Source organism: Natrix helvetica, assembly GCF_964273705.1.
Source record: "Natrix helvetica genome assembly, chromosome: 7".
Classification (NCBI taxonomy): Eukaryota; Metazoa; Chordata; class Lepidosauria; order Squamata; family Natricidae; genus Natrix; species Natrix helvetica.
Genome location: NC_138558.1, coordinates 75,013,522 through 75,146,021, shown reverse-complemented (window position 1 = coordinate 75,146,021; position 132,500 = coordinate 75,013,522). Strand labels below are relative to the sequence as shown.

General features: G+C 46.0%; 6 protein-coding genes across 12 annotated transcripts in view; 4 read left to right on the top strand and 2 right to left on the bottom strand.

Annotated features, from left to right (window-relative positions):
* The window catches only part of CRMP1 (collapsin response mediator protein 1), a 38,581-nt gene extending 20,352 nt beyond the window's left edge, over nucleotides 1–18,229 (top strand). For both annotated transcript variants that reach the window (XM_081958969.1, XM_081958970.1), the window contains exons 5-14: nucleotides 1,096–1,157; nucleotides 2,030–2,110; nucleotides 2,246–2,314; nucleotides 3,469–3,589; nucleotides 5,851–6,007; nucleotides 7,398–7,539; nucleotides 9,366–9,536; nucleotides 12,428–12,607; nucleotides 15,149–15,317; nucleotides 16,984–18,229. In XM_081958969.1, the coding sequence (XP_081815095.1) occupies nucleotides 1,096–1,157; nucleotides 2,030–2,110; nucleotides 2,246–2,314; nucleotides 3,469–3,589; nucleotides 5,851–6,007; nucleotides 7,398–7,539; nucleotides 9,366–9,536; nucleotides 12,428–12,607; nucleotides 15,149–15,317; nucleotides 16,984–17,075 (1,244 nt within the window). In that variant the 3' untranslated portion in view covers nucleotides 17,076–18,229. The remainder of the gene's footprint in view (nucleotides 1–1,095; nucleotides 1,158–2,029; nucleotides 2,111–2,245; nucleotides 2,315–3,468; nucleotides 3,590–5,850; nucleotides 6,008–7,397; nucleotides 7,540–9,365; nucleotides 9,537–12,427; nucleotides 12,608–15,148; nucleotides 15,318–16,983) is intronic.
* A 2,366-nt stretch (nucleotides 18,230–20,595) lies between these two features.
* Nucleotides 20,596–41,964, top strand: FKBP4 (FKBP prolyl isomerase 4). The gene is made up of 10 exons (XM_081959017.1): nucleotides 20,596–20,871; nucleotides 21,937–22,081; nucleotides 22,663–22,805; nucleotides 24,881–25,001; nucleotides 26,403–26,559; nucleotides 26,706–26,796; nucleotides 29,165–29,248; nucleotides 34,361–34,546; nucleotides 35,304–35,543; nucleotides 39,883–41,964. Exons 1-10 carry the CDS (start codon nucleotides 20,761–20,763, stop codon nucleotides 39,976–39,978), a joined length of 1,374 nt encoding a protein of 457 aa, XP_081815143.1. The 5' UTR covers nucleotides 20,596–20,760; the 3' UTR covers nucleotides 39,979–41,964.
* Nucleotides 41,965–43,679: 1,715 nt separating this feature from the next.
* Nucleotides 43,680–56,358, bottom strand: ITFG2 (integrin alpha FG-GAP repeat containing 2). Of its 2 annotated transcripts, none has more exons than XM_081959012.1 (12): nucleotides 56,222–56,358; nucleotides 55,399–55,494; nucleotides 54,774–54,815; nucleotides 53,856–54,030; nucleotides 52,503–52,645; nucleotides 50,147–50,295; nucleotides 49,313–49,407; nucleotides 48,532–48,585; nucleotides 48,028–48,119; nucleotides 47,075–47,192; nucleotides 45,500–45,673; nucleotides 43,680–44,274 (listed from the first exon to the last, which is right to left on the bottom strand). In XM_081959012.1, the coding sequence occupies exons 1-12, from the start codon at nucleotides 56,315–56,317 to the stop codon at nucleotides 44,201–44,203; spliced, it is 1,308 nt and encodes a 435-aa protein (XP_081815138.1). In that variant the 5' UTR covers nucleotides 56,318–56,358; the 3' UTR covers nucleotides 43,680–44,200. The 2 variants fall into 2 exon arrangements, with proteins under 2 accessions (XP_081815138.1, XP_081815137.1); XM_081959011.1 differs by lacking the exon at nucleotides 43,680–44,274 and adding an exon at nucleotides 44,306–45,046 and having other exon boundaries at nucleotides 45,492–45,673.
* Nucleotides 56,359–58,130: 1,772 nt separating this feature from the next.
* GNPDA2 (glucosamine-6-phosphate deaminase 2) lies at nucleotides 58,131–66,259 on the top strand. Of its 2 annotated transcripts, none has more exons than XM_081959028.1 (7): nucleotides 58,131–58,218; nucleotides 60,196–60,363; nucleotides 61,241–61,342; nucleotides 61,993–62,175; nucleotides 63,730–63,914; nucleotides 65,043–65,217; nucleotides 65,728–66,259. In XM_081959028.1, exons 2-7 carry the CDS (start codon nucleotides 60,240–60,242, stop codon nucleotides 65,787–65,789), a joined length of 831 nt encoding a protein of 276 aa, XP_081815154.1. In that variant the 5' UTR covers nucleotides 58,131–58,218; nucleotides 60,196–60,239; the 3' UTR covers nucleotides 65,790–66,259. The 2 variants fall into 2 exon arrangements, with proteins under 2 accessions (XP_081815154.1, XP_081815155.1); XM_081959029.1 differs by lacking the exon at nucleotides 58,131–58,218 and adding an exon at nucleotides 58,959–58,979.
* On the bottom strand, nucleotides 65,971–114,209 carry GUF1 (GTP binding elongation factor GUF1). 4 transcript variants are annotated; one of them, XM_081958983.1, is made up of 19 exons: nucleotides 114,084–114,209; nucleotides 113,622–113,798; nucleotides 110,997–111,636; nucleotides 108,437–108,548; nucleotides 107,443–107,591; nucleotides 105,740–105,820; nucleotides 104,202–104,279; nucleotides 89,323–89,406; nucleotides 87,229–87,293; nucleotides 85,188–85,391; nucleotides 83,043–83,182; nucleotides 81,325–81,448; nucleotides 79,474–79,606; nucleotides 79,034–79,177; nucleotides 77,605–77,738; nucleotides 76,070–76,171; nucleotides 70,581–70,700; nucleotides 69,308–69,344; nucleotides 65,971–68,515 (listed from the first exon to the last, which is right to left on the bottom strand). In XM_081958983.1, exons 3-19 carry the CDS (start codon nucleotides 111,147–111,149, stop codon nucleotides 68,378–68,380), a joined length of 1,998 nt encoding a protein of 665 aa, XP_081815109.1. In that variant the 5' UTR covers nucleotides 111,150–111,636; nucleotides 113,622–113,798; nucleotides 114,084–114,209; the 3' UTR covers nucleotides 65,971–68,377. The 4 variants fall into 4 exon arrangements, with proteins under 4 accessions (XP_081815109.1, XP_081815110.1, XP_081815111.1 ...); XM_081958984.1 differs by lacking the exon at nucleotides 114,084–114,209 and having other exon boundaries at nucleotides 113,622–114,005; XM_081958985.1 differs by lacking the exons at nucleotides 113,622–113,798; nucleotides 114,084–114,209 and adding an exon at nucleotides 113,344–113,518.
* Nucleotides 114,210–119,529: 5,320 nt separating this feature from the next.
* The window catches only part of YIPF7 (Yip1 domain family member 7), a gene marked incomplete at its 3' end in the record, with an annotated part of 14,092 nt that continues 1,121 nt past the window's right edge, over nucleotides 119,530–132,500 (top strand). The window contains exons 1-5 of the mRNA XM_081960164.1: nucleotides 119,530–119,576; nucleotides 123,017–123,118; nucleotides 124,004–124,149; nucleotides 130,924–131,069; nucleotides 131,649–131,830. Coding sequence (XP_081816290.1) covers nucleotides 123,018–123,118; nucleotides 124,004–124,149; nucleotides 130,924–131,069; nucleotides 131,649–131,830 — 575 coding nt within the window. The 5' untranslated portion in view covers nucleotides 119,530–119,576; nucleotide 123,017. The remainder of the gene's footprint in view (nucleotides 119,577–123,016; nucleotides 123,119–124,003; nucleotides 124,150–130,923; nucleotides 131,070–131,648; nucleotides 131,831–132,500) is intronic.

Below are 132,500 nucleotides of genomic sequence, written 5' to 3'. Positions count from 1 at the left end.
TAGTCTCCGAGTGCATCTCAAGGGAAGCCCCATGTAGAGAGCATTGCAGTAATCCAGGCGAGACGTCACTAGCGCATGGGTGACTGTGCGTAGGGCATCCCGGTCCAATAAGGGGCGCAATTGGCGCATCAGGCGAACCTGATGGAACGCCCCCCTTGCCACGGCTGTTACATGGTTATCCATGGACAGCCGGGCATCCAGGAGGACGCCCAAATTGCGCACCTGTTCCATGGGGGCTAGTTGGACGCCCCCGATGGCCAGAGATGGAAGCACCTGGTTGAACCGGGAGGCCGGAAGCCACAGCCACTCCGTCTTGGAAGGGTTGAGTTTTAGTCGGTTGCCATCCATCCAGACCCGTACGGCCTCCAGACACCGGGACATCATTTCGACGGCCTCATTGGGGTGGTTTGGAGTGGAAATGTATAGCTGAGTATCATCAGCATACAGATGATATCCCACTCCAAAACCACGGATGATCTCGCCCAGCGGTTTCATATATGTGTTGAACAGGAGAGGCGAGAGCACCGATCCCTGTGGCACTCCACATGTGAGTGGCCTCCGGGTCGAACTCTGCTCCCCTGTCAACACACGTTGCGTCCGACCAGAGAGGTAGGAGCCAAACCACCGTAAAACGGTGCCTCTGACTCCCAGCCCCTCTAGCCGGTGCAACAGGATACCATGGTCGATGGTATCGAACGCCGCCGAGAGATCTAATAGGACCAGGATAGAGGAACAACCCCTATCTCTGGCCCTCCAGAGATCATCAACCAATGCGACCAAGGCCGTCTCCGTGCTGTGACCGGGTCGGAAGCCGGACTGGCGCGGGTCTAGATAATCATAATGCCCACCCAGCCGGTCATTAGGGCAGAGAACCGGTTGTTAAATTTTTTGAACCCCACCATCGGTGTTACTGAATTAACAAGTGCAGTGATTCACTTAACAACGGTGGCAAGAAAGGTGGTCAGAGGGGGCAAAAACTCACTTTTACAAATCTTTCACTTAGCAATTGAAATTTGGGGCTCTCTTGCGGTCACAAGTGGAGGAAGTACCTGTGTTGTGTGTGAATGAATTCATCTTTTTTTAAAATCTCCATAGGTATCAATTCTTTCCAAGTTTACATGGGCTACAAGGACCTCTACCAAATGACTGATTCCCAAGTACGTACCCTTTTTTTTTAAAAAAAAAGAGATTTGAAATCTTAGATCCGTCTGATTTCTAACTAGGATAGAGAGAAGGGAAACATACCCATGTTTTATTTTTGGTTTCGCTGTCTCTTCTCTTTTTACTTCGTGAGTTGAGTTGGAGGCTCTAGCATTTTATCCTGAATTAGCTTTCTGCTCTCTTTAGGGTCCTGTTGCAGGATCAGGGCATTCTTAATGGGGGCTGTAGACCTTACTCAAACGCTTGGACTGTTATTTCCAGCCTGAGTGGGGTCTTTCAACTGAGCCAGTCACTTGATCTATTTTGCGAGTGAGGAAATAATGAACATACATGATAAAGTTTGCCTTTTTAAATATCTCATGTTATCTGAAGCAGAGAGAACAATAAGAATGTAAAAACACTCTTCTTCTTCTCCTCCTCCTTGTCCTTCTTGTTTTCTTCTCTTCCTCCTCCTTCCTCCTTCCTCCTCCTCTCTTCTTCTTCTGCTCCTCCTCTCCTTCTCTTTCCCCTTCTCCTCCCTCCCTCCTCTTCTCCTCTTCCTCGTCCTCCTCCTTGTTTTCTCCACTTCCTCCTCCTCCTTCCTCCATCCTCCTCTTTTTCTTCTCCTCCTCCTCCTCCCTCTTATCCTCCTCTCCCTCCTCCTCCTTGTTGTCTCCTCTTCCTCCCCCTCCCCCTCTCTCCTCCTTGTTTTCTTCTCTTCCTCCTCTTCTCCTTTCCTTCCTCCATCTCCTTCCTCCCTCCCTCTTCTTCTCCTCTTCCTCTTCCTCCTCCTCGTTTTCTCCTCTTCCTTCTCCTCTTTCCTCCCCCTCCTCCTCCTCCTCCTCTCCTCCTCCTCCTCTTCCTCCTCCTCTCTGTCAATTGCACACAGCTCTATGAAGCATTTACTTTCCTGAAAAGTCTCGGAGCCGTTATCATGGTCCACGCAGAAAATGGAGATTTGATAGCTCAGGTGAGAGACATGAATTAATAAATGAAAACGGTATGTTCTGATACGCCCAGGAAGCCTCCACGGGCTTCCTATGATTTGGGGGTCTCTACCCTGCACCCCACTACCAAGGAATCACCGTGGCCTCTTTTGTTTCAGGAGCAAAAGAGGGTGTTGGCCTTGGGAATAACGGGACCAGAAGGTCATGCTCTGAGCCGACCTGAGGAGGTGAGGATTCCTGCATTGACTTCCAAAGGATTTCTTCCAGAAATACCTGAAACATAAAAGGAACCCAAAGGTGCTTTTTTTTCCAAGAGGAAACTGGACTTTCTGGTTTTTTTCTTTGAAGACGTTTCGCTTCTGACTGGATGGTGGGGAATGGAAGGATTGATGCTCCTTGCAGACAACTGGTCATTTGCATTCTTTTTAGAGAGCCATTGAGGCCACTTGGAAGTTTACCTGTGTCCTCAGGGCCACCTGAGTGATGCAAATGGGCGTGGAGTCTTTTTGGAACTGCTGAAAGGATCTGTGTTGTAGATTGGAGATAGATGTTGTATTCCTCCCCCTCTGTTGAGGAAGGGCTGTTCAGTTTTGACCCCTCTTCCAAACCAGCGGTCCTCTCTGTCCAAAATGTGGACTTTGCTGTCTTCAAAAGAGCGATCTCTGTCTTTTAAATGCAGATGGACAGCTGAATCTAGTCCGGATGGGTTTGTTCTCCTATGTTGTGCTGTGCGTTTGTGAAATGGCTGTTTTGTTTCCCCAAGGTACAGACCTGCACGTGTCTCACTGCATTGTACTGCATTTACCACGTTCTTCAGTTTGGGCCTGAGTGTTTTATCCTTGGGATGCTGCCTTTGTCTCCAAAGAAAAACCAGAAAGTGCCGTTGCCTCTTGAAAAAAAGCGCAACTTTTGGGACAACCTTGGATGATGGAGAATCTCCAAAGACAACATAAAAGGAAGCTTAGGTTTGAAGTCCAAAAAGTGCAATGTTGTAATTTATCCTTTGCACATGAATTTCCATGAAAAGCCTAATATCAATGAAGAAAAGGCCACGCCCCCTCATGGCCATGCCCCCACCCCCCACCCCAGCAACTGGGCAGAGAACTGATTGCTCAAATTTTTCAATCCCACCCCTGGGTTGGACTAGAAGATCTCCAAGGTCCCTTCCAACTCTGTTATTTCTATGAAAAATTACAGAGAAGGTGAATAGAATCAAACACTGAAAATAAAGGGGGCTTGTTAGTAGATTTGGATAAACCCCCAGTCTCATTATCTTAACATGGGTCACAATGGAAATGAAACAAACAAGCAACGATAATTAATAAATGTGAACGTTCTTAGTGGTAATGACCCTTGGTCTTCCTTTGTCTTTCCCATATAGCTGGAAGCAGAAGCCGTATTCCGGGCGATCACCATAGCTAGTCGGATCAACTGTCCCCTCTATATCACTAAAGTTATGAGTAGGAGCGCAGCTGATGTAATCTCGCTGGCTAGGAAAAAAGGTATGGGATTCAGATTTTCTTGATGAATGAGTGTATTTCTCTTTCACACACCTGTGTGTCTCGGGTTAAAAGGAGTTAGGGAACTTTTATTGAAGCCTGGCACTCCATATTGCGTCAACAGACACAACGACCTACAACCAGCCTACAAGCCCCTCAGAATTCAAATCAACCACATAGCCAACCAGTGATGGCAGGAGTCTTCAACCAACCCATGGAATTGCCCCCCAACTGTTCCGACCCAGCCTTAGCAGAAGCAAGAAACAGGCGCCTTGTCACGAAAAACCCCTCTTTATTTACCCCTTGTGAATTAATGGCATTCACCCACTGAAAAGTCCAGGCGTTAGTCCTGCAAGGAGTTAACTGTAGCAACAGACATTATCAGTTCCTTGTGATAATTGCCAGGCCGAAAGGCTGCAAATTAAGTTCTGGCGAGCAGTCTTTGATGCATGAAACACAATGAGCAAAATCTTCAGAAATACGAACTGTTGTCTCCTACGACCACCACTCCCCTTTCCTTCTATTTATTCCCCATCCAGGGAGGGGCCATTCAGCGTCCACGTGTGCTTTGCTTCCCGAGTTGACTTCTTGTCCTCTGTTGTTCTCCTCTCCTAACTGCTCTGCACATACGCGCATCTGGAAAAGGCCCCAGCTGTTCTTCCTCCTCACTCATGTCATCCTCCAAAAGGCAGCTGCCTCTCTGGTGGCTGGGAAATGTTGGACGGCTCTGGCTCTATCTCTGTGGCCAATGTTGAGCATCCATCAGAGCCTTCCCCAGACTCCAACACTGGCCCAAGTTCCTCCCCAGCCTTCTCATCGTCTGAGTCTGCCACCAGCTCCGCTGGCAGCCGGCGGGCCACAACATCAACCAGCACTTCACCTCCCAATGACCCTCATCTGACGTGACCTCTCCATCACAAGACCCCATCATAAGACCCTGACCAGACATGACCCACAATGACCCATCACAAGACCCATCCCTAGTTCTATCACAAGGCTCTCTAAGTGTAGTGCCGTTGTAACTTCAAACAGTCACTAAATGAACTGTTGTTAAGTCGAGGGCTACCTGTAGTTGAAAATCAGCTTACCGCCTTTGTCATTTTAGCGGTTGACAAATTCACTGTCCTTCTGGCCGATTTCCGACGCGTAACGAAACCTTTGTTGTGGAGTTTTGCTTTAGTATATTTTTGTTTTATTGATGTCGTACGATTCATGTAGAATTGTGCCTTCAACCAGAACTTTAAAGAACTAAACTGTGGTGGGTAAACAAAACAGGTTGTTTCACCTTTGAGAGGTAGTGCCCTTCTTTTTCCGAAAATGGGAATTGATGAAGAGGGATGCGAAATTCAAACTGAACAATTTCAATAGCCCCCTTTGTCTTCTAATATCGTAGCCAGAAATTACAGTATATTTCAGAGTATAAGACGCACCCCCCCCCAAAAGAGGGTGAAAATTTGGGTGCATCTTATATACGGAATGTAGCTCCACCGTCCCCCACCCTTTGGCCTCTGCCTCCCAGCAATTTACCTCCTTGCAGCAAACAGGAAAATGGGGCTTGCAGAGGCTGCAATAGGTTATAGCAATCCATGCAGCCTGAAACAGCTGATGATCGGGAGGCAGAGAATAATGTATACTTCCAGAAAGCTACATCAATTTTAACTGTACAAGTACAGTCTGAAATGTAACACAACAAACAATGTATATCATCTGTACTGTTGGCTGTTTGTTGCAAGGAGGCAAATTGCTGGGAAGCAGAGGCAGATTTCCCCCCCTTGTTTTCCTCCCCAAAACCGAGGTGCTTCTTATACTTTGGAGCGTCTTATACTCCGAAAAATACGATATAGCTCTGTAGGTGCACAGAAGGCTGTTGGGACGCCTCGCATGGGGGCATAACTAGAATGTGTCTCAGGATAGATTTGATTTGAATCAAGTTGATTTAAACCATCATTTTAAAAGAGCAACTGTCATCTCTGTCCCGCAGCGGCTTTTCCTTTGATCCGCTGTTGACTCAACGACAGTCCCAATATTGCGGAATATACAGCCCCACAGGCTCCGTTTCATGCTGAATAAACTAAATTATGAATGTATCTTAAATAGAAAATGATATTTAGATAGATTTTTTACTCCCAAAGCATTTGATTAAAATAAATTTGATAAAAGTAAAAGAAATCCGATTTAAATTTGTTAAAAATCTGATATATATATATTTTTTTAAAAAAAACATTGATTTTTATCCACCCTGGTCTGTCTTTTGTCCACTCAAGGTGCTCTGGTATTTGGGGAACCAATCACAGCCAGTCTGGGGACCAATGGTACTCATTACTGGAACAAGAATTGGGCGAAGGCCGCAGCCTTTGTGACCTCACCGCCTCTGAGTCTGGATCCTACCACGCCTGATCATCTGACCTCACTTCTAGCCTGGTAAGACAAAATAGATGCTGGCAACTATGGGTATCAACCGTCACGGTGGAGATGTTACGGAGATACTAAAAGGGCAGTTGGGAACCAGGTTTACCACTGCAAAGGGATGTCTTCATCAGGGGACCACATGGGTTTGAGAGAGCGATTCTGTTGTGGCTACTGGCCAGCAGAGCTGGCAGCAGATTCAGACAGTGAGGAGGTTGGGGTCCTTCCTACGTGGGCCAGTCCTGGAGTCTGGGGAAGGCTCGGATGAGGACTCTGCGTCAGAGGCAGAGAGGGGGCCAGGGCTGTCCGACAGTTATCAGCTGCCTTCAGAGTGAGACATCAGTGGGGCAGACGAACAGCTGGAGCCTGTTCCCAGTGTGCGCATGCGCAGAGCTTCCAGACGAAGGGAACAGCTAAGGAACAAGGGTCAACTTGGGAGTAAGGCCGCAGATGGATGATGAATGGCCCCTCCCAGAGGAAATAAAAGAGGAGCGAAAGGGGAGTTTGCAAGAGACAATTAGTTCGCTTAATTGGTTTGTGACTCTCCGAGACTCCTTGCCACGTTTTACAGATATCGCCCTGGCAGCTCTCCAAGCCAGATAAGGTCTATGACTGTAAATCCTCCTTTGAAAGACTTTGCCGGACGTCAATGAGCAGAATTCACAGTCAATGAATCAAAGGGTTTTTTGTCGGGACCAGGAGTTTGCTTCATGCTCTTGGGAAGCCTCAGTCAGAAGACCCTTGTGTAATGGGTCCTCAAAGACACCGAGAAAAAAAGAAGAAGGAAAGAATCAGTTGGTTGTGATGTTCTAATGACTCATAAGATAATTGAAGATCTTAATTTGCTCCCCCACGGTAGAAATTCAGCACCCGCCCACCCTCCTAGACAATGAAATATTTTGGGGGATATTACAAGGTAGGATAGAACATTATCCCTAAAGGAGAAATGGGGGAAAATCTTAAGAAACCCGCCCCAGTCTCCCTGCCCCAAGCAGAAACTGAGGAAACTGATTCTGGCAGTCCGGTGGCTGTCGTGACTCCATGGCTACACGGGTAGTTAAGCGAGAAGAGGCAGATGTTCCAGGCTGTGTCTGTGTGTGTGTGTGCGTGCGCGCGCTCGCGTGCGTGCCATAGGTTCACCATGATGGCCCTAACTTAACAACTGCAGTGATTCACTTAACAAACGTGGCAAGGAGAATCATAATAGGGGGCAAAACTCTCTTAACGAATGTCTCCACTTAACAACCTAAGTTTTGGGCTCAATGGTGTTCGTACGTCGAGAACTGCCAGTGTAGATCACAATTAATGAACAACTTCAGCTGTGAGAAACCAAAAGTGAAAGTGATCCCTCCATGGACCTGGAATGTCTATTCACTGATGCTATGTGTATTTTCTCCTCTTTCAGTGGAGACCTGCAAGTGACCGGAAGTGGCCACTGTACTTACAACACAGCCCAAAAGGCTCTCGGCAAGGAAAACTTCACTCTCATCCCAGAAGGGGTTAATGGAATTGAAGAAAGAATGACACTGGTCTGGAATAAATGTGTTGTGAGTGGAATATATAAGGAAAGATAAAATGGGAGGGGAGGGGAACAAAGGGAAGGAGCAAAAGAAAGATGCACAGTGTCATGCCTGTCCCAGCTCGGGCACTTAGGGAAGAAAGACCCTCGATTCCGCTTGCAGTGAAAGGTATACTTTTTTCAGAGTTCATCGCAGCAATCGCATCCAGAAAGCACACACAGGTAACTGATTCAGCAGGATTCATTAACTTCTCTTTATATATAATATAACACATGAAGTAAATATACAACACCCAAAGTAGGTTTTCCTACGTGGTAGCAAATACAAGCAAACACAAGCAGAGGAGAGAACAGGTTCAGTTTTAGTTCAGAGCAGCAGACTCAGCACAGACGCAGAGCTACAGAGCTAAGCCACGCCCAGGATCCTTGCGGTCTTGAATCAGCAAACACTGTTTCAGTTTCCAAACAGCCCTCATTGGCCGACCCAGTTGCCATGTCGATTCATTGGCTGACCTTGTTGCCATGTCTCTGCCAAGTCACGAACTCTCATACACACTGACAACTTTTACTAAAGCCAAGCGGTGACAGCGTTATTCTAATCGTGTCTCCAACAATACCATTCCTTTCCTTCTCTCCAAATACGGTGGGGTCCTTTAGGCCTCCAGATATTACGTTTTGTTGAATCAGATGTCATCTACTGAGGAATCACATACATTTTCAAATATCATGGCCTAGTATTTCCCCCTTATTAATATGCACCATCTAATACAACTTTTTAAACAGGGGGCCAATTCACGGTCCCCTCAGACTGTTGGGTGGGGGTTGGACCAGCTGGGTGGGCGTGGCTAGGTGGTCATGTGACTGGGCTGGCATGGCCAATTTAGCAGTCCATTTTCCCTTTGTCCTTGCTGTACTTGCCCCTCCCCGACTCACCCACCGGCCCGGGATCATGTAGCTGCACTGGCGAGATCACCCCCTCAGTCACCTGGCCCTCCCCCTCCCCCTTCGGCCTTACCTTCGGCAGCAGCGCTGTGCTCAGAAGTGCAGCTCAACCAGTGAAATAACGAAGCAGAAGTGCAGCTGGAGTGGCTGCTCGCTGGAAGATAAGGCCGATGGTGAGGGGTGGGGCAAGGGGCAGGGCTGAATCCTTTCACTCTGTGGGCCAGATACCTTGCATTGGCGGGCCGTATCCAGCCCGTGGGCCGTAGTTTGAGGATCTGTGGTCTAATCTGTAGAAAAATAATACAATACAATAATACAATACAATAATACAATACAATAATACAATACAATAATACAATACAATAATACAATACAATAATACAATACAATAATACAATACAATAATACAATACAATAATACAGTATAATAATACAATACATAATACAATACAATAATACAATACAATAATACAATACAATAATACAATACAATAATACAATACAATAATACAATAGCAGAGTTGGAAGGGACCCTGGAGGTCTTCTAGTCCAACCCCCTGCCTAGGCAGGAAACCCTATACCGTTTCAGACAAATGGCTATCCAACATCTTCTTAAAGACTTCCAGTGTTGGGGCATTCACGACTTCTGGAGGCAACTTCTGTTCCACTGATTAATTGTTCTCACTGTCAGGAAATTTCTCCTCAGTTCTAAGTTGCTTCTCTCCTTGATTAGTTTCCACCCATTGCTTCTTGTTCTACCCTCAGGTGCCTTGGAGAATAGCTTGACTCCCTCTTCTTTTGGGCAACCCCTGGGATATTGGAACACTGCTATCATGTCTCCCCTGGTCCTTCTTTCTATTAAACTAGACAAATAGATCTGTGTCTGTTACTATAGCTTTAATTTCTGATTAGTCTACAGGTAAAATGGATGAAAACCAGTTTGTTGCCATCACTAGCTCTAACGCTGCCAAAATCTTCAATCTGTATCCGCGAAAAGGCAGGATTGAAGTTGGGTCCGATGCTGACCTTGTGATCTGGGATCCCGACAAGGAGAAGACAATCACAGCAAAAAGCCATAAATCGGTAAGACAGAACACCTCGGTTAATAGAACGCTGAGAAGAACAGAGTTGGAAGGGGCCTTGGAGGTCCTCCAGTCCATCCCCTTGCTCAGGCAGGAAGCCCTATACCAGCGATGGCGAACCTTTTCAGCACAAACCGGAATGCACATGCATGCACAAATGCGCCGGAGTGCCAGAAACCCAAAGACCAGCTGGCCCGGCACACACATGCCAGGCTTTTGGCTGTTTGGGGGGCTGTTTTCAGGCTGTTTTTTTAGCCGTTTTCAGGCCATTTTCAGGCCATTTTTAGGCTGTTTTCCGGCATTCTGGCGCCCACGAAGAGCAGCTGGCAATGGCGCATGTGCCCACGGAGAGAGCTCTGTGTGGCACCTCTGGCATGTGTGCTATAGGGTCGCCATCACAGCCCTATACCGTTCATTCCAGTCAAATGGTTGTCTAATCTCTTCTTAAAAACTTCCAGGGTTGGAGCATTCGCGCAATTTCTGGAGGAAAGTTTAAAAGCTTCAGCTTTTAAAATTTTGATTCTTGATGAAATCTTTTTTTTTTCTTTTCTTTCTTCAAACCAGTAAAATGTTCAGCAAGAATTATGGAAGTGGAATATTAGGGAAGGTTTATTGAACTTTCAAAGGATTGTTTTGTTCCTTCCAGTCTGTGATTTTTTTGTTTAGACATACGTGTCACATGATTACAAAGGAGTGAAATACACACTTATCCACAAAATTAGGTATCCAATTTCTTGGTTTCTATGCTGCGAAGAATATGAAACATTAAAGTCTTTATTGGACTTAAACTGAAATGATCCTTTCTTAATGACTCCATAACCCCTTGCTGGGTGGAGTCTGGGCACCTGAATGGAGCTGAGCAGGTGTGGGTTGATGGCAGCATTAATATGTCCACACATGCACAAAATGTTAAAAAATGAAAATAAATTAAATTTGTCCAATTAAAATTGTTCTGCACATTGCGCAGAACTGAAAATCAAGATGGCGCCGCCGTAGGAGAACTGGTTCGGGGGCGTGGCAGGCCTGGGTCACTGTCAGTTCCAGCGACGGAGGCCGCCAAACCACTACCAGTTCGGCCAAACTGGTAGGAACCCACCACTGGAGCTGAGTGCTTACTGGCCGGATTCCTTTCCTGTCACCAGTGCGGAGTTACATTCAGCAGATATATTCTCATTCTGCCCAGAGAGAGAAATATCTGCCTCTACCTAGGATCGAACTCACAGCCTCCTGATTATGAGGCGAGAGCTCTATCGCTAGGCCACCGCACCACTCGGACCTAAACTGAAACGTACCTGAAAAATAATAAGTGTGACTTTAAGCATTTGCAAGAATATAAGAGCGAGATTTCGTGAAGCAAGTTGATTGAAAATCCATTCGAAAAGTGAGTTGGGAAAACGTGACTGCGTTTTATATCCAGATTTGAGTCTATGATGGAAGAAAAGTGCACAAGGGGAATCCCCCAAGACTGGCTGGATAGAATAAAAAGCAAGTAAAGAATTATTGCTTTTTAAACTACACAGCGCCTAGTTGTTAAAACCAAACTGTTGCCAGCAGTGGTAGCATTTTTACTGTATTTTATTTCACATTGTCTGCCGTTCCTGACGAGAAAAACAGAGGGAAAATAGACCCAAGAGGTAGGGTTGTTTTTGTTTTGTAAATTAAAATAACCAGTCAAAATGAAATCAGCTAGAATTAATTAATGAAGGGAAGTAAGCAGAGGTGGTATTCGATTGGTTCGGAGCAGTTCGGGCAAACTGGTAGCGGTAATTTTGAGTAGTTCGGAGAACCGGCAAATACCGCCTCTGGTTAGCCCTGCCCTCTGTTGTTCCCTGGCTTATATTCCCTTGTTTTTACCTCAGCTGATTTGCCCGGCAATTTGTGCGGCAGCTAAAACACAGCTCATCAGCGCTGACACCGAGGGTGGTCTTTGAGTGCTGTGCACACGTTAGCACAAAGCGCGCGAAGTACGAGCGCGTGCGCAAAGCGCTCTCTCATAGAATCGCGTCACGCCCCTGTCAGAATCTGAATCTGAGGGGGAAAATAACAGCTGACAGAGAGCGGGAGAGTAGCTCCGTTGGCTGTGGAGGAAACTGGGGAAGGGAAAAGTCGGGCTGGGCAGAGCAGGGAAGAGGTAGAACAAGGGAGAGGGGGGTTCAGATGAAGATCAAGGCCCATCCCCTCCTCATCCTAGGGCACGCAGGGAAGAACAGAGAAGAGAGCAACTTGGGTTGTGTGGCTTACGAGGGAGGAAAGGGTCCCCGATTCCCCTCACAAGGCACACCCGGGGATGGAGTTTAAAGGAGAGGCAAATGGGAGGGGCGGTTGTTGGTAACAACGGCTGAGTTTTATCTGGTGTTAACTGCTTATCTGAGTTCCCGGCATCCTCCCAACTGGTTTGATTTACTGCTGTGCTACTTCACTTCTGGAACTCCTTATCTTCCCTTGTTGGATTTATAATGGAAGTTTTCTGCTTACAACATTTGGACTGGAGTATTTTCAGCCAAAGGCTGTTACAGGTTTGTGGGGGAGCTTTTCTCCAGGCCGGAGAGTTGAAAGGGACGTTGGGGGCACAGCTGGTGTTAATAAAGGGACTCGTACTGCTTCCCTGTCTGTGTTGCCTTTGTGCCACGCCCTGGGCCATCACAAATCGGTAGGAAAAGATTTGGAATCCCACCACTGGAAGTAAGCCCTGTTAAAAAAAAATGCAGACAATAAAGAGAAGCATGAATCAAGTCAGCATTTAGAAGTGTTCCATGGAAACAGAAGCGAAATCAAAAACATTCAGCAGTTTGACCTAGTGGTTATTAAAACCTCACACAGGCCTATGAATTAATGCAAGGAAAAGCATGCCTAGATGTTCGGGAATAATGATGTATTGTTGTTGTTGTTTAGGTTGTTGAATATAACATTTTTGAAGGCATGGAATGCCGTGGGGCTCCCTACATAGTTATTAGCCGAGGGAAGATTGTGTTTGAGGATGGGAATCTCACGGTGAGGAAAGGAATGGGCTCGTTTATCCCGCGGAATTCCTTTCCGGAGTATCTTTATCAACGGATCAAAACTAGGAATAAGGTATGTTTGCACACTTCCTTGTCATCTTTTAATATTACACAACTTGCTTTCATTAATTATAAGTAGTCCTCAACGTGCGATCACAACTGAGCCCAAAATTTCTATTGTTAAGTGAGAAATTTGTAAAGGAAGTTTTGCCCCACTTTACGACTTTTCTTCCCACATTTGTGAAGTGAATCACTGCAGTTGTTAAGTTAGGGACACGGCTATTCAGTGAATCTGGTTTCCCCCACTGATTTTGCTTGTCAGAAGGTCGCAAAAGGGGATCACGTCACCCGGGACACTGCAACCATCGTAAATATGAGTCAGCGGTCGAGCATCTGAATGTAAATCACTGGTATATCATCATCATCATTATCCTCTTTTGGAGGATAATGAGTCTGGGCAACTAAATGGAGTTAGCGGAGTGTTTACTGGCCAGATGCTTTTCCTGTTGCCAATGCAGAGTTATATTGAGCAGATATATTCTCAGTGTGCCCAGAGAGAGAAATATCTGCCTCTACTTAGGATCGAACTCACAACCTCCTGATTGTGAGGTGAGCGCTCCACCTCTAGGCCACTGCACCACTCAAGTAATCACTGGTATATCCAAAGACATATAAAGAATTAAGCTTACTGGGCACAGGTGAGTGTCTTTGTTAAGATTTACCTTGTGATGAGAAGAGTGGCTAAGAGGGGTTAGTTCTCTGCTGTTATTGTTTTGAGGATAAGGCAGGTGCGCAGGTCCCTTCTGGGCAAGGAGGGCCTTGAAGGGCCACTGTGAGAAATTTTCTCTGCATCTGCTGTAGAAAATGTTGGACACTGGCTGGGCAGGTCTATGGAAATAGCGGAGGGACATCTAGGCCTTAGGTTGGAGTTGGTTACTTGTGAGGAAGCCCACTTGGGGTTTTGAGTTCTGCCACCTGTTCACTGGACCCATGACCCCTGGGGTCGGTTAAGTCTTCTGGGGGCAGCAGCATGCAGCGAGTCCAGCTGTTGATTACAGCAGGGAATATTTTTTAACAGATTAATTAAGATATTAACAGAGTTGTAAGGGACCTTATAGGTCATCTAGTCCAATCACCCGCTCAAGCAGGAGACCCTACACCATTTCTGACAAATGGCAGCCCAATCTCTTCTTGAAAGTCTCAAGTGATAAAGCTCTCACAACTTCCGAAGGCAACTTCTGTTCCTGGTAGAAAATTCCTTCTTATTTCCAAGTTGAATCTCTCCTTAGTCAGTTTCCATCCATTGTTCCTTATCTGGCCTTCAGGTGCTTTGGAAAATAGCTTGACCCTCTTCCTCCTCTCTATGGCAGCCCCTCAAATATTGGAAGATGCTATCCTGTCTCCCCTGGTCCTTCTCTTCCCTAGACTAGCCAGGCCCAGTTCCTGCAACTGTTCTTTATATGTTTTATCTTCCAGTCCCCTCATCATCCTGGTTGCTCTTCTCTGCACTCTTTCTAGAGTCTCAGCATCTTTTTTTATAGTGTGGTGACCAAAACTGGACGCAGTATTCTAGGCGTGGTCTTACTAAGGCTTTACAGAGTGGTATTAGTACCTCACTTGATCTCGATTGTATCCCTCTGTTAATGCAATTTAGGATTGCATTGGCTTTTTTGGCTGCCACTGCACACTGCTGGTTCATATTTAGCTGGTTGTCCACTAAGACTCCAAGTTCCCTCTCACAGTTACTGCTATTAAGTCTTGTTTTACCCAGCTTAAATGTGTAGTTAAGAAGGGAATAGCATACTTCCTTCTTAAGAGATTGTTCCTGGACACAAATGGATAACACTGACAGCTTTGGTCTATTTGAGTGGCCTGAAGTCCAGAACACTGCTTCTCACTTATTTACGATCACCTACAGGAGAGTAAGAAGCCAAAACAGTGTTGTTGTTAAAGAGACACAAGTAAACACCTCTTCACTGAGAATTAATACATGTTTGTTTATGGAGATTCTCAGTCATCCAGTTTCATGGTTGTCCCAAAGGTGCTTTTTCAAGAGGCAACTGGACTTTCTGGTTTTTCTTTGGAGACGTTTCGCTTCTCATTCAAAGAAGCTTCTTCAGCTCTGACTTGGATGGTGGGGAGTGGAAGGATTGATACTCCTTGCAAACAGCTGGTCATTTGCATCCTTTTAGAGAGTCGTTGAGGCCGCTTGGAGGTTTGTCTGTGTCCTCAGGGTCACCTGAGTGGTGCAAATAGGTGTGGAGCCTTCTTGGAGCTGCTAAAAGGATTGTGTTGTAGATTGGAGATGGATTATGTTGTATCCCACCTCCTCTGTTGAGAGAGGGCTGCTCAATTTTGACCTGGATGGCCTCTTTGACCCCTCTTTCAAACCAGCCGTCCCCTCTGTCCAAAATGTGGACTTTGCTGTCTTCAAAAGAGCGGCCATTGTCCTTTAAATGCAGATGGACTGCTGAATCTAGTCCGGATGGGTTTGTTTTCCGGTGTTGTGCCATGCGTTTGTGAAGTGGTTGTTTTGTTTCCCCCAAGTTACAGATCTGCACTTGGCTCTCTGCATTGTACTGCATATATACGTGTTTCTTTCTGTGCCCTGCAGGTAACAGAATTACAGGGTGTTTCCCGAGGAATGTACGACGGGCCGGTCTATGAAGTTGTAGCAATTCCTTCGAAATATGCAACCCCCGCCCCCTCAACTAAAACGTCGCCTGCCAAAAACCAGCCTCCACCCATCAGAAACCTCCACCAGTCTAATTTCAGTTTATCAGGTGATTCTGAAATCTTTTGGAAACAGAATGCTTGTGGAAAATATTGGTCCCGGCATGAGATATTTAGGTTGGAGTTGCTGCCCTGAAAGCATACTTTGGAGATGTCTTTTCACAGATGTTCTAGGACTGAGGATGGCTGGCTGGACCTCTGGTGGGGGGGAGGTTGCCAGTTTTGCAGGAAGGGGTCCTTGGTAGTTTGGACTCTCTTGGGGCACTTTTCCTAAAGTTCATTTTAAGTTACCAAGGAGGATTTACAGTCACAGACCTTATCTGGCTTGGAGAGCTGCCAGGCCGAGATCTGCACAACTTGGCAAGGAGTCTCAGAGAGTCAACAACCAATTAAGCGAACTCATTGTCTCCTGCAAACTCCACTCCCCTTTCGCTCCTCTTTTGTTTCCTCTGGGAGGGACCATTCACCATCCACCTGTGGCCTTACTCCCAAGTCGACCCCTGTTCTTTAGCTGTTCCCTTCGTCTGGCAACTCTGCGCATGCGCACACTGGGAACAGGCTCCAGCTGTTCTTCTGCCTCACTGATGTCTGACTCTGAAGGCAGCTGGTAACTGTCACACGGCTCTGGCCCCCTCTCTGCCTCCGACACAGAGCCCTCATCAGAGCCTTCCCCAGACTCCAGGACTGGCCCAGGTTCCTCCCCAACCTCCTCACTGTCCGAATCTGCTGCCAGCTCCTCTGGCCGCTGGTAGACCACAACACTTTAGAGGAGGGTTGGATCCATGCCATTTCTCATTACCCTCCCATATGACCTTGTATGAATGAATCTTGCCTCAACTAGGAAAGACATATATACATTTTTAAATAATTGATGCTTAATCTGTACACCAGAATGGTTCTTTTCCTTTGTGGGACAGCAACTGCCTGCGGCAGCAAAAATGAAGAAGCAAATCTCACGGAGTTTGGACAGAGCTTTCCATCTGCCTGCCATAGGCCTGATTAGATTAAAAATAAGGGTTGGCACCCCTCTATATCTCCCCACGTTTGAGAAGTGCAGATCTAAGCCATGCAGAAGCTCCTGTTGGCAGGCCCAATGCCATACTAAGAGAGGGTTCGGTTTGGGGTGCTTTGTGCTCAGAAAGAAAGGATTCTCATGTATTGCTGAGGATTAAATCTAATTTTTGTGGCCCGTCGGCCACCGGCTCCTCCAGCAGACAAATCAGAGGAGGAGGTGTGGGAGTCAGGATCAGCATCAGGGCAACCTGGGAGCTCCGAGGGGGAAGAGGGAGTGGAGCTGGCAGAGAGAGAGAGAGAGACAGAGAAGGAGCCTGGGCTGTCAATCAGCCCTCAGATGGAGAATCAACAGCCCCCAGGCCTGGAGGTGGCTGATGAGGAAGAAGAGGAACAGCTGGGGCCAGTGCCTGACACACGGATGCACAGAATGCAGAGGAGAGGAGAGCAGTGGAAATCTATGGGCTGGTCCTTGGGCCGGAAGAGCCACCGCTAGCTCTGGAGATAAAAAGGAGGGGGTGGAGATGAATAGTTGTGGTAGACAACTATTTATCTTCTGGCCAGACAAACTTGTTAGCTTGCCTTGAGTGAGAAACTTTTTGCCGGGGCTGCTGGCGCTCCTAATTAAAGGAATCACTTCAGAGGGTTTGTTGTATTTGGGGAGCTGAGTCAGAACACTAATGCTTCTGAAATGTTCTCTTGCAGGGGCTCAAGTAGATGACCATAATCCTCGCCGCACCGGACACCGTATCGTGGCACCACCGGGAGGCCGTTCCAACATCACTAGTCTCGGATAAGCGTAGACGGAAGTCGGAAACGAAGAACGAACGCTCTTAGTCCTCCTCTACATTCCTGTGCTCCTTAGCTCACGTTTCATTCATTGCTATGCGAGGAAAAAAAATGTTTGTCTTAAGGAAATAAGTGTCATAGTGTGATGTGTTTGCTTGGAATGAATCACCTTGGTTGTGTTTGCCATCTTAAAAGCATGATCCTCCCCCCCCCCGTGCTCGGTGAGCAGCGGTGCTGCTTGTAGCTTTGCTTGCAGTAGCGGTTTTCCTTCGCACCTTCCCATCTCCCTTCCTCCCTTAGTTGTGCTAGATTAGGCAATGCATGTTACTGAAGAAAGTTGCGGTTTATGCGTCTACTTTAGAGTAAGGCCGCCTGCCACTATGGATTAGACCAGGGGTTGGCAACCTTAAAGACTCAAAGAGTCATTTGCACCTGTTTCCCACACACAAAAAAACCACTGGGAGCCACAAACTTCCAGTTCAATTCTGGAGCCGACCGGAAATCTGGTTCCTCCACCAGAGTCTCCTCCTAGTGCGGCGTCCTTTTACCTCTCTCTGTCCTAACCAAAATCCCTGTCAATTATGGAGCCGATTGGAAAACCCGCCCCTTGCCATAGTGTCTCCTGGCATGCTGTGCTTCCCCACGTCCAAACGGAAGCTCCTCTCAAAATTGTGGCCCCGACCGGCAATAAGGAGCCACAGCAGAGGGATGAAAGAGCCACATGTGGCTCCGGAACCGCAGGTTACTGACCTTGGATTAGACACAAGGTCAAAGCGCGATGTTCGGTTAAAGGAAGACACCTATGGACGTCTTACAAATATGCAGTAGAATTTTTGTTGGTGTTTTTATTCATTACCGACCCAATGAGGGGGGCCAATAGGCTGTGATCTTCTCAGCCGAGTCAAACTCTCGTCCGACTTTAGGAAAAGCCATTATTAATAATCCATGTGGTGACTGTAGATGATTTCCATAGACGGTCATCCTTTACAGACCAACTTTGGTACTTGTAAACATTTCAAAGGTTTGTTGGTTTTTTTAAACGTTTTTGTATGATGGAGAGGTTTTTTTTTTTCCTCCTTATAGATTGTGGTTATTTATTAGAATGTGTCAGATTTAGTAGTTGTGGCTCATTTTTTTAAACACTTGTGAAATAAAAGAACATGAAGTAGCTTGACTCTCTTTTATTGTAGTGCAATATCAAAACAATGGCCCTTCGGTATCTCTTGTGCATCCTTGATAAAACTCCAACCCGACAGGAATTAAACGGCAACTAAATAACTGGCTGGGGAACATGGACCAGCCCATTACAGTGCAGCATTCCTTGCTTACAGATTCACAGTTTAACAGAATAATAGAGTAACAGATTTGGATGGGACCTTGGAGGTCTTCTAGTCCAACCTCTGCACAAGCAGGAGACCTTATATCAGTGAAGCCTAATCTTCTGCGTCACCGCATGCTGGAAATGGCACGCAAAGCCACCCCACTTGGATTGCGCCAAAACCCAGAAGAGCAGTATTCCATCGTGCGTGTATGCACTGGCACCAGAATGTCCAGTTTCGATGTGGACGTGCCTGAGGAATAGATGGCCATCGGGCATGAATGCGCTGGAAACCCAGAGGTTTGGGTGCTGGCGCACACATGCTTGACGGAACACTGCTTTTCTGGGTTTTGGTGCTTCCGCATGTGTGAAGGCCAGCTGCCCAGTGTTATGTACGGGCACAGGAACACAGAAGAGGGTCTGGCCCATTCCCTCTCCCTTGCCCGCAGGAAAGTGAGTTTGGAGAGGAAGGGATCGCAAGAGAATACATCTGTGTTTCCCACAGCCCCTGGGTTGCTTCTTTTTAAAAAAATACTCTTGTGACCCCTTCCTCTCCAAACTCACTTTCCTGCGGGCAAGGGAGGGAATGGGTCAGACCCTCTGCTAGACGTTGTTTGGAGAGAAAGGGATCGGCAGAGAGTAGATGGAGCTTATAGGACCATTGTATGATGACCAAGGCATGGATGGGCCATGCCTGCCTCTCACGGTCAGAGGGTCACTTAGTGGTGGTTGTGACCCATTCCTTCCCTTGCCCACAAGATATGTGAGTTTGGAGAGGAAGGGATCGCAAGAGAGTAGATCTGCGTATTCCACAGCCTTGGGTTGCTTTTTTTTTTAAAAAAAACCTTTTGCGATCCCTTCCTCTCCAGAGTCAGTTGCATGGGCAAGGGAGAGGGGAGGGGCCAGACCCTCTGCTAAGTGACCCTATAACCGAGAGAGAGGAACTGCCGGGATGGTCCATCCATGGCTTGGTGGTCATGCAGACCTTGGTCCAATAAGTAAGCTACATCTACTCTCTTGCGATCCCTTCCTCTCCAAGTGACGCTTAGCAGAGAGTCTGGGCCATTCCCTTGCCCACAGGGCAGTGAGTTTGGAGAGGAAGGGATCGCAAGTTTTTTTTTTTTTAAAAAAAGAAGCAACCCAAGGCTGTGGGAAACGCAGATCCACTCTCTTGCCATCCCTTCCTCTCTAGATTCGCTGTCCTGAGGCAAGGGAGGGAATGGGTCAGACCCTCTGCTAAGCATTGGTTGGAGAGAAAGGGATCTCAAGAGAATAGATGGAGCTTATAGGACCATGGTCTGTATGATGACCAAGGCATGGATGGGGCATCCCGGCAATTCCTCTCATGGTCAGAGGGTCGCTCAGCGGTGGCTCTGACCCATTCCCTCCCTTGCCGACTGATTTTGGAGAGGAAGGGATCGCAAGAGTTTTTTTTTTTTAAAAAAGGAGCAACCGAAGGCTGAGGGAAACGCAGATCGACTCTCTTGCGGTCCCTTCCTCTCCAAACCACGTCAGAGGCCAGCGGGAGCCCTCCTCAGCCTTCCCGAGAGCTCGAGCCGAAGTCCTTTGCCTCCATCCGAAGGCAGGGCGGCACTTTCCCCCCACACAAAGGGCCGGCAGGGAGACAACCGTTCCACGCACACGTCCACCGGCCGGCTGCTTCAGGCCTGGCCAGGAACAGCCCCGCGTGAGGCGCCACACGGCCAGTCAGCGCGCGCTCACTCTCCCCTCCCCTCGCGGCTCTCCAGAACCTTCGAGACGTCCGGCGGATCGGCCGCCCGCGAGGGGGCGCTCGGCAGGCGCCTCGCTTCCAGGCCTGCTCTCTCTCTCTCTCTCTCTCGCGCACTCTCTCCTTGCTGCGCGCGCAACCTTTTGCTTGGTGGCTTTCCTGTTTCGGGAAGCGCCTCGCTTCCCGCGGGTCGCGCTCTCTCTCTCTCTCTCTCCCTCCCTCCTTCCCTGCTGCGCGCGCAGCTTTTGTTCTTTTGTTTCTTCCACCTCTCTAGCTCGGGAGGCGTCTCGCTTCCCGGGGGCCGCTCTCTCTCTCTCTCCTCCCTGTCACTCTCCCTGGTGCGTGCGCAGCTTTTGTTCTATTGCTTCCTCCTCTTTCCCAGCTCGGCAGGCGCCTCTCTCCTCTCTCTCTCTCTCTCGCTCTCTCCCTGCTGCGCGCGCAGCTTTTGTTCTGTTGCCGCCTCCTCATCCTGTTCCCCAGCTCGGGAGGCGTCTCTTCCCGGGGGCCGCTCTCTCGCTCTCTCTCGCTCTCTCCCTGCTGCGCGCGCAGCTTTCGCGCTGTCCCCTCCCCCTTGAATGCTGGTCCCGCGCGCGCGGCCGAGCACCGGAGCTTCCCTCAGAGCAGCGGCGGCGGCGGTGTTGGCGCCATGACGGCGGAGGAGCGCGGGGCTGAAGAGATGAGCGCGGCGGAGGCGGCGGCGGCGGCGGCCTCGGAGGGCCTGGACATCACCGCCAAGTGCGACGGCGGCGTCCTCAAGGTGGGCGGAGGCGGCCGCAGGGCCCGCCTGGCCTCAGCCTCCCCTCTCGCCGCTTCCCTCCTCCTCTTCCTCGAGGGCGGCCTCCCCTGCGAGGCCTCGCGGGGGCCGCAGCGCTAGAAGCCCCGCCGGTCTGAGCCTTCAGGCCTCAAGGAAACCCCCACCCCCACCAAAGGCCAAGGCCGCATTGGGGGGGGGGGGCTGCGGCCCGTTGGAGGGCTATGGGGGATAATGGGAGGAGCATGGGGGCGGTGGGGCTATTAGGGGGCGGGTGGTGGGTTGTTAGGGGCGGTGGGAGGAATATTGGGGCTATGGAGGGTAGTGGGGGTTTTGGGGTGTGGGGGGGCTATTGGGCAGTGGAAGGTCTGTTGGCAGTAGGGGGGGCTATTTATTTGATTCAGTTTATCAAATTGAATCAAATTGGGGTAGTGGGGGCTATTGGGGACGGTGGGAGGAGTATTGGGACGGTGGGGGGCTATTAGGGGTAGTGGGGGCTATTAGGTAGTGGGGGCCATTGGGTACTATGTGCTATTAGGGGTAGTGGGGGCTATTAGGGTGTGGGGGTAGTATGACGTACTTGGGGCTATTAGGGACAGTGGGAGGAATGTTGGGGTTACTGGGGGCTATTAGGAGGTAGTAGGGGCAATAACCAATAGTGGGGGCTATTAGGATGTAGTGGGAGGAGTTTTAGGGATAGTGGGAGCTATTGGAATGTGGGGGGGGCTATTAGGGTGTGGGGGGATAGTAGGACGTAGTAGGGGCTATTAGGGACAGTGGGGGGGCTAATGTGAGGCAGTGGGGGGCTATTAGAGGGGAGGGGGAGCAGGAGGTGGCCAGGCCTCCCAGCCTTCACGTCCCCCCCCCCCTTTTCTCTCTTCCTGGACAGAAGGAAAGTGGCCCTTTGGTGCTCCTCCTGCTCAGGACTGGCCAGTTCTCGTTTTGCGCCCCCAAGGTCGCTAAGTGGGAGCTCCAGCCTCTCTCCTGGTTTGGCTTTGGTTTTGCCCGCCGGTAGAGCGTGGCTTTCGGGCACGGCCTCAGATGGCCTCTGCTTCCTTCTCTCCCTGGCAGGTGGTCAAGAAAGAAGGGACGGGCACCGAATGCCCCATGATAGGGGACAAAGTGACCGTCCACTACACTGGATGGCTCTTGGATGGCTCCAAGTTTGACTCCAGCCGGGACCGAAAGGACAAATTCTCCTTCGATTTTGGAAAAGGTGACGTCTCCCTTGACTTCTCTGAAGTGGATAACGGTTCTCTCTCCTCAATTTTCTACTTATCCCACATACATATTTGCATACATACATATACATATTTGTGTAGGTAGCTCAAAAAGGGATGATGTGGCTTAGTGGCTAAGATGCTGAGCTTGTCTATCAAAAAGATTGGCAGTTCGGTGGTTCGAATCCCTAGCGCCGCATAATGGAGTGAGCTCCCGTTACTTGTCCCAGCTTCTGCCAACCTAGCAGTTCGAAAGCACGTAAAAAATGCAAGTAGAAAAATAGGAACCACCTTTGGTGGGAAGGGAACAGCGTTCCATGCGCCTTCGGGGTTGAGTCATGCCGGCCACATGACCACGGAGACGTCTTCGGACAGCGCTGGCTCTTCGGCTTTGAAATGGAGATGAGCACCGCCCCCTAGAGTCGGGAATGACTAGCGTATATGTGCGAGGGGAACCTTTACCTTTAACAATTCCTGAAGGGCGACACTCTTACCTTGGTAGCTGCACTGCTTTTTAACAATCCTCTCGGGAACTAAGCTTCGAGTGACCTTGTCCTCTATTTTTCTTTGTGCTTAGGTGAGGTGATCAAAGCATGGGACATCGCAGTGGGGACCATGAAGATCGGGGAACTTTGCCAGATTATCTGCAAACCGGAATATGCCTACGGCACTGCCGGCAGCCCCCCTAAGATACCTGCTAATGCCACCCTGTTTTTTGAGGTAGGTTTCAGGCCATGTGCTTTGACTCGCAGAAGATGGGCACATGGATGAAGGGAAGCTCTGCCTGCTATGTCTCCCCACAGACACCCCACCACCAATCTGTTTGCTGTTCCACAGCCACTTGGGATATTGTTCAGACAGTGAGGAGGTTGGGGAGGAACCTGGGCCAGTCCTGGAGTCTGGGGAAGGCTCTGATGAGGGCTCTGTGTTGGAGGCAGAGAGGGGGCCACGGCCGTATGCCAGTTATCAGCTGCCTTCAGAGTCAGACATCAGTGAGGCAGATGAACAGCTGGAGCCTGTTCCCAGTGTGCCCGTGCATAGAGTTGCCAGAGGAAGGGAACAGCTAAGGAATGGGCAGACTCGGGAGTAAGGCCACAGGTGGACAGAAGACCATTAGTTCGCTTGATTGGTTCATGACTCTCCGAGACTCCTTGCTAAGTTTTGCAGATATCGGCCTGTCAGCTCTCCAAGCCAGAGAAGGTCTGTGACTGTAAATCCTCCCTCGAAAGACTTTGCTGGAGGTGAAGGAGCAGAATTCACAGTCAATTAATAAAAGGGGTTTTTGTTGGGACAAGGAGTTTGTTTCATGCTCTTGGGAAGCCTCCGTCAGGATAGATATACAGGTAGTCCTCAACTTACAACAGTTTGTTTAGTTGCCGTTCAAAGTTACAACAGCACTCTAAAAAGGGACTTAGGACCGTTTTTCACACTTAACGACCGTTGCAGCATCCCTGTGGTCGAGGGGTTTACAATTTGGATGCTTGGCAACTGACTCACATTTATGACTGTTGCAGTGTCCCGTGGTTCTGTGTGTGTCTCGTGATCCCCTTTTGGGTCCTTCTGACAAGCAGAGTCAACCAAGAAGCCAGATTCACTTAACAACGATGTTACTCATTTAAGAACTGTGGTGATTCGCTTAACAAACATGGCGAGAAAAGCTGTAAAATGGGGCAAAACTCAATGAATTCATCACTTAGCAACAATATTTTTGGACTTCTTTCTGGTCGTAAGTCGAGGACTTCCTTTCTTCCTTTCCCTCAGCTTCCTCCTGGGCCCAGGGTAAACTCGGTTCAGTGTTTCTTTATCTCAGTGCTGTCTCCTTGCAGGGACCCCGCCTCATGTTATACAGGTAGTCCTCAACTTACAACAGCACTGAAAAAGGACTTCCCAATGGACATGTGATCAAAATCCAGACGCTTGGCAACTGACTCCTGTTTACGACGGTTGCCTTGTCTTTGGAGGGTCATGTGATACCTCCTTTTGCGACCTTCCAATCAGTCAAGGGGGAAAATCCCATTCATTTTACCACTGTGTTATTCACGGGAGAAGGGCGGTAATGGGACAAACATTGCTGAACTAAAGTCTTGCTGAACAACAGAAACTTTGGGCTCCGTGGTGGCCGTAAGTCAAGGACCACCTACAGTCCCTGAGTACAAAGGTTTGAAGCCAACGGGAAAAAAGAAACGATTCTGTGCTAAGGAATCTTCTACTTAAATCTTTAGCTACTGTATTTTTCAGAGGATAAGACGCACCCCCCCCCCCCCAAGAGCATGGAAATATTGGTGCGTCTTATACACCGAATACAGCCATTTTTGGCCTCCCCAAACCCTGCCCCCGCATCCCTTTTTTGCAAAAATGGGCCATGTTTTGCAAAAAACAGGCGTTTTTGCCTTCCCCCAGTCCCCAGGAGCACTCTGAAGGCTTCAGCAGGGCTGGGGGGAAGGCAAAAACGCTCCTGTTTTTGTGAAAAACACCTCCATTTTCTGGCCATTTTTCGCAAAAGCAAGGGCATTTTTGTCCCCCCTCCCCGCAGCCCTGCCGAAGCCTGCAGAGTGCTTCTGAGGGCTGGGGAGGACAAAAGCTTTTTTTTTCCTTACATCTTTGAAATCTTGGTGCGTCTTATACACCGGTGTGTCGTATAGTCTGAAAAATATGGTACTTTTTTTCTTTAGTCATTTTAAGTGTGCTCACCTTGCTTTTCGTGCTTGTCTTTATTTCAATCCAAATCTGATCCCCTCCTCAGTATAATGACGCCTCCCCTTGGCGCTAAACAAGCCTCTGGTTTCTTCTTCCAGATAGAACTGTTTGAGTTCAAGGGAAAAGACTTGACCGATGATGAAGACGGGGGAATAATTCGGCGGATCCGAAAGAAAGGAGAAGGCTATTCCAAACCCAACGAGGGAGCCTTTGTAGAGAGTGAGTAGCAGAAGAGCTGGGATTACATAAACCAGGGGGTGGGGAATGATGGCACCTTTATGACCTGTGGACCTCAACTCCCAGAATTCCTGAGCCAGCATTCTTGAGCATGACTGACTCAGGAATTCTGGGAGTTGAAATCCACAAGTCACGAAGGGGCCATAATTCCCCACCTTGGACTTAAACACATGCTGGATTGTTAATATGGATTTCAAGGCCCGTGTGACAGGGTGGCAGACGGCCTGCGGGGCCTCATCTCTGTAGAGTGTTGTGTTGAAACACAGGTAGTCCTCGACTTATGACCACAATTGAGCCCAAAACCTCTGTTGTTAAGTGAGACTTTTATTGAGCAAATTTTGCCCCTCCCTTTTACGACCTTCCTTGCCAACGTTGTTAAGGGAATCCCTGCAGTTGATAAGTTGGTGACGCGGTTGTTAAGCGAATCCGCCTTTCCCTTTGACTCTGCATGTGAGATCACCTGGCAACAAATCACCTGCCGTGTCTCATTCCTAGATGCCACCATCATGCCTGGCTCCACAACTGGTCCTTGACTCTCTCATCTTTCAGAGTGGGCCTGCAATTCCCAGGTATGATGGTGGCATCATGGCCTGCTTTCTTAGCTGCTTAGGGTCTGAGTGTTGTACCCCTCCAGCAGCCACCAGAGCTGGCAGCAGATTCAGACAGTGAGGAGGTTGGGGAGGAACCTGGGACAGTCCTGGGGGCCGAGGAAAGCTCAGACGAGGGCTCTGCATCAGAGGCAGAGAGGGAGCCAGAGCCATATGCCAGTTATGAGTCAGAGTCAGACATCAGTGGGGCAGAAGAACAACTGGAGCCTGTTCCCAGTGTGCGCATGTGCAGAGTTGCCAGAAGAAAAGAACAACTCAGAAATCAGGGTCGATTTGGGAGTAAAGTCACAGGTGGAAGGTGATTGGCCCCTCCCATAGGATATAAAAGAGAAGCGAAAGAGGAGTGGGCATTTGCAGGAAACAATTTGTTCGGTTGTTAGATTTGTTTCAGGAGTGTGAAGATCTGTCCAAGTCTCTGTGCCAATTCTTTCCTTGCACAGTGTTTGGACAATATTTACATGGCAGCTTTCCAAGCTAGATAAGGTCTGTGGTCAGAAATATTCCTTTGAAAGACTGCTTGCCAGGCCTTGGCTGAAGGTGAATGAGAGGAATTCACATTCGTTTAATAAAAGGGTTTTTGTCAGGACCAGGACTCTGCCTCGGGCTTTTTGGGGAAGCCGAGATCAGAATACCTGCAATCTGCCCAGCTCGGTTCCCACAGGTCTGCAACCTGGTGTGTGTGTGTGTGTGTGTGTGTTTGTGTTGGGGACCCCGGCTCTACAAAGAGAACTTCAGCAACCGGTTCTAAATACCTGCTGGTTTTTTTTAATGCCAGTCGAGATTGAAGGTCGGCACGAAGATCGCGTGTTTGACAAACGAGAGTTACGGTTTGAAGTAGGAGAGGCGGAAAACTACGACCTCCCTCCCGGCGTGGACAAAACGCTACAGAAAATGGAGAAGCTGGAAGAGGCTGTGGTTTATCTCAAGCCCAGGTGAGCCTTTTGCCCTCAAATGGTCTCAGCCGAGTGGTGGCGACTCTCGGGATGAAATGATGGGTTGGGGTGAGATGGGGGTCTGTGCGTCAGATGCTCTTCAGGGAGAAATATTTTGCTCCTCAACCCTCCCGTGTCTCTTACAGCTACGGCTTTGGAAGTGTCGGGAAACCAAAGTTTCAAATCCCGCCAGATGCCGACTTGCAATACGAAATCAAGCTCAAAAGCTTTGAAAAGGTAACGTAAGGGAGCACTTATACAAAGGCAGACAGGAGGGGAGGGGGAATGGCCTTACGTAACAGGCGTGCTTAATTTTTTGGGAATTTCAGCACACTTACCGTACTTTTTGGAGTATAAGATGCACCTTCTCCCCCCCCTCCCCAAAGAGTGTGGAAATGTTGGTGTGTCTTATACACCGAATACCTCCATTTTTGGCCTCCCGAAAAAACGCCCCCACATCCCATTTTTGCAAAAAGAGGTGTTTATTTCTGCCCCCAACCCCCAGCAGCACTCTACAGGCTTCAGCAGGGCTGGGGAAGGAAAAATGCTCCTGTGTTTGCTAAAATTGAGCCATTTTCCACAAAAACAGGCATTTTTTCCTTCTCCTTTAGCCCTGCTGAACCCTGCAGAGTGCTCCTGGGGGGGCTGGGGAGGACAATTTTTTTTCTTACTTATCTCTTTGAAATTTTGGTGCGTCATAGTCTGAAAAATACGGTACTTTTTACTGAACTTTATTTGTTTTCGAAACGTACAATTACAAGTTGTGGTCTAACACACTGCATGTTTTTTTTTAATGCAATATGTTTAATATTTAAAGATGTTCGTCTTAATCTCCCTCATCCCATCAAGTTTTTAAGTTTCGGACAAATGAAATGGTTTGCGCAATTGGATTGTCCCCTCTTTCCCCCCGACTTCTGCTTGGTGTTATCACGCTGCCCGTATTCATTTACTATATTTATAATTTATTTATAATTTATTCATTGGTATTATCGCACTGCCCATATTTATTTATTCATTTAATTTGTGTGGCTGAACCATCTCCCCTAAGTGACTTTGCATATGGTGAGCGTCAGAGGTGGTATTGAGCAGGTTCTGACCAGTTCTGGAGAACCGGTAGCGGAAATTTTGAGTACTTCAGAGAATCGGTAAATACCACCTCTGGCTGGCCACGCCCCCATCTATTCTCTGCCTCCCTAGTCTCACCTGGTCTGGAGGAAATGGGGATTTTGCAGTAACCTTCCCATGCCACGCCCACCAAGCCACGCCTACCGAACCGGCAGTAAAAACTTTTGAATCCCACCACTGGTGAGCGTGCTTAAAATGCTACGATAAAAATGCAGAATGTAAAATGAAAAGTAACCCTCAAGAATAAAATGGAAAACGGGCCCCTGAGGATAATCAGCAATATTTTAGCGCCTGACCCCCATACATGGGAGAAAAGCTGGGTGGGAAAGACCACCTGGAAGCTTCCGGTCTGTCTCTGACCTGAGGATTTCTGTCCATGGGAATAACTGCTTAGGACTTGTCTAAACCTGTTGTTACTGGTTCTCCCTGACTCTCGGTGTTCCAGTTTCGCATTGCAATCTGGAGTGATGTGGTTGCTTTCTCCCAAAGTTCCCACGGCTTTTAACCGTCGGATCAGGTCCTCGCTGTTGCTAAATCTAATGTAGGAGCACCGCTTCCCCCTTCTAGAAGGCCAAATTGACATCAAAGAGTCTGCAGTTGTGGGTGGAGTTGATTTCCCCATAGATCCCTGCAGGTTGAAATCTCCTTTGATTCTTAGATCCCATTATTGTGTCCCGTCAGCAGGGCTGGCAGCACAGTTGGACAGTGAGGAGGTTGGGGAAGAAGATGGGCCAGTCCTGGAGTCTGGGGAAGGCTCTGATGGGGGCATCAGAGAGGCAGAGGAACAGCTGGAGCCTGTTCCCAGTGTGCGCATGCGCACAGTTGCCAGAAGAAGGGAAGAGCTAAAGAACAGGGGTAGACTTGAGAGTAAGGCCGCAGGTGGGCGATGAATGGCCCCTCCCATAGGGAACAAAAGGGGAGCGAAGGGGGAGTGGAGTTTGCAGGAGACAAATTAGTTCGTTCGTTAAGATTCGTTTCAGGAGTGTGAAGATCTGTCCTTGAATCCCGGAGACTCTGTGCCTAGAGTCTTTCCTTGCACAGCACCTCATTTGGGAAAATATTTACATGGCAGCTTTCCAAGCTAGATAAGGTCTGTGGTCAGAAATTCACCTTTGAAAGACTGCTTGCCAGGCCTTGGCTGAAGGTGAAGGAGAGGAATTCACACTCGTTTAATAAAAAGGGTTTTGTCGGGACCAGGACTCTGCCTCGTGCTTTTTGGGGAAGCCTCGGTCAGAACACCCATCTCCCGGTCTAGCTAAAGGCCAAAACAAGAACGCCTAAATGAATTTCTCATTCTAGTTGTCTGTGCGTGCGTGTGTGCGTGCTCTTTAACGTTGCTAAGGGCCATTGTGTGCTTGCCTGTGTTGCCTGTGGAAAGTGCATGCCCAGATCCTCTTCCCCTAAACTCTCCACTTATTAATGATGGGCTTCCTTCAACAATGACTGTGGCTGAGCTGGCTCTTTTTTTGTGTTCCCGCAGGCAAAAGAGCCCTGGGAGATGAACACCCAAGAGAAGCTGGAACAAGGCGCCATTGCAAAAGAAAAGGGCACCCAGTATTTCAAAGTAGGTGTCTTGCAGGGCTCTTAGCCCTGGGCTGCCCTGTAGAAACGGGGGAGTTTTCTTCAGTGCCACAGAATGCTAAAAGGTCCAGGCGAGTGCAGAAGAAGCCGAGTGAACCTGCTTTTCTGCTTCCTCATCCAATTATTGGAGAGAAGGCTGGATACATAGAGAGAGAGATAGATAGAGAGATAGATAGATAGATACAGAGATATTGATAGATGATAGGTAGATAGATAGATAGCTTGATAGATACAGAGATATAGGTAGGTAGGTAGGTAGGTAGAGATAGATAGATAGATGATAGATAGATAGATAGATAGATAGATAGATAGATAGATAGATAGATAGATGATAGATAGATAGATGATAGATGATAGATAGATAGATAGATAGATGATAGATAGATAGATAGATAGATAGATGATAGATAGATAGATGATAGATGATAGATAGATAGATAGATAGATAGATAGATAGATAGATAACATAGATAGATAGATAGATAGATAGATAGATGATAGATAGATAGATGATAGATAGATAGATAGATAGATAGATAGATAGATAGATGATAGATAGATAGATAGATAGATGATAGATAGATAGATGATAGATGATAGATAGATAGATAGATAGATAGATAGATAGATAGATAGATAGATAGATAGATAGATAGATAGATAGATAGATACCCTGTTTCCCTGAAAATAAGACACCCCCCTTCCCGGATAATAAACCCAATCAGGCTTTTGAGAGCATGAGCTAAAATAAGCCCTCCCTGAAAACATTGCAACATATCAGCAGCCATGAGGTGACGGCGTTCGCTGCCTCCTGCACCTCAAAAATAATAAGACCTCCCCCAAAATAAGGCCACATGCTTATTTTTGGGGGGGGGGGGTGTCAAAAGAAAATAAATCTTATTAAGACTTTACTAAAAATAAGAATTCTTTATTGGCCAAGTGTGATTGGACACACAAGGAATTTGTCTTTAGTGCAGATGCTCTCAGTGTACATAAAAAGAGAAGATACGTTCATCAAGAATCATAAGGTACGGAACTTAATGATAGTCACAGGGTACAAATAAGCAATCAGGAAACAATATCAATATAAATCGTAAGGATACAAGCGACAAAGTTACAGTCCTGCAGTCATAAGTGGGAGGAGATGGGTGATAGGAACGATAAGAAGATTAATAGTAATAGTAATGCAGCCTCAGTGAATAGTTTAGACAGTGGTGAGGGAATTATTTGTTTAGCAGAGTGATGGCGTTCGGGAAAAAATTGTCCTTGTGTCTAGTTGTCTTGGTGTGCAGTGCTCTATAGCGTCATTTTGAGGGTAGGAGTTGAAACAATTTATGTCCAGGATGTGAGGAGTCTGTAGATATTTTTACACCCTCTTTTTGACTCATGCAGTGTCCAGGTCCTCCATGGAAGGCAGGTAGGCAGCCATTGTTTTTTCTGCAGTTCTGATTCTCCTCTGAAGTCCGTGTCTGTCTTGTTGGGTTGCAGAGCCAAACCAGACAGTTATGGAGGCTGCAAATGAGAGACTCAATCCTTCCTCTGTACAACTGAACAATAAGTTATTTTCTACTTATTTTAGGCATAAGGGATTAGGAAAGCACACCCTGTACCCAGAAATAGAAACAAAAACTGAAATTTGTTATTTAAAGCAGGCAAGAATCATGGAAGCCATTAAATCCAGTCCCCAACCACACCATCCCCCACCCCCACCCTGAATCCAAATTAAAGCATTTGCAACCGCTGTCTCTATCAGTGGGAGATCATTTTTGTGAGCTCATCCCTCTGGGTCAGTCCTTCCCTTGTCAAACTTGCCGCCTGGCCACCAGAATGTTTTTTCTTTTAACTTTCCACGGGAATCTGCTTTCCTGGAATTCAGATCCATCGCTCCGTGTCCTGAACTCTGGACCCAGGGGGAAAAGAAGAACCTTAACTGCCCTCCAAGCAGGCCTATCATCCAGCGGTCACTCACATTCAGCCTCCCTTTGTAGGTCTGGTGGCAAAGTCTCCTCTCCTTTTGCCCGTCTCCAATTCCTCTAAATCCATGATGGCGAACCCTGTGGCACGCAGAGGCCTCTCTGCTGACACATGAGCCGCTCCCCCAGCTGAGCTCCACCATGCATGCGCGCCAGGGTCTCTGCAGCAGCGGGTGTTGTTTAATCAAAATGCAGTTAAAACACTATACAAGCCATCGAGAATATATATACATCCAACAGGAACAGGAAGTACCTCAAGGAGGAGATAGAAGTAAATCCTAGACAGGCAGGAAATGCATCACTGAACAATGGAGATGGACGCTGGAGAGGAATAAAGCTGCACACAAGGTGGACATGACACCTGTAACAGTGTAGGCATTCAGGGGGGAGCGTGGGAGGGCGCCCCCATTTTTGATCCCAGGAGGCTTCAGGGAGGCCTGCTAGCCCCAAAATGGGGCACGGGGGGGGTGCGGTTTGTGCATGCATGCGCGCGGAGGGGGCGGGACGCACGGGATCTGTCATGCACGCACGTGCACTTTTGGCACGTGAGGGGAAAAAGGTTAGCCATAATTGCTCTAAATCCTTCTTCCCAAGGCCAGAGGGCTCAGGACTACATGCAGCCGCTATCGCTGCGGGATCAGATTAAATCCGAATAAAGAAGAGGAATCATTTCCAGCGATTTGGGAAGCATTTCTGGTTGCCCCAGGTTGCGCCACGCCCTGGCCTTTCCCATCATCAATCCCAGCTCCAAGTGATTTTCTGCAGGCAGGAATGCCTTGTCCCGTTAACTCTGCATTCGAGTTCTCTTCCTTAGCGGGACGCCTTCCGGTTTCTCTTTGGGATTTCTACCCAAATCCAACCCAAATAAATGTGGACTCTATGTCTTTCCTCTTCACCTATTCCTCCAATTCTGACGTTTGCAAATCTGATCTGCCTTTTCCTCCGGCCTGTCTTTCAAATCATGAATAAGCATGACCGAGCAGGAGGGGCTGGAAATATTATCTTTGGGAGACCCCACTCCAAATGGACACCAAACATCAAAAGCGTCATCAAAAAAGCACAACAAAGAATGTTCTCTCTGCACCAACTCAGGAAGTGCAGACTGCCCAAGGAGCTGCTGATTCCACAAAAAACGTCGCTTCTGCGATCAGGACAGTGATATTTTGAAGCTGATCTGTGTTCGAGAGCACTCTGGAAGCTAAAGAGACTTCCAGAATATTCTGGAACTTGTGAGAACTGTGCAGGATATACTGGATTTTGAACGTCATTACTAAAGACAATATAGCAAAAACATTATGGCGGCTTGGCAGATCTAGCAAATCTACTCATTTCCCAACCCTTTTGAGTGGCTTTAACGGTCTTGGTGCATTTGCCTGTACAAGGAAAGGTAGTCCTCAACATATGACCACAATTAAGCCCAAAATGTCTGTTGTGAGCAAGGCATTGGTTAAGTGAGTTTTGCTCTGCATTAGAACCTGTTGTTAAGTGAATCCGTGCACCTGATAAGTTAGGGACCCAGTCATTAAGCGAATACGGTGCCCCCAGTGACTTTGCTGATCAAATGGTCGCAAAAGGTGATCGTCATGTGACCTTGGGACCCCGGCAGCTGTCATAAGCATGAATCAGTGATCAAGCACTGAAATTTAATCAGGGGGAATGCTAATAAAAATGGCCATCAATCACTTTTTTTCAGTGTCGTAACTTTGAACAGTCACTAAATGAACTTGTAAATCGAGGACTACCTGTATATATTGTTCTTTCTCCGGCTGCTTAACAAGATACAAATTTGGCCTCTATTTTTTTTTATTTTGCATGCGCGCACTGGCAAGCTGAGTTCAGCCTTTTTTAAAGCCATTTTTCACCCACCCCCAGGCTCCAGAGGCTTTATAGGAGCCTGGGGAGGGCGGAAAGAGCCCCCCCATCCCCTATGGAGGCTTCAGGAGGCTTCCCTGAAGGCTTCGGAGGGCAAAAAACTCCAGGGGAGGTGGGGGGGGGGGACGAGAGGCTGTTTTCACCCTCCCCAGGCTCCTATAAAGCCTCTGGAGCTTGGGGAGGGCGAAAAAAGCATGCAAAAAATGGGGGGGGGTTTGCATCTGTCATGCTTACATGCGCGCTGGGGTGTGTCGCAGATTGCATTATGGGTGCGGCACGCCCACACACTATCTCCCTGCGCTCCCCCCGCTTATGGCACGTGAACCAAGAAAGGTTTGCCATCGCTGATATAGGCTGTTTTTACCTATGATTTCGACGTAAGCAGTTGAAAAGGAAAATAGGTGTGCCTGGCATGTGTTTGGATGTATTTGCTGAGTGCAAGAGCATGAATGTTTAAGAAAAGAAACGTTTCAGGAATTGTTCTGGAACCCATTGTTGTGGCCTGCTAGATTCAGACAGTGAGGAGGTTGGGGAGGAAGATGGGCCAGTCCTGGAGTCTGGGGAAGGCTCTGAGGAGGGCTCTGCGTCAGAGGCAGAGGGGGGGGCCAGGGCCTTCTGACAGTTACCAGCTGCCTTCAGAGTCAGACATCAGTGAGGCAGAGGAACAGCTGGAGCCTGTTCCCAGTGTGCATATGCGCAGAGTTGCCAGACGAAGGGAACAGCTGAAGAGCAGGGGTGGACTTGGGAGTAAGGCCACAGGTGGACGATGAATGGCCCCTCCCAGAGGAAATAAAAGAGGAACCAAAGGGGAGTGGGGTTTGCAGAGACAATTAGTTCGCTTCATTGGTTCCTGACTCTCCCAGACTCCTTGCCAAGTGTTTTCTTGTATAGCATATCGGCCTGGCAGCTCTTCAAGCCTGCTAAGGTCTGTGGTTGTCAATTCACCCTTGAAAGACTGTTTGCCGGGACTTTGCTGGATGTGAATGAGAGGAATTCACAGTAGCCAAATAAAAAGGGGTTTTATTTTTCGCAACAAGGAGTCTGCTTCGTCATTTAGTGAAGCCTATGTCAGAACACCCACTTGCAATGGGTGGAAGGCAGGTGGGCCTTGCTTTAACCACCCTTCATTCCGCCGCTGTTGTGAATTTGTGATGGGTTGTGAATATGGTCCTTTGTGCACCTCCTGGGTGGTGGGGTGGGGGATTGGCCTTTGGGTTCCTTTGAATCTGACCACAAGCTTTGTTTTCCAGGAAGGGAAATACAAGCGAGCCACGTTACAGTATAAGAAAACCGTATCGTGGCTGGAGCATGAAACCGGCCTGTCGGATATGGAGAAAGCCCAATCCAGGAACCTGAGGCTAGCTGCCCATCTCAACCTGTCCATGTGCCATTTAAAGCTGAAAGAGTTTTCTCAGGTCTTGGAAAACTGCAATAAGGTAAATGGAGGAAATTCCTCTTTGGGATGTCCCGGATGAAATTATGTTTAATTCCTTGCAGTTTTGTTTTCTGAATCCATCCTGCCCACATCGGCAATGGGGGCCTTGGCCTTCGAGCGTCTGTCAAAACAGCTCTCCTTATACAATATGGGCATGTAATTATGTATATGTAACGGTGTTATGAGGATAGCTGAAAACTTGAATCCATCTTGCACTTTGGGAGGGGGGGAAGGAAACAAATGAAACTCGTATAAAGGTATACCTTTAAAAGGGAAATATGGAAAATAGTGGGGTTTTTTTTGGAATATAATTCTTAATGCCACTGATATTGAGTGGAGTTTGCTAAAAGGCGGAAATACACCACAGACTGGAAGGGAGATAGAGAGGAGAGAGGGAAGCAGAAGAGAGGAAAAGGGAAGGAGAAAGGGAAGGTGTGGAAAGAGGGGAGAGGAGAGGGAGAGAGCAAGGGGAAGTAGAGAAGAGAGAGATGGTAGAGGGAAGAAAGAAGGTAGGGAGGAGGAGAGAGGGAGAGGAGAAGAGTTGAAGATGAAATAGACTATAATATGGTGTATGGAAAGCAGAAGAGCAAATAAAAATTTACGAGGCTTGATGGCAAGAGGAATTGATATATTATTGAATATTCAAAAAATGTTTGTTAAGGTGTAATGGTATACTTTGGATTATATTATATGTATGTTAAAAAATAAAAAATAAAAAAACTTGAAAAAAAAAAACAGCTCTCCTTCCATCCTTTCAGGCCCTGGAATTGGACAGCAACAACGAGAAGGGCCTCTTCCGGCGAGGTGAGGCAAGGCTGGCCGTCAACGACTTTGAGTTGGCCCGAGCGGATTTCCAGAAGGTGCTGCAGCTCTACCCGAGCAACAAGGCGGCCAAAGCCCAGCTCCAGATCTCCCAGCAAAAGATCCGCCAGCAGCACGAAAGGGAGAAGAAAATGTACGCCAACATGTTCCAGAGACTGGCAGACAAAGAAACAAAGGTAAGTGTACTATTCTGTTCTTAGAACATAGAGAATAGAATAGAATAATGGAATGAAGAATTAGAATAGAAAATAAATATCAGAATTAAGAATAAAACAGAATAGGAATCGGAATATAGAATAGAATAGAATAGAATAATGGAATGAAGAATTAGAATAGAAAATAAATATCAGAATAAAGAATAAAACAGAATAGGAATCGGAATATAGAATAGAATAATGGAATGAAGAATTAGAATAGAAAATAAATATCAGAATAAAGAATAAAACAGAATCGGAATCGGAATATAGAATAGAATAGAATAATGGAATGAAGAATTAGAATAGAAAATAAATATCAGAATTAAGAATAAAACAGAATCGGAATGGGAATATAGAATAGAATAGAATAATGGAATGAAGAATTAGAATAGAAAATAAATATCAGAATAAAGAATAAAACAGAATCGGAATCGGAATATAGAATAGAATAGAATAATGGAATGAAGAATTAGAATAGAAAATAAATATCAGAATAAAGAATAAAACAGAATCGGAATCGGAATATAGAATAGAATAGAATAATGGAATGAAGAATTAGAATAGAAAATAAATATCAGAATAAAGAATAAAACAGAATCGGAATCGGAATATAGAATAGAATAGAATAATGGAATGAAGAATTAGAATAGAAAATAAATATCAGAATAAAGAATAAAACAGAATAGGAATCGGAATATAGAATAGAATAGAATAATGGAATGAAGAATTAGAATAGAAAATAAATATCAGAATAAAGAATAAAACAGAATCGGAATCGGAATATAGAATAGAATAGAATAATGGAATGAAGAATTAGAATAGAAAATAAATATCAGAATAAAGAATAAAACAGAATCGGAATCGGAATATAGAATAGAATAGAATAATGGAATGAAGAATTAGAATAGAAAATAAATATCAGAATAAAGAATAAAACAGAATAGGAATCGGAATATAGAATAGAATAGAATAATGGAATGAAGAATTAGAATAGAAAATAAATATCAGAATAAAGAATAAAACAGAATCGGAATCGGAATATAGAATAGAATAGAATAATGGAATGAAGAATTAGAATAGAAAATAAATATCAGAATAAAGAATAAAACAGAATAGGAATCGGAATATAGAATAGAATAGAATAATGGAATGAAGAATTAGAATAGAAAATAAATATCAGAATAAAGAATAAAACAGAATCGGAATCGGAATATAGAATAGAATAGAATAATGGAATGAAGAATTAGAATAGAAAATAAATATCAGAATAAAGAATAAAACAGAATCGGAATCGGAATATAGAATAGAATAGAATAATGGAATGAAGAATTAGAATAGAAAATAAATATCAGAATAAAGAATAAAACAGAATAGGAATCGGAATATAGAATAGAATAGAATAATGGAATGAAGAATTAGAATAGAAAATAAATATCAGAATAAAGAATAAAACAGAATCGGAATCGGAATATAGAATAGAATAGAATAATGGAATGAAGAATTAGAATAGAAAATAAATATCAGAATAAAGAATAAAACAGAATAGGAATCGGAATATAGAATAGAATAGAATAATGGAATGAAGAATTAGAATAGAAAATAAATATCAGAATAAAGAATAAAACAGAATCGGAATCGGAATATAGAATAGAATAGAGGAATGAAGAATTAGAATAGAAAATAAATATCAGAATAAAGAATAAAACAGAATCGGAATCGGAATATAGAATAGAATAGAATAATGGAATGAAGAATTAGAATAGAAAATAAATATCAGAATAAAGAATAAAACAGAATAGGAATCGGAATATAGAATAGAATAGAATAATGGAATGAAGAATTAGAATAGAAAATAAATATCAGAATAAAGAATAAAACAGAATAGGAATCGGAATATAGAATAGAATAGAATAATGGAATGAAGAATTAGAATAGAAAATAAATATCAGAATAAAGAATAAAACAGAATCGGAATCGGAATATAGAATAGAATAGAATAATGGAATGAAGAATTAGAATAGAAAATAAATATCAGAATAAAGAATAAAACAGAATCGGAATCGGAATATAGAATAGAATAGAATAATGGAATGAAGAATTAGAATAGAAAATAAATATCAGAATAAAGAATAAAACAGAATCGGAATCGGAATATAGAATAGAATAATGGAATGAATTAGAATAGAAAATAAATATCAGAATAAAGAATAAAACAGAATAGGAATCGGAATATAGAATAGAATAGAATAATGGAATGAAGAATTAGAATAGAACGGAGTATTGGAATAAAGTAGAGTAGAATAAAATAGAATAGAGACCAATTTCATTGTATTTATTTTGTACAATGACAAGAAAGGATATATGTATGTATGTATATATGTGTGTGTGGATGTATGTGTATGTACGTATGTATGCATGTATGTAGGATAGGACATACATACATACATACATACATACATACATACATACATAAAAGTCTCCATGATGGGTAGAACTAACTTGTATCTCAAGTAACCGCTAGTTAAGGCCCAGGACACGATTCACACGTTAAGGCCTGACGTGATCTTGGCTCTAATGCTGACCTCTGGTTTTGCCAGCTCAGTGTTCCTCCTGGTTCACCCCTCAGCATTGGCTTTGCTGCCCCCCCCCTTTTGTTTTGTGTTCTGACAAAGTCTTGAGGCACTCAGTGTTCACCCTGGCAACTAGGGTGGATAAAAATGGATGCTTTAAATTTTTTTTTCTTTTAATTGGATTTGTTACAATTTAATTTGTTTTTAGCATATTTATTTTAAAACGAGTCCTTAAAGAGCAGCTGTCATTTCAGATTTATCCTGGCAGTGCCTGTTAGCAGGCATCCACTCACCTGCTGCCGGCCACGTCCCTCACCTTGTGTCACTACCGCATTACCAACTGTCCCATTAAAGCAGGGATGTCCAAACTTGGGAACTTTAAGACTTGTGGACTTCAACTCCCAGAATTCCCCAGCCAGCACAGCTGGCTGGGGAATTCTGGGAGTTGAAGTCCACAAGTCTTAAAGTTCCCAAGTTTGGACACCCCTGCATTAAAGAGGACTGTCGGTGAGTCAACAACGGATCAGAGGAGGAGCTGCTGCGGGACAGAGATGATAGTTGCCCTTTAAAAATGATAATTTAAATCGAGTTCACTTAAATCAAGCCTTGTTACTAGCGATTTAAATCGACTTGATTTAAATCAAATCCACCCTGCTGGCCACTGCTCCTCAGCCCTTCCTTTGTTGCGAAGGACCAGCTTTTTCATCAGAGGCCGTTTAGTTGCAGAGGTCACCTCCAAGCAGGTTAATCAGTAAACTCGTTAATCAATCACCCATGCCCTGAACCAAAGCCAAAAAAAAGCTGCTTTGGAGTGTGTTGTGTGTGCCTGCCAGAGGCTTATATTTCCTGGGATTGCAAAGCTGCAGGAAAATACACAACTTTCATTAAGAAGGTGCCCTTTACCGAACTTGTGTACCATATTTTTTGGAGTATAAGACGCTCTGAAGTATAAGATGCACCTAGCTTTTGGGGAGGAAAACAAGGGGGGGGAAAATCTGCCTCCCAGCAATTTGCCTCCTTGCAACAAACAGCAAACGGTTCAGACGATATACACTGTTTGTGGTGTTAACATTTCAGACTATACTTGTACAGATGCTGTTAAAATTGATGTTGTTTCTGGAAATATACGTTATTTTCTGCTATTTAAAAGAAGAGACAATAGCACTGGGCCTCTTCAGATCAAGCATTTGTTTTAAAAAGCTTCTTCATTTTGTTAAGCTGTCTAGAACAATAATAAAACAGTCTTTAAAAAAATAAGTCTAATACTTTGAACATTATATAGGCATTTATAGTTATTGACTTACCTCCTTGCAGCAAACAGTCTGATTAGCACAAGAAAAAAAATCTGCCTCTGCCTCCCAGCAATTTGCCTCCTTGCAGCAGACAGCAAGTTTCACTTTCAATTTCAGCGCTGGCCTCCCAATAGTCGCCTCCGCAAGCCCCATTTTCTCAGTTTGCTGCAAGGAGATAAATTGCTGGGAGGCAGAGGCCAAAGGGTGGGGGGGCGGTGGATGGGCGGGGCTAAATTCGATGCATTAGAGACACTCAAATTTTTATCTTCTTTTATGGGAGAAAAAGGTGCTTATACTCTGAAAAATACGGTATTTTCCTGGCCTGGTCCCTTTCCCATCCCAGGAAATATGCCTCTCCCGTTTCTGACAGGAGTGAATGAACACACACACACACATATACTCCAAGTGCCAAAGACTTCTCACTTTGAAGTTCTCTTCTCCTCCTTTTTTCTCCAGCCGGAAGCCGATGCCGGATGCAAAGAAGAGGCCGACATGAAAGACAACAAGCAGAACGGCGTGGAGGAGAAAACAGAAGTCGACATAGAAATTTGAGGCTGAGAGTTGATGACCCGTTAGTTTTCTAAAAAAAACTGAAGAATTTCCAGTGAACTTAGACCTTTATTTTTCTATCTTGATTCGGTAAGGGGGGCGAAGGCTGAGGGCTATTTAGTGTCTATCCTAGGGGGGAAAAAATGGTGGCAGAACCAGAGACAAGTAACGTTTGATGTATTATTTATTCGGACATGCATCCTTACTCTTGTTGTTGTTGAGCTTGAAAAGTTCTGTTAGGGTCCCTTCTTTCCTATCAGTTTCCTCACCTCCCTGACATCCTTCTCAGGTTTCTAGCTTGGCCTAATCAAGTGTCACATTTTATTCCCCCTCCCTTCTTTACTCTCCCTCCCTTCCTATTTTTAAAGAAAGTTTTTATCTGCACATGCACACAGCTATTGCATGAGAGGCCTAAAGACAGAGAGAGCTCCCTTTCCTGCCGCAGCCTAACATCCTCTCTTCGGCTCTGCCGTCACGGATGCCCCAAGCAGGGCTGGCCACTTTTCTTGTCAAGGGCTCCTCTTCTCCAGGAGAGGAAAAGAAATAGAAAAACAAAAAACTTGAGCAGTAAACTCTAAAAGTCTGGAGGGTTAGTAGCCCTCGGACTGTTAAATGCAGATATTCCTCCCCCCTCAAGTTCGCTCAACATCAGCACCACCAGGTTGGATAAATGACCGCCTGCCAAGGGCATCCGCTAGCCGGAACTTTGGAATTAAGGGGACATAATCAAAAGTGCAGGCAAACAATATCTGGTCAGCCATAGTTGCAGGTCGCAAAAGCGTTGCTGCGGTGACATTCTTTCTGAAAGGAGGCCACCCACATGCCATAAGCTTTCAAACATCTGCCAGTTGGGAGAACATCCTTCTACACCAATGTGGTAGAACTGACCTGCAGCGTCTCTCCTGGGATGTCCCTATATCCCCCCCCCTCTCCATTTAGCACAGAAAGACCTAACCGAGAGGGATCAGGCATTCCCACTTGGACTGCACGGCCTTCCCTGTTTGTCTTCCGGGTTTCTGGCGCAAATGCACACGCAACAACCAGCTGTCCTTCACGCGCATGGCAGTGCCGAAAACCGATGTGCACATGCGGCCTAGGCAGCTGACCGTCTGGGCGCGCATGCTCGCTAAAACCCGGGAGTTTGACTTTCCCGGAGCACGATCCCTTCGCACGTGTGGCAGTGCCGAAAACTGGACTCCGCAGCTGATCGTTTTGCGCGTGCATGCACGTTAGAACCCGGAAGTTCAGCTTTCCCAGAGCCCGACAAGTGCCGAAAAGGTTCACCCTCACCGCAGTAGGACACTTGCCTACGTCCCCACAATTCCCTCGGGAGCCTGCCCTCAACTCCCGCCAACAGTTGAAGGCTTAACCACTTGTTCAGCCAGGTGGGGAGAAAGGGAGGTCAGAGTCCAGCAGGTCAAGAGGTCACTAAGGCGTGGGGGAAATCACTGGTTGGAATAAAAGCCTAATGCAGGTCAAGGAACGGAGCACAGAGATATAGTTTGGAGAGCTGATCAGAGCAGACGGGTGGGAAAGCGGGACCGGAATTTGCGCTCCCAGCTCAATTGGATTCTTGGAAAATGGGATATTCAGATAATTTGGAAGAAGGGCGTCAAACCTTGAGCGCAGGGCACCGTGCACAGCCTTGAAGGCTCTTTGTGAGGCTGTGCTTGGGTGAGGTTTGAAAGTTATCTTCCAAGTGGCCATTCCCCTGTCTTTAATGTTAGCTTGAGCTCTCTGGCTGTGACCTCCCAAGTATATTGCAACCCATCCATGCATTTTAGGAATGGTAGCGAGGTGTTGGGCCAAGGCAGTCAAGAGGCAGGTGTGGCTAGGCAGACCGAAGGCTGTGTGCATCAGTGGTGATGGCTTCTGAAAGAAAAGCAAACACAAGCGGAGTCATTATTTCATAATTGGCTTTTAAAAAAACAATGAATGCAACCCTGCTCTGTTTTGCCCATTATGCAGATTAAAACTGTATAATCTCTGCTTGCGTGTGTGTGGTTACTGGGGCGGGGAGACGGTTTTTGAAACTTGGCTTTCCGTAAATCCAAAGCACAAAGAAAAACGGGGAACGATTCCCTTCTCTTTTTAAGGCGCTGTTGCACCCCGGTTGCAGCCTTCCCGTGGATTTAGGGGACCTGCGCTAAACATGGAGGGGTGCTCATGGAATTCCACTCGATTGTAGAAGGAGGGGTGGATAAATTCGATGGGGAACGCAGTCCCTGTGGTTTCTTCTGCAGCACTCTGTGGTTAAATCGGGATCCAAAAAGACCTTGACAGACTTGAACAATGAGCAATATCCAACATGAAATTTAATGGGGAGAAAAAAACAAGGTTTTACACCTGGACAGGAAAAACCAAAGGTACAAAGTACAGATTAGGTGGAAGCTGGCTCAAAAAACGGTGAGGACCTCGGATCCCATAAAAACGAGCCAGCCCTGCGTGGCAGCAGCCAAGAAAACCTTAATACAATCCTTGGTTGTATAAACAAGAGGCATGGAATCAAAATCAAGTGAGATATTAGTACTGCTTTATAAAGCCTTAGTAAGGCCACACCTGGAGTACTGCATCCACTTTTGGTCTCCACATTACAAAAAAAGATGTTGAGATTTGGGGGGAAAAAGTGCAGAGAAGAGCAACTGATGATTAAAGGCCTGGAGACTAAAAGATGAATGGTTGCAGGAACTGGGCAGGGCCAGTCCAGAGAAAAGAAGGACTAGGGGTGACATCAGTCTTCCAGTATTTGAGGAGCCTCCCCAAAGAAGGGGGGGACAGTCTATTCTCCAAAGCACCAGAGGGCAGGGAGAAGCAACGGATGGAAACTAATCAAGGAGAGAAGGAACTTGGAATTAAAGGAGAAACTTCCTAATGGTTAGAACAGTTAACCAATGGAACAGCTTGCCACCAGAAGTTGTGGGTGCTTCATCAATGGAGCGGTCATGTTTATTGCTACTATTGTGATTTTGGAAAATAGAACCCAGACATCAACTGGCTTCAGGTGGCCCCCAAACTCCCGAACATACTGTATTTTTCAGTGTAAGATGTACCTTTTTCCCTCAAAAAAGAGAGTGAAAATCTGGGTACATCTTATACACTGAATACAGCATTTTTTTGCCTCCCAAAACCCCACCCCCTTCACCAAAATGGCTATGCATAGCTTGTAGGAAGCTTTTAGAGAGCTCCTGGGGGCTGGGGAGGGAAGAAATGAGCAAAAATTGGTCCAGTTTTTTGCTCAATTTTAACCTCACCCCCAGGAGTACTCTAAGCTTCCTAAAGGCTATCCATGCCTTTTTTAAATGAAAAATGTTTTTTGCTCGTTTTTGGTCCTCCCCCCCCCCCCCGGAGCACTCTGCAAGCTCCCTAAAGGCTATTCATGCCTTTTGGGGGGGGGGGGGGAATGTGAAAAACGCACCATTTTTGGGAGGTCTGCAGAATGCAAACATGTTTTTTAAAAAAATTTCTTCTTCAAAACCTTGCTGCGTCTTATACTCCGATGCGTCTTGTATGCCGAAAAATACGGTAGATCAACCCTTGCCCCGAGTCTCTCCATCAATCCAGTTTAGGGACCTCCAGAATCCCCCACAAAGTAGATGCCAGCCGCTGAAGCACCTCCTGTATTCATTCTTGCCCTGCGTGCTTCTGGGAATAGAAGCAATATCTTGAATAATGGGAACGTTACAAATTGAACGAGGTGGCCTTGGTCACGACTTTTCTTTATTGAAGCTTTCCTTAAAAACCCGTATCTAAAGATCAAGGGGAAGAAAGTAACAACACAAGATTCATCCTAATGACATGTTTACATATATACACATACATATTTACATATTCAACCTTGCGCTTTTCGGCTTTTAACGACAGAGGGAGCATATCTTGGCAATAACACTTGTACTCCGCTTCACAGTGCTTTTACATCCCTCTCTAAGCGGTTTACAGAGTCAGACTGTTGCCCCCAACCATCTTGAGTCCTCATTTTACCGACCTCAGAAGGGCGGAAGGGTGAGTCGACCTTGAGCCGGTCAGTATCGAACTGCTGGCAGTGGGCAGTGTCAGCCTGCAATACCGCATTCTAGCCACTGCGCCACCAGGGCTCATAAAACTTCTGTTGCAAGTTGCTCGTTCCTGATTATGCCCTGGCAGGACTGGAACACAGGACATCGGAGTCTTAAGAAGCCCGGCGAAGCATATCAAGAGTGCTGGCGATGGAGTTTCTTCTGCGCTGAGACTACTTAACGGCTTTCTTGGGAAAGTATAAGGTCTTGTGAATCAGATCCTTGACGGCTGAAACGTCATCTTTAGCTATGAAAACAAAGAGGAAGATACGTTACTTAAGAGGGGCGCTGGGCACAACACCTAGGAAAAGCACTGGTAGTCCCCAACTTACAACAATTCATTTAGGGACCCTTACTAACTTAACTGCAGTGATTTACTTAACAATCGTGGGGAGCAAGGGGGTAAAAAAAACCTCACTTAGCAGCAGACATTTTTAGGTTCAATTATGGTCATAAGTAATAACCATCTCTGCACAAATAGAGAAGGTGGGGTGGGATATGGAGGGGGGGGATTAGCAATTTGCAGGCTCCTTGTGGCTTCAGATAAACCGATTTCCCATCGATTTCTCCAGGGTATGGAAATCCATGCTTGGATCAATTCAGAAATCTAGTAGATCGCTGCCCCACGAGGCCCCAATGTTTCCCATTTAAAAATACAGAATCTTCACAGTACATCCTCTATCAAAAGTGAACGATTGACGAAAAGTGCCTCTTGACGATTAGGAGCAGTCACGTCAAAGTAATAAAGGGGACAGTAAGATGGCTGCCCATATGTACTGAACCAAAGCAAATCAAAGCACAGCTGGCGGCAGACTTGGATGAGGAGGAGGTTGGGGAGGAACTTGGGCCAGTTCTGGAGCCTGGGGAAGGCTCTGATGGATGCTCTGAGTCGGACGCAGAGATAGAGCCAGGGCCGTCCGACATTTCCCAGCCACCGGAGAGGCAGCTGCCTTTGGAGGCTGAGATGAGTGTGGAGGAAGAACAGCTGGGGCCTGTTCCAGATGCGTGTATGTGCAGAGCTGTTAGAAGAACAACGGAGGACAAGGAGTAGCAAAGCACACATGGAAGCTGAATGGCCCCACCCTGGCTGGGGAATAAATAGAAGGAAAGGGGAGTGGTGGTCGTAGGAGACAACAGTTCGTATTTCTGAAGATTTTGCTCACTGTGTTTCATGCCACAAAGTCTGCAATTATCACAAGGAACTGATAAGATCTGTTACTGCCGTTCACTCCTTGGACTATTGCCTGGACTTTTTGGTGGGTGAATGCAATTAATTCACAAGGGGTAAATAAAGAGGGCTTTTTCATGACAAGGAGTCAGTTTCCTGCTTCTGCTAAGGCTGGTTCAGAACAAGCTCTAATAATATGTGGAATAATCATAAATCTTACTTCCCGCTCTCTGGAAGGCAGCTACTGGATAGTTGCTCTGTGAAACCCTGGTAGAAACAACCACAGAGAAACTTACCAACCTACCTATATCCAGCCGAAGCAGGAGTTCTCCGCATTCAGAATTATTCTCGAGCGTCTTCAGCAAATTGGTGGACTCCATCCGTTCTAACTGTACGTCCCAATAGATGTAGATCTTCTGGTTGAAACTGATGTAGACCAGGCAAGGGCTGTTATAGTCTCCTTTACAGGAATAGAAGCCTGGAGGGAGATGACGCCATTGTTAAGTCAAGAAGAGGACCGCCAGAATTCGAGGCAAAACAAAAAACAAAAAAAAAAACCACCATCAAACCACTTTAAATCCTGCTTTAAATCCCTAAATGACATTTCAAATCCTGAGAGTCCACCGGCAAATCTGTACCGTATTTTTGGAGTATAAGATGCACTTTTTTCTCTCTAAAAGAGGGTGAAAATTTGAGTGAGGCTTATACACTGAATGTAGCCCTGCCCATCCATCGGCCGCTACCCTTTGGCCTCTTATCTCCCAGCAATTTGCCTCCTTACAGCAAACAGCCTGTTTCAGTTTCAGCACAGCCTGATTAGCACAAGCAGCTGATTGTCAGTTGGATCGGCCTCCCAACGATCAGCTGCTTCAGGCTGCAGGGATTGCCATAGCCTATTGCTGCCTGTGGGTGCCTCGTTTTCGGCCTCAGCATCCCGTTTTCAACCTCCGCAAGCCCTGCTTTTCGCCTCCAAACGCCCCATATTCCACCCATTCCGATCCCCGCCGCCTGGAAGTGGTAGGAAAAGGGGCACGCAGAGGCCGAAAATGAGGCGTGCGGAGGTGGCAATAGGCTATGGCAATCTCTGCAGCTTGAAACAGCTGATTGTTGGTAGGCCGATCCAACCGACAATCAGCTGCTTGTGCTAATCGGGCTGTGCTGAAACTGAAACAGGCTGTTTGCTGCAAGGAAGCAAATTGCTGGGAGGCAGAGGCAGATCCCCCCCCCCCCCCCGTTTTCCTCCCCAAAAGCTAGGTACCTCTTATACTCCGGAGCATCCTATACTCCGAAAATTACGGTAATTTAACCTAGAAATAGATAGGTCTGTGATGGTGAACCTATGGCATGCGTGCCAGCGGTGGCAGGCTGAGCCCTCTCTGGGCATGCACATTGTGCCCCCAGCTCAGCCCAGCTGGTTGTCGGGTTTCCGGTGGTCTGGCATGTGTGCGTGCCTTTGGGTTTGGGCACTCTGTGCCTAAAAGATTCGCCATCACTGATACAGGTGATCTACAAGAGTCACCAAAACAAGGGGCAGCGTTTCTATTCTTCAGCAGAAACAGAGAGGAATTTAGGGAAGAATCTGAGTGGAAAGAATTAATCTCCCATAATTCAAGTGTACAGAGTGGTTGGCAGTGTGCAAAGGCATTTTCTTTCTCCTGGAAAGTAATTTCTACAGAGGATGTAAAGTTTTTTTTTTGGGGGGGGGGAATGGCCCATTCCTTTATAATCAAGGATGGACCTGTCTTAAGAAGTCATGCTACCCAAATCCTCAAATCAACCGGAATAGAGCTGGAAGGGACCTTGGAGGTTTGTGGTCCTGGGGTGTCTGTGTGGGAGTTTGCGGAACTGCGAGTTAGAAAACGGCCAGGGATTTCCTCACCGGCACAGAAGGCGCTGACGTTTTCATCCACTTGGAACCTGGCCACCGTCCGGTTGTGGTCGATGATATACGTCTGTCCATCCCAAGCGCAAGCAATCACCTCCTCATAACCGTTTCCCTGAAAGTGTGGGAAACTTTCTCAGAAAGAAGCTGCCTGACCGAACGGCTGCCATGCTCTCTCTCTCTCTCTCTCCTTCCCTCTGTCTCCCTGTCTCTCTCTTCCTCCCTCCCTCTTTCTTTCTCTCTCTCTCCTCTCTGTGTCTGTCTCTCTCTCCTCTCTCTTTTCTACTCTACCACCTTCCTTCTCTTTCTCTTTCTTTCCCTCCCTCCGTCTGTCTCTCCCTCTCTCTCCTTCCCTCCCTTCCTCTCCCTCCATCACTCTCCCCCCCCCATTTCCACCTCTCTTTCTCCCCGTCTCTCTCCCTCTGTCTCCCTCTTTCTCTGTGTCTCTCTGTTTGTCTGTCTCTTTCTCCCCCCTCTCTCTCTCCGTCTCTCACCGTCTCTCTCCTTTCTTCCCTTCCTCTCCCTCTGTTTCCGTTTCTCTCCCCTTCTCTTTTCCTCCCTCTCCCTCTCTCTGTCTCTCTTCCTTCTCCCCTCTCTCCCACCTCCTTTCCTCTCTCCCCCCGTATCTTTCTCTCCCTCCCTGTCTCTGTCTGTCTGTTTGTCTCCCTCTCCCTCCTTCCCTCCCTCTGACTCTCTCTGCTCACAACACCTGGGTCGGGGAACGGGACAAAGGCAGCAAGAGAGAAGAATGTAAGAGGCTATAACAGTTGCAAATCAGACCATCTGAACTGTTCAGAATGAGCAGGGCAGAACTATAATTTCCAAAAAACAGGTGCCAGGACAGGTGCAGGTGGGAACTGAATAGTTAGACTGTTATGTCTTCAACCGTCCTTCCGTGTCTGGATACATCTTGCTTGCCCCAAGTGCCAGTCAGCCAGGCAAAAACTTACTGTGACGTCCAGTTTTTCCAGAGCAAAAAGTTGATGGTCCACTTGCACAGACCACAGCAGCTTGTCTGCTCCCTCCATGAGCTTCAGGGTCCCTGGAAAGGGGCAAAGAAAGGATGAGTAGCAATTTCGCCATTCCCTGAGGGCTCCCGCAGAGGACCAGGTCCAGGGCAGGCTTGTCCCAGAATCTTGAAATGTTTCAACCCTTTGTAGGCTGCTACGGGAATGACAACAGAAGAAATCACGCACATGTAAAGCTTAGGCAAGTGAAGGGGAAAAAAATGCTCCTTATCTGCTATATTCATGAACGCGCACAATTCCACCATTGTGGATTGAAAACACTTATTATTTCTTCAGGAATATCCTGTGTTTTTTTTACTTTTGGTTTTGGGAAAGGGTAATATTGGGATGGTTTTGGCTTCAGCTCCGACAATCTGAAAAGCTTCTTAAATACAGCCCCATCTCTCTCCCTGTTTCCGTCCTCATTCCAAGAAAACCAAGACTTACCATCTAAAGTGCAGAGCGCAAAGAGACCCAGGCTTTTGGGCTCCTTTGAACAACCTGCAGAGAAAAAAATGCAAGAGGTTAGGAAAGGGACCTTTACTGAGAGTTTACGCAGCAGAGACAAAATCCTTGTGTATGTCCATTCTATTCCTCTTTCTATCCCATCCCATTTTTCCTTTCTATTCTTAATTCATTCCACTATTGTTCTACTCTATTCTGTTCTGTTCTAGTCTAATTTCTATTCTATTCTATTCTACTATTTCTTATTCTACTCCATTCCATTCGGATTTTTAGAACACATAGTCCTCGACTTACAACTGTTCATTTAACAACAGCAAAATTACGATGGGCCTCAGGAAATAATTACAAAGCACTTAGGACTGTCCCGCCACCCGCATGGTCACCCAATCGCTGCTTGACCGCTTGCCGTCTGGGCCACATTTACAATTGGCCGCAGCCTCCTATGGTCCCACGGCCACAATTGGCTGCCTTTGTTCTCCGCATGGCGAGGGGAAGCCCATCCCTGCTTGTGGGTCTGCGTTCAGGAGTAGCTGAAATTCTTGAGGGGGTCTTCCAAGGGGCAGTAGGTCATTTGGTCACGTCTGGCTGGAGAATCCTGGGAGTTGAAGTCTACAAAGTTGCCAAGTTTGGAGCCCCCCCCCCCCCCCTTTCCCGGTCTAAGCCACAGAGGGATGAAACTTTCGCGTTCCATCTCTCTGGAAATCCAGTATATTTTCTGATCATCATTATTTCCCCCCCAATGACTGGAACGGCTACCACTTACCTCTGCCAATGTTTCCAATCAGATGAGTGGAAACATTCTTGTTGTGAATTCTACCGGACGTCTGGTGAAGAATGACGTCCCGGATGGGGCCTTCCCTAAAGGGTAGTAAAGAAAGGCAGAAGACATAACGGGACAACAGAATTGTCTCGCCGTTTGGTGGAAAGAGAATCTTCTGACCTGGCGCTCAAACACGACAATAAACGTTCCCTTTATTAGGAGCCCCGGCAAAAAAGTTTCTCTCTCATTGCAGGCTAACAAGTCCGCCGGCAGGGAGATGAATAGTTGTCTACCACATCGATTCATCTCCGGCGTCTGCCTTTTATCCCCAGAGCTAGGGTGGGGCTTCGCTAGCAGCGGTGGCTGTTCTGTCCCAAGGACCAGCCCATAGATTTCCACTGCTCTCCTCTCCTCTGCCATATCTATTCATCTCCACCCCCTGCCCTTTATCCCCCGAGCTAGGGTGGGGCTTCGCTAGCAGCGGTGGCTCTTCCGTCCCAAGGACCGGCCCATAGATTTCCACTGCTCTCCTCTCCTCTGCCTTCGGCACATCCGTGTGTCAGTCATTGGACCCAATTGGGTCCAGCATCTGGGTGGTTGGCACCTCCTTAAAGAAGCCATCCATTGTCCTTCAGTGGAGGGGGCACTGACAACACGCAACGAGTCTGATTTGTGGGGGGGGGGGCGTGAAAACAAAACGCCCGCCACGGGAAACTGTGATGCAGAATGTCTGGGAAGAGCGAAGTGATCTTGGGCTGCCCAACTACCACAAGAGGTTGTTAACAGCTGGACCTCACTGGGTGGGCATTGTTCCCCGGGAATTCTGGGTTACCTCACCTGTTGGATGCAGAGCTGTCTACGCTCTCGGTGGGAGGCTGCTGCTCTTGTTTCCAAGTGCAGAGCAAGACCGCGTAACCACAGCCTGGCTGGGAGACCATCATCTGAGGAGAGCCATCGGCATCTGAGTTCACAGAGAGACTATCCACCTGTCCGCACCAAGGGAAAGAATGAAAGGCTCGTCAGTCCAGATAACTTCCACTACAACTACCACCACTACTTTCCCCATGCTCTGCACTTTACTGTCCGTCCTTCCTTCCCTTTCTTCCTTCCTCTTTCACCAACTTTTCCTTCCTTTATTTATTTTGCTTCCATTTTTCCTTCCTTCTGATCTTTTCCTTCTTTCTCTTCCTGTCTTTTCCTTTATTCCTTCTATTTTTCCTCCTTCCCACCTTTTCCTTCCTTCCTTTCACCAACTTTTCCTTCCTTTATCTATTTTGCTTCCATTTTTCCTTCTCTTTCTGTCTTTTCCTTCATTCCTTCTATTTTTCCTCCTTCCTATCTTTTCCTCCCTTCCTCTCTCCCTAACGTTTCCCTCCTTTATCTATTTTGCTTCCATTTCCCCTTCCTTTAGTTTTCCTCCTTCCAACTTTTCCTTCTTTCTCTTCCTATCTTTTCCTTCATCCCTTCTATTTTTCCTATCTTTTTCTTCTCTCGTTCCCATCTCCTTCCTTCCTTCCTTCCATTTTTTCATCCTTTCTATTTTTCTTCCCTTCCTCTTTCCCTAGCTTTTCCTTCCTTTATTTATCTTTCTTCCATTTGTTCTTTATTTTCCTCTTTCCTTTTTCCTTCTTTCTCATCCTCTTTTCTCTCATTCGTTCTATTTTTCCTCCTTCACACCTTTTTCTTCTTTCTCATTCCCATCTCCCTCCCTCTCTCCCTCCTTCCTTCTCTTTATGAATCATTTAAACTACCCTCATTATGGGAGGGGTTAACTTTTGTTCCTTTTTCTTGAGGGTTCTATGTCTTTGATATTGGCCACCACAAAGAAGAAGAAGGGGGTCAATTTATTTTCTAAAGCACCAGAAGGAAGGACAGGAAACAACGGATGGAAACTCATCAAGGAGAGAAGCAAACTGGAATTAAGGAGAAACTCCCTGAAAGTGAGAACAATTAACCAATGGAACAGAAGTTGCCTTCAGAAGTTGTGGGTGCTTCATCACTGGAAGTTTTTAAGAAGAGACCGGACAGCTAATCGTCTGAAATGGTAAAGGGCAGGAGTTGGACTAGAAGACCTCCTTTTCAGCTCTATTGTCAATCAAATTGTTGGTCAGAGTCTTCATACCTCCTGCTTGTCTTCTTCTCTGTCTAAATGTTAGGAATTTCTTTCGGTGATAGAATTACTGATCGAATGTGACAGAAATAAAACTATAAAGAAGAGCTTTATAGCTCCCACTGCCTTAAGAAATTTCAAAACATCCTTAAAAGATCCATCTCATCCTGGGCACCCTTTTTTTTTAAACTATTACCACCTGGCAGACGGTACAGGACAATAAAAACAAGGACAAAGGCTGAAAAACAGCTTCTATCCCAGAGCAGTAACTATATTGAATTCTAAGGTATAGTGCAATATTAATGCAATATCGAGGGTTTTCAATTTCAATTACCGTATTTTTTGGAGTATAAGATGCACCAAGATTTTGAAGAGCAAATTTTTAAAAAAAGGTTTTGCACTCTGCAGACCTCCCCAAAACGGCCCGTTTTTCATGAAAACAGCCCCGTTTTTTTCCAAAAAAAGGGGCATGAATAGCCTTTAGGAAGCTTGTAGAGTTCTCCTGGGGGGGGTGCACCCCCAAAAACCGAGCAAAAAAAGGCCCATTTTTTTGTGAAAACAGGCTCATTTTTTGTCAAAAAAGGGCATGCATAGCCTTTAGGAAGCTTATAGAGTGCTCCTGGGGGAAAAATTGAGCAAAAAACGGCCCGTTTTTCGCTTATTTATGCCCTCCCCAGTCCCCAGTAGCACTCTATAAGCCTCCTAAAGGCTATGCATGGCCATTTTGGTGAAGGGGGGGGGGGGTTTCAGGAGGCAAAAAATGCTGTATTCAGTGTGTAAGACGCACCCAGATTTTCACCCTTTTTTTTGAGGGAAAAGGGTGTGTCTTATATTCCGATAAATATGGTATATAGCATGTGAAGGATGCGTGTTTGTGTTTTTATTTTTATAGTTATAATGTACACTGGAGATGGCATTTAATTTTGTTGTACGATGTGCAAGGACAATCCAACTAAACTAAACTGAAGTTAAGAAGGCAACAGCTGCAAAGCTAACAATGCTGCCCCACGACCCCCCCGTTCCATTCCCTGGGTTTATTGATTGATGAAACTTCTATGCTGTCTTTCTGTCCTCATGTCCTACCTGTCCTTCCAGCAGCCATTTTTTCAGCAGCACCAGCTGCCCAGAGAGGCTATTGGAGCCCTCAGATGCGGAGTCCTCCCACCGAAAGGCTCGGACCACGCGGTCAGTGTAGCCGATCACCAGTTCATTTTTTCCATCTCCATCTGCGGAGAACGCAAAGCAGGCTCACGCTTGTCTCGTGGAAGATCCAATGGCAGAAAATCAAAAGGAATCCGTCTTGCTTGTTCCCAAAACATCATACGCTATGCCCTCTGATAATCAATTCTTTTTAAATCAGTGGCCCAAGACCCTTATTCGTTTCCGAAATCTTATTATAAGAACGAAAAATAAAGATCTGTTTTTTTGCAGTAAAAGGACATGATTTCTGAAGCGGATGGGCTTAATTCTACTCCACTGGTTGAAATTAATTCTCAAGGCGATTAATTAAACTTATGTTTTAATTTCTTTAAAACTCAATTAAAAGCTACATTGTAAAGTATAATTTGTAGGTTTTGCTCTACTGGTCAAGAGTTTAGCTTCATTTTTTCAAAGAGGAAGGAGGGGGAGGAGGAGGAGGAGGAGAAAAAGAAGATTAAAAAAAGAAGGAAGAGGAGAAGGAGGAGAAGAAGGAAAAGGTGGTGGAGGAGAAGAAGAAGAAAAAAAGAAGAAAGGAGAAAGAACAAGAAACACTAAACCACAAAAGAAGAAGAAACGCAAAAGAAGGAAGGAGAAGAAATGAGAAGGAGGAGAACTGAAGAACAAGTGAAGAATAGAAGGAGGAGGAGAAAAAGATTAAAAAAAGAAGGAGAAGAAGAAGGAAAAGGTGGAGAAGAAGAAAAAAGAAGAAAGGAGAAACAACAAGAAACACTAAACCACAAAAGAAGAAACACAAAAGAAGGAAGAAGAAGAAAAAGAAGAAACAAGAGCACAAAAGAAGGAAGGAGAAGAAGTAAGAGAAGGAGAACTGAAGAACAACTGAAGAATAGGAGGAGGAGGAGGAGAAGAAAAAGATTAAAAAAAGAAGGAAAAGAAGAAGGAAAAGGAGGAGGAGAAGGAGGAGAAGGGAAAAAGGGAGAAGGAAAAAAGAAAAAAGGAGAAGGAGGAGGAGAAGAAGAAGAAAAGAAGAAAGGAGAAACAACAAGAAACACTAAAACACAAAAAAAGAAACACAAAAGAAGAAAGAAGAAGAAAAAGAAGAAACAAGAAGACAAAAGAAACATAAAAGAAGGAAGGAGGAGAAGAAGTAAGAGAAGGAGAAGAACTGAAGAACAACTGAAGAATAGAAGGAGGAGGAGGAGGAGGAGAAGGAGAAGAAGAAAGAAAGGAGGAGGAGAAGAAGAAAACTGCTTCTGTTCAAAGGGAGCGTCTACTCACCAATATCATCTATCAGCATAACTTTGGTGTTGGCTGGGATGTGCTGCTTAAATGCCAGCTTTGGATCGTCTGGGTTGAGGAGCTCGTGGTGGCCCAGCGCATCCCCGTGCTTTGAGAGGGACGTGAGGTCAAAGAGATGAAACCAACCTTCGGCACTCACCGCAACAACCAAATTCTGGCAAAGAAAAGCCTGAATAAGTGAGGGGTAGCCAGCTAGACTCAGCGCCGGGTGAGTAAGTGGAGCTTTTCGTTCAGAAAGCAAACAATAAAAACAATTCTAGACTCCATTTGTTTTTCATATCCTGATTCCGCAGCAACAAATCCACCCAGTATCGGTAACTGGTGCCATCATAAAGATACGGCAGTTGACTTCATTGGCTTAGGTGGCTGGGCCACAAAGAATGTTTTATCGCAAAGGTTGTTTCAAAACCTTCTGAAAAATACAAGAATAACCAAAAAGTCTAGATAAAGCTCTGGGATGGAACACAGAAAGTCCATTTATAACTCTGAGTTGCATATATGTAAATGTAAAGGTTCCCCTCGCACATATGTGTTAGTCGTTCCCGACTCTAGGGGGTGGTGCTCATCTCCGTTTCAAAGCTGAAGAGCCAGCGCTGTCCGAAGACGTCTCCGTGGTCATGTGGCCGGCATGACTAAATGCTGAAGGCACACAGAACGTTGTTACCTTCCCCCCAAAGGTGGTTCCTATTTTTCTACTTGCATTTTTACGTGCTTTCAAACTGCTAGGTTGGCAGAAGCTGGGACAGGTAATGGGAGCTCACTCTGTTACGCGGCGTTAGAGATTCGAACTGCCAACCTTTCTGATCAACAAGCTCAACGTCTTAGCCACCAAGTCCCTTAAAGACACATGTACACACACAGAATTCGGAGTTGTTGTTTTTTTTAAAATGCAGTTACCTTCTTCTTATTGCAAACATCTCCAACGCCAACGCAGGTGAGCTGAAAAAGGAAAGCATTGATTTGATTCGCTCCCCCTTTCAAAAATAAACAGTAGGAATATAATATATTATAATATGATTAGGTTAGAATAGAGAATAGAATGGAATGAAATAGAACAGATAATTCAGAATAGAATAGAAAAAAACAGAACAGTAAAGTAGAGTAGAATAGCGGAATGAAGAATTAGAACAGAAATAGAACAGGAACAGAGTAGAGTAGAATAGAATAATGAAGAATTAGAATAGAATAATCACTTTATTGTCACTTTGTACATTGATCAGCATACATTAAAATGAAATTTCATTACAAAGCAAGGATAAAGAAGAGGTTACACAAATCAAGGCAGTATACATGAAACCTACAAATATTGCAAGGTGAAGACAATAAAGGTAAGCCTTTCTTTCCTTTCCCATTACATCTTTCAAATTGTAAGTCTATGACCATTAATTTCAGGCAAACTCCTCTGAGAATCATTTGGGCTGAAGCAACGGATTAAAAACACAAACTAGAAATGCAGGGGATTTACTTAGCGTAACCTGCGACGGAAGTATCAGATGTCGGTAGATTTCATTTTTTTACTCACCATTCCTTGACAGGAGCGCGAAGTCCAAGGCTGACTGTCATCATTCTTGTATACAAACAGTTTCCCATTAGTGTCTCCCACCACTAGTTCATTCAGCTGGAAAGAGAGAGAAAATAAAAGAAAACATTAATAAAATTTCTTTTTTAAAAAAATTCATCATTTTTTAAAAATTTTATTCAAACTTTTAATTCATTTTTTTTCATTCTTCATCCCCCCTGTGTTGTATTTGTGCTGATAAATAAATAAATAAATAAATAAATAAATAAATAAATAAATAAATAGAGACTACTATAGATCTATTTCAAGCTTTTTAGCTCTCATCAGCTAGCTATATCCTTACTGGCCCAGATTTGAATCCCAGTAAGGGTATGGCTAGCTGATGAGAGCTAAATACCTTGAAATAGATCTATACTAGTCTCCCTTTATTTATTTATCAGCACAAATACAACACACCCACCCACACGCCCACACCCACCCACACACGTGTGTGTGTGTCTATGATATCTATCATATGCATACACACACACACACAAACACACATACATACATACACACATATACATATATACATGACATAAACATGTATCAGATATATCTATATATGTATATATCTCTATATATAGAGAGACATAGATGATATTGATAGTTGCTCTATATCGAGATAGATATATCTCTAGCTCTATATCAGATATAGATATATAAAGACAGACGATAGAGATATTGATGAGAGAGAGATATAGACCACAGAGACAGACGATAGAGAGACCGGCCAAGGCCTCCCTCCATTTCGCCCCCACCCCGTCCTCCCCCCCCTCCCACCCACCGTGTCGTTGTCGGCGTCGCCCAGGGAGACGGCGCGCGGGAAGAGGCTGCCGCCGAAGTCGAGAGCCACCCGGCGGACATAGCTCACCGAGCGCATGGCCGCTCTAGCGCCGGCGGCTCTGTCTCTCTGGCTGCGGAGGGACTTCCGCTTCCTGCGCGTGCCCATCCCCGGATATATGACTCGGGAAGAGCCGCGCGTGGCCGGGCGGGGCTCACGCACGCCCCCTGCCTGCCAGAGATGAAGTTTGCAAGCGCTCGCAAAAAGAGAGACCTTGATCTGGACAAGCCAAAGTTAAACGAAGGCTGGCCAAGAGAACAACAAACCGGGATAACATTGGAGAGAGAAATGAAGCCGCGGGTCCAGCCCGTTGTTAATCCCAGCAACCGTGATTGGCAGGTGGCACCCTTCCTGGTAGCCAGTAATCCTCCCTCTAAAGACCGTGTCTAGAATTTAGGTTGCTAAGTGGAAAAGAAATAGCTAAGTGAGCTTTGTCCCATTTTACGACCTTTCTTGCCGCAGTTGTTAAGTGAATCCCTGCCATCGTTAAATTAGTAACCTGGTTGTTAAGTGAATCCGGCTTCCCCCTTGACTTTGGTCGCAAAAGGGGATCACATGACACACACCCCAGGACACTGCGACCATCATAAATGCGAGTCAGTGGCCAAGCATCTGAATTTTGATCATGTGACGCCCATCTGGCAGTAATGTCAGCATCAACCCACCCCTGATTCAACGCTAAGCAATCTTTCAGGTCTTCCTTTAGCTATTAACATTGATTTTCCCAGAATCCCACATTTAGTAGAGGATGTAAATTATCCAATAGCTGAAGAAAGTAAGAAACAATTTGCCATTCCAGGCAACGAGTTGCATTAAGAGACGCTCTTTTAATAGATTCATTGATGAGGATAAAATATGTAAACTTTTGGTCTTCTGTGAAGAAATTCAATGGAGTAGAACTAAGGATCTAATCGGTATTACCAATAGCTACATGAATACAAAACTTTATGGGTACCTTAATTGTATAGGCAATTTCCTTCCTTCCTTCACAGTCTTCTATCTATCATCTATCTATCATCTATCTATCTATTTATCTATCTATCTATCTATCTATCATCTATCTATCTATCTATCTATCATCTATCTATCATCTATCTATCTATCTATCTATCATCTATCTATCTATCATCTATCTATCTATCTATCATCTATCTATCTATCTATCTATCTATCTATCTATCTATCTATCTATCTATCTATCTACCTACCTACCTACCTACCTACCTTTCTACCCCCTATCTACCTACCTTCCTGTCTATCCATCATCCATCTATCCATCATCTATCTAGCTACATACCCATCTACTCACTACCTACCTATCAATCAATCTATCATCCATCCATCCATCCATCCATCCATCCATCTTTCACCCACCCATCATCTATCTATCTGTCTGTCTGTTTACTCATTTACATATCTGCCTACCTATCTAATCTATCTCTCTATGTATTCTCTTCCTCTTTCTCCCTTCTCTTTCCTTCATCTTATTTTTTTCCTTCCTCCCTAACTTTTTCTTTAATTTTCTTCCTTCCATTCTTTCCTCCTTCCTTCTCCTTTCTCTTCCTAACTTTTCCTTTTCTTCCATTTCCCCCCTTACCTTTTATTCCCTTCCTTCCTTTTCTCCTCCTTACCTTTTCCTTTCTTCCATTTTTACTCCTTCCTACCTTTTCCTCCTTTCTACCTTTCCGTTCTTTCTCATTCCCACCTCCTTCTCCCCCCACTCTCTCTCTCCCCAATGAGCCCCGCAATCGCCTCCTAAAACCCCAGTCAAACGCTCCTAGCGAGAATTGGTGGCCCGTCCTGCGCACGCGCGCTGGCTCCTTCGGCTCTCCTTTCTTCCCTCCTTCGCGGGGCGGACGCAAAGCCGCGGGAGCTGGAGTGGGCGGGGCTCATCCCGGAAGTCTTGGCCCCGCCCTCCCTTGCAGGATTTCCCCGGGCAGGTGAGCCTCCGAGAGGCGGCGGGGTTGCGGGGGTTTTCTTTTATTGGGGTGGAGTGGTGAGAGCGTGACTGGGCTTTTATAAGCATCCTTAATGCAAGCGGCGGGCGGGCGGAGAAGCTTGGAAATCCTGGCGGGGACTTGGTGAGCGGATGGGTAGGTGGGTTAATGGATGAAGGGTTGCAGAAACCGGGCATGGCTGGTCCAGTGAAAAGAACCAGCAGTGGTCCAATATTTGAGGGGCTGTCAGAGAGAGGAGGGAGGTCAAGCTATTTTCCAAAGCAGCTGAAGGGAAGGGCAAGAAGCAATGGATGGAAACTAACCAAAGAGAGAAGCAACCTGGAACCGAGGAATTTTCTGACAGTGAGAACAATCAACCCATGGAACAGAAGTTGCCTTTGGAAGTTGTGGGAACTTCATCCCTGGAAGCTTTTAAGAAAAGATTGGACTGTCAGAAATGGTGTAGGGTCTTCTGCTTGGGCATGGGGTTGGACTAGATGATCTACAAGGTCCCTTCCAACTCTGTTATTCTGTTATTATCCTGCTATTTAGAAGTTGTGAGAGCTTCATCGCTGGAGACTTTCAAGAAGAGACTGGGCTGTCCTCTGTCAGAAACGGTGTAGGGTCTCTCCTGCTTGGGCAGGGGGTTGAACTAGATGACCTCCAAAGTCCCTTCCAACTCTGGATGAATTATCTTTTCCTGCAGTGGGTGCCATGTTTTTTTGACAGATGTGATGTCTAGTTTGAAAGTTGTATCCCTTCTGGTATGTTTCTATTCTGTTACAGAAGCTGCAGCCTTTTTAAACGTGATATTTATTGCTAAGTTTTAAAAAGAGGAAGGAAATTCACACCTCATCCATATGAAGCTTCTGTTTTGTTCTAGGAAAAAAAAATTATTCAGACACCTAGTTTCATAATTTGGGAGACTTATGACCGAAATTAGGCCAACATTTATGTTGCTAAGTGAATGAATTGTTAAGTGAGTTTTATCTCATTCTACAACTTTTTCTTGCCACAGTTGCTAAGCGATTTACTGCAGCTATTAAGTTAGCAAGTCCTTGAATTACAACAGGTTATTTGGTGACTGTTCAGAGTTACAAGGAGACTTAAAAAAAGGTGACTTATGACCATTTTACACAGTTACGACCAGTGGAGCCCCTCCATGGGCATGTGATCGAAATTGAGACGCTTGGCAACTGTCTCATATTTATGACGGTCAGAAAATGAATTTAGACAAAAACAAATAGAAAACTGAATACATTGGGACAGAAAACAGAATTATAGGGGAGGAGTCGAATTAATAGGCAATTGAAATGTAACGGTGAATGGAAAGATAAGAATATAATAAGAATGAGATAAATGCTAAATATGATGACACAAAAATTGTACCCAGATGACATACTGTAAGATTAATAAGAGTGGTTATGGAAAAATAAATAAATTTACATATTGCTAGGGTGGAGCTTTACTAGCAGCAGTGGCTGTTCCGTCCCAAGGACCAGCCCATAGATTTCCATTGCTCTCCTCTCCTCTGCCACATCTATTCATCTCCACCCTCTGCCCTTTATCCCCCGAGCTAGGGTGGGGCTTCGCTAGCAGCGGTGGCTCTTCCGTCTCAAGGACCGGCCCATAGATTTCCACAGTTCTCCTCTCCTCTGCCTTCTGCGCATCTGTGTGTCAGGCACTGAGTCCAGCTGTTCCTCCTCTTCCTCATCAGCCACCTCCAGACCTGGGGGCTGTTGACTCTCCATCTGAGGGCTGACAGACGGCCCAGGCTCCCCTCCTTTCCCTCCCCTCTCTGATAGCTCCATTCCCTCTTCCCCCTCGGAGCTCCCAGGTTGCCCTGATGCTGACTCTGACTCCCACGCCTCCTCCGAGTCGGTTGCTGGAGGGGCCGGTGGTCGACAGGCCACAACAGGAGTGTTGTCTCTGCCAAAACATGCTTGCTTGAATAACCGTCTTGCTTGGGTTCTCCCACAGCTTCCGTTGTGTGTGTTGCTTCGGGACAGCTGTTTCACAACAGCATGAGGCTTGTAATCCTAGAAAACTATGATTTGGCGAGCGAATGGGCTGCAAAATACATCTGCAACCGCATCGTTCAGTTCAAACCTAACGAAAGCCGATATTTCACCCTTGGCTTACCGACAGGTAAAGTCCCTTGTCTGTCTGTCTGTCTCTGTTCTATATTTTGTTCTGCCTTTGATCCCTAGAGCTAGCGTGGTGCTTCGCTAGCAGTGGTGGCTCTTCCGTTCCAAGGACCGGCCCATAGATTTCCATTGCTCTCCTCTCCTCTGCCTTCTGTGCATCTGTCTGTCTGTCTCCGTTCTATATTTTTGCTCTTGAAGATAAGGAGGAATTAATGGTTTAGTTGGGTTTAGTGGCTAGATTTCATTCACCTGGTGCTTTTCTCTCGTGAGTAAAACCTGGAGTAAATTTAGGAACTAAATCATGCGTTGATTCGTGCAGTATACAGGCCCTTTCGTTGAGTTATCTGTATACTACGCCTGTCAGAAAGAGGGCTGTGAAAATATTTACAGACCCCCTCACATCCCCCTCACATTTTCGGCCACCTGGAGGGCTGGGGGAAGCTGTTTTCGCCCTTCCCAGGCTTCAGGAAAGCCTCCGGGGTCTGGGAAGGACAAAAAGCGGGCCCAACGGGCCAATCGGAAGTGTGGAAATGTTTCCCGGTCCCCTGGAAGCCAAAAACGGATCGTTTCCACACTTCCGGTTGGCCCCCTGGGCATGCGCAAGTGGGTGGGGTGCATTGCATTGTGGGTGTGGGGCATGTGAGCGGGCACTATCACGCATGCACACAAAATTTTGGCACGTGTTTACAAAAAGGTCCGGCATCTCTGCTAGAGGGCCCTGCACACCAGAACAACTAGACCCCAGGACAGTTTTGTACTCCGAATAAAAATCGAAAAAATGCGGTAATTATAAGTGGACCTGCGTCCGTCCCACCTTTTGCAATTCGAATTACAAAATATTTGTCTTAGTGCATAATGAAACCATTTGCTTGATGCAGGAAGCACACCCTTGGGATGCTACCGGAAGCTGATAGAATATCACAAAAGGGGAGATCTCTCTTTTAAATATGTGAAGACATTCAACATGGATGAATACGTAGGTAAGTTGTTGTCGCTGTCTGTCAGAATCAGGATTGGAGGGGACCTTGGAGGTCTTCTAGTCCAGCCCCCTGCTCAAGCAGGTTACACTAGGCCATTTCAGTTTAAGTGTCTGTCCAGTCTCTTCTTAGAAACTTCCAGTGTTGTAGCATTCACAACTTCTGGTGGCAAGCTGTTCCACTGCTTAATTGTTCTCACTGTCAGGAAATTTCTCCTTAATTCCAGGTTGCTTCTGTCCTTGATTAGTTTCCATCCATTGCTTCTTGTCCTGCCCTCAGGTGCTTTGGAGAATAAGTTCAGCCCCTCCTCTTTGTGACAGCTCCTCAAATATTAGAATACTGCTATCATGTCCCACCTAGTCCTTCTTTTCCCTATACTAAAAAAGTTAAAGGTAAAGATTCCCTGGCTGGGGAATTCTGGGAGTTGAAGTCCACAAGTCTTAAAAGTTCCCAAGTTTGGACACCCCTGCTCTAGGGGGCGGTGCTCATCTAGGGGGCGTCCCATTTCCTTAGACTAGCCAGACCCAAATCCTTCCCCAAATACCGGTGTTAATTCCACATTGGACGGAGTTGCATGCTTCAATCCATTCCATGTCCCTTTAAATTTTCTTTTGGGGGTTCCAGGAAATTAAACCGATCTGCTTTGGTTCCAGGACTTCCGAGGGATCATCCAGAAAGCTACCATTCTTACATGTGGAACAATTTTTTTAAGCATATTGATATAGATCCAAGCCACGCTCACATTCTCGACGGGAACGCGCTGGATCTGAAAGCCGAGTGCGACGCCTTTGAAAAGAAAATAGAAGAAGCTGGAGGGATCGAGCTGTTTGTTGGAGGTGAGTTTTTTCGGGGTTATTAAGCCAAAATAAAAATAAAAATGGAAACTATTAGTGAGTAATCCAAATAGCACAAGGTGCTATTTAAGTATCATTCAATGAGGAATAAAATAATACAGGGTAGTCTTAGACTTATGGCCAGACTTGAGCCAATGTTTATGTTGCTAAGTGAGACACTTGTCAAGTGAGTTTGCCCCGCGCTAAGCCTCTTGATGCGGGTGAAGGAGGAGAGTGCAAAAGTTGGCTTGAAACTCAACATTAAGAAAACTAAGATTGTGGCATCCGGCCCTCTCAATTCCTGGCAAATAGATGGGGAAGAAATGGAGGGAGTGACAGATTTTATTTTCCTGGCAAATAGATGGGGAAGAAATGGAGGGAGTGACAGATTTTATTTTCCTGGGCTCCAAGGTCATCGCAGATGGGGGACTGCAGCCAAGAAATCAAAAGAGGCTTGCTCCCGGGGAGGAAAGCGATGGCAAATCTAGACAGCATCCTAAAAAGCAGAGACATCCCCCTGCCAACAAAAGTGCATCTAACCAAGGTGATGGTTTTCCCAGTTGCAATGTTTGGCTGTGAAGGTTGGACCTTAAGGAAGGCTGAGCGCCAAAGAATGGAGGTCTTTGAGCTCTGGTGCTGGAGAAGAAGACTCCTGCATTGAGTCCCTTGGACTGCAAGGCCATCCAACCAGTCAGTCCTAGAGGAGATCAACCCTGGCTGCTCTTTGGAAGGCCAGATCCTGAAGAGGAAACTCAAAGACTTTGGCCACCTGATGAGAAGGGAGAAGGACTCCCTGGAGAAGAGCCTCATGCTGGGAACGATGGAGGGCAAAAGAAGAAGAAGAAGGGGACGGCAGAGAAGGAGGTGGCTGGATGGAGTCACTGAAGCAGCCGACGTGAGCTTCAATGGCCTCCGGGAGACAGTAGAGGACAGGAAGGCCTGGAGGAACGTGATCCATGGGTTCGCGATGGGTCAGACATGACTTTGCAACTAACAACAACAAGATTTAATGGCCGGATGCCCTTCCCTGTTGCCAATGTGGAGTTTTATTCGGCAGATATATTCTCATTATGCCCAGAGAGAGAAATTTCTGCCTCTACCTAGGATTGAACTCACAGCCTCCTGATTGTGAGGCGAGAGCGCCACCTCTAGGCCACCTTCATTTAGTGACTGTTCCAAGTTACAATGGTGCCGGAAAAAGTGACTTAGCATTGTTCTCCACATGATTTTTGTGACGTTGCCACAGTCACCTGATCAAAATTCAGAGGCTTGGCAACTGACTCGTATTTACGACGGTTGCAGCGTCCCAGGGTCCCATGACATGCAAAGTCAGGGGGGGGGGAAGCCAGATTCGCTGAACAACCAGGTTACTCACTTAACAAATTGCAGCGATCCACTTAACAACGGCGGTAAGAAAACCGGGCAGGTCTCACTTAACCAATGGTCTCACTTAGCCCCTGAAACTTTGGGCTCCGTTGTGGGTTGTAAGTCGAGGACTCCCTGTATCAGAGTGTTCACAATCAAGGGTGTGGTTTTGTCGTTTGTGGTTTTTCCAAGGCATTGGGCCAGATGGTCACATCGCTTTCAACGAGCCGGGATCCAGTTTGGTGTCGAGAACGAGATTGAAAACGCTCGCCATGGACACCATTCTGGCGAACGCAAAATACTTTGATGGCGATTTATCGAAGGTTCCAACTATGGCGTTGACAGTCGGCGTGGGAACGGTCATGGATGCGCGGGAAGTAAGAACATATGTCTTTATACTTGCATTTTTTTTAATGTATCCGAAAACTGGAGTGCTATATATAAGTCACGCCCTTTAGAATTAGTGTATTATAAATCGTCATTTAATGAGCCCATAATCCCTTGTGGGGTGGAGTCTGGGCAACTGAATAGAGCTAGTGGAGTGTTTTGATGGCCGGATGCCCTTCCCTGTCACCAATGTGGAGTTTTGTTCATGTTGTGGCCAGCAGAGCTGGCAGCAGATTCGGATGGTGAGGAGGTTGGGGAGGAAGATGGGCCAGTCCTGGAGTCTGGGGAAGGCTCGGATGAGGGCTCTGTGTTGGAGGCAGAGAGGGGGCCAGGGCCGTATGCCGGTTATCAGCTGCCTTCAGAGTCAGACATCAGTGAGGCAGAAGAACAGCTGGAGCCTGTTCCCAGGGTGCGCATGTGCAGAGTTGCCAAATGAAGGGGACAGCTAAAGAACAGGGGTCGACCTGGGAGAAGGCCACAGGTGGATGGTGAAGGGACCCTCCCCAGAGGAAATAAAAGAGGAGCGAAAAGGGAGTGGAGCTTGCAGGAGACAGTTCGTTCGCTTAATTGGTCCGTGACTCTCCGAGACTCCTTGCCAAGTTTTGCAGAGATCGGCCTGGCAGCTCTCCAAGCAAGATAAGGTCTGTGACTGTAAATCCTCCCTCGAAAGACTTTGCTGGATGTGAATGAGCAGAATTCACAGCCAATTAATCAAAGGGTTTTTTGTCGGGACCAGGAGTTTGCTTTGTGCTCTTGGGAAGCCTAGGGGAGAACAGTTCAGCAGCTCTATTCTCATTGTGCCCAGAGAGAGAAATATCTGCCTCTACCTAGACTCGAACTCACAGCCTCCTGATGGTGAGGTGAGAGCTCCACCTCTAGGCCACTGCACCACTCGATTTAGCCCAATGCTAAATCTCTACGTCAGAGGTGGGGAACCATAGGGCCCCTTTGTGACTTGTGGACTTCAACTCCCAGAATTCCTGGGAGTTGAAGTCCACAAGTCTTCAAAGTTGCCACGGTTGGACAGCTCTGGGCTTAGTATATCTTCTGTTGCGATTGAGGCAGCTGCTTTCATGGGCGTTGGCTTGACTCTGCTCCGTTTGTGCTTGGTCTCTCAGGTCATGATCCTCATCACGGGGGCACACAAAGCCTTCGCCTTATACAAGGCAATCGAAGAAGGGGTCAACCACATGTGGACCGTGTCTGCCTTTCAACAGCACCCCCATACTATCTTCGTCTGTGACGAAGACGCCACGTTAGAACTCCGCGTTAAAACGGTGAAGTATTTCAAAGGTGAGTGTCCTCCTCTTGGAGGAAACGGGCATGGATGATTTAGGGCAGTGCTTCTCAATCTTGGCAACTTGAAGATGTCCGGACTTCAACTCCCAGAATTCCCCAGCCAGCATTCGCTGGCTGGGGAATTCTGGGAATTGAAATCCAGACATCTTCAAGTTCTCAAGGTTGAGAAACACTGATCTAGAGAAAATAAGTAAGGTTGACAGTATTTCAGGGTCTTTCAGTATTTGACTTAGCGCCGTTTTTCACACTTACGACCATTGCCGCGTGTCTATGGTCGTGTGATTTACGTATGCGACCTGCCAATGAGCAAAGCCAGATTCACTTAACAACCGTGTGACTGACTTAAAAACTGCAGGGATCCATACTTAACAACAAAAGACTTGCTTAACCAATGTCTCGCTTAGCAACGTACATTTTGGGCTCAGTTGTATTACGTGTAACGAATGAAATAATGTTAACTAGCAATATGACTAATGGAGATTCGGGTTTTTTTTTATCCTCAAGGTTTAATGCACGTGCACAACAAGCTGGTGGAACCTCTACACAGCATGAAGGAGCAAAATTGATGGACAGGACCACGCTGGCGTCATTGTGGGGAGGACCCTGGCTGTGTGTTTTGGGGAGGACCACTGCTAGGGAAAATGGTGAACATTGGCTAAAACCGAGGATCTTTTGAAACCCAGGGCTTGTGGTTTGTTTTCCTCATGGTGCAAAATATGTGTAACATTCCTCTCGACACTGTCAAAAGCCTTTTTTTGCCTACTTTTGCATATTTACAGGGTCTGAAACGATGCAACAATTCAGGGTAAAGAGGAGACGCTTAAACCAGCTGCCCAGGGGGAGAATTTAACGTTTTGGCGGGGGGTCTTTGCAGAATGTGTTAAAAAAAAGACCCCAGGGGAAGGTGCAGCACTGTAATTTCGCTTCCATCTATTTTTTAATTATGTGGGAAGGCGGCTTTGATAACCTTGTTATGGCCATCTGGCCTTTTTTTGTAGCTCGGTGACTGGAATAAAAACACTTCTTTGCTGCTTTAGATCTTGGCCCCTGGACAGGGATTGTTAACAGAGAAGCAGGGACTTTACAAATTAGATATGTTTACACCCACATCTCAGCAACCGTCTTATAAGCAATTGTACTTTTTTGAAAAGTTTCTGAAGAGACAGCTTGTGCTCTCTTCCATCCTTCCTTCCTTTTTATTTTCTTTCCCCCCCTTCATTTCTTTTTCTTTTCCTTCTTTCCTTTCCCACTTTCTTTTCCTCTCTTCTTCTTTTTCTTTCCCCCTTTTTTTTCTCCTTCCCTTTCCTTGTTCCTTCTTCCTTTCTTTCCCTTTCCCCCCTTTCCTTTCTCACTTTTCCTTCCTTTCTTTCCCTTTTTCTCTCTCCATCCCTCCCTTTTTTCTTTTCCCCTTCTTTTCCTTGTCCCTTCTTCCTAATCCCCTTCTTCTCCTTCTTTCCTTTCTCTTTTCCTTCCTTTCTTTCCCTTCCTTTTTCTTTCTCTCTCCCTCCCTCCCTCCCTCCCTTTCCTTTCCTTTTTTCTTTCTTTTCCCCTCCCATTTTTTCTCTCCCTCCCTCTTTCTCCTTTCCTTGTCCTTTCTTCCTTTCCACTGTCCTTCTTTCTTTTCTTTCCATCTTAAATATATCTTAAACGGATATTTATTCCTGCTACAACACTCGTTTGAAGGGGTGGGGGTGGGGTTTGGATCATTTGGGCTGTTTTGCAATCTTATTCTTTCCAGAAACGCCAATGGAATATATATATATATTTTGAATGCCAAGTGCAACTCTTACAATCTCCTAAGCCACACTCCTTATGATTTTAGCGAAAGTAAAGAGGCATATAGCATTTTTAAAGCGTCTTGCGTTTTTAAAGGAAGATGGGAAAGATTTCCTGATGGGATCCCCCCCACTTCACTGTGGGGGGAGTTTTCTGGATTTGGTTTCCCATTTTGGGGATAAATCGGAAGAAACGGCTGAGGATTCAGCCTCCCAATTTCTGGGGGGGATTTGGGTCAAAGTCTTACTCTTTTGTTATTTTCCACCCAGTTCTTCAAAACGTTGCGGGAATTGTGGGAGTGGAGAAAGCAGGAAGAATGTGTGATTAATATAATCATTTTCTCTCCCCTGAACAAATGCCATTGTTTGACCAGGGGTCCCCCAACCTTTCAGACCTCAGGGACCACTAAATTCATAATTTTAAATCCTGCAGACCGCTAATATGATCTGCCTAATGACTGGCTGGGTGGGTGTGGCTAGGTGGTCATGTGACTGGATGGGCATGGCCAATTTGATGTCACTCACATCGAGGGGAACCTCGCCAGCCTCTACTCGCCCCTCCCCTCCCAGCCACTCCTCGCCCGCCCGCCCGGGCTCCTTAGGACCCCAAAAGGAAGCCGTTGCTGAAGCTAAGCAGCCACCAGGAGAAAGAATTGGCAAAACAGCTGTTCAAATTGGATCTGACCAAGAAGGAATCAACAGGAAAGTTGGAGTCCCTTAACAACTGTTACTTAATGACTTCAGTGAGTCACTTATCTGTGCCAAGAAAGGTCGCAAAATGGGACAAAACTCCCTCATTTCACAAGAGAAAGTTTGGACTCCGTTGTAGTCGTAAATTGAGTGGTGCGGTGGCCTAGAAGTAGAGCTCTCGCCTCGATCAGGAGGCTGTGAGTTTGATCCTAGGTTAGAGGCAGATATTTCTCTCTCGGCATGATGAGAATATATTAGCTGAACAAAACTCCGCATTGGCGACACGAAGAGCATCCGGCCAGTAAAAAAAAAAAACACTGCTAGCTCCATTCAGTTGCCCAGACTCCGCCCTGCAAGGGATTACAGGTTCGTTAAATGATGATGATTGTAGTCGTAAATTGAGGAGAACTCTTATTTGTACCCAGGTTTCTTTTAATCTAGTGTAGCCAAGGGCTTGCGAATGCCAAGACGCGGACTGTAATCAAATATGGAAAAAGGTGAATAGGCATCAAAAATTGGCTGCAATGCTCTCAAGACGCTAAACTGTATTTTAGATTTTTAGTTTTGCTGCTTTGTTGGATGGGTCCATTAGAATGGTGCCACATCTGTACACGGAACAGATGAGATCCAATTCAAGATAATCCTCGGTTTGTAAACAGCTGGCTCAACTGCAAACAGCTGGAAGCAAGCTATTTGTCCAGCTGTTTCTTGAGAACTTTGATAAACGCGTCCTTTGGCACTTCCACGTTCCCAATTCTCCTCATCTTCTTCTTCCCTTCGGCCTGCCTCTTCAAAAGCTTCATTTTCCTTGTAATGTCGCCTCCGTACTGTTGAACAAAGAACAGAAAAAAGTTTTTGGGTTAATACCAATAAAGGAGAATATTTGTAGCCCAAAGATGAAATGAGGGGGGTCCTTGGTGCTCTCTGAGCTTGATGGTTTTCTTGCAGACGTTTCATGACCCAGCTAGGTTACAACATCAGTGCTTAGAAGAGAACACCCGAAGGAAACCCCACTCTGTTCCAGCACTGATGATGTTACCTAGTTTGGGTCCTGAAACGTCTTCAAGAAAAGAGAGCACCAAGGACCACACAGTCCTTCCCCCGCCCTTCCTCTCCACACACCCCACTCCCTTCTAACTGATGATGTTACCTAGTTGGGTAATAAAACGTCTGCAAGAAAACCACCAAGCTCAGAGAGCACCAAGGACCCCATAATCCTTTCCTCCTCCTCCTCTCCACACACCCCACTCCCTTCTAACACTGATGGTGTTGCCTACTTTGGTAATGAAATGTCTTCAAGGAAACAAGCTGAGAGAGCACCAAGGACCTCTCATTCCGAAATTAATAATTCACAATAGTAACCAGAAAAATAGTAGTCGATGTTGATATTCCCCACCCCCCTGCATTGCTATTATCCTAAATAATAAAAAAACAAGTTAAAAACAGAGAGAATTATATCAAACACACCAGGTGAATTTAACCCAGGTTCAAACTTTAAATGAAGTGGATAAAAACCTTACTTAGGAAAAAAAAAAGAAGCGGCTAATTTACACTAAGAAGATTTTTTTAAAAAAATGAAATACTAAGACTCGTGAAAACGGGGGGGAAATAATACTTACACATTTTGCCAGCACATCCTTTCTAAAAGCTTTCACCCTGGAAAATAAAGTGAACTGGAGTTGCATTTTAAAAGGATAATACAAAGTACTCCGCAATTTGAAGTTCTGAAGCAGCGAGTCGTTGCTAATTGTGTTCTTTTAAATCTTTTTTGCAATAGGAAAGGCTGAGAAATCAAATCCAATTGATAATGCTCTTGGCACTGAGCAGCTACTTAAAAATTAATCTTTATTTTATTTCATTTAAAGTTTTATTTATTTAAAATTTTAAGTTTTTTTAAAGTTCCCATTTTCATGCTACTGGAATACAATATTTGGATTTTCTCTCTTTTTTTTAAACCATGCATTGTATTGGGTTGGAATTGGGGCGACTGAATGGAGCCGAGCCTTTACTGGCCGGATGCCCTTCCTGACACCTACATGGAGTTCTCAGCAGACAATTATTCACTGTGCCCAGAGAGAGAAATATCTGCCGCTACCTAGGATCAAACTCACAGCCTCCTGATTGTTGAGTCGAGAGCTCCACCTCTAGGCTCTGGTGCCATGCATACAATTGGATATAGTATATATAATATAATCAGTCACTAAATGAAGTGTTATAAGTTGAGGACCAACTATACATTCCACCTATTTTTTTTGAAAGGACACATTTCCTTAAAGGCCAAATTTAATTAATTAATTTCCAATCTCAAACGCCCACTTTAGAAACTAGGATTATAAAGGTAGACCTCGACTTAACGATCAAAATTGATGCTAAGTGAGAAATTGGTTAACTCAGTTGTGCCTCCATTTTACGACTTTTCCTGTCGCCTTTGTTAAGTGAATCACTGCAGTTGTTAAATGAGTAATGCCGTCGTTAAGCGAATCTGGCTCCACCCTTGACTTTGCTCGTCGGAAGGTCGCGAAAGGGGATCGCATGAACCCCGGACGCTGCAAGGCCGTCATAAGTGTGAGTCAGTTGTCAAGCATTCGAGTGTAATGCTTGTTAAGTGAATCACTGCAGTTGTTAAATGAGTAACGCGGTCGTTAAGCAAATCTGGCTTCATCCTGGACTTTGCTTGTGAGGTTGCGAAAATGGATCTCATAACCCCGGGGATGTGACAACGGTCGTAAGTGTGAAAAAAAACTATTTTTTCAGTGCCGTTGTAACTTCAAATGGCCACTAAGTGAGCTGTTGTAAGTCGAGGGGAAGTAGCCGCTTTTAAAAAAAAAATTTGCTAGAAGAACTGAAAAGAAAAGGCTGTCATTTAAAACCATGTTGAGAATAACAACTTACGTTTCTCTTGCAATTACTTTGTTGCCGAGAGCTGCCTGGATCGCAATTTCAAACATTTGTCGTGGGATGAGGTCCCTTAATCGCTCGCACATGGATTTACCAACAGAGTAGGCTTTCTCTCTGAGAAAGAAAAGAGAAGTAAAAACGGGTCAGCCCTGGGTCTTATCCCAGAGGACATCAACAGTGGACATCAGGAACAGAGCTTCAGGTTAAGACCAAGAACGATGGTAAAAAAATATCCCCGCCCGGTTTCAGTTCTTGGATTTGCTAGAATGCAATAGACAGAATCTTGCAAGATTTTACTCCTCTCAACCATAACTCGCTTAACCGTTGTGGCCCATCAGCAGAGCTGGCAGCAGATTCGGACAGTGAGGAGGTTGGGGAGGAACCTGGGCCAGTCCTGGAGTCTGGGGAAGGCTCTGATGAGGGCTCTGTGTTGGAGGCAGAGAGGGGGCCAGAGCCCTATGCCAGTTATCAACTGCCTTCGGAGTCAGACATCAGTGAGGCAGAAGAACAGCTGGAGCCTGTTCCCAGTGTGCGCATGGGCAGAGCGGCCAGACGAAGGGAACAGCTAAAGAACAGGGGTCAACTTGAGAGTAAGGCCACAGGTGGGCGGTGAATGGTCCCTCCCAGAGGAAATAAAAGAGGAGCGAAAGGGGAGTGGAGTTTGCAGGAGACCATTAGTTCGTTTAATTGGTTTGTGACTCTCCGAGACTCCTTGCCAAGTTTTGCAGAGATCGGCCTGGCAGCTTTCCAAGCCAGAGAAGGTCGGTGACTGTAAATCCTCTTTTGAAAGACTTTGCCGGACGTCAATGAGCAGAATTCACAGTCAATTAATAAAAGGGTTTTTTGTCGGGACAAGGAGTTTGCGTCCTGCTCTTGGGAATCCTCGGACAGAACATTAACAAATTTAATAAGTCGAGGGAAACTTGTAATCTCTTCCTACAATCCTCTAGAGCCTTGTTCCCCAACCCCCGGGCCGCGGACCGGTGCCGGTCCGTGGATCAATCGGCACCGGGCCGCCCGAGGAACTTCAAATCATTTCACTGTGGCGGGCGGCCGAGGCGCAGAGCATTGCGCCCTCCCAAGCCCGCCCATTGTGTGACAATAGCGAATGAAAATTCGCTATTGTTACACTGATGCTCCTCCTGGCCAATCAGGGAGCGGGTCCTCCCGCTTCCTGATTGGCCGAAAGGCAAACCTCACGCCATTGGCCGAAAGGCAAACCTCACGCCATTGGCCGAGGAGGAGGCGCCACGGGAGGACTGAGGACTCGAGGTCGGAGACGCGGGGACTGAAGAGAAGCTGCCGTAAGATAAGTGCACGGAGGGGGGGGGGACTCAGCACTATCAAACGGAAAGAGGAGCAGCAGTGGTTTTATTAGAATGCCCTCTCATTCACCCAGGCCTATTGCACTTATTTAGGTCAACAACTCCTGGGTCGAATGTGTTTGTGCGGGTTCAGGCATAAGTGCATGGAGGGGGGGGGCGAGGGTTCTCTGCTATTGAGGAGACTCAGCACTATGGCGCGATGATCTCTGTATTGAAAGGGGCATGCTGCCATCTCTGTGTTGAAAGGGGCACCCTGGCATCTCTGTATTGAAAGGGGCACCCTGGCAACTACGTTCGAGACAACAACTCTGCCGGTGTTCTGGATTAAAGTCATGGCGGAATACCCTGAGATTGCCACCACAGCACTTAAATCCCTATTGCCATTTCCGACAACCTATCTGTGTGAAGCGGGGTTTTCTGCAGTGACAGCAACCAAAACAAAACAACGGAATAAACTGGACATAAGCAACACACTTCGGGTGTCATTGTCTCCTATTACCCCCAAATGGAACCATCTCGTTGCAAAGAAACAAGCTCAGGGTTCTCATTGATTTGGCATTCTAGTGAGTTAAATAAAATAAATCACTTTATATTCATTTTTTGGTGTAGCTGTATTTTATTTTGAAGGCATGTTTAAATACAATTAAATTAAAATTATTAAATCAAAACAAGCGGGCCACGGAAAAATGATCAAACATTTACCGGTCCGCGGCGATAAAAAGGTTGGGGAGCCCTGCTCTAGAGTATATTCGCAGCGATACACCCTGGAAGATTGTAGGAAGTGATTACAGGTAGCCCTCAACTTGTGACCCCAACTGAGCCCAAAATGTATGTCATTAAGTGAGAAATTTGAGGAGCACTCCAACCTCGGAGTTCTCTTTGCTGCAGATGTATTACTTGGAACCTTGGCAAATTTCTTAAGGGAGTTTTGCCCCGTTTTTTACCACTTTTCTTGCCAGAGTTACAAATTGCAAATTTGTTAAGTTCGTCCCACGGTTGTTAAGCGAATCTGGATTGATTTTGCTCATTGGAAGGTCGCAAAAAAGGGATCACCCGACCGCCGGCAACCGTCATAAATACAAGTCTGTTGCCAAACATTTGAATTTTGACCTTGGGGAAGCGGCAATGGTTGTAAGTGTGAAAAATGGTCGTAAGTCCCATTTTTCAGTGCCGTTCGAACAGTCACTAAATGAACTGTTGTAAGTCGAGGACTACCTGCATTCAAATTGTAAACTTCCCAATACGGATTGAAAAAAAATACACCGATATTTTCCATTTGAGTTTGGAGAAGGCTAAATAAATGCAAACATACCCAGAGAAAGATTTAAATTGTGAGACAGATAATGTGTGGGTATCAAAAACCGAGAACCTATAAAGATAGACAATTGAAGACTATAAACAAATCCAGGAAATCACCTTTCAAATAGATAATTTCTCCAAACCAAATAAACGTTCACAGCATACTTGTTACATTACTTATCATTCATACGTCAGAAGTTATGTGTGTACTAATTTAAATTTTCAACTGCAAGGATGTTGGGTCCCCCCACCCCCCCCAAATAGAATGCATGGAAAATTAATATGTGGTTTGGGTAGTTTATTCAAATGATATTTATTGGAGTGGAACAGAATAATGGAATGAAGAATTAGAATAGGATAGGATAGGATAGAATAACAGAGTTGGAAGGGACCTTATAGGTCATCTAGTCCAACCCCCTGCTTAGGCAGGAAACCCTATACCATTTCAAACAAATGGTTATTCAATTTCTTGTTAAAACCCTCCAGTGTTGGAGCATTTACAATTTCTGGAGGCAAGCTGTTCCACTGATTAATTGTTCTAACTGTCAGGAAATTTCTCCTTATTTCTAAGTTGCTTCTCTCCTTGATTAGTTTCCACCCATTGCTTCTTGTTCTACTCTCAGATGCCTTGGAGAATAGTTCGTCTTCCTCTTCTTTGGGGCAGCCCCTGAGATATTGGAATATTGATATCATGTCTCCCCTAGTCCTTCTTTTCATTAGACTAGACATGCCCAGTTCCTGCAACCGTTCTTCATATGGTTAAGTTTCAGTTTATTAAATTTATAAACCGCCCCCTCTCCCCGAAGGGACTCGGGGCGGTGTACAGACAATAAATATATAATAGACAACAACAAAACACAAAACCCCAGACAAAACAACTTAAGCACACAGTCTGTACAATAACCATAAACTAACTGATAATTAAAACCAATTAAAACCAATTAAAATACCCCAGAATTTAAAAATTTTAAATGCCATCCAGGAAGGTCAGGATTAGGTTATACTTATAATTACGATTGGGCCAGGCCGGCTAATTGGAACAGGTGGGTCTTGAGTTTCTTACGGAAGGAGCGGAGATCAGCAGTAATTCTAATATCGGGGGGGAGGTCGTTCCAGAGGGTTGGGCCCGTCACAGGGAAGGCCCTACTCCTGGGCACCGCCCGCCCGCACTGCTTAGCGGATGGTACCCGGAGGAGTCCCTCTCTGTGAGAGCGGATTGGTCGCAGGGATGTGTGGGGTAGGATGCGATCCCGCAGATAACTAGGTCCTGAGCCATGGAGCGCTTTAAAGATGACAATCAACACCTTGAAACGCACCCGAAAAGCCACAGGCAGCCAGTGCAGCTTGTGCAGGAGCGGTGTTACATGGGAGTACCTAGTACTCCCCATAATTGTCCGTGCGGCTGCATTCTGGACCAGCTGCAGCCTTTGGGTGCATCTCAAGGGGAGCCCCATGTAGAGAGCATTGCAGTAATCAAGGCGGGAAGTCACCAGGGCATGAGTGACTGTGCGAAGGGCGTCCCGCTCTAGTAGGGGGCGCAATTGGCGCACCAGGCGAACCTGGTGGAACGCCCCCCTAGCCACGGCCGTCACATGGTCATCCAGTGACAGCCGGGTATCTAGGAGGACGCCCAAATTGCACGCCCTATCCACCGGGGGCAGTTGTTCACCCCCAATGGCCAGAGATGGAACACACTGACTAAAGCGGGGTGCTGGTAGCCACAGCCACTCCGTCTTGGAGGGGGTGAGCTTGAGTCTGTTGTCTCCCATCCAGACCCGGACGGCTTCCAGACACCGGGACATCACCTCGACGGCTTCGTTGGGGTGGTTCAGGGTAGAGATGTATAGCTCCAGTCCCCTAATCATTTCTGTTGCTCTTCGCTGCACTCGTCTCCATGTCTTTTCTACATCGTGGCAACCAAAACTGGATGCAAATATTCCAAGTGTGACCTTCCCAAGGCCTTGTAAAGTGGTATTAACCCTTCACATGATCTTGATTCTATCCCTCTGTTGATGCAGCCTAGAACTGTGTTGGTTTTTTGGCAGCTGCTGCACACGGCTGGCTCCTATTTAAATGGTTGTCCACTAGGACTCCAAGAAGGTTTTGACCACCATCTTTAAAGCGCTCCATGGCATAGGGCCCAGTTACCTGCGGGATCGCGTCCTCCCACATACATCCCTGCGGCCAATTCGCTCTCACAGAGAGGGGCTTCTCCTGGTGCCGTCCGCCAGGCAATGCCAGCGGGCGACGCCAAGGAGTAGGGCCTTCTCTGTGATGGGCCCAACCCTCTGGAATGACCTCCCCCCCGACATTAGAACCACCACCGACTTCCGCTCCTTCCGGCAGAAACTAAAGACTCACCTGTTTCGACTGGCTGGCCTGGCATAATTTCAACACCTATCTCCTGGCATTTATATTTTACTGGTTTTTAAGGGTATTATTCTACAGTCTTAATTTTATTGGGTATTGGGATCTTAATGTCTGTTTATTTTAATTATTTATTAGCAACACAGTCCTGCACATCTTTTATCCTCCTCTTATCCATCCATGCATTTTATATTTGTATATATATATTCCCCATGTAGTAATTTTAACTGTTTTAATTGTGTTCTTTGACATGGACTGTACACCGCCCCGAGTCCCTTTTGGGAGAGGGGGCGGTCTATAAGCGCTAATAAATTGAAATTGAATTGAATTGATCCTTGGATTTCATTTTGTTCAATAGCGCTTAATGGTCAAGTCTGTATAGGAGACCCTATGGTACAGGGTCTCCTGCTTGAGCACAGGGTTGGACTAGATGACCTCCAAGCTCTATTCTGATTGAATTTTTAAAAAGGAACGTGCATGCAATTGACTTACCTGGGTACAATAGTTATTAGCTCTTCCACAGATTTTCCATTTAAAAAAATATCCATTTTGACAAGATCGGCAGGCTGGTACCCAGCGTCTTCATAGTCAAAGCTGAAAACAGAAAAAGGTCAGTTCAACTAACATCACATACGAGCGTCCTGAAAGGCACAATTTCTGAAGTAGTCCTCGACTTACAACGGTTCACTTAGCGACCATTCAAAGGGACAACGGCTCTGAAAAAAGTGAGTTATGACCATTTTTCATACTACTTAACAACCGTTGCAACAGCCCCCGTGGACTCATGATCAAAAATTCACAGGCTTGGCAACTGACTCGCATTTATGACGGTCCCTTTTGCAACCTTCTGACGGGCAAAGTCGATGGGGAAGCCAGATTCACTTAACAACCGGGCTAGTAACTACTCAACTGGGGTTGTTCACTTAACAACTGTGACAAGAAATGTCGTACAATGGGTCAAAACTCTCTTAACACATGTCTCACTTAACAGCAGGAATTTTGGACTCAATTGTTAAGTCGAGGACAGCCTATACATTCTGCCCGCAAAAATGAAGGTATTCCTCAACTTACGACCACAATTGACCCCAAAATTTATTGTTGCTAAGTAAGACGTTTGCGAAGTGAGTTTTGCCCCATTTTCTTACGACTTTTCTGGCCATGTCTGTTAAGTGAATAACTGCAGTTGTCAAGTTAGTAACACAGTTGTTAAGTGAGTCCAGATTTCCCCTTGTCAGAAGGGGATCCCATGACCCTGGGACACTGCAGCCATCATAAATATGAGTCAGTTGCCAACCATCCAAATTTTTTTGATCATATGACCTTGGAAATGTTGCAATTACGAAAAACGGTCCTAAGTCACTTTTTTTCAGCCATGTTGTAACTTTGAACCGTCACTAATGAATTGTTGTAAGTTGAGGACTACCTGTGCATACGTGTGTATGGAAAAACTTCTCGTGGCCTTCAATGTGTTTGGATGTCTTGCATCTTCTGAGCCCCATGTGAAAAAAAAATCTCATTTTCAAAAAGTTAATAATATGAGAAAGAGAGAGAAGGGGAGGGGGAGGGGGAGAGAGAGGGGGGGGGAGGGGGGAGTGGAGCCTGGTCCCTCCGTCATCCCTCAGATGGAGAGTCAACAGCCCCCAGGTCTGGAGGTGGCTGATGAGGAAGAGGAGGACCAGCTGGGTCCAGTGCCTGACACACGGATGCACAGAAGGCAGAGGAGAGGAGAGCAGTGGAAATTTATGGGCTGGTCCTTGGGACAGAAGAGCCACCGCTGCTAGTGAAGACCCACCCTAGCTCTGTGGATCAAAGGAAGGGGGCGGAGATGAATAGATGTGGCAGACAATTAATCATCTCCCTGCCGGACGGACTTGTTAGCTTGCGGTGAGAGAGAAACTTTTTGCCGGGGTTGCTGGCACTCCTAATAAAGGAATCTTTTGAGTTCACGTCAGAGGGTTTGCCGTGTTTGGGGAGCGGGGTCCGAACTGTGGGAAGTCTCAAACCATGATATAACCAAATTCACTTACCTGGCATAACCGGACGATAAGGATTTTATTGCATCAAAGAAATCCACCACGATTTCGTTCAGCGGGAAGAGATAAGTCATCATGACCCTGTGGTCATCCATGTACACCATGTCCTTCTGAACCGCTCTCCGAGTCTGACAAAATCACAGAACAGTCTGAGCTGAACACCCGGGGGTGCGATCCTACCGGCTTGTTGAGTGCACGCTTCGTGCATGCGCCTGGACTGCAAAGCAGTATATAAGTCTAAATGCTATTGTAAGGTTTCCTAAAAATGCCCTAATTGATTCATGAGTATCGAGCCAAGTTTCAGCACAAAACTAGTCATTTATTAGGAGCACCATTAGGTAAGATCTGTTCGCAGTCAAGCCTCTGCTTTGTTTGATTTATAGCTGAACTTTACCCGTTCCTTCCCTCCCCTCAGTCTGTGTCATAAACCACATTCCCCAATGAGGTGCACCCCTCCCAAGCTGGCTGCAGTAATCTGAGGTCCGACTTCAGCTGACAGTATGCGTGGAATGCGCTCTGCCCCTTCTCTTACTATGACAATGCTGGGAGTTGACAGCTATTGCTATTTGTTCAGTGAATCCCTGCAGTTGTTAAGTTAGTAACAGAGTTGTTAAGTGAATCCGACTTCCCCATTGACTTTGCTTGTCAAAAGGGGACACAGCAACGGTCATAAGTATGAACCGGTGGCCGAGGGTCTGAATATTGATCACAGGGAACGCCACGAAGGCTGTAAGTGTGAAACACGGTCCTCCGTCACTTTTCCCAGTGCCGTTGTAACCTTGAATGGTCACTAAAGGAACAGTTGTAAGTCGAGGGCTCCCTGTACGGCGCAATCGATCTCAGTTTAAGAGGCTGAAGATGTTTCGCGACAGCGCCGGTGTGAGTGTGAGTGGTATTAGCGTGGCTCCCAACCTTTCGCACGATACGCGCAAAATCGAGCCGACTTATCCAAATCCCTGATCTTGCCATTCTAGAAACCAAGATCTCAGTGGTGAGCTGCTGCTGGTTGAACCGGTACTGCCAACCAGGGGATGGGCCTGGCCATCTGCCCCAGCGCTCTCCCATCCTACATCGCTGTATTTTTGAAGCTGTGCATGTGTTGTTACATTGTGTGACGACCACCATCCATAGATTCTCTGCAAAGCATTGACATGATTGAAGGTAGGCCGTTATGATCACTGACGTTAAGTTTTAAAGGCTTAAATTTTTCACCAGCCTGCCCCAGGCCGGTGACAACATGCATCACGGGTTGAGAGCCGCTGATTTAAAATTCAGGATTTTCTACCGCAAAGTCAGACAAAATGGCCGCGGATAAATGCATTCCCTCGTGCCCCTCAGCTTAATAAGGACTGATTAATCAACCGCGGAGCCTGTCCGAAATCACACCCTCCATGCCACAACGCTCTCCACCTTACGCACTAACCTGGCAAAGAGCTAATATTTCTCCAATATATTCTTTGGGGGTCACGATAGTGCCTAGAATTATCGGCTCCAAGTATTCCCTCACCATGGATTGGTCAGGAAACTCTGCAGGATTCACGATCGTGATTTCCTCTTTTCTGTGTTCCTGCAAAATAGGAAAAGAAGAGGAAAAGAAGGCATTTTAAAAGCTTTTTAGTAAAAGAAAAAATTGAAGGTTCCCCTTGCACATATGTGCTAGTCGTTCCTGACTCTAGGGGCAGTGCTCATCTCCGTTTCCAAGCCCAAGAGCCACACGAGAAAGGTATATTCCAGAGGAAAATGTCTTATTTGACAGCTTCATGATGGAAGTCCTGGAGAATTGTGGAAACTGCCAAGAATTACGCTCAATTTATCCTCACGCACTAACAATTTGAAACTTTTTTTTTAAAAAAAAATCATCACCTTTATCAATTTTGGGGAAGAAAGGATGGCCTTGTACGGAACCGTGGGAGCTGTCAAAATGACCGAGGCGTTGTGTTCTTGTTCCAGGCGCTGATTAAAAACTTCCATATGTAAAAGGCCAAGGAACCCCAACCTGTAAATTCAACATTCCAATTGAGATTTTTGAAGGGTACCAACCTGCAATTTCGCTAAACGAAACGTTCTTCAATTTCCAAGCCAAATGAAAGACGACGCGTTCCAAATTTTGCATTTCACTAATAAGGTCCTGATTTTAGCCATACACCAGTTATAAAATGCAAACGAGGAAAATTACACTTCATTTCAATAACTGCACCGAAAACTATCTCTCTCTATAAAAACGTGTGCGTGTGTTCCAGCATAACTCTGGAATGCCTGGAGCAATTTCAACCAAACTTGCTACACAGATAACTTTCTGGAAACAAATACTGGGGGCGGGGGCTAAAGACACCCCTAATACACCTCGGGGTGTGTGTTCTGTTAAGATACAGCCTGTTGTGACTCCAAATGGCTTCTACTGTACAGTGCAGTGGAGTTGCCATGGTAACGGCTTCACAGTACTCCACAAAGGGGCTCCCTCTGGTAAGGGGGAAAATTCAACATTAGGAATTATATTTGGTCCGGACATTCCCCCCCCCCCCCCCCCCCCCCCAATAAATAAATATCCGGGCAATGCTGGATTGTCAGCTAGTAAGCTATAAAGATAATAATTATGATTGCTAGTACAATACTACATGAAAATATTTATACCTCTATAAAGATTCTTAATATTAATACTAAAGGGAGATTCCTAAAGGCCACATAAAGATATAAAAAAGATAAAAGATTTTTAAAATCACAGAGATTTCTCAGTTAGTAGAGTTATGTCCAGGATCCTTTATTATCTGTTTGCAAATCTTAGTTGCAGACAAAATCTAGTTACAGGGTTACGGGGTCCTTGACTTGTGACCACAATTGAGTCCGAAATTCATGTTGCTAAGTGAAAAATGTGTTCAGTGAATTTTTGTCTCATTCTACAATCTTTCTTGCCACAGTCGTTAAGTGAATCACGGCCCATTGTTAAGGGAGTGACCCGGTTGTTAAATGAATCTGGGCTCCTGATTGGCTTTGCTTGTCAGAAGGTTGCAAAAGTGGATCACGTGACCCTGGGACACTGCAAACCGTCATAAACGTGAGTCGGTTGCCAAGTGTTTGAATTTTGACCACGTGATCACGGGGATGGCTGCAACGGTCGTAAGTGTGAAAAATGGCCATAAGTCAGGTTTTTCAGTGCCGTTGTAACTTCAAACGGTCACTAAGTGAACCGTTGTAAGTCGAGGACTACCTGAACTTAAAATTTAACTGATTTTAACGTAATAAAGTTCCTTATCAGAGAGAGGACAATCCACTAAGACAGTTTTCAGGATGAAGTATATGGTAACGTTTGTTACTATATTACAGGTAGTCCTCGACTTACGACCACAATTGAGCCTGAGGTTTCTGCTGCCAAGCGAGACCTTTATTCACTGACTTTTGACCTGTTTTACGACCTTTGCCATAGTTGTTAAGCGAATCACTTTCGTCATGTCAGTCACATGGGTTATTAAGCAAATCTGGCTTGTCGGAAGGTCGCAAAAGGAGATCACATGTCTTCAGGTCACGCCACCGTCATAAATACGAGTCGTTTGCCTGAATTTTGATCAGGTGACCGCGGAGGAGGGCTTTAACGGTCATTAAGTGTGAACAAGGGTCCTAAGCCACTGTTTTCAGTGCCATTGTAACTTTGAACGTTCGCTAAGTAAACGGTCGTTAAATCGAGGACTACGTGTAGCAACGGATGCAGGGGTAACTCACCTCCACCCGGCCCCCAACGCCAGGCTGTTATCCCGTTGAACGGTCACGCTGGAGTCATTGAGGGTCAGTTTTTCCAGGGCTCCCTTCAAGTTAGAATATTCGGACTGGTCCGTTGGAAACATTCCTGTCCAAACAGAAGGGGGGGGGGGGGTTAGCCAGAAAAGCAATGGGGTGGCTTGTTGCTCCAGCAGCCGAATCAGATGAGAACGTGTGGGAATCAGGGTCAGCTCTCTCTCTCTCTCTCTTTCTCTCTCTCTATCAATCAATCACTCTCTCTATCAGTCATCTATCTATCTATCTATCTATCTATCTATCTATCTATCTATCTATCTATCCATCCATCCATCCATCCATCCATCCATCCATCTATCTATCTATCTAATCTATCCATCCCTATCCATCTACTATCTATTCATCTATAACACTCCATCTCTCCATCCATCCATCCATCCATTTCTATCCATCTATCCCTATCCATCTACTCTTCATCTATGTCTTTCTTCATCTCTCCATCCATTTCTCTCTCATCTGTCTATCTGTCTGTCTCTCTATCAGTCTATCTTTCTATCTATCATCTATCTATCTATCTATCTATCTATCTATCTATCTATCTATCTATCTATCATCTATCTATCTATCTATCTATCTATCTATCTATCTATCTATCTATCTATCTATTTATCTATCTATCTAATCTATCCATCCCTATCCATCTACTATCTATTCATCTATAACACTCCATCTCTCCATCCATCCATCCATCCATCTATCCCTATCCATCTACTATTCATCTATGCCAGCGATGGCGAACCTTTTTTGGCTCGCGTGCCACAAGTGGGGGGAGCGCAGGGGGGTCGTGTGTAAGCGTGCTGCACCCATAATGCAATGCGCGACCCCCCAGTGCACATGCGCTCACAACGCACGACCCCCCTTTTTTACATGCTTTCTTTGCCCTCCCCAGGCTCCAGAGGTTTTATAGGAGCCTGGGGAGGGCGAAAAAAGCCTCCCCCACCCCCCGGGAGGCCCTCCAGAGGCTTCAGGGACCGTCCGGAGGCTTCCCTGAAGCCTTCGGAACGCTTAAAACGACCCTCCGAGCAAACCGGAAATCACTTCCGGTTTGCTTGGAGGGTTGTTTTAAGCGTTCTGAAGGCTTCAGGGACGCCTCTGGACGGTTCCTGAAGCCTCCGGGGGGGGGGGCGCGGGGGGGCTCTTTTCACCCTCCCCAGGCTCCTATAAAGCCTCTGGAGCCTGGGGAGGGCGAAAAATGGCTTTTAAAAAGGTGAACTCAGCTGGCCAGCACGCGCATGCGCGCTGGCCAGCTGACAGGGCAGCGCCTCGCATGCTCTAACAAATGGCTCTGTACAATATTAACATTTTGAAATATTAATTGAAATTTAAACGCTTCTCTCTCTCTCCCTCCCTCCCTCTCATAGACAGACAGACAGACATGGTAAAGAGCTGTAAAACATTGCATGTCTCCTGGGAGGAGTAAGTGGGTAACAGAAACCTGGAGTAAATGAATTCTACTACTGCCTTGGGTGACTTTGGGCCTCCCTCCCTCTCTCTTTGTCAGCCTTTCGAAGAAGTTAAGAGCAAACCACTTCTAAAAATTTGTGCCAAGAAAACTGCAAGAACTAGTCCAGGCAGCCACTAGGATTCAACCCTGACTTAAACACTCCCTCCATCCCCCCAAGTCTTTTGACCAGTGCCCCCCTTACCTGCAAAGACCATTGGTTTTGCGGATTTAAACCCAGGAAACGGTTCCACCGGCTGGTTATGCAAATACACCGTATCTCCTATTTGGGCATCCATAATCTCTCTCATTCCAGCAATCATGTAGCCAACCTGCCCAGCGTATCTAAATGAAAGTTTTTACGATATTACACGAAGACATTTCAAGTCATAGTCGATAAGACGATTAGGAATCGGGTTACATCAACTGTGCAATGCTGAGAAAGAGAGCTGTGCCAACTTTGGATGTTGGAAGAGTTGCAAAGAGTCGTATGTTTTTAAGAATAGAACGGAATGGAGTGGAATGGAATAGAACAGAATAATGGAGAATAGAATAGAATAGAAAATGGAATGGAAAAGAAAAAGGAATAGAATAGAATAGAGAAAGAATGGAATGGAATGGAATAATGGAGAATAGAATATCGGACTATAGAATAAAATGGAATGGAGTGGAGTAGAGTAGAATAGAATATCGGAATATAGAATAGAATAGAACATAACAAAAGAGAATAGAATAGAGTGAAATAGAGTGGAATAGAATAGAATAGAATAATAAAGAGTAGAATAGAATAGAATAGAATAGAATAGAATTCTTTATTGGCCAAGTGTGATTGGACACACAAGGAATTTGTCTTTGGTGCAGATGCTCTCAGTGTACATAAAAGGGGGAAAAAAGAAAAAAGAGAGGGAAAATACATTCATCAAGAATCATAAGGTACAACACTTAGTGATAGTCATAGGTTACTAATTTAATAAATAATTTAATTTAAAAATAATAAGATAATAATAAGATAAATAATTTAATCACTATGACTTAGTGATAGTCATAGGTTACTAATTTGCATTTGTTCATGTGTGTTTGTGTGTTAGAGAGAGATTCGGCAACTACTTGTCTGAAATGGGGTAGGATTTTCCGAACGGGGTTGGACTAGAAGACCTCCAAGGTCCCTTCCAACTATGTTTATTTTGTTTTGCTATTCCTCATTTATGAAGAAGGTGAAGACATTCTAGAATCCCATAATCTGATTTTATCTAGCAGGACAACATTCTATATATACTGTATATCAGAAAGAAAAGAAAAACAGTTTCTCAAAAACAAACACCGCAGCCCTAAGAATAAGAAATCAAAAGATGAGAAGGGAACGCTAAAGTATCAAAATGAGAGTAAAAAGAAAATAATTCAGGAATTCTACAGAAAACTATACGACCAAGAAAAAGTGTCAGAAGAAGAAAAAATAAAGCAATACCTGGAAAAAGCAGAACTAGCAAAAGTGTCAAACGGTGAAAATCATGCTAAATGAAAGAATAACAATGATGGAACTAACAGAGGCAATTTAAAAAAAAAGAATAACAAGTCACCAGGACCAGATGGACTACCGGCAGAAGTTTATAAACATTTACAAGATACACTGCTTCCACAATATTTTCTCTCTTTCTCTCTCTCTGTTCTGATCGAGGATTCCCAAGAGCATGAAGCAAGCTCCTTGTACCGACAAAAAACCCTTTTATTAATTGACTGTCAATTTTCTGCTCATTCAAACCCAGCAAACTCTTTCAAAAGGAGGATTTACAGTCATAGACCTTCTCTGGCTTGGAGAGCTACCAGGCCAATATCTGCAAAACTTGGCAAGGAGTCTCTGAGAGTCACGAACCAATGAAGCTAACTAATTGTCTCCTGCAAACTCCATTCCCCTTCCACCCTTCTTTTATTTCCTCTGGGAGGGGCCATTCACCGTCAACCTGTGGCCTTACTCCCAAGTCGACCCCTGTTCTTTAGCTCTTCCATTAGTCTGGCAGCTCTGAGCATGCACACACTGGGAACAGGCTCCAGCTGTTCTTCTGCCTCACTGATGTCTGACTCTGAAGGCAGCTGATAACCGGCATACGGCCCTGGCCCCCTCTCTGCCTCTGTCACAGAGCCCTCATCAGAGCCTTCCCTAGACTCCAGGACTGGCCCATCTTCCTCCCCAACCTCCTCACTGTCTGAATCTGCTGCCAGCTCTGCTGGCCACAACATGAACCAAACTCCGCATTGGTGACTGGAAGGGCATCCAGCCATTCTGCTTCCAGCTGTGCTGGTTGCTAGCGGGCCACAACACACGCTCTCTTTTTTGGGGTTTTCCAAAACTTACAGTTTATCGGTTGGCCGCTGGTCGGGTGTCAGAATTCCTACTTCATTCACTTCGTAAACCTTCTTAGTGTGAGCCGTTGTGATCTTGCGGCCTTTGTGTATTTCTCCACTGAAGAGTGCGATGTTGGCGATCACTCCTCTGTAAGTGTCGAAGGTGGAATCGAACACCAGCGCCTTCAAGGGCTCATGGATATTAACCACCGGCCTGTTTCACAAGGACCGACAAGATGTCACAAAAAACTGTAGAAAATTATCGCTCGGTGTTAGGAATATAATCTAACGGTTGGGTTGGCAATAGATAAATCATATAACAATGCTGTACCTGTTTCTTTAAATCATGCTGTAAATGTGATTGGCTGCTGTTTCCTCAATCGGCCATAAGATGGAGCCAGAATCACTGTTAGATGCTGATCTGATCTGAGTGTTTGGAAGCTGGCTGTTAGAAGTGCCCTGAGCTATTGTAAGTTTTGCAACTGGTAGCAAACTTTGTGTACCGGACTGTTTATATGATTATGGACTGTGTTATTTGGATTATCCCTTAACTGAAAGACGTTGACGACTGACTGTCTTATCCAGGTATGACTTGGACTATTTGATGGACTCTGATACCTCTATTTCCACGAAAGTAAAAGCCTATTTAAACTGCAGTGTCTCTGTATGCTGGTTTGTGTGTTCTCCAACACAACTTTCACACTGCTTCTCTGAACGCACTTGCTCTCCCAACGGGGAGCTTACCTAACACTTGGCATCCAGTGTCCCCCACCCCCACGGCCCCCCATCAAAAGGAAAGATCAGAGTACAACAGCATTTAAAAACAACAATAACAACAACGTATGCAGTTAGTCCTGACTTAAAACAGTTTGTGTCTGTGGCCGTTCAAAGTTAGAATGGCACTGAAAAATGTGACTTATTACCCTTGTTCTCGGTTATGACCTTTGGGGTATTCCCATGGTCATGTGATCAGAATTCAGACCCTTGGCAACTGGCATGTACTTATGACGGTTGCAGGGTCCTGGGGTCACGTGATCCCCTTTAGAATAGAATAACAGAGTTGGGAGGGACCTTGGAGGTCTTCTAGTCCAACCCCCTGCTCAGGCAGGATACTCTGCATCATTCCAGACAAATGGCTGTCCAATCTCTTCTTAAAGACTTCCAGTGTTAAGAGCATTCACAACTTCTGGAGGCAAGTTGTTCCACTGATTAACTGTTCTAACTGTCAGGAAATTTCTCCTTAGTTGTAAGTTGCTTCTCTCCTTGATTAGTTTCCACCCATTGCTTCTTGTTCTACTCTCAGGTGCCTTGGAGAATAGCTTGACTTCCTCTTCTTTGGGGCAGCCCCTGAGATATTGGAAGACTGCTATCCTGTCTTCCCTAGTCCTTCTTTCTCTTAAGCTAAACATACCCAGTTCCTGCAACTGTTCTTTATACGTTTTAGCCTCCAGTCCTCTAATCCTTTTTTGTTGCTATTCTCTGCATTCTTTCTAGAGTCTCCGCATCTTTTTTTACATCGTGGTGACCAAAACTGTTTGCAGTATCCCAAGTGTGGCCTTACCAAGGCCTTATAAAGTAGTATTAACACTTCATGTGATCTTGATTCTATCCCTCTGTTGATGCAGCCTAGAACTGTGTTGGCTTTTTTGGCAGCTGCTGCACACGGCTGGCTCCTATTTAAATGGTTGTCCACTAGGACTCCAAGATCCCTCTCACAGTTACTACTATTGAGCCAGGTATCACACTTTTGCAACCTTTGGCCAAGAAAAGTCAACGGGGAAGCCAAATTCACTTAACAACCACGTTACTAACTTACCCTCCAGCGACTCACTTCACAATTGGTGCAAGAAAGGTCATAAAATGGGGTAAAGCTCACTTAACCAATGTCTCCCTTAACAAAGAGGATTTTTTCAGCGTAAGTATGTATCGTCACTTATGTGCCGTTGTAAACTTGGAACGGTCACTAAATGAACTCTTGTGAGTTGAGGATGACCTGTATGTGTTCAAAGGTCCGAAGTGACAACTCTACAGGGGAAAAAAATATGACTTACGGGGGAATCCGCTCAATCACCGCCTGAAGTATTCTTTCAACATTGGTTCCAAGTTTAGCTGAAATCTGAAACGAGATTTTTTTTTTAAAAACCCAACAATTTGGCCTCACTTCGGGGATGGCTGTGATGCACTCAAACTAGCCCAAGTCAACTGCTTCCATTATAACATTCCTTATACGGGCAGTCCTCAACTTACGACCAAACTGTCTGTCGTTAAGTGAGACATTGGTTAATATGACCTTTCTTGCCACTGTTGTTAAGGGATTCGCTGCCGTTGATAAGTTGGTTTGCAACCCGGTTGTTAAGTGAATCTGGATGGCTCTATTGGCTTTGCGTGTCCAGGATGCTGCAACCGTCATAAATACGAGTCAGTTGTTGCCAAGCGTCTGGATTTTGATCACATGGATACTGAAACATTCGCAACTTTGAAAAATGATCGTAAGTCACGTTTTTCAGTGCCGCTGTAACTTTGAGCAGTCACTAAGTGAACTGTTCTTAAGTCGAGGATTGCCTGTATCTGAAAAATTCTTGCCTGAGGAATAGCATAAAAGTGCTGTTTATTTGACAATCACAGCCATTTCCCAACAGAGGTAACAGAAATATTTCAGGATAACATAGGTAGCCAGAGCTGTAAAAATTAGTTTCTTTCCAAAGTTTTATCTTTCCTACAGTCAACTGGAGAAATTGAAAGAGAAAAAGAGAGAGAGAGAGAAATAAACCAGATGTTAAAATTAACTGGAGGAGAGTTAAGAGAAAGAGAGAGAAAGAGAGAGAGAGAAGGAAGGAAGGAAGGATGAAGGGAAAGTTGGAAAAAGAAATAGAACAGAAAAAGAATAGAGTAGAATATCGGAAAATAGAACAGAATAAGAATAGAATAATAGAGAATAGAACAGAATAAGAAAGAACGGAATGGAATGGAATTGAATGGAATAGAATAGAACAGAACAGAACAGAACAGAACAGAACAGAAAGAACAGAATAGGAATAGAATATTGTTGTATTGTATTGTATTTGGCCAAGTGTCATTAGACAAAGAAAGGATTTAGGAAAGAAGGAAGGAAGGAAGAAAGGGAGAGAGGGAGGAAGGAAGGAAGCAATGGAGTCAGCAAGGAAAGGTAGGTAGATAGGTAGATAGTAGGTAAGTAGGGAAGGAAGGAAGGAAGTGAGGGAGGGAGAGAGAAAAGGAAAGAAGGAAGGAAAGAAGGAAGGGAGAGAATGGGAGGAGGAGAGGGAAAGGAAGGAAGGAGGCAATGGAGGAAGCGAAGGAAGTTAGCTAGATAGGTAAGTAGGGAAGGGAGGAAGGGCGGGAAAGGGAGGGGGGAGAGAGGAAGAAAGGAAGGAAAGAAGGAAAGGAAGGAGGGAGGGAGAGAGGGAAAGGAAGGGAGGAAGCAATGGCAGGAGCGAGATGAAGGTAAGTGGATAGGTAGGTAGGGAAGTAGGGAAGGAAGGGAGGGAGAGAGGAAAGAAAGGAAAGAAAGAAGGAAGGGAGGGAGCGAGGGAAGGTGGGTAGATAGGTAGGGAAGTAGGGAAGGGAGAAAGGAAAGGAAGGAAGGAAAGAAGGGTGGGAGGGAGGGAAAGGAAAGATGCAAGCAATGGCGGGAGCAAGAGAAGTTCGGTTGATAGGTATGTAGGGAAGTCAGGAAATAGGGGAGGGAGGGAGGAAGGAAAGGAAGGAAGGAAGGAAGGAAGGGAAGGAAGGAAGGAAGGAAGGAAGGAAGGAAGGAAGGAAGGAAGGAAGGAAGGAAGGAAGGAAGGGCACAATTAGCTAGATTCAGCTGCCAAACCCAAACAATGAAATGATCTCTATACTGTCAAAAGTGGCCATCCATCACCGCAGCAAATTATCAGCCTTCAGGACGATTTCAGGGAACTCTCGGCATAGAACACAACTGTGTGCATATCACTTTTCAGTATCAGGCTGTGATCTTATACACATTTACTATAAACTCCCTTTAATGGAATTTCAAGCAATTTGCTTCTGAATCGCAGTGCAGAAAATTATTTGGCTTATCCAACTAAAACCATTTCTACACATTGGAGGGGGCGGGGGGGGGGGAAGCACAGGGATTTGCAAACGGAAAACGGGCGTCTTACTCTAATGCAATCTTCTTTGAGGATATCAAAGGTGTTCTCAATCTGAGTTTCCACCATCTCTGGATTGGCATTCTTGAGGTCGATCTGCAAAATAGCGAAACTATTATATTAATTCAAATTACACCAATCGCTATGAAGCAAAGCTGGGACTCCATTGCCATGAAATGAGAAAAGATAATATATTCTTTGATTATAGGAGGTGGGGTGCATGGGTGATCTTTGCCCATTTGCTGTTGTTAATTTTTTTTTATACTAATAATCTGAATAAACATCTGTATCTTTCAAGGCAAAGAGGATTATTTAGAGCAAATACGTGAAGCGGCTTGTCAAATAAATGTGTAATCTTAGAAAGTGCCTAAAGTAAGTCTCCATTTTAAGAAGAAAATCCAGTTTGGTTAAGGCACCAGCCTAGAAATTAGGAAATGGGAGTTCTAGTTCCGCCTTAGATATGAAAGCCAGCTGAGTGAGTTTGGGCCAATCACCAGGTGACGGGGAGTTCTAGTCCCTCCTTATCCATTAAAAGCCAGCTGGGTGAGTATGGGCCAATCACCAGGTGACGGGGAGTTCTAGTCCTTCCTTATCCATAAAAGCCAGCTGGGTGAGTATGGGCCAATCACCAGGTGACGGGGAGTTCTAGTCCCTCCTTATCCATAAAAGCCAGCTGGGTGAGTATGGGCCAATCACCAGGTGACGGGGAGTTCTAGTCCCTCCTTATCCATAAAAGCCAGCTGAGTGAGTTTGGGCCAATCACCAGGTGACGGGGAGTTCTAGTCCCTCCTTATCCATAAAAGCCAGCTGGGTGAGTATGGGCCAATCACCAGGTGACGGGGAGTTCTAGTCCCTCCTTATCCATAAAAGCCAGCTGGGTGAGTTTGGGCCAATCACCAGGTGACGGGGAGTTCTAGTCCCTCCTTATCCATAAAAGCCAGCTGAGTGAGTTTGGGCCAATCACCAGGTGACGGGGAGTTCTAGTCCCTCCTTATCCATAAAAGCCATCTGGGTGAGTTTGGGCCAATCACCAGGTGACGGGGAGTTCTAGTCCCTCCTTATCCACAAAAGCCAGCTGAGTGAGTTTGGGCCAATCACCAGGTGACGGGGAGTTCTAGTCCCTCCTTATCCATAAAAGCCAGCTGGGTGAGTTTGGGCCAATCACCAGGTGACGGGGAGTTCTAGTCCCTCCTTATCCATAAAAGCCAGCTGAGTGAGTTTGGGCCAATCACCAGGTGACGGGGAGTTCTAGTCCCTCCTTATCCATAAAAGCCATCTGGGTGAGTTTGGGCCAATCACCAGGTGACGGGGAGTTCTAGTCCCTCCTTATCCACAAAAGCCAGCTGAGTGAGTTTGGGCCAATCACCAGGTGACGGGGAGTTCTAGTCCCTCCTTATCCATAAAAGCCAGCTGAGTGAGTTTGGGCCAATCACCAGGTGACGGGGAGTTCTAGTCCCTCCTTATCCACAAAAGCCAGCTGAGTGAGTTTGGGCGAATCACCAGGTGACGGGGAGTTCTAGTCCCTCCTTATCCATAAAAGCCAGCTGGGTGAGTTTGGGCCAATCACCAGGTGACGGAGAGTTCTAGTCCCTCCTTATCCACAAAAGCCAGCTGAGTGAGTTTGGGCCAATCACCAGGTGACGGGGAGTTCTAGTCCCTCCTTATCCATAAAAGCCAGCTGGGTGAGTTTGGGCCAATCACCAGGTGATGGGGAGTTCTAGTCCCTCCTTATCCATAAAAGCCAGCTGGGTGTGTATGGGCCAATCACCAGGTGACGGAGAGTTCTAGTCCCTCCTTATCCACAAAAGCCAGCTGAGTGAGTTTGGGCCAATCACCAGGTGACGGGGAGTTCTAGTCCCTCCTTATCCATAAAAGCCAGCTGAGTGAGTTTGGGCCAATCACCAGGTGACGGGGAGTTCTAGTCCCTCCTTATCCATAAAAGCCAGCTGGGTGAGTTTGGGCCAATCACCAGGTGACGGGGAGTTCTAGCCCCTCCTTATCCACAAAAGCCAGCTGAGTGAGTTTGGGCCAATCACCAGGTGACGGGGAGTTCTAGTCCCTCCTTATCCATAAAAGCCAGCTGGGTGAGTTTGGGCCAATCACCAGGTGACGGGGAGTTCTAGTCCCTCCTTATCCATAAAAGCCAGCTGGGTGTGTATGGGCCAATCACCAGGTGACGGGGAGTTCTAGTCCCTCCTTATCCATAAAAGCCATCTGGGTGAGTTTGGGCCAATCACCAGGTGACGGGGAGTTCTAGTCCCTCCTTATCCATAAAAACCAGCTGAGTGAGTTTGGGCCAATCACCAGGTGACGGGGAGTTCTAGTCCCTCCTTATCCATAAAAGCCATCTGGGTGAGTTTGGGCCAATCACCAGGTGACGGGGAGTTCTAGTCCCTCCTTATCCATAAAAGCCATCTGGGTGAGTTTGGGCCAATCACTGGAGACGGGGAGTTCTAGTCCCTCCTTATCCACAAAAGCCAGCTGAGTGAGTTTGGGCCAATCACCAGGTGACGGGGAGTTCTAGTCCCTCCTTATCCATAAAAGCCAGCTGGGTGTGTATGGGCCAATCACCAGGTGACGGGGAGTTCTAGTCCCTCCTTATCCATAAAAGCCATCTGGGTGAGTTTGGGCCAATCACCAGGTGACGGGGAGTTCTAGTCCCTCCTTATCCATAAAAGCCATCTGGGTGAGTTTGGGCCAATCACCAGGTGACGGGGAGTTCTAGTCCCTCCTTATCCATAAAAGCCATCTGGGTGAGTTTGGGCCAATCACCAGGTGACGGGGAGTTCTAGTCCCTCCTTATCCATAAAAGCCATCTGGGTGAGTTTGGGCCAATCACCAGGTGACGGGGAGTTCTAGTCCCTCCTTATCCATAAAAACCAGCTGAGTGAGTTTGGGCCAATCACCAGGTGACGGGGAGTTCTAGTCCCTCCTTATCCACAAAAGCCAGCTGAGTGAGTTTGGGCCAATCACCAGGTGACGGGGAGTTCTAGTCCCTCCTTATCCACAAAAGCCAGCTGGGTGAGTTTGGGCCAATCACCAGGTGACGGAGAGTTCTAGTCCCTCCTTATCCATAAAAGCCAGCTGGGTGTGTATGGGCCAATCACCAGGTGACGGGGAGTTCTAGTCCCTCCTTATCCATAAAAGCCATCTGGGTGAGTTTGGGCCAATCACCAGGTGACGGGGAGTTCTAGTCCCTCCTTATCCATAAAAGCCATCTGGGTGAGTTTGGGCCAATCACCAGGTGACGGGGAGTTCTAGTCCCTCCTTATCCATAAAAGCCATCTGGGTGAGTTTGGGCCAATCACCAGGTGACGGGGAGTTCTAGTCCCTCCTTATCCATAAAAGCCATCTGGGTGAGTTTGGGCCAATCACCAGGTGACGGGGAGTTCTAGTCCCTCCTTATCCATAAAAGCCATCTGGGTGAGTTTGGGCCAATCACCAGGTGACGGGGAGTTCTAGTCCCTCCTTATCCATAAAAGCCATCTGGGTGAGTTTGGGCCAATCACCAGGTGACGGGGAGTTCTAGTCCCTCCTTATCCATAAAAGCCATCTGGGTGAGTTTGGGCCAATCACCAGGTGACGGGGAGTTCTAGTCCCTCCTTATCCATAAAAGCCATCTGGGTGAGTTTGGGCCAATCACCAGGTGACGGGGAGTTCTAGTCCCTCCTTATCCATAAAAGCCATCTGGGTGAGTTTGGGCCAATCACCAGGTGACGGGGAGTTCTAGTCCCTCCTTATCCATAAAAACCAGCTGAGTGAGTTTGGGCCAATCACCAGGTGACGGGGAGTTCTAGTCCCTCCTTATCCACAAAAGCCAGCTGAGTGAGTTTGGGCCAATCACCAGGTGACGGGGAGTTCTAGTCCCTCCTTATCCACAAAAGCCAGCTGGGTGAGTTTGGGCCAATCACCAGGTGACGGAGAGTTCTAGTCCCTCCTTATCCATAAAAGCCAGCTGGGTGTGTATGGGCCAATCACCAGGTGACGGGGAGTTCTAGTCCCTCCTTATCCATAAAAGCCATCTGGGTGAGTTTGGGCCAATCACCAGGTGACGGGGAGTTCTAGTCCCTCCTTATCCATAAAAGCCATCTGGGTGAGTTTGGGCCAATCACCAGGTGACGGGGAGTTCTAGTCCCTCCTTATCCATAAAAGCCATCTGGGTGAGTTTGGGCCAATCACCAGGTGACGGGGAGTTCTAGTCCCTCCTTATCCATAAAAGCCATCTGGGTGAGTTTGGGCCAATCACCAGGTGACGGGGAGTTATAGTCCCTCCTTATCAATAAAAGCCAGCTGGGTGTGTATGGGCCAATCACCAGGTGACGGAGAGTTCTAGTCCCTCCTTATCCACAAAAGCCAGCTGAGTGAGTTTGGGCCAATCACCAGGTGACGGGGAGTTCTAGTCCCTCCTTATCCACAAAAGCCAGCTGAGTGAGTTTGGGCCAATCACCAGGTGACGGGGAGTTCTAGTCCCTCCTTATCCATAAAAGCCAGCTGGGTGAGTTTGGGCCAATCACCAGGTGACGGGGAGTTCTAGCCCCTCCTTATCCACAAAAGCCAGCTGAGTGAGTTTGGGCCAATCACCAGGTGACGGGGAGTTCTAGCCCCTCCTTATCCACAAAAGCCAGCTGGGTGAGTTTGGGCCAATCACCAGGTGACGGGGAGTTCTAGTCCCTCCTTATCCATAAAAGCCAGCTGGGTGTGTATGGGCCAATCACCAGGTGACGGGGAGTTCTAGTCCCTCCTTATCCATAAAAGCCATCTGGGTGAGTTTGGGCCAATCACCAGGTGACGGGGAGTTCTAGTCCCTCCTTATCCATAAAAACCAGCTGAGTGAGTTTGGGCCAATCACCAGGTGACGGGGAGTTCTAGTCCCTCCTTATCCATAAAAGCCATCTGGGTGAGTTTGGGCCAATCACCAGGTGACGGGGAGTTCTAGTCCCTCCTTATCCATAAAAGCCATCTGGGTGAGTTTGGGCCAATCACCAGGAGACGGGGAGTTCTAGTCCCTCCTTATCCACAAAAGCCAGCTGAGTGAGTTTGGGCCAATCACCAGGTGACGGGGAGTTCTAGTCCCTCCTTATCCACAAAAGCCAGCTGGGTGTGTATGGGCCAATCACCAGGTGACGGGGAGTTCTAGTCCCTCCTTATCCATAAAAGCCATCTGGGTGAGTTTGGGCCAATCACCAGGTGACGGGGAGTTCTAGTCCCTCCTTATCCATAAAAGCCATCTGGGTGAGTTTGGGCCAATCACCAGGTGACGGGGAGTTCTAGTCCCTCCTTATCCATAAAAGCCATCTGGGTGAGTTTGGGCCAATCACCAGGTGACGGGGAGTTCTAGTCCCTCCTTATCCATAAAAGCCATCTGGGTGAGTTTGGGCCAATCACCAGGTGACGGGGAGTTCTAGTCCCTCCTTATCCATAAAAACCAGCTGAGTGAGTTTGGGCCAATCACCAGGTGACGGGGAGTTCTAGTCCCTCCTTATCCACAAAAGCCAGCTGAGTGAGTTTGGGCCAATCACCAGGTGACGGGGAGTTCTAGTCCCTCCTTATCCACAAAAGCCAGCTGGGTGAGTTTGGGCCAATCACCAGGTGACGGGGAGTTCTAGTCCCTCCTTATCCACAAAAGCCATCTGGGTGAGTTTGGGCCAATCACCAGGTGACGGGGAGTTCTAGTCCCTCCTTATCCATAAAAGCCAGCTGGGTGAGTTTGGGCCAATCACCAGGTGACGGGGAGTTCTAGTCCCTCCTTATCCATAAAAGCCATCTGGGTGAGTTTGGGCCAATCACCAGGTGACGGGGAGTTCTAGTCCCTCCTTATCCATAAAAGCCAGCTGGGTGAGTTTGGGCCAATCACCAGGTGACGGGGAGTTCTAGTCCCTCCTTATCCACAAAAGCCAGCTGAGTGAGTTTGGGCCAATCACCAGGTGACGGGGAGTTCTAGTCCCTCCTTATCCACAAAAGCCAGCTGGGTGAGTTTGGGCCAATCACCAGGTGACGGGGAGTTCTAGTCCCTCCTTATCCATAAAAGCCAGCTGAGTGAGTTTGGGCCAATCACCAGGTGACGGGGAGTTCTAGTCCCTCCTTATCCATAAAAGCCAGCTGGGTGAGTTTGGGCCAATCACCAGGTGACGGGGAGTTCTAGTCCCTCCTTATCCATAAAAGCCATCTGGGTGAGTTTGGGCCAATCACCAGGTGACGGGGAGTTCTAGTCCCTCCTTATCCATAAAAGCCATCTGGGTGAGTTTGGGCCAATCACCAGGTGACGGGGAGTTCTAGTCCCTCCTTATCCATAAAAGCCAGCTGGGTGAGTTTGGGCCAATCACCAGGTGACGGGGAGTTCTAGTCCCTCCTTATCCACAAAAGCCAGCTGAGTGAGTTTGGGCCAATCACCAGGTGACGGGGAGTTCTAGTCCCTCCTTATCCATAAAAGCCAGCTGGGTGAGTTTGGGCCAATCACCAGGTGACGGGGAGTTCTAGTCCCTCCTTATCCATAAAAGCCAGCTGGGTGTGTATGGGCCAATCACCAGGTGACGGGGAGTTCTAGTCCCTCCTTATCCATAAAAGCCATCTGGGTGAGTTTGGGCCAATCACCAGGAGACGGGGAGTTCTAGTCCCTCCTTATCCATAAAAACCAGCTGAGTGAGTTTGGGCCAATCACCAGGTGACGGGGAGTTCTAGTCCCTCCTTATCCATAAAAGCCATCTGGGTGAGTTTGGGCCAATCACCAGGTGACGGGGAGTTCTAGTCCCTCCTTATCCATAAAAGCCAGCTGGGTGAGTTTGGGCCAATCACCAGGTGACGGAGAGTTCTAGTCCCTCCTTATCCATAAAAGCCAGCTGGGTGTGTATGGGCCAATCACCAGGTGACGGGGAGTTCTAGTCCCTCCTTATCCATAAAAGCCATCTGGGTGAGTTTGGGCCAATCACCAGGTGACGGGGAGTTCTAGTCCCTCCTTATCCATAAAAACCAGCTGAGTGAGTTTGGGCCAATCACCAGGTGACGGGGAGTTCTAGTCCCTCCTTATCCATAAAAGCCAGCTGGGTGTGTATGGGCCAATCACCAGGTGACGGGGAGTTCTAGTCCCTCCTTATCCATAAAAGCCAGCTGGGTGAGTTTGGGCCAATCACCAGGTGACGGAGAGTTCTAGTCCCTCCTTATCCATAAAAGCCAGCTGGGTGTGTATGGGCCAATCACCAGGTGACGGGGAGTTCTAGTCCCTCCTTATCCATAAAAGCCATCTGGGTGAGTTTGGGCCAATCACCAGGTGACGGGGAGTTCTAGTCCCTCCTTATCCACAAAAGCCAGCTGGGTGAGTTTGGGCCAATCACCAGGTGACGGGGAGTTCTAGTCCCTCCTTATCCATAAAAGCCAGCTGGGTGTGTATGGGCCAATCACCAGGTGACGGGGAGTTCTAGTCCCTCCTTATCCATAAAAGCCATCTGGGTGAGTTTGGGCCAATCACCAGGTGACGGGGAGTTCTAGTCCCTCCTTATCCATAAAAGCCAGCTGGGTGTGTATGGGCCAATCACCAGGTGACGGGGAGTTCTAGTCCCTCCTTATCCATAAAAGCCAGCTGGGTGAGTTTGGGCCAATCACCAGGTGACGGAGAGTTCTAGTCCCTCCTTATCCATAAAAGCCAGCTGGGTGTGTATGGGCCAATCACCAGGTGACGGGGAGTTCTAGTCCCTCCTTATCCACAAAAGCCAGCTGGGTGAGTTTGGGCCAATCACCAGGTGACGGGGAGTTCTAGTCCCTCCTTATCCATAAAAGCCAGCTGGGTGTGTATGGGCCAATCACCAGGTGACGGGGAGTTCTAGTCCCTCCTTATCCATAAAAGCCAGCTGGGTGTGTATGGGCCAATCACCAGGTGACGGGGAGTTCTAGTCCCTCCTTATCCATAAAAGCCAGCTGGGTGAGTTTGGGCCAATCACCAGGTGACGGAGAGTTCTAGTCCCTCCTTATCCATAAAAGCCAGCTGGGTGTGTATGGGCCAATCACCAGGTGACGGGGAGTTCTAGTCCCTCCTTATCCACAAAAGCCAGCTGGGTGAGTTTGGGCCAATCACCAGGTGACGGGGAGTTCTAGTCCCTCCTTATCCATAAAAGCCATCTGGGTGAGTTTGGGCCAATCACCAGGTGACGGGGAGTTCTAGTCCCTCCTTATCCATAAAAGCCATCTGGGTGAGTTTGGGCCAATCACCAGGTGACGGGGAGTTCTAGTCCCTCCTTATCCATAAAAGCCATCTGGGTGAGTTTGGGCCAATCACCAGGTGACGGGGAGTTCTAGTCCCTCCTTATCCATAAAAGCCAGCTGGGTGTGTATGGGCCAATCACCAGGTGACGGGGAGTTCTAGTCCCTCCTTATCCATAAAAGCCAGCTGAGTGAGTTTGGGCCAATCACCAGGTGACGGAGAGTTCTAGTCCCTCCTTATCCATAAAAGCCAGCTGGGTGTGTATGGGCCAATCACCAGGTGACGGGGAGTTCTAGTCCCTCCTTATCCACAAAAGCCAGCTGGGTGAGTTTGGGCCAATCACCAGGTGACGGGGAGTTCTAGTCCCTCCTTATCCATAAAAGCCAGCTGGGTGTGTATGGGCCAATCACCAGGTGACGGGGAGTTCTAGTCCCTCCTTATCCATAAAAGCCAGCTGGGTGTGTATGGGCCAATCACCAGGTGACGGGGAGTTCTAGTCCCTCCTTATCCATAAAAGCCAGCTGGGTGAGTTTGGGCCAATCACCAGGTGACGGAGAGTTCTAGTCCCTCCTTATCCATAAAAGCCAGCTGGGTGTGTATGGGCCAATCACCAGGTGACGGGGAGTTCTAGTCCCTCCTTATCCACAAAAGCCAGCTGGGTGAGTTTGGGCCAATCACCAGGTGACGGGGAGTTCTAGTCCCTCCTTATCCATAAAAGCCAGCTGGGTGTGTATGGGCCAATCACCAGGTGACGGGGAGTTCTAGTCCCTCCTTATCCATAAAAGCCATCTGGGTGAGTTTGGGCCAATCACCAGGTGACGGGGAGTTCTAGTCCCTCCTTATCCATAAAAGCCAGCTGGGTGTGTATGGGCCAATCACCAGGTGACGGGGAGTTCTAGTCCCTCCTTATCCATAAAAGCCAGCTGGGTGAGTTTGGGCCAATCACCAGGTGACGGAGAGTTCTAGTCCCTCCTTATCCATAAAAGCCAGCTGGGTGTGTATGGGCCAATCACCAGGTGACGGGGAGTTCTAGTCCCTCCTTATCCACAAAAGCCAGCTGGGTGAGTTTGGGCCAATCACCAGGTGACGGGGAGTTCTAGTCCCTCCTTATCCATAAAAGCCAGCTGGGTGTGTATGGGCCAATCACCAGGTGACGGGGAGTTCTAGTCCCTCCTTATCCATAAAAGCCAGCTGGGTGTGTATGGGCCAATCACCAGGTGACGGGGAGTTCTAGTCCCTCCTTATCCATAAAAGCCAGCTGGGTGAGTTTGGGCCAATCACCAGGTGACGGAGAGTTCTAGTCCCTCCTTATCCATAAAAGCCAGCTGGGTGTGTATGGGCCAATCACCAGGTGACGGGGAGTTCTAGTCCCTCCTTATCCACAAAAGCCAGCTGGGTGAGTTTGGGCCAATCACCAGGTGACGGGGAGTTCTAGTCCCTCCTTATCCATAAAAGCCATCTGGGTGAGTTTGGGCCAATCACCAGGTGACGGGGAGTTCTAGTCCCTCCTTATCCATAAAAGCCATCTGGGTGAGTTTGGGCCAATCACCAGGTGACGGGGAGTTCTAGTCCCTCCTTATCCATAAAAGCCATCTGGGTGAGTTTGGGCCAATCACCAGGTGACGGGGAGTTCTAGTCCCTCCTTATCCATAAAAGCCATCTGGGTGAGTTTGGGCCAATCACCAGGTGACGGGGAGTTCTAGTCCCTCCTTATCCATAAAAACCAGCTGAGTGAGTTTGGGCCAATCACCAGGTGACGGGGAGTTCTAGTCCCTCCTTATCCACAAAAGCCAGCTGAGTGAGTTTGGGCCAATCACCAGGTGACGGGGAGTTCTAGTCCCTCCTTATCCATAAAAGCCATCTGGGTGAGTTTGGGCCAATCACCAGGTGACGGGGAGTTCTAGTCCCTCCTTATCCATAAAAGCCATCTGGGTGAGTTTGGGCCAATCACCAGGTGACGGGGAGTTCTAGTCCCTCCTTATCCATAAAAGCCAGCTGGGTGAGTTTGGGCCAATCACCAGGTGACGGGGAGTTCTAGTCCCTCCTTATCCATAAAAGCCATCTGGGTGAGTTTGGGCCAATCACCAGGTGACGGGGAGTTCTAGTCCCTCCTTATCCATAAAAGCCAGCTGGGTGAGTTTGGGCCAATCACCAGGTGACGGGGAGTTCTAGTCCCTCCTTATCCACAAAAGCCAGCTGAGTGAGTTTGGGCCAATCACCAGGTGACGGGGAGTTCTAGTCCCTCCTTATCCATAAAAGCCAGCTGGGTGAGTTTGGGCCAATCACCAGGTGACGGGGAGTTCTAGTCCCTCCTTATCCATAAAAGCCAGCTGAGTGAGTTTGGGCCAATCACCAGGTGACGGGGAGTTCTAGTCCCTCCTTATCCATAAAAGCCAGCTGGGTGAGTTTGGGCCAATCACCAGGTGACGGGGAGTTCTAGTCCCTCCTTATCCATAAAAGCCATCTGGGTGAGTTTGGGCCAATCACCAGGTGACGGGGAGTTCTAGTCCCTCCTTATCCATAAAAGCCAGCTGGGTGAGTTTGGGCCAATCACCAGGTGACGGGGAGTTCTAGTCCCTCCTTATCCACAAAAGCCAGCTGAGTGAGTTTGGGCCAATCACCAGGTGACGGGGAGTTCTAGTCCCTCCTTATCCATAAAAGCCAGCTGGGTGAGTTTGGGCCAATCACCAGGTGACGGGGAGTTCTAGTCCCTCCTTATCCATAAAAGCCAGCTGGGTGTGTATGGGCCAATCACCAGGTGACGGGGAGTTCTAGTCCCTCCTTATCCATAAAAGCCATCTGGGTGAGTTTGGGCCAATCACCAGGAGACGGGGAGTTCTAGTCCCTCCTTATCCATAAAAACCAGCTGAGTGAGTTTGGGCCAATCACCAGGTGACGGGGAGTTCTAGTCCCTCCTTATCCATAAAAGCCATCTGGGTGAGTTTGGGCCAATCACCAGGTGACGGGGAGTTCTAGTCCCTCCTTATCCATAAAAGCCAGCTGGGTGAGTTTGGGCCAATCACCAGGTGACGGAGAGTTCTAGTCCCTCCTTATCCATAAAAGCCAGCTGGGTGTGTATGGGCCAATCACCAGGTGACGGGGAGTTCTAGTCCCTCCTTATCCATAAAAGCCATCTGGGTGAGTTTGGGCCAATCACCAGGTGACGGGGAGTTCTAGTCCCTCCTTATCCATAAAAGCCAGCTGGGTGAGTTTGGGCCAATCACCAGGTGACGGGGAGTTCTAGTCCCTCCTTATCCATAAAAGCCATCTGGGTGAGTTTGGGCCAATCACCAGGTGACGGGGAGTTCTAGTCCCTCCTTATCCATAAAAGCCAGCTGGGTGAGTTTGGGCCAATCACCAGGTGACGGGGAGTTCTAGTCCCTCCTTATCCACAAAAGCCAGCTGAGTGAGTTTGGGCCAATCACCAGGTGACGGGGAGTTCTAGTCCCTCCTTATCCATAAAAGCCAGCTGGGTGAGTTTGGGCCAATCACCAGGTGACGGGGAGTTCTAGTCCCTCCTTATCCATAAAAGCCAGCTGAGTGAGTTTGGGCCAATCACCAGGTGACGGGGAGTTCTAGTCCCTCCTTATCCATAAAAGCCAGCTGGGTGAGTTTGGGCCAATCACCAGGTGACGGGGAGTTCTAGTCCCTCCTTATCCATAAAAGCCATCTGGGTGAGTTTGGGCCAATCACCAGGTGACGGGGAGTTCTAGTCCCTCCTTATCCATAAAAGCCAGCTGGGTGAGTTTGGGCCAATCACCAGGTGACGGGGAGTTCTAGTCCCTCCTTATCCACAAAAGCCAGCTGAGTGAGTTTGGGCCAATCACCAGGTGACGGGGAGTTCTAGTCCCTCCTTATCCATAAAAGCCAGCTGGGTGAGTTTGGGCCAATCACCAGGTGACGGGGAGTTCTAGTCCCTCCTTATCCATAAAAGCCAGCTGGGTGTGTATGGGCCAATCACCAGGTGACGGGGAGTTCTAGTCCCTCCTTATCCATAAAAGCCATCTGGGTGAGTTTGGGCCAATCACCAGGAGACGGGGAGTTCTAGTCCCTCCTTATCCATAAAAACCAGCTGAGTGAGTTTGGGCCAATCACCAGGTGACGGGGAGTTCTAGTCCCTCCTTATCCATAAAAGCCATCTGGGTGAGTTTGGGCCAATCACCAGGTGACGGGGAGTTCTAGTCCCTCCTTATCCATAAAAGCCAGCTGGGTGAGTTTGGGCCAATCACCAGGTGACGGAGAGTTCTAGTCCCTCCTTATCCATAAAAGCCAGCTGGGTGTGTATGGGCCAATCACCAGGTGACGGGGAGTTCTAGTCCCTCCTTATCCATAAAAGCCATCTGGGTGAGTTTGGGCCAATCACCAGGTGACGGGGAGTTCTAGTCCCTCCTTATCCATAAAAACCAGCTGAGTGAGTTTGGGCCAATCACCAGGTGACGGGGAGTTCTAGTCCCTCCTTATCCATAAAAGCCAGCTGGGTGTGTATGGGCCAATCACCAGGTGACGGGGAGTTCTAGTCCCTCCTTATCCATAAAAGCCATCTGGGTGAGTTTGGGCCAATCACCAGGTGACGGAGAGTTCTAGTCCCTCCTTATCCATAAAAGCCAGCTGGGTGTGTATGGGCCAATCACCAGGTGACGGGGAGTTCTAGTCCCTCCTTATCCATAAAAGCCATCTGGGTGAGTTTGGGCCAATCACCAGGTGACGGGGAGTTCTAGTCCCTCCTTATCCACAAAAGCCAGCTGGGTGAGTTTGGGCCAATCACCAGGTGACGGGGAGTTCTAGTCCCTCCTTATCCATAAAAGCCAGCTGGGTGTGTATGGGCCAATCACCAGGTGACGGAGAGTTCTAGTCCCTCCTTATCCATAAAAGCCAGCTGGGTGTGTATGGGCCAATCACCAGGTGACGGGGAGTTCTAGTCCCTCCTTATCCACAAAAGCCAGCTGGGTGAGTTTGGGCCAATCACCAGGTGACGGGGAGTTCTAGTCCCTCCTTATCCATAAAAGCCAGCTGGGTGTGTATGGGCCAATCACCAGGTGACGGGGAGTTCTAGTCCCTCCTTATCCATAAAAGCCATCTGGGTGAGTTTGGGCCAATCACCAGGTGACGGGGAGTTCTAGTCCCTCCTTATCCATAAAAGCCAGCTGGGTGTGTATGGGCCAATCACCAGGTGACGGGGAGTTCTAGTCCCTCCTTATCCATAAAAGCCAGCTGGGTGAGTTTGGGCCAATCACCAGGTGACGGAGAGTTCTAGTCCCTCCTTATCCATAAAAGCCAGCTGGGTGTGTATGGGCCAATCACCAGGTGACGGGGAGTTCTAGTCCCTCCTTATCCACAAAAGCCAGCTGGGTGAGTTTGGGCCAATCACCAGGTGACGGGGAGTTCTAGTCCCTCCTTATCCATAAAAGCCAGCTGGGTGTGTATGGGCCAATCACCAGGTGACGGAGAGTTCTAGTCCCTCCTTATCCATAAAAGCCAGCTGGGTGTGTATGGGCCAATCACCAGGTGACGGAGAGTTCTAGTCCCTCCTTATCCATAAAAGCCATCTGGGTGAGTTTGGGCCAATCACCAGGTGACGGGGAGTTCTAGTCCCTCCTTATCCATAAAAGCCAGCTGGGTGTGTATGGGCCAATCACCAGGTGACGGGGAGTTCTAGTCCCTCCTTATCCATAAAAGCCAGCTCTGTGTGTATGGGCCAATCACCAGGTGACGGGGAGTTCTAGTCCCTCCTTATCCATAAAAGCCAGCTGGGTGTGTATGGGCCAATCACCAGGTGACGGGGAGTTCTAGTCCCTCCTTATCCATAAAAGCCAGCTGGGTGTGTATGGGCCAATCACCAGGTGACGGGGAGTTCTAGTCCCTCCTTATCCATAAAAGCCAGCTGGGTGTGTATGGGCCAATCACCAGGTGACGGGGAGTTCTAGTCCCTCCTTATCCATAAAAGCCAGCTGGGTGAGTTTGGGCCAATCACCAGGTGACGGAGAGTTCTAGTCCCTCCTTATCCATAAAAGCCAGCTGGGTGTGTATGGGCCAATCACCAGGTGACGGGGAGTTCTAGTCCCTCCTTATCCATAAAAGCCATCTGGGTGAGTTTGGGCCAATCACCAGGTGACGGGGAGTTCTAGTCCCTCCTTATCCATAAAAGCCATCTGGGTGAGTTTGGGCCAATCACCAGGTGACGGGGAGTTCTAGTCCCTCCTTATCCACAAAAGCCAGCTGGGTGAGTTTGGGCCAATCACCAGGTGACGGGGAGTTCTAGTCCCTCCTTATCCATAAAAGCCAGCTGGGTGTGTATGGGCCAATCACCAGGTGACGGGGAGTTCTAGTCCCTCCTTATCCACAAAAGCCATCTGGGTGAGTTTGGGCCAATCACCAGGTGACGGGGAGTTCTAGTCCCTCCTTATCCATAAAAGCCAGCTGGGTGAGTTTGGGCCAATCACCAGGTGACAGGGAGTTCTAGTCCCTCCTTATCCACAAAAGCCAGCTGGGTGAGTTTGGGCCAATCACCAGGAGACTGCAGTGACTTAACATACTGCATGTGGCTAGGAAAGTCGTAAAATGGGGCAAAACTCACTTAGCAACCGTCTCATTTAACCACCGAAATCTTGAGCTCAGTTTGTGGTTGTCAGCCGAGCACCGCCTGTACGATTTGCAAAATATCTAAAATTAACTGATGCTGTGCAGAAGGTAGAAATCTTACCTTATTTATAACGGGAATGATTGAGAGTTGTGCTTCATATGCAAGGTAAAAGTTGGCTACAGTTTGAGCCTGGATACCCTAAAAAAAAAAAAAAACCCTCCATGAATTTCGAACAGTTTGCAGTCATGTTTTATGTTGTCTGCAAAAGTAGCTGCTTAAGCAGAACAGAAGCCCCAAAGAAATCTGTTATGCAACAACAGAGGCGAAGGTACGTTTTTCTGCTCGTACTCCTGAAACAAAGATTAGCTGCAAATACTAGAAACAGAGCAAGTAGCATTTTTATTGCTAACTAGCTGATAACCCCTATATTTAGTTATAGGGGCGGGGGGGGGGGGAAATGTCCTGACCAAACATAATTTCTAATGTTGGATTTTCCCCACCAATGTTTTTATTTTGGGCAAAAGTAGCATTGATGGTCACGAGCCAAAGCGGGAAGAAAGCATGAAAAGAAGATTTACTCGAGGTGAAACATCATAGCCTGAAGTGGTATTCAGCCGGTTCGGATTGGTTCAAGTGAACCGATTGTTAATATTCTGCCCACTTCAGAGAACTGGCTAATCCCGCCCCCAGCCACTTTTTAGGCTGAAAAATGGCCAAAAATGGCCTGAAAAATGGCGGGGGCAGGGCCAGCCAGTGGTGGGATTAGTCTGAATTGGTCAGAATTGCTGAATCCCTCCTTTGCCTTTGAGGCGAGTGGCCGGGAGGCAGGGTTAGTGCGACGAGTGACGTTGAGTTGGCCACACCCATCCAGTCACATGACCACCCGGCCATGCCTACCCCGCCAGAGAACCGATTGTTAAATTATTTAAATTCCGCCACTGATCATACAGTAGTTGCTATTTTTACTAACTTTGTTGCCCAATTTTGAGGGGGCGTCTCTAAACCATGCCCATAAAAAGTCCAGAACAAGGGCAATAAAATAATATCATATCTGATTAAAAGCTCAACAATACTGTAACCATTAGTATCCCTAATGCCTTCATCGGCCTAGTCTTAAGGCACTCGACCTAGGTATCCCATCTCCGAAAATCTTTACTACACCTCAAAAAGGGAAATTAATATGGACAATTTCACGTGTTCCAAATTATTCTTTCATTTAAGATTCCTGACTAAGATCACCAATTCCTGTTTCTTTTACAAGACCTATGAGAGATCCCTTTCGGTTTGTGTTTTTAAAGGTTATTTAACAAAGTCCTTTGTTTGGTGTGCCAAGAGTGGTGAGGTGGCCTAGAGATGGAGCTTCTCGCCTCACCATCAGGAGGCTGTGAGTTCGATCCTAGGTAGAGGCCGATATTTCTCTCTCTGGGCAACGATGAGAATAGATCTGCCGAACAAAACTCCGCATTGGCAACAGGGAAGGGCATCCGGCCAGTAAACACTCAGCTCCATTCAGTTTCCTGGATTCCACCCCGCAAGGGATTATAGGTTCATTAAAAGATGATGATGATTTGTTTGCTGAGACAGTTTTTCATAGCCTGTATTTGGGGAACTATTTCACCCCTTCAGAAACAAAACTTGACTTAATTTTGAAAGCCTACCTGGTTTGCGTCTACAACCAACACGACTCCTTGGCAGGCTGACAATGAACGTGACACTTCATAGTTAAAATCCACGTGGCCCTGAGCAGAAGGGAAGAAACATCTGATGAAGGGCATCAACAGTTTGCTGGTACGTCATCCTGTGGCTTATTTATCAGAAGAGTCCCAAACCAATTTTAATTCATTAGTGAATGCCCGTTGACTTCTCGCAGGTACTGTTCTGACTCGGCTCCCCAAACACAACAAACCCTCTGTAGTTGAAGCAGTGATTCCTTTCTTAGGAATGCCGGCAGCCCCCCGCAAAAAGTTTCTCTCTCAACGCAGGCTAACAAATCCATCCGGCAGGGAGATGAATAGTTGTCTGCCACATCTATTCATCTCTGCCCCCTGCCCAGAGCTCAGGTGGGGCTTTGCTAGCAAGGACCAGCCCATAGATTTCCACTGCTCTCCTCTCCTCTGCCACACCTATTCATCTCCACCTCCTGCCTTTTATCCCCATAGCTAGGGTGGGGCTTTACTAGCAGCAGTGACTGTTCCGTCCCAAGGACCGGCCCATAGATTTCCACTGCTCTCCTTTCCTCTGCCACATCTATTCATCTCTGCCCCCTGCCTTTTATCCCCAGAGCTAGGGTGGGGCTTTACTAGCAGCAGTGGCTGTTCCGTCCCAAGGACCGGCCCATAGATTTCCACTGCTCTCCTCTCCTCTGCCACATCTATTCATCTCTGCCCCCTGCCTTTTATCTCCAGAGCTAGGGTGGGGCTTTGCTAGCAGAAGTGGCTGTTCCGTCCCAAGGACCGGCCCATAGATTTCCACTGCTCTCCTCTCCTCTGCCACACCTATTCATCTCTGCCTCCTGCCTTTTATCCCCAGAGCTAGGGTGGGGCTTTACTAGCAGCAGTGGCTGTTCCGTCCCAAGGACCAGCCAATAGATTTCCACTGCTCTCCTCTCCTCTGCCACACCTATTCATCTCCGCCTCCTGCCTTTTATCCCCAGAGCTAGGGTGGGACTTTACGAGCAGCAGTGGCTGTTCCGTCCCAAGGACCGGCCCATAGATTTCCACTGCTCTCCTCTCCTCTGCCACATCTATTCATCTCTGCCCCTTGCCTTTTATCCCCAGAGCTAGGGTGGGGCTTCGCTAGCAGTGGTGGTTCTTCCATCCCAAGGACCAGCCCATAGATTTCCACTGCTCTCCTCTCCTCTGCACATCTATTCATCTCCGCCTCCTGCCTTTTATCCCCAGAGCTAGGGTGGGGCTTCGCTAGCAGCAGTGGCTGTTCTGTCCCAAGGACCGGCCCATAGATTTCCACTGCTCTCCTCTCCTCTGCCACATCTATTCATCTCTGCCCCCTGCCTTTTATCTCCAGAGCTAGGGTGGGGCTTTACGAGCAGCAGTGGCTGTTCCGTCCCAACCTCATGCGATCCTTCCCCAGCCTCCAGGACTGGCCCATGTTCCTCCCCAACCTCCTCACTGTCCGACTCTGCTGCCAGATCTGCTGGCCACTGGCGGGCCACAACATTTTCATGCTTTCTTGATGATAATGGGGAACCTCAACAAGCAGGCAGAAGGCTTGGTTACGGTTAATATATCAGGAGGTGACAGCACAGTGCGAGCCTAACAACCCAAGAGCTGGATGGCAGCCACCGATTTTGGCTTTCAGCTTTGCGGTAGGTCTTCCTAGTCATAACCAACCGTGTACTTACAGGTGTATCAATGAGGTTTAAGAGGTAATTTGTTCCTTCGTGGTTATAAATGAGGGACGCCGTCTGAGCTTTCACCGTGATGCCTCTTTCGCGTTCCACTTGCAGTTTATCCAGCACCTGCTTATTATGGTCTGTTTTGGCAATTGCTCCTGAAGGATCAGAGGTAGCCCTTGATTATGGTTCATGGTTGTGAAAAGAGACAGAGCTGCGTTCTCTTGCCCAGGGGTTCCGACCCAGCTCCCCAAACACAACAAACCCTCTGAAGTGAACTCAAAGATTCCTTTATTAGGAGCCCCGGCAGTCCCGGCAGAAAGTTTCTCTCTCACCGCAGGCTAACAAGTCTGTCCAGCAGGCAGATGAATAATTGTCTGCCACATCTACTCATCTGCGCCCCCTGCCTTTGATCCCCAGAACTGGGGTGGGGCTTCGCTAGCAGTGGTGGCTCTTCCGTCCCAAGGACCGGCCCATAGATTTCCACTGCTCTCCTCTCCTCTGCCTTCTCTGCATCCGTGCGTCAGGCACTGGACCCAGCTGTTCCTCCTCTTCCTCATCAGCCACCTCCAGACCTGGGGGCTGTTGACTCTCTTTCAGAGGGCTGACAGACGGCCCAAGCTCTCTCTCTCTCTCTCTTCCCTCTCCCCCCTCTCTCTTTGACAGGTCCATTACTTCTTCCCCCTTGGAGCTCTCAGGTTGCCTTGATGCTGACCCTGACTCCCTCCTCCTCTGATTTGGCTGCTGGAGGGGTCGGTGGGTGTCAGGCCACAACATGGCACTGGACCATTTCTCATACGACCATGTCAGCATTCCCCACGGTCATGTGATCTAAAACTCACCAAATTTTAAGACTCACTTCCACGGAGAAACATGACGGGGATCTTAAACATTGGAAACAATTTTCCTCGTGGAATTTTCAGCAAGCACAAGAAACGTGGCATGACAATCTATAACCAAATAGGCAAATAAAGAGGCACACATTTTATAAAAATTACTGCACCTGTTATTTCCAGCAGCCGGTCTGCTAACGTACTCTTTCCATGATCCACATGGGCTACTATGCTAAAATTTCTAATATTTTCTGCGGGAAACAACGACATGTCCACTGTATCCTAAAAAGATTTAAGAAAAGAAGAACACAAATTACTTAAAAGCTGTTTAAAAACTGTTTCAAGACAAGAGTACTTTCACAAAAACACTTATATTCTGATTGGATCATAATAACTTATATTTGCTGATGAAAATGCGTACGTGGTTAGGAAAAAAATGATAAAGCAACATATACACTATATTGCCAAAGATATTCGCTCACAGATTTAAAGCCAGAAATATTCTTGTTAGGTATTTTGCTAGAAAAATATAATAAAGGGAATGTATATTTAATACTAGCTGATTACCAGGTGTTGCTGGGTATTAATTTATAGGGAGAAAATGTATGGACCAAATGTAATTTCTTAATGTTGGATTTTCCCCATTACCAGAGGGAGCTCCCTTGTGGAGTACTTCAAAGCCATTACCATGGCAACTCCACTGTGCTGCACAGTAGAAGCCATTTGAAGGCACAACAGGATGTATCTTAACAGAATACATACCCCAAAGGGCTTTAGGGGTGTATTACCCCCACAGTATTTGTTTCCACAGAATAAGTCATCTGTGTACCAAGTTTGGTTGAAATTGCTCGAGGCGTTCCAGAGTTATGCTGGAACATAGATATACACACAGCCATTTTTATGTATATAGATTACGTGTTTTGACGTCAGCAACGATTGTATTTGCACAAAATTGGAAAAATGAGGAAACTCCTTCAGATGAAAATATAATCAAAAAATATTAGAGTATTTTTTTATTTAATATTAGAGTGCAGAAATGAATAGGTTGACATTGAGAACAAAGGACAAGGAGGAATCAGTGTAAAGGACATGGGGGTGATTTTATGAGTGGTTTGAAAAAAGGTATCAATAGAAAAAAATGGAACAAACCATGAAATAAATATCTCAGACGATGCATGATTAATATAGGGGGAGGGGAAAAAAGAAAATACCAAAATGTAAATATGCAGGCGGAAAAATGATATGAATTGACATATGTTAAATAACAATTATAAGAATGTATATCTAAGAATGAATTTGAAAGGGAAAATAAAAAACTTTTTACAAAAGAAATATTAAAGAGTGTGCGAAAATTGATGGGTTAACATTAAAAATAAAGATAAAGAAGACACAGAATGTTTTTAAACTTGGGATTCATTTTACCAATGGTTAGATAATAAAAGTAGAAATTAGATGTTGGTAGAATATTATTATATGCAAGTAAAATATTATTATTACTATTATCATGTATATGTAAAATGATCCAGACAATACACTCTTTACCAAATACTTACCTATGTTAAAGAAAAATGTATAAATAAAAATATTTTTTTAAAAATTATATTTTCTGCTCTTTGGAATTAAACTTTTTAACAGTCCTTGTTCTGTCCTAGGGTTCTCCCAAAAGCCCGAAGCCGACTCCTCGTCCTGATAAAACCCCTTTTATTTAGTTTATAAAGTGAATTCTTCTTCAGCAAAGTCCCGGCCAACAGTCTTTCAAGAGATTTCACAGCTACAGACCTTTATCTGGCTTGGAGAGCTGCCAGGAGGATATCTTCCAAATGCCAAGCTGTAGCAGCAATTACTTGGCAAGAAGTCAGGAAGAGATCTTCACCCTCATGAATTGAACTAATTGCCTCCTGCAAACTCCACTCCCCTTTTGCTCCTCTTTTATTTCCTCTGGGAGGGGCCATTCACCGTCCACTGACCCAACTAGGTAACATCATCAGTGCTAGAAGGGAGAAAGATTTGGCACAGGTCTCCAGTGCGGCCCCTAGCACTGATGTTGTTGGGTAATGAAACATCTGCCAGAAAACAACCAAGCTCTGAGAGAAGCAAGGGCCTCAGTCCTCCTCTTCCTCCTTCCCCCTGCAAACCTCACTTCCTTCAAGCACTGATGATGTTACCTAGTTGGGTCGTGAAACGTCTGCAAGAAAACAACCAAGCGCAGAGAGCCCGAAGTTCCTCGCAAATCTATCTCAGAATACCAGATATCTGTTAAGGATCAAAAAACAAAAGATTTTATGTCCAAAATAAGGAGGAATTTCTTTGATTCGAGGTCAATGTACCTTTGGATTCCCACCTTTTGAAATAAGTTGTAAAAGTTAGATAAAGGTAAAGGCTCCCCTCACACATATGTGCTAGTCGTTCCCGACTCTAGGGGGCAGGTGCTCATCTCCGTTTAAAAGCTGAAGAGCCAGCGCTGTCCGGAGACATCTCCGTGGTCACGTGGCCGGCGTGACTCCCTATTTTTCTACTTCTATTTTTTACGTGCTTTCAAACGTCTAAGTTGGCAGAAGCTGGGACAAGTAATGGGAGCTCACTCACGCAGCGTTAGGGATTCGAACCACCGAACTAGCCACCTTTCTGATCGACAAGCTCAGCGTCTTAAGACACCCTCGTGTAAAAGTTAGATTGCTTTAAAAAAAAGCTGAACTCTCTCTGTACAAGCAAGTAACAAATTGCAATCACCTTGTTTGTCCTTGTGCAATATTTCCTGGAGGGAGCAGCATGATGTAGGGAAGGTTTTAATGTCCGAAGAGAAAGATATGAAAGAAAAGTAGCGTTGTGGCTCAGCTGATCCCTGATGGAGAGATATAGTGCCTTTCTCAGAAATGAAGGCATCCTTCCAGATTTAATTCCCAGATCCAGGCTGAACACAGGAAATGTTCATAGAAGCCTCTTATTCAGAATAAGGCTTCCACGGATATATTCATTCCTATAATAACCACAGGACGTTTTAGTCCAAATTCCATCAAAAGAACAGAGGTAAAAAGAAGATTAAAAAAGGCAGGGCAAAAACCACCAAAAACCACTGCGTCCATTTCCTTTTCATACAGGGGGGATAGGCTAGATAAATTGTGCCAAAAAATCAACTTCATTTTTAAAAATAATATACATCAGTTGCTCCAATTTTTCTTTCCCTAAATTTGCAATATATATATATATGGGTGACCTGCAGTGACAGTAAAAAAAAAAAAATATGGAGGCATATCGTAGCTGTGAATTAAAATTCAGTGGGAATTTAAATTTCCTCTTCTTTTTAGGCTCCTGCGTTCCGTTGCTTCTGATTTTCACTCCTTTTTCTTCTCTTTATATGATGCCGATTGACCTAAAAGAATAATAGATAGCGGTTTCAATTGCAGCAAGCTGACAAAGTCCCAATTCCACCACCTCATCCAATATATGCAATCCTCGACTTACGAACAACTTTTCCTTTGCTAAGTGAGACATTTGTTAAGTGAATTTCGCCTTCATTTTATGACCTTTCTGGCCACCGTTGTTAAGTGAATCACTGCAGATGTTAAATAAGCTTCCCAGTTGAGTTGGCTTGTCAGAAAGTCGCAAAAGGGGATTGTGCGACTCCGGGGACATTGTGAACCATCATAAATATGAGTCAGTGGCCAAGCAGCTGAATTTTGATCACGTGAAACGGTCGCTAAGTGTGAACACGGTCATAAATCCCTTTGTTAAAATGCCATTATAACTTGAAGCTGTCACTAGACAAACTGTTAAGGTCTGATCAAATGAAGGGAAGAGATCGCTGGACATTCTTGACCACTAATTTGTATCTTATTAAATAATATACTATACTTTGATTGCACAAATAAAATAAAAAACTTTAAAAAAATATACTATAAACATGATGCAACATAAATTTTGGGCCCGGTTATGGTCATAATTCAAGGACTATCTGTTCTAATATATGATTTAGGCAAATCTATATGTGGCTCAGTGGCTAAGACGCTGAGCTTGTCGATCAGAAAGGTTTGCAGTTCGGCGGTTCGAATCCCGAGCGCTGCCTAATGGAGTGAGCTCCCGTGACTTGTCCCAGCTTCTGCCAACCGAGCAGTTCAAAAGCACGTAAAAATGCAAGTAGAAAAATAGGAACCACCTTTGGTGGGAAGGGAACAGCGTTCCGTGCGCCTTCGGCGTTGAGTCATGCCGGCCACATGACCACGGAGACGTCTTTGGACAGCGCTGGCTCTTCGGCTTTGAAACGGAGATGAGCACCGCCCCCTAGAGTCGGGAACGACTAGCACATACGTGCAAGGAGGGGAACTTTTACCTTTTATATATCAAGAGCAATCTGTAGCATTCAGCTGTTCTGGGTTTGGCAATGCTTATAGCTGGTTGCTACTGCCTACCTAGATAATAACAGCTATTATTATCTAGATAAAGATATGGTTTCATGTACTGTTTAAACCTGGAATAGCCCCAGAATGTACTAAACGTAAAATTAGGCAGGTGGGTTTCATAAAGGCAACAAAACTTTAAAACTTGAATTGTGTTGGTTGTTTTGTTTATTGTTTCTTTCCTCCCCCATCCCCCCCCCCCGTTAATTTCTGTTCTGTTTGCTTTTTAGATCTCTTTTTTTCCTAATAATATTTAGTCATTTCCAGACATCCTGTTTCTTAAAAGAAAGTTTTACTCTTTCTGTAAATGCTGTTTTTCCAAAGCATTTGCTCCGGCAACAGAGTTGCATATAAGCCAAACAAACACATAAAAATGTAACTGCTAGGAATTGTGTTTTTCATTAAAAAACAACACACACACACACACACACAGCTGCTACCAAAACAATTTCACACTATTGAAGAAGAAGAATAAAATAATGAAATAAAACAACAATGCAGAGGGACATCCTTACAATGCAACAAAAGTCCTCGTTTTATTACCACAATGGAGCCCAACTCTTCTGTTCTTAAGGTGAAACATTGGTTGAGTGAGTTTTGTCCCGCTGTTATGACCTTCCTTGCCGCCCTTGTTAAGTGAATCACTGCAGTTGTTAAGCTAGTAACCCGGTTGTTAAACAAACCTGCCTTCCCCATGGACTCGGCTTGTCCAAAGGCCGCAAAAGGGGGGAATGTCACGCGGCCCCGGGACCCTGCGACCGTCGAAAGTGCGAGTCGAGTTGCCAAAAGTCTGAATTTGGACCACGGGACCCTGGGGATGGTGCGATGGTCCCAAGTCCGCAGTTAGGGCCGGGAAAAACGGGTGAGGGTTACGGGTTAGGGTCCCGAGTCCCTTTCCCCCCCCACCCCCGTTGCAAACTTTGGACGGTCACTAAGCGAAGCGTCGCAAGTCGAGGACTACCTGGATAGAGTGTTTGTTGGCTTCCTGGGAGTCCGGATTCACGCAAGGGGACCCGGGGACCGTCCCCAGCCCAGCAGAGACCCGCAGCAAAGCTTCGGCGCCTCCCCCCGGGGTCCGGTCCAGACCAAGTCTGTGCTGCCCCGCGTGTTAGCCAAGAAACACGCCGGTCCCCTCTACCTGTGTGGAAATAGAAAAGGGCAGAGAGATGATGCCCTTGCACGCCCTGATTTTGCAAAGGGGGCCGCCCTAGATAGCTAACGGGGTGCAAGATTGTAATGCACAGATATTGTGCAATTGCAACGGCATGCAACGCGCAATGGGGTGCAATTGCACGGGCGGGAGAACAAGTGGAGTTCGCTTTTGCGGCCAGTTCCCTCCCCCCCCCCGCTTGCTCTCTCTCCTTCTGCCCCTTGCTTCCTTCCTCCCTTGCACGCCCCCCCCACCGCCCTGCAGCTGCTTGACCTTGGGATGGGTTATGTAGTCGCAGCTGCGCCTTGCAAATATTTTTTCTTTCCTGGGAAAAACGCTTTAGAAAAAAACTCTTAGGAAAGTTTGGGGAAAGGGGGGCTCGGAAGTGCCAACCTGGGAACAAAAACAATCACTTTACATTTGTAAGTCTATAAAGCAAAGGGAAAGTGGAGAAAGCATCTTGTGCGCATGCGCTTTTGAGCAGAGAATCCAGGGAAAGCGTTCTATTGGTTTAACCGCATGGGAAGGAGAGAAGGAGGCTACTACAGCTCCCGGCAGCCTCAGCGGGCGGGGCCAGCAGCAAAGGTTTATGGGAGTCGTAGTTTAAAGGCAAGGTTGCATTACTGCATCTCGCCTAGGGGACTTTGAAACAGCACAGCAATCCAGGGCTGGAAGGGACCTCAGAGGTCATCTAGTCCGACCCCCTGCTCCAGCAGGAGACCTGAGAACGGCATTAAAAAGAGCGACTTGTGATCCTTTTTTACCCTCACGACGCCATGATCAAAATTCAGACGCTTGGCAAATGACTCACATTTACGACGGTCGAAGGGTCCCGGGGTTACGTGATCCCCTTTTATGACCTTCTGACGAGCAAAATCAAGGGGGAAGCCAGATTCACTTAACAACCCTGTTACTAATTTAACAACGGCAGGGATTCACTTAACAACGGTGGCCAGAAAGGTTGCAAAACGGGGCAAAGCTCTCTTAACAAATGTCTCAGCAACAGAAATGCTGGGCTCAATTGTGGTCGTAAGTCGAGGGCTGCCTGTATTGGAAGGGGTGGTGGAATTGGGACTGCTGTGCCTGTTCTTCTTGAATTCTTGGCAGGAAAGGCGAAGGATATTAAGCTAACAAACAAATAAAACAATTAATAACGTAAGTATTTGAGGAATCAGAAAAGTGGAAGCGAACAAACAATATTCAATTGCATCCTAAAAGGATGAAAATATCCAGCTGTCTGCAAGGAATATAAATCCTTTCGTCCTTCCATTCAGTCCATCCAGTCAGAGCTGAAGGGGGGGGGGGGGAATGCAGACTACAAGAACCATTTGTACCACTCAGGTGACCCTGAGCACACAGGTAAACCTCCAAGTGGCCTCAATCATCATCATTTAGTGACCCCATAATCCTTTGCAGGGTGGAGTCTGGGCAACTGAATGGAGCAGAGTGTTTTACTGGCCGGATGCCTTTCCCTGTCGCCAATGAGGAGGTTTTTTCCCCACAGCAGATCTATTCTCATTGTGCCCAGACAGAGAAATATCTGCCTCTACCTAGGATTGAACTCACAGCCTCCCGTTTATAATAATAATAATAATAAATTTAATTTGTTAGCCGCTCCCTTTCCACAAGGGACTCGGGGTGGTGTACAATAAAATAAAACACATATAAATATACATATAAACTACACACATACACATACATGTACATACACGGAGGAGGTAACAATCATTAAATACATCACAATAATAATAATAAAATTAGCCATTAAAATACCCCATATTAAAAATTACAAATTTAAAAAGAACTGTCAGGAGGCAAAGGATGAAACTACGGTTGAGCCAGGCCAGATAATTGAAAAAGGTGGGTCTTGAGCTTTACACGGAAGGAGTTTGTGAAGCGAGAGCTCCACCTCTAGATCACCGCATCATTCTTTAAGCCTGGCGGACTTTATCATCTTTTAACGACCCCATAATCCCTTGCAGGGTGGAATCTGGGCAACTGAACGGAGCTAGCAGAGTGTTTACTGGCCGGATGCCTTTTGTGTCGCCAATGCGGAGTTTTGTTCAGCAGATATATTCCCATTGTGCCCAGAGAGAGAAATATCTGCCTCTAGTGAGGATTGAACTCACAGCCTCCTGACTGTGATGTGATACCTCCACCACTAGGCCACTACACCACTCCTCCGTGGCCTCAATGACTCACTCAAAGGATGCAAATGACCAGCTGTCTGCAAGGAGTATCAATCCTTCCATTCCCCACCATCCAGTCAGAGCTGAAGAAGCTTCTTGGAATGAGAAGATTACATTCGGCGTTTTCTTCAAGAAGTTCATGGTGGACATTTATCTTGCCCATCAATCGGGCGACCTTCGTTTATGTCAAGGCTGCGCAGCCGCCTTGTGTAGCTAAGGATATGAATCTTCCTGGCAGTGGGGTGGAAAACTGGCCACCTTCAACAGACGAGCTTGATTTGAATTCTGCGGTTAGCAATAGTTTCTCGGGAGGTAATTGAAATCATGATTTATTCATGGACTGTAATCTGTATCAGCAGGGCATTGCTCCAGAGAGGTGATGTGGCTGCGATACATAGGATGAAGAATTAAACATTGGGGGTACAGCAAAAGACCGTAATTTCGATTTATAATAGTTCGTTTAGTGACCGATCAGAGTTACCACGGCACCGAAAAATGTGACTCATGACCGTTTTTCATAGTCCTGACCTCGGTCACAAAATTCAGACACTTGGCAACTGATTCATATTGATCATCTTCATTTAACAACCCTATATTCCCTTGTGAGGTGGAATCTGGGCAACTGAATAGAGCTGAATGAACTGAATGGTTTACTGGCTAGATGCCCTTCCCTGTCGCCAATGAGGAGTTTTGTTCGGCAGATATATTCTCAACGTGCCCAGAGAAAGAAATATCTGCCTCTACCTAGGATGGAACTCCCAACCTCCTGATTGTGAGTTGAGAGCGCCACCTCTAGGCCACTGCACCACTCCAACTGACTCATATTTATGACGGTTGTAATAGTCTACGGAGATTCTCAGTCATCCAGGCCATGGTTGTCCCAAAGGTGCTTTTTCAAGAGACAACTGAACTTTCTGAAAATCCAGAAATCCTCTTGAAAAAGCTTCTTTGGGTATGACAGTTGTAGTGTCCTGGAGAGTCTCCTTTTGCGACCTTCTGAGAAGCAATGGTTCACTTAACAACCATGAGACTAATTTATCAACTGCAGGGATTCACTTAACAACTGTGGCAAGAAAAGTCACAAGGTGGGGCAAAACTCCCTTAACAAACGTCTCACTTAACAGCAGGCACGTTGGGCTCCACTGCGGCCATATGTTGAGGACTGCCTGTATTATAGCAACTAGTTGCGGTTAGATTTCAGAATTTATCCTGCGCCTGGTTGTTGTTGTTGTTTCTTGAACAACTACAATTAGCGTTATTTGTTTTTAGCATACTGGAAGAGCCGGAGATGTTAACAAAACAACCTTGTTTATCATTTTAACAATTTTTCTGAAAGGCCAATTGGATATAGCAATAGTGAAGAACTCTACAGCTTGCCTGCATTTAAAATAATTGCTAATAAAGCCCATTATGTTTGTCAGTAATTCAGAAACTCACGTAATTACATATAAATGTTCTCCGGCCTGAACAAAATAATATGGAAGAATTCTCAAACTGGTATGCACAATTATCCATTTTTTTTTGTATTGCTGTAGATTAATATCTCAGAACATGGAGTTTTACGCGGTCCCAGAATTTAATTTTTCCTCCCTTGGATTTCCCACTGACCACAGTCGCCAAAAATACTGTTTAGATCTTCCCTATCTGCAAAAATCTGGATATCACTATAACGTACAACCACAATTTAACCCCAAATCTATGTTGTTAAGTGAGACGTTGGCTAATTGAGTTTTGCCAAGAATAACGACCTTTCTTGCTGCGGTTGTTAATTGAATCACAAGCTATAACATGGCTCTTAAGTGAATCTGGCTTCTCCACAGCTTGTCAGAAGGGGGACTGCGACCGTCATAAATACGAGACACTTGACAAGCACCTGAATTTTGAAAAACGGCTCCAAGTCACTTTTTTTCACTGCTGTTGTAACTTCCAATGGCCGCTGTAAGTCGAGGACCTGAGATTGCAGCCAAGAAATAGAAGACCTCTTGAGCTAAGGGGATAAAACAGCAGTGGTGAGCATGTCCTTACTTATGGTTATTTGACCCAAAGATAAATTCACTTTTTTTCTGCTTCACCTTTTAGAAATTTTGCAGCGCAAGGTGAAACTCATACTGCGAAGGAAATCAAGGATATCCTGGCTGAAATGCTGGCATTTAAATACGCCGTTGAATACATTTTTAAGAAATTATATTTAAATCCATGCCACCGGGCTGCCAAAATGCATAGATTGCTTAGGAGGTCCACCGGGAAGATGCTTAATGCTCTACATAATAATGGAAAGATGAAATTACTGCTTTTAGTTTAATAAAATAAAATGAAACGGCCGTACAATTTCTACATGGTGAAATTAAGGATAGACCATTTCTTCTCCTTGTCTTGAAAAACTCTGTCCAAGTAGAATAGAATAGAAATAGAAATAGAATAGAGAATAGAGTGGAATAGAAATAGAATAGAAATAGAAATAGAATAGAAATAGAATAGGGAATAGAGTACAATAGAAATAGAAGTAGAATAGAAATAGAAATAGAATAGAAATAGAAATAGAATAGAAATAGAAATAGAATAGAAATAGAATAGGGAATAGAGTAGAATAGAAATAGAAGAGAATAGGGAATAGAATAGAATAGAAATAGAATAGGGAATAGAGTAGAATAGAAATAGAAATAGGATAGGAAAGAAAAGGAAAGGATTCCTATCTAGCACTTGAAGACCTCCAAGGTCCCTTCTAACTGTGATTCTATTCTAATCCACGTTAAATTGATTATGATCTTCTCTTTTCTAACAGCTTTTGTTGGGTTTTTCTTAACTACAGACAGTATTATTGCACGAGTTTTTATAAATGAAACTTTTAAGGGTTTGGCGCATATGACGTCATATATTCCTTCCTTTGTGTAAGTTTAAAAATATCTGTTCGTGTCTCCTTCTATCAACTTTTCATAACCAGAGGAAGAGAAGGGAAGGAAGAAAGAGATAAGGAGAGGAGGGTGGAAGGGAGAGAAAGAGAAGGAGAGAGGGTAGGAAGGAGAAGAGGAAGAGTAGGAGTAGGGAAGAGGTAAGGGAAGAAGGAAGAGGAAGGAGAGGAGGAAGGAAGAAAGTAGAGAAGGGAGGGAGGGAGAAAAGAAAGGGAAAATAAGGTGGTGTTAAAACAGACGGATGGGATGGTAAATAAAGCAATCCAAACTGTATATTATAATCTTTTAAATGGAATAACAAATGTATAAGAATGACAAATGTAAAGAAGAATAACTATATGAATGTATACCTATAATTGTGTGTAAGAGAATAAAAAATAAAAAAAACTTAAAAAAAACTTTTTGATAACCAGGACTTTATATTTCAAGAGCAAAAATGACCAATCTTTGAAAAATTATGTGGTGTCTTCTTTCGTCTTTCAATTATTAGTATCGTTGCCAAGTTATTCCTTTTTGGACGTGTTGCCCCTGGCACTCAATGCTTCTCTTTCCGTCATACAACTGTTGAGAGGCTAAATTTAGGATGGTATAAATAGATCAGGAACACCCAGGTTAATATAGGGAAAAACAGTTGGTTGGATTTTGCTGTTTGTAAACTGAATTGCAAGGTACGTTCTTTAAATACCCTTAATTTTTAATTTTTAAAAAGTGCTAGTTTCATAAAACACAGCTGTTCGTAGCTTTCCCACACCTTAAATGGGGAAGGACGTTGGATGCCTTGTTTTTGTTTCGATTCGGTGCTTTCAAGAAATAATGGCATTTCAAAGCATGATTAAATTTTAAAATATTATCCAGAGGTGCTTTTAGGAATGCCGACACCTCAACTCCTAATTATATTTGTGCATAATTCATAGGAAATGTCATAGTTCCCATTTAAAAAATCCCTACTTTACTATAATTAAAAATAAATCAGGGTTTTGTTTGTTTTATATTTGGGAACACATTTTCGTTAATTAGGAAAGAAGTAAAATTGCTGCACGGAATAATAACTTTTTCTAATAAATGAAGGTGTAAGATTGAAGCAGATTAGCCTGCTTAGATTTGAAACACAATTTGCTAATTAGCAAGAAATAAAATTGCCCCCTGGCCAAATTGTTTTATAAGATATTTTTTTAATAAACGAGGGCATAAGATTGAAGCATATTAGACTGATTGTAGGCAATCAAGTAAACAAATATGAAAATAAATATAATCAGTAGTCCTCGACTTACGACCACAATGGATCCCAAAATTTATGCCGCTAAGCGAGACAGTTGTTAGGTGAATTTTTGTCCCATTTTACGACTTCTCTTGCCAGTGAATCACCGCAGTTGTTAAGTTAGTAACCTGGTTGTTAAATGTATCTGTTTTACCCATTGAGTTTGCTTGTCAGAAGGTCGCAAAAAGTTATCACAAGGCCCTGTTACATTGCAACCGTCATAAATGTGAGACACTTGCCAAGCGTCTGAATTTTCATCATGCTGCAACAGTCGAAATGCGAAAAATGATTATAAATCGCTCTTTTTCAGTGCCGTTGTAACTTTGAACAGTCTTTAAACAAACTGTTGTAAGTTGAGGACTACATGTACCGTAGGAAATTGTTAAGTAGCTGTCAGACTTCCCACAACTTAAACCTTTAAATGAAAATGATACCTGGCTCCATTTGTTGAGAAAGATATAGTTTTATTAAGACATCAAGTCTATTGCAGCATTGCCTAGCCAGAACTGAGAATCATGCGCCAAAACCCCTACTTTCCCTCCTTTTACTGTTCCTCATTGGCCACCCCAGTATAACCAATCAAATTTTTGCTAATTTTTTTTCATAACGGACAATCCAAGACCGGTTCAGTATGCAGCCCGTCCATTTTCCAGCTGGATGACCTTGAGACAGCATCTCGAGAAGGCACAGCGCTTACTTTCGATTTCCCTCTTCCTTTTCTCTCCCGTAATCATGGCAGTCTGTCACCGCAGAACAGTGAAGCACAGCAAGCATAAAGTGGCAGCTCACAGTAGCCCAAGTGATGCATTGATTAAATTTTATACTTTTATAAAATATGCTTTTATGCTTTACAAATGTGCTGAAGTTCTTCCTCGCTTTTCCTTGCCTTTTATACGTTTATAAAGCCTTGCTATCTTTAGCACTTCTCAGGATATTAATAAATCCCAGGCATTCCTGCCAGTATGAATGAAGACTAAGGATTCTAAGAATTAGAATAACAGTATAGCAGAGTTGGAAGGGACCTTGGAGGTCTTCTAGTCCAACCCCCTGCTCATGCAGGAAACCCTACACCATTTCAGACAAATGGCCGGCCAGTCTTGTCTTAGATCTCTCTGCAAACTACTGTTCTGACCGAGGCTTCCCAAAAGCACGAAGCCGACTCCTCATCCCAATAAAACCTCTTTTATTTAGCTTAAAGGGAATTCCTCTCCAGCAAAGTCCCGGCCAATAGTCTTCTAAGAGATTTCACAGCTACAGACCTTTATCAGGCTTGGAGAGCTGCCAGGCCGATATCTTCTAAACGCCAAGCTGTAGCAGCAATTACTTGCCAAGAAGTCAGGAACAGATCTTCACCCTCATGAATTGAACTAATTGCCTCCTGCAAACTCCACTCCCCAGTCGCTCCTCTTTTATTTCCTCTGGGAGGGGCCATTCACGTCCACCTGTACCTTTACTCCCGAGTTCCCTTCGTCTGGCCACTCTGCGCATGTGCACATCAGGAACAGGCCCCAGCTGTTCTTCTGCCCCACTGATGTCCAACTCCAAAGGCAGCTGATAACTGGCATACGGCTCTGGCCCCCTCTCTGCCTCCGACACAGAGCCCTCCTCAGAGCCTTCCCCAGACTCCAGGACTGGCCCAGGTTCCTCCCCAGCCTCCTCCCTGTCTTAATCTGCCACCAGCTCCACTGGCTGCTGGCGGGCCACAACCACTACAGTTGAGAACCACTGATCTATATTATTGTCCTTTTCCCGTACCATAAGTTGAAACAGATAGAACCATGGGGGACTTTGAGAATCATCGGGTGGCTTTGATAGACCACCTTGTAGTGCTCAGCTGACCCCTATTTTGACAGGAAGACTCCAATGTTGCACAGACGAAATGAGAAAAGCTCTACAACTTTAATCTCTGAGGAGGGGAAAAAAGAAAGAAATAGGATAATTTGATAGCAGACCTGTTCCACTACCCTTCCCAGGTTCACACGATGTATCATAAATTAACCCAGGGGTGGGCTTCAAAAATTTCAGCAACGGGTTCTCTGCCCAGTTGCTGGGTGGGCATGACCTAGTCGTCCTCCTGCACCACAGCAGGGGAGGCTGTTTTCGCCTTCCCCAGGCTCCGGAGGCTTTCCTCAATCCTCTGGGAGGGTGAAAACTGCCTCCCCCGGGCTCCGAAGGCTCTCTGGAAGCTGGAAATGGACCTTTTTCCAGCCTTCTGGAACTTCCAGTAGGCCCGTTTTTCGCCGTCCACGAGACTCCGTGTGGGCCCTGCACTTACCTCGCATCCAAAAAGGGCCGCGTGGAGACTCCTAGGAGGGGCGGATTGGGTGGGAGGAGCAGGGAGGGGCAGGGCCAGCCAGGGGTGGGATTTAGAGTTTCTCGGAAGCGGCCATAACATTAGCTACAGGTTCTCCCAAATCCGGGCGAACCTGTAGCAGCCCACCCCTGAATTTACCCCATGGATTGATTTTGCCAAACATTTTAGCCTAAAACGGGGATGGCATTTTATTGTGATTCACTGTGTGTTGTATTTATGGAGCTGGCCGTGTCATTTTCAATCCTAGCGAGACACACAAAAAGTGTGTTATTCCTGCAAGATACAAATCAAGGTTGTAGTTGATTTGTTTTGGAGATTAACGGATGGTGTGAATTCAGCCGCTTGTGTGGTTTTTTTTCCAGTAAAACAATACGTTTAAAAGCTACGGGCTAGAAAAATGTATAAGTTCATTATTTTATTTCTAGAGCGACACAGAAAGAAACTGAATAGGTAATTTTCGCTGCTCTGTCAATGTTTACCTGGGTGAAACACTTAAGCCTTCAGTGCTTACAAACATTTTTTAAAAACCTTCTTAGGATGTCCGACTTTCTGCAGTTCGATATAGATTTTTTACCAAGCGAACTACTTGCTGACAATCAAGAGGAAAACTCTGAAAGGCCCGAAGACTCTGGAAAAAAGTGAGACTGTACACTATTTCATTTTATCATGGTGTTAAATCTGTATATTTAATATATATCGTATATTTTTTTGTAATCTACGTAATCAAACCTAGTTATTTGCACAGTTGAACACTTTATGGTACTTACTTAAAGGAATAAATCAAGCAAACAGTCCAGTATTTTTAGGATCTTGGAGGGTTTTTCTGTTGACTGCCTTAATAAAATCATGTAGCCATTTACCTACCTTCACCTTACCAGTGCCTCATCTCTGCAGGTGAGATAGTGCAGGAGAAGGAGGGGAGGGAGGGAGGAAGAGAGAAAAGGAGAGGAGGAGGAAGGAAGGAAAGGAAGAAGAGAATTTGGAGGGAGGGGGGGAGGGAGGGAGGAAGGAAGATGGGAATAGGAGGGAGGGAAGGAAGGGGGATGGGGAAGGAAGGGGATAGGAAGGAAAAGAGATGGGAGAATGGATGGATGAATGAATGAATGAAGCAAGGGAGCAAGGTGGGAATAGGAGAGAAAGAAGGAAGGGAGATGGAGGTAGGAAGGAGATACGAAGAAAAGGAGATATAATAAGGAAAGAAGGAAGGAAAGGGAGAAGAGAAAGAGATAGAAGAAGGAAGGGAGGGAGGGAGATGGAAGAAAAGAAGGTATTTAAGTGGGGGGCTCCACGGTGAAGAAGAAGGTTGAGAACCACTGGTCTAAAGCATGAGTGTCCAACCTTGGTCATTTCAAGACTTGTGGACTTCAACTCCCATAAGCCGGCTGGGGAATTCTGGGAGTTGAAGTCCAAAAGTCTTAAACTGGCCAAGTTTGGCTAGAGAAACTTTCACCGAATCTTCACCTTCCCGTGAGGGTCTCTTCATTCCAGCTGCACCTTTTTTGAATACTTTCTTTCTATCCTAGAGTCCAGACAGGCCCTTGGCTGCAATCCGAGGCCTATTCTTCTCAACCCCTTGAAGGTCAGATCTTTCAACCCGCAGATGCTTCTCCGTTTCCATCCAACCAGACTTATTCCGATAGTTTTGATGAAGAGCCACCGTTGCTTGAAGGTACAAAACCAACACAATTATTCCCTTTGTATGTTCCAGTTGATGAATACTTCTCACAGATTCGAGACTAACCAATAATTTACCATATTTTTTGGAGTATAAGGCGCTCCGAAGTATAAGACGCACCTAGCTTTTGGGGAGGAAAACAAGGGGGGGGGGGAAATCTGCCTGCCTCCCAGCAATTTGCCTCCTTGCAACAAACAGCCCATTTCAGTTTCAGTTTCAGCACAGCTTGATTAGCACAAGCAGCTGACTGTTGGTTGGATTGTCCTCCCGACGATCAGCTGTTTCAGGCTGCAGGGACAGCCATTGCCTATTCCCGCCTCCTCTGCATCCCGTTATCAGCCTCCGCACCAGAGGTGGTATTCAGCAGGTTCTGATCAGTTCTGGAGAACCAGTAGCAGAAGGTTTGAGTAGTTCGGAGAACCGGTAAATGCCACCTCTGGCTTGCCCCGCCCCCATCTATTCTCTGCCTTCTGAGTCCCAGCTGATTGGGAGGAAATGGGGATTTTGCATAACCTTCCCCTCCCACACCCATCAAGCCATGCCATGCCACACCCACCAAGCCACACCCACAGAATCAGCAGTAAAAAAAACTGAATCCCATCACTGGTCTGCACGCCCTGCGTGCCCCATTTTCCACCCGTTCCATGCGGTGGGGATCTGAATGGGCGGAAAATGGGGCACACGGAGGCCAAAATAGGCCCGCACAGAGGCCAAAAATTGAATGCGGAGGCCAAAAATGGGGTACCCAGAGGCAGCAATAGGCAATGGCAATCCCTGCAGCCTGAAACAGCTGATCGTTGGGAGACTGACCTTGACTTTGCTGAACTTTTACTGAAGATTGACATATTTCTTTCTTTGATTGATAGCTCAACTTTCCTCCAGGAGCTCAAGATCGTAGAACCATAGAATCAGAAAGGACCACACTTAGCCCAAAACTAATCTTCTCAAAATGGCAAATCTTCCTATTTTTTTTCCACCACAGAAATATTCTTCTGATGCAGATTGGGCTACACAGAGTTACTGGCCCAAAATCACTTGGTCATAGCAAAGGGTGGACTAGACTTTGGGCCTTCTTGCAGTCAGTCCAACATCAGCCTCTACATACAAACTGCCAGCATTCCATCCATTCAGAATAGAGCTGGAAGGGACCTTGGAGGTCTTCTAGTCCAGCCCCCTGCTCAAGCAGGAGATCTTATACCATTTCAGACAAGTGGCTGTCTGGTCCCTTTTTAAAAACCTCCAGTGATGAAGCACCCACAACTTCTGAAGGCAACTTCTGTTCCACTGGTTAATTGTCCTCACCATTAGGAAGTTTCTCCTTAATTCTAGGTTGGGTCCCTCTTTGATAAGTTTCCATCTGTTGCTTCTTGTCTTGTCCTCAGATGCTTTGGAGAACAGGTCCATCCCTTCTCCTCAAATACAGGAAGACAGCTGTCATGTTAGAAAAGCTGGAAAAAACGTTTTGTGGGTTAACAGAGTTGGAAGGGACCTTGTAGGTCATCTAGTACAACCCCCCATCCAAATAGGAGACCCTACACCATTTCTGACAAATAGCAGTCCAGTCTCTTCTTGAAAACCTCCAGTGATGAAGCTCCCACAACTTCCCAAGGCAAATTCTTCCATGGGCTGATGGTTCTCACGGTCAGAAAATTCCTCCTTATTTCTGGTTGCTTCTCTCCTTGATGAGTTTTCATCCATTGTTTCTTCTTTGGCCTTCGAGTGATTTGGAGAATAGCTTGACCCCCTCCTCTCTGTGGTAGCCCCTCAAATCCTGGAAGACTGCTATCATCTCTCCCCTAGTCCTTCTTTTCTCTAGACATACCCAAATCCTGATAATAAAATTCACTTATGTAGAACCGCCAAGTTCTGACTTGCCAGTGTGAGAAGCAGATTTAACAGACTAACAGAGTTGGAAGGGACCTTATAGGTCATCTAGTCCAACCCCTCCTGCTGAAGCAGGAGACCCTACACAAACTCACCAAAAGATCTTCTACTACACTCTTACATCTTTCTTTTTGAGGCAAACCACAACAAAGTTGTAACTAGGTAAAATGTGTTTAAAATGATGTTCAGTCCGAAGGTGCCAAATCTAAATAAATAAATAAATAAAAACCTGGGAAAGGGGGGGGGGGAAACCATTTTAATTTGCTGTCTTGCATTTGTAACCATGGACACAGCACCCCTTATTTGCATAGGAAAGAAAGGCACGAAATCATATTTATGGCACATACATCATGCATTTTATTGCCTCTAGATGACAGCATTTCAATAAATTTTGCATTCAGATTCCATCACGTCGTCTTTCCCTCTGTATTTATACTGCATAATCAGACATCATGCTAAGATGCCCATAATTAACAAAACGCTTCTTATCATTTTGCTTACATATTTCATCATCCATTTTTCACAGGTTCTTTTTAAGGGTCAAATTATTCCCAAAAGTCGAAAAAGTTCCTGTGAATCTCAGCAGATCTATTTTGTGACACAGCCACCAAGTCTGGTATTTCAAAGAGCGTAAAGTCCCACATACAAAATCTCTAGTTGAGGCACAACTAGACTTACAAAAGTTCATTTAGTGACCGTTCAAAGTTACAACGGCCCAAGGATTAAAAGTTGGCTAGAAGCAATAACGGGAGTCAAAGTAGATTGGAAACCAGAAGTTTTTCTACTGGGAATAATGTCTGCGAAATATAAAAAAGAAATCCAGTATTTAATTTTACCCATAATTAGGGCGGCGAGGATTACCTTCGCTCAAAAATGGAAAAATAAATTGATACCAAGTGAAGATGAAATAATAAGAAAGGTTATGGACTGTGCCGAAATGGACAAATTAACAAAAGAAATCCAGGGAAAAGAAGAAACAATATTACCAGATATGGGATAAATGGTAGAGGTGGATGGAGGAAAGAAACAAGGATCAATGAAGGAAGACAACAAAGCCCAAAAATAGTAATTAAGGAGAATTCACACACACACACACACACACACATGTGCACTCAAGAGAGTTTAAATTTACTAGAGGTAATCGCCCAATATAGCAGTTAGATGAGTAAAATAAGAGGGTTAAAATGGTGAAACGCAAATGAAATATACTAGAAGGGGAAATAACATAAGGAGAATTGTGTCGATTGGTAATTGCTATTAGAAGGAACAGGAAGTTTCTGTTCATACTGTATTGTGTAAATGTAGTGTACGTCTAAGTTTTGTGTGTGTGTATTTTATACATTTGTAAATAAATAAAAATTTAAAAAATAAAATAATAATAATAAAAAAAGCAAAGTTACCACGGCCCAGAAAAAAATGTGATTTGGGCCCAGGGGTGGGATGCAACCAGTTTAACAACTAGTTCGGTGAGTGCGCCCTTTGTGCTCCATGCTCCCCCGTGACACCCCACCCCCACGCAGCCCCCCCCAACGCCGCAGCTTCCACATGCTACACCTTCTCCCCCCACGTGGCCTCCCTGAAGCCTCCTGGGAAGGAAAATGGGCCACAGGGGGACTCCGGGGCAGGGAGGGGCAGGGCCAGCTGGTCGTCAGAACTCCTGGTTCACTGAACCAGATGTAAAATTAACATCCAGTTAATTTTTGAACCGTCCCGAACCGGCTGAATCTCTCCCCTGCTTGGGCCCATTTTCACCCTTGCAAGCCTCCCCACGGGTCACGTGATTGACATTTGGATGCTTGACAACTGACTCACACTTATGACGGTTGCCATGTCCTGGAGGGTGTGTGTGTGTCACATGATCCCCTTTAGCGACCTTCTGAGAAGCAAAGTCATTGGGGGAGCGAGATTCACCGAACGACCGTATTGTTAATTTAAGTACTGCAGGGATTCACTTAACAAATGCGGTGATAAGTCATAAAATGAGGCCAAAGCAAGCTCAATAAATTTCTCACTTAGCAACATAAATGTCGGGCTCAGTTGTGGGTTGTAAGTGAAGGAATGCCTGTAGTCAAGAGTGCAACCATACACTGTTTGACTTCAGAGTAATTTTCCTTAAATGATGTTACTGACAAGTAAAAAGATATAGAAACTGTACTACTGGTTTATCCATCTATATAAAAATGGCTCTGTGTGTGTGTGTGTTCCCGCATAACTCTGGAACGCCTCGAGCAATTTCAACCAAACTTGATGCAAAGATGACTTACTCTCTGGAGAAAAATACTGTGGCAGTAAGACACCCCTAACACCTCTCTGGGTGTGTGTTCTGTTAAGATACAGCCTGTTGTGCCTTCAAATGGCTTCTACTGTACTACCATAAAGTGGCTTCTATTGTACAGCACAGTGGAGTTGCCGTGGTAACAACTTCACAGTACTTCCATAAGGGGGCTCCCTCTGTTAAGGGGGAAAATCCAACATTAAAAATTACGTTTGGTCCGGACATTTTCCCCCTATAAATAAATACCTGGGCAACGCCGAGTTATCAACTAATAAGTTTATAAGATCTGCACCATGTTTATGTCTACAAATCCCATAGAAGAGAAAATAGAATTAATATCTTTTAGTCCTTTTAGCCGAAACTTCCTTGAAGAAAATTAATAGAATATGTGGTCATGTTCAGCAAAAGAAATATTAATTGGATTTACAAAACCTGATGAACTACGTAAACATTTTTTTATTGTTGTAGTGATCCCTAGAAAGTATTCTTGGTGGTTTAATATGAATTTATCTTGGGTATAAATCGTTAATTGGAAGCCTGGGATTGATTTGTATTTTAATAGGCCTTTATCCCTCTATTTCTTCATTCCGTTGAAGAGAATTTATAAGCAAGTAACAAACCATTAAGAGTCTCACTGCATATGGGGTTGCTTGGTGGAAAATACAGATATTCATAATTTTTCACACCGGATGTTTGTTTTAGTTTCTGCTATAGTCTCATTTTTCCTTTGGTCACTTCTTGAAATTTAGTGTCGATGACCCAATCATCATCTTCTTTTACTGACCCCATTATTCCTTGTGGGGTGGAATCTGGGCAATCAAACGGAGCTAACAGAGTGTTTTAATGGCCGGATGCCCTTCCCTGTTGCCAATGTGGAGTTTTGTTCGGCAGATATATACTCATTCTGCCCAGAGAGAGAAATATCTGCCTCTCCCTAGAATCAAACACAATCAAGCCCCTTGATTGTGAGGTGAGAGCTCCACCTTTAGGCCAACACACCACTCTACAGCAGTTCATTTAGCGACCATTCAAAAGTTACAACGGCACTGAAAAATGTGACTAAGGACTGTTTCTCCACAGTTACGACCATTGCGGCATCGATGACCCAGTGAGACCCAAAATTTTGCAAGTCATAGAATATTGTTCAAGGTTCGAGTCCCATTTAACCCTACAAAATATCGATGTGAAATGTTGGTTCACAGGAGTAATTTTGGCCCCTTTAACTCATGAAATGGCATTATGGGATACACCTGTGGGGATTTGATTTCATAATTCCGTTGTCTTTCATTAACTTGAAGAGGATTTTTTTTAAAAAAAAAATCTGTACAACTAAAAACCGAATTTGAATTTTCCATGACAACGTAAAATTTATCAGTTTAAATCTTTGGTCTTTTTGCCATTCAGTCTTTGAAATGAGTAAGGCAGCTCCAATTCCATTTAACAAGCTTATATCTAACACGCAACTCCCTCACTGGTCTTTGGAAAATATATATCTTGTTAAATTTATATTTTATAGTATAGTTATTTAAAAACACACACACACGTTTTATAAATCAAAGCATACCATATTTGTCCTGGAAAAATCTAAATGATCAGAATGAAACAAGGTGTTTGTCTGTGTGAATCTTGTCAGCCTTTGGCTTGTTTAATTGTGTTGCTTATCTGGAGTTTCTGTCTGACCCAGTTTTTCTGAACGGATGACCCAATCTGCATTTCTAAAAGCTGGCCTCCTCAGTTTCTGCTTGGGGCAGGGAGACTGCGGCTGGTTTCTTAAGATTTTCCCCCATTTCTCCTTTAGGGATAATATTCTATCCTACCTTGTAATATCCCCCAAAATATTTCATTGTCTAGGAGAGTGGGCGGGTGCTGAATTTCTACTGTGGGGGAGCAAATTAAGATCTTTAATTATCTTATGAGTCATTAGAACATCACAACCAACTGATTCTTTCCTTCTTCTTTTTTTCTCGGTGTCTTTGATGACCCATTACACAAGGGTCTTTTGACCGAGGCTTCCCGAGAGCATGAAGCAAACTCCTGGTCCCGACAAAAAACCCTTTGATTAATTGACTGTGAATTCTGCTCATTGACGTCCGGCAAAGTCTTTCAAAGGAGGATTTACGGTCACAGACCTTATCTGGCTTGGAGAGCTGCCAGGCCGATCTCTGCAAAACTTGGCAAGGAGTCTCGGAGAGTCACGAACCAATTAAGGGAACTAATTGTCTCCTGCAAACTCCCCTTTCGCTCCTCTTTTATTTCCTCTGGGAGGGGCCATTCATCCTTCACCTGTGGCCTTACTCCCAAGTCGACCCCTGTTCCTCAGCTGTTCCCTTCTTGTCTGGCTACTCTGTGCATGAGCACACTGGGAACAGGCTCCAGCTGTTCTTCTGACTCCGAAGGCAGCTGATAACTGGCATACGGCCCTGGCCCCCTCTCTGCCTCCGACACAGAGCCCTCATCAGAGCCTTCCCCAGACTCCAGGACTGGCAGCTTCCTCCCCAACCTCCTCACTGTCCGAATCTGCTGCCAGCTCCTCTGGCCACTTGCGGGCCACAACAATGTGTTTCCCTTCCCCTTACATACAATGAAGCTTTTTCTGTTTTCTGTTGCAGAGCTGGGAATCAACTTTCACCACATTTGGCAAAAAACATTAACGGTGCTGAACCCCATGAAGCCCGCTGAAGCCAGCATTATGAACGAGACAGACCTGGCTGGGCCTTTGGTTTTCTGCTTGGCCCTGGGGTCAATGTGGCTCTTGGTAGGCTAAACCTCTTCGCTCTAAGTCAGGGGTGTCCAAACTTGGGAACTTTAAGACTTGTGGACTTCAACTCCCAGAATTCCCCAGCCAGCATGGCTGGCTGGGGAATTCTGGGAGTTGAAGTCCACAAGTCTTAAAGTTCCCAAGTTTGGACACCCCTGCTCTAAGTGAATGTATCTGTCAATCATGGACTCCAATATTATAGCCGGCCTGAGATACTTTTTTAAAAAAGGGGTATATATATTTTTTTTGATAAGTCCACTTGATGCCTTGGTAAGGCCACACGTGGAATATTGCATCCAGCTTTGGTCACCCCAACATTTTAAGAAGATGTTGGATAGCCACTTGTCTGGTGTAGGGTTTTCTGCCTTATCAGGAGGTAGAAGACCTTCACGGTCCCTTCCAACTCTGTTATTCTATTCTATTCTATTCTATTCTATTCTATTCTATTAGAATTTGGGGCTCAGTTGGGGTCGTACGTCGAGGACTCCCCGTGTTGGAAAATAGGACAGTTTGTCTTCTCTAACCCCACCGCCTTCGGCCACCAGTCACTGCTCTTCTCTTTGCTCCTTTCTGCAGGCAGGAAAAGTCCATTTTGGGTACGTGCAGAGCACCAGTGTGGTCGGCTGCCTTGCGATCCACGCGTTGTTGAATCTGATGAGCGCTGTAGGGGTTTCCCGCGGATGCGTCGCGAGTGTGCTGGGCTACAGTCTGTTGCCCATGGTGATCTTGTCCACCTGTGCCGTGTTTTTCTCCTTACAGTAAGTAGCCTCTGAAATGCTGTGAATGGGAAGAAGTGGCGTTCAGGCAGGTTACGACAAAGTATTTGTAGCTTGGGGTTCAAACGCAAGGGTCCTTGGTGCTCTCTGAGCTGGGTGGTTTTCTTGCAGACATTTCATGACCCAACTAGGTAACAGCATCAGTGCTAGAAGTGGGTGGGGTTTGCAGAGAGAAGAAGAAAGATTATGGGGTCTTTGGTGCTCTTTGAGCTTGGTAGTTTCCTTGTAACTTTCAACGGCTGTAAGTTGAAAATGACCTAAGCCTTCACAGGCTGCAGCCAGAGGAGAGTTACTGCTGGTTCGTCCTGGATCAGACGAACTGGTAGTAGCGGGGCCAGGAGGCTCCGTCCACCCGCCCAGATGCTTCTGCCCAGTGACGTGCTATGAGGTTTATGGCTGGTGAGGCTGGTGACGTCATCAGGAAGGCGGGGAATGGGACCACGTATGCTGGAGGTGGAGGCTGCCTCAGCCTCCAGCACATGCGATCCCATTCCCCGCCTTCCTGAGCGCGCTCCGCCAGCTCGCGCTCCGCAGTCCCCAACAGCAGCTGTTTTTCAGTGCTTTTCTGAGCGTCTGGCATTTAGGACATCCAGCTATCTACCTAAACGCCAGACACACAGAAAAGCACCGAAAAGCACTTCGCCTCCAAGCC

Coding starts and splice junctions, on each gene's coding strand:
- FKBP4 (XM_081959017.1), top strand. CDS start 20,761: ATGACGGCGGAGGAGCGCGGGGCTGAAGAGATGAGCGCGGCGGAGGCG. Junction 25,002..26,402: donor CGAGGGAGCCTTTGTAGAGA/GTGAGTAGCAGA, acceptor TTTTAATGCCAG/TCGAGATTGAAGGTCGGCAC. Junction 29,249..34,360: donor AGGGCACCCAGTATTTCAAA/GTAGGTGTCTTG, acceptor TTTGTTTTCCAG/GAAGGGAAATACAAGCGAGC.
- ITFG2 (XM_081959011.1), bottom strand. CDS start 56,317: ATGCGCTCGGTGAGCTATGTCCGCCGGGTGGCTCTCGACTTCGGCGGC. Junction 50,296..52,502: donor AATGGCTGCTGGAAGGACAG/GTAGGACATGAG, acceptor TGGTGCGGACAG/GTGGATAGTCTCTCTGTGAA. Junction 45,674..47,074: donor CGTCAGCGCCTTCTGTGCCG/GTGAGGAAATCC, acceptor ATCTCCCTCCAG/GCTTCTATTCCTGTAAAGGA.
- GNPDA2 (XM_081959028.1), top strand. CDS start 60,240: ATGAGGCTTGTAATCCTAGAAAACTATGATTTGGCGAGCGAATGGGCT. Junction 61,343..61,992: donor CAACATGGATGAATACGTAG/GTAAGTTGTTGT, acceptor CTTTGGTTCCAG/GACTTCCGAGGGATCATCCA. Junction 65,218..65,727: donor AACGGTGAAGTATTTCAAAG/GTGAGTGTCCTC, acceptor TTTATCCTCAAG/GTTTAATGCACGTGCACAAC.
- GUF1 (XM_081958983.1), bottom strand. CDS start 111,149: ATGCCTTCATTTCTGAGAAAGGCACTATATCTCTCCATCAGGGATCAG. Junction 77,739..79,033: donor AAATATTAGCTCTTTGCCAG/GTTAGTGCGTAA, acceptor TGATTTTGTCAG/ACTCGGAGAGCGGTTCAGAA. Junction 68,516..69,307: donor AGGATGTGCTGGCAAAATGT/GTAAGTATTATT, acceptor TTTGTTCAACAG/TACGGAGGCGACATTACAAG.